Raw genomic sequence first — 144,179 nt, 5'->3', positions numbered from 1 at the left:
CAGAGACAGCCCATGTGCAGCAACAAAGACCCAGCACAGGCAAAGTTAATAAATAAATCTTTAAATAAATATATATATATATATATATATATATATAAACAGCACTTACAACTCAATATCAAAAATACAAACAAGCAAATCAAAAAAATGAGCAGAAGACCTAAATAGATATTTTTCCAAAGAACAGGCACATGACGAGATGCTCAACATTACTAATAATCATCAGGGGAATGCAAATCAAAACCACAATGAGATATCACCTCACACCTGTCAGAATGGTTATTAAAGAAAGTACAATGAATAGCAAATGTTGTTGAGGATGTGGAAAAGAGAATCCTCATAAAATGTTGCTGCTGCTGCTAAGTCGATTCAGTCGTGTCCGACTCTGTGCGACCCCATAGATGGCAGCCCACCAGGCTCCCCCGCCCCTGGGATTCTCCAGGCAAGAACACTGGAGTGGGTTGCCATTTCCTTCTCCAATGCATGAAAGTGAAAAGTGAAAGGGAAGTCGCTCAGTCGTGTCTGACTCTTCACGACCCCATGGACTATAGCCCACCAGGCTCCTCCGTCCATGGAATTTTCCAGGCAAGAAAATCCCACCCCACTGGAGTGGGGTGCCATTGGCTTCTCCGACCATAAAATGTTGATGAGAACATAAATTGGAGCAGACACAACCCACTTCTTGGTATATACTCAAAGGAAATGAAAACAAGATACTGAAGAGATACCTGCAATCCCGTATTCATTGCAGTGTTATTCATAAGAACCAAAGATACGGAAGCCACTCAGGTGACCATCAATAGATAAATGGATAAAGATTTGGTGTATATATATATACACACACAATGGAAAATTGTTGTTGTTCAATCGCTAAGTTGTGTCAGACTGTTTGAGACCCCATGGACTGTAGTATATCAGACTCCTCTGTCCTTCAATACCTCCCGGAGTTTGCTCAAATTCATGTCCTTTGAATCAGTGACGCTATCTAACAATCTCATCTTCTGCTGCCTGCTTCTCCTGCCCTTAGTCTTTCCAAGCATCAGGGGCTTTTCCAAAGAGTCGGCTCTTCCCATCAGGTGGCCAAAATTTTGGGGTATCAGCTTCAGCAACAGTCTTTCCAATGAATACTCAGGGTTGATTTTCTTTTGGATTGACTGGTTGGATCTCCTTGCAGTCCAAGAGACTCTCAAGCATCTTCTCCAGCACCACAATTTGAAAGCATCAATTCTTCGACGCTCAGCCTTGATGGTCCAATTTTCTCTCACATCTCTACATGACTACTGGAAAAACCATAGCTTCAACTGTACACCCTATGTTTGCTGTGATCCCCACAGTCAAAGGCTTTCATGTAGTCAATAAAGCAGAAGTAGATGTTTTACTGGAATTCCTTTGTTTTCTCCATGATCCAAAGAATGTCAGAAATTTGATATCTGCTTCCTCTGTCTCTTTGAAACCCAGCTTGTCCATCTGGAAGTTCTAGGATCACATACTGCTTAAGCCTAGCCTGAAGGATTTTGAGCATAACCTTGCTAGTATGGTAAATGAGTGCAGTTGTACAGGTAGCTTGAGCATTCTTTGGCATTGCCTTTCTTTAGGATTGAAATGAAAACTGACCTTTTCCAGTCCTGTGGCCACTGCTGTGTTTTTCAAATTTGCTGACATGCTGAGTGCAGCACTTTAACAGCCTCATCTTTTAGGATTTTAAATAGCTGATTTTAAATCAGCTGAATTTCCATCACCTCCACTAGCTTTGTTCGCATAATGTTTCCTAAGGCCCTCCTGACTTCACACTCCAGGATATCTTCTTCTAGGTGAGTGACCACACCATTGCGATTATCCAGGTTATTAAGACCTCTATTGTATAGTTTTTCTTTGTATTCTTGCCACCTCTTCTTAGTCTCTTCTGTTCTGTTAGGTCCCCACCATTTCTGTCCTTTATAGTACCCATTCTTGCATGAGATGTTCCCTTGATATCTCCAATTTTCTTGATAAGATCTCTAGTCTTCCCCAGTCTACCGTTATCCTCTATTTCTTTGCATTGTTCATTTAAGAAGGCCTTCGTATATCTCTTTGCTGTTCTCAGGAACTCTGTATCCAGTTGGGTATATCTTTCCCTTTCTCCCTTGCCTTTGCCTTATCTTCTCTCCCCAGTTATTTATAAAGCTTTTCAGACAACCACTTTGCCTTCTTGCATTTCTTTTTCTTTGGGGTGATTTAGTCACTGCCTATTGTACAATGTTACAAACCTCCACACATAGTTCTTCAGGCACTTTGTCTACCAGATCAAATCCCTTAAATCTATTTGTCATCTCCACTGTTTAAGGGATTTGATTTAGTTCATACCTGAATGGCCTAGTGATCTTTCTTAATCTCTTCAATTTAAGCCTGAATTTTGCAATAAGGAGCTCATGATCTAAGCCACTGTCAGCTCCAGGTCTTGTTTTAACTGACCAAATACAGCTTCTCCATCTTTGGATCCAAAGAACATAATCAATCTGATTTGAGTGCTGATCATCTAGTGATGCCCATGTGTAGAGCTGTCCTGGCAAAGGATGTTTGCTATGACCAGTGTGTTCTTTTGGCGAAACTCTGTTAGCCTTTGCCCTACTTCATTTTGTACTCCAAGGCCAAACTTGCCCATTATTCTGGGTATCTCGTGAATTCCTACTTTTGCATTCCAATTCCCTATGATGAAAAGGACATCTTTTTTTGGTATTAGTTCTAGAAGGTGGTGTAGGTCTTCACAGAATTCATCAACTTTATCTTCTTTGGCATCAGTGGCTGGGGTACAGATTTGGATTACTGTGATGTTGGTTTGCCTTACAAATGAACCAAGATCATTCTGTTGTTTTTGAGATTGCACCAAACTACTGCATTTCGGACTCTTTTGTTGACTATGAGGGTTACTCCATTTCTTCTAAGGGATTCTTGCCCAGAGTAGTAGATACAATGGCCATCTGATTTAAATTTGTCTATTCCTGACCATTTTAGTTCACTGATTTCTGAGATGTTGATGTTCAATCTTGCCATCTCCTGCTTGACCACATACCTTGATTCATGGACCTAACATTCCAGGTTCCCAATCAATATTGTTCTTTATAACATCTTTACTTTCACCACCAGTCACATCCACAACTGAGTGTCATTTCAACTTTGGCCCAGCCACTTCATTCTTTCCGGAGTTATTAGCAATTGCCCTCTGCTCTTCCCCAGTAGCATACTGGACACCTTCTGACCTGCAGGGGGCTCATCTTCCAGTGTCAATGGAATATTGCTGCTGCTGCTGCTAAGTCGTTTAAGTCGTGTCCGACTCTGTGTGACCCCATAGACGGCAGCCCACAAGGCTCCCCTGTCCGTGGGATTCTCCAGGCAAGAACACTGGAGTGGGTTGCCATTTCCTTCTCCAATGCATGAAAGCGAAGAGTGAAAGTGAAGTTGCTCAGTCGTGTCCGACTCTTAGCGACCCCATGGACTGCAGCCCACCAGGCTCCTCCATCCATGGGATTTTCCAGGCAAGAATACTGGAATGGGGTGCCATTGCCTTCTCCTGATGGAATATTACTTAGCCATAAAAAAGAATGAAACTTGCCATTTGCAACAGCATGGATGGACTTAGAGGGCATAATGCAAAGTGAAATAAGTCACAGAGAAAAAGGCAAATACTGTATAACTGCACTTTTATAAGGAACCTAAAAAATAAAACTAGCAAAAAAACATAACAAGAGATAGAGTTATAGATACAAAGAACAAATTGATGATTGCCATAAGAGAGGGAAGTGGGAAGAGGAAAGAAATAGGTGAGGGAAATTAACAGGTACAAATTTCCACTTGCAAAATAAATGAGTTACAGGTATGAAATGTACAGTGCTGGACTTATTATGATGATCATTTTGAAATATACAGAAAAAAATCACTATGTTGTGTGACAGGAACCAACCCAGAATTGTAGGTCAATTATACTCAGAAACAAACATATTTATATTGACAAGCTCATATAAAAAGAAGTTATGTCTGTGGTTACCAGAGGTGAGGGTAGGAGGAAGAGGGATTGGATAAAAGAAGTCAAAAGTGACCACAAACTTCCAGTTATAAGATTAAAAAGTACTAGTGATGCCACAACATGATAAATATAATTAACACTGCTGTGTATTATATGTAAAAATCATTAAGAGATTAGTTCTCATCTCACACACAAAAAATGTCCAATTTCTCCCACTGTATCTATATGAGAAAATGAATATTCACTAAACTTACTGCGATAGTCCTTTCATGATATAAGTCAAATCATTATGATGTACATCTAAAACTTATGCAGTGCTGTATGTCAATAAAAATGAAATCTGAAAAACTGAGAAGAGAGAGGTCAGACTCATAGCCCCAGTTCCTTTAGGGGAGAAGCACGTGGGATGAAGAAACTGGTTGAAAGAGACTTTAGCCTTTTCAGAAATATTCTTGGGGCGGGGGGTGTTGGTAAGAAAAATATGTATTTGTATTACTTAAAAAATCAAAAATGAAGTTTTAAATTGGACAAGTGGGTTATAAAACCCAAGCGGCGAGTATATGGAGACTTGCATAAAAAGCAGTAAACTTGTAATTTGTGGTCCCAGAAAGGAGACTCAAGGACTATTCTCAGAGGCACGGCTGTCAGTCAAATACTGTCTATGAAAGATTAATTTTAATGTGATTCAGGCTGAAAGAAGCAAAGCCCAGAAGTTCTGGATGCTTCAATCAAAATCTCTCCCAGAACTCCAAACAGGATCTTGCATTCTGGGGATGGGAGAAGTTGACTCAGGTACGAATGTCCAGAAAGACCAAAAAACATTCTGATCAGGCACATAATGGGTTTAATTTTTTTTTTTTTCATCTAGGGCAAGGATCAGAACATTTTCTGCATGCCAGGCATGTAACTTGTGTTGACATCAAAGATGAGCTGAGATTAATAATCTCACTAGTTCATTGCCAATTCTGTGCCAGAGATTCTACCAAGACTTTCATGTAAATCTCACAACAATTTCTTAACCCCATATTGTTCATCACTCTTCATGGGGGAGTCCAAAACTCAGGGAGTTCAGTGACTCAGGTTCACAGGGCCAGTAAGTGTGCCAGGATTTATGCCCAAATCTTACCAATTCCAAAGCACTTATTTTTATACAATTAGGCTATTAGCATGTACATATGAACTAAAGTGGAACATGACTCAAAAGTGAGTCAGTCAAGAACATTCGTAACTACTTTTTTTGTCAATGAACTCTTACAAAGCCCTGTTTCATGTTCTACTTTGGTGTCTTGTTACTTAGTGCTTTCCTCCAATCAGCAACATGGGCATGACATAAATATGCAAAACCTACAGGAAGCTGCTATGCAACACAGGGACCCCAGCCTGGCGCTCTGTGACAACCTAGAGGGCTGGAAGGGCAGAGAAGGGAGGCTCCAGAGGGTGGGGATATATATATTATATATATTATTATGACTGATTAGCATTGATATATAGCAGAGACCACCACAGCATTGTAAAGTAATTATCCTTCAATTTTAAAAAAATGTAGACCCTCAGACCCTCAGAATCCACACTTTAACAAGATACCCATGTGATTGTTATGCACATTAAATTTATAGAGAGGGACAGTTTAGCAGATTGAAAACATGAGGAGTTCAAAATGGCATAATTGATTGTATTCAATTTTAAATAAATACATTTAAAAATTATTTATATAAGTCTCTTAGCATAAACAGTATGCCTTATTTTCCTGTTTAGGAGTTTTGCATTAGTTAATTAAAATTTTTTTTAAAGTTTGTCAACAACCTTTAGGTAGATCTCATCTGGACCTGGGCTTCCAAGGTGGCTCAGTGGGTAAAATCTGCCTGCAATGTAGGAGATGCAGGACATGCCAGTTCAATCCCTGGGTCAAGAAGGTCCCCTGGAGGAAGGCATGGCAACCCATTTCTGTATTCTTGCCTGGAGTATCCCTTGGACAGAGGAGCCTTGCGAATTACAGTCCATGGAGTTGCAAAGAGTAAGACACGACTGAGCAACTGAGCACACACACACACACACCTGGACCCACAGGCTGCCAACTAAACAAAAAAATCCCGCTTCTGACCTCCTCTTGAACCTTCAGGGAATTCAGTCCTCTAATTAAGACTCAGAAAGTGAGTCTGAGTCTTACTGAGTCTTACTTAGCTTCCCACCTTAGCTCCCACAGCTTCCTGATTCTATGATGTCCAACTCTTCCAATCCACCCAAGGTGAACTTGTTTGCCCAATTTCAGAAGCTGATAGGCTTTTAATTTGTGTCCTCCTCATCATGTCCCAGACTCCTTGCTGTAGATCAGCCAGGTGACAGAGTTCCAGCCAGCAGGGTGTGGGAGGAAGTGATTTGTGCCAATTTCAGACTCAGCCCCTAGCAAACCCCACACCAAATATGCCACCCGGTGGAACCACAAAACAGAAGGAGCTTGGCCGGGTCCCTGAGTCACCTGGAGGGGAGCTGCACAATAGCAAACTCAACCCCATCAACAGAAATGTTTTGCTGCGAGCCTCTGAGATTTGAGGGTTGTAGTTCCAGTGGGTAGTCCTAGTTACAGTGACTATTACTAGTTATGGTGGCTAGATAGCGCTAACTAACACACAATCCAAGCTAGAATCTAGCCCAAGAAGCAAAAACGGTGAGATTTTCTGAGCACTTGACACAAGAGTAAGTGAATGTCATTGCTTGTGTTTTACTCAGGGTCACTCCATGAACAGAAGGACTTTTTGCCAGAAAATAATACTTCATGTCATGATTCTATGTTATGTGCATAAACTAGTTTCACAACTGGTGAATTCAAGTTCTGCATTACAATAGAGAAGAAAATTGAATCTGAGATTAGAGAATTGTCACTGTAATCCAATAAGTAATTATTTGCAAGCGTTGGTGGGAGGGGTAGTGATGTATTCAGTATTCAGACACTTCCTGAAACAGCCAAAGATTTTTTTTTAATATAAATGCTGATTATAGATTTGTTGTTAGAATTAATGCCCCTATTTTATATCCTTACTAAATACCATGGTACTAGCTTGGAAATCTTATCTCAAGTGGAATATAAAGTGAAAAGCAACCATTTCTTGAAATAGCCAAGACTGAATATGAAAGACACTTGTGAGAGCTGGATATTGAACATTACAAAAGCTAGAATTACACAGAAAAAAAAAATCGGTTACTAAGAAAAGAAACTGAATAAATATTAAAGTGTTGTGTTCTATGAAATTTAGGGAAGTGTTTATGTCCAAATTCACTCTGATTTTTATCAGCATCGACATTATGTTGGAGGCAATCTGTTAAAGTGTCAGTAAGAGTCCAAATATTGAATGGAATGTCCAAATAGCTTAGTCACTTGTTTGCGCAGTGATTTTTAAACACAAATGGGTTTGTTATCATTTGTTATTTTAACAAAACTGTGGACTCCGTGGGGTTCCCATTGGCAGGACTTGGCATGAGCAATTTGGGCTCCATTGGGTTTTAGAGCCTAGAGTAACAGCAAAATTATTTTTGGAGGATAAAGCCCTTATTGAGTGCATGGTAGATGTATTGGAACAACTTCAGTCCTTTCCTTCTGAGAAGAGGAAAACCCAGTTCTCCTGTGAGTTTCTCCTTTACTCTCACATCACTTCCACACTTCTTTTATTTTACAGTTTAATAACACCAGATGTGTGGGGTTTCCCCTGACCAAGCAACTTAACTCAACTCTGACACTATCTGCCTGGATATGGAGTCAGACCCCACAGCTGAAGGCTCAGTCTCACAAGACTACTCTCTCTCCCCACTTCAGATGCCAATCACAAGTTGAGATTTTATATATATATATAGCACAAGGAACAGAGAAGGCAATGGCACCCCACTCCAGTACTCTCACCTGAAAAATCCCACGGACGGAGGAGCCTGGTGGGCTGCAGTCCATGGGGTCGCGAAGAGTCGGACACGACTGAACGACTTCACTTTCACTTTTCACTTTCATGCATCGGAGAAGGAAACGGCAACCCACTCCAGTGTTCTTGCCTGGAGAATCCCAGGGACAGGGGAGCCTGGTGGGCTGCCGTCTCTGTGGTCACACAGAGTCGGACACAACTGAAGCAACTTGGCGGCAGCAGCAGCAGCAGAAGGAAATCTACTCAATGCTCCATAATGGCCTATATGGGAAAAGAATCTAAAAAAGAGTGGATATATATATATGTATAACTGGTTCACTTTGCTGTATGCCTGAAACTAACACAACTTTGTAGATCAATTATCCTTTAATTACAATTCAAAAAAAAGTCCAGATTATCCCCTGAGCTTCTGATAGATCTGTTAGAAGTCAGAGGTACCCAAGAGTCCCTCCTCAACTTTGATTAATTTGCTAGAATGGCTCACAGAACTCAGGGAAACATTTATATACAGCAGTTTATTAAATGCTGATAAAGGATACAGATGAACAGCCAGATGAAGGGATACAAAGGGAGGGGTCTGGGAGGCTCCCGAATGCAGAAGCTTTGGAATCCCAAGGAGTTGGGATGAGTCGTCTTCCCAACATGTGTGACCCTGGAAGTTCTCTAAAACCCATAATATTGGGACTTTATGCTGGCTTCTTCACATAGGTGTGATCTATTATTAACTCCATTTCCATTTCCATCCACTCTCTAGAAAGGTGGGCAGGGGGCAGTGCAGGGCTGAAAATGCCAAACTTCTAACCACCAGCTTGGTCTGTCTGGTGATCAGCTCCCATTCAGGAGCCATCAGCCCACTGAGACTCTTTTCATTAGGACAAAAGATGTCCCTGTTGATGCTATCTATCACTTGGGAATGTACAAAGGTTTTAGGAGTTTTGTGCCAGGAACCAGGGGCAGAGACCAATATACATATTCTCTAGAATCTCTCAGTAGGTGACATGAGGAAGAAAATGAGAGTGTCACTAAGGCAGTTTCACAGATTTACAAGGATTCAGAGAGTGTGAAGACCTGGAAAAATAGCTGCGGAACTGGAGAAAGAAGAAAGAAATTTGTTGGGGGCAATACAGACAAAAGGTGATAACTGGGTAGAGGTAAAGGAGAAAAAATATTAAAGTCTTACACAGGTGTCAGGGAGAAGGACAGAGCCTGACAAGGGTGTTGGGAGGCGCAGATGGAGGAAGAAGGAAGGTGACAAGCGTGAGATGCCTGCTCATAAAGGCTAGGATAGCAGAGAGGTCATTCTCAGACGGGAACCTGTGTCTCCATGGCTGCACAGACAGAAACATGAGCAGTGTGTGTCTAAAACAAAGAAACACCCAAGCCAGCCTGAGATAATCTTCCAGAGACAACCCTGGTATGCAGGAAAGAGCTTGGTACATGGGATGGGGTGTATCTGCTTCTGAATCCTGATTCTGCCCTTGTGAGCTATGTGATCTTGGGCAATTTACTTGACATTTCTGGCCTTCAGTTTCCTCCTCTATAAAATGAGATAAACAATAGATTATTCAATAGAAGTCATTCTTTATTCTTGATTTTTTAACACTATTTCCCAAACTCATCTCAGATGCAAGCATTCCTGGGATCATGGGAAATTGTTATTTAATCCCCTCTCCCCTGGCCTAGCTCTAAAACAAGGCTAACATGGTCTACATCTGTGGGGCTTGAATATTATATATGTGATAAAATCACCTATGGAATAGTTTTAACATATAGATTCCTGAGCCCCGTCCTAGAATTTCTGAATCAATTCTACTGGGTTAGAGTCCAAGCATCAATATCTTTTAGTTGAGAACCACTAATCCATATCAAAAGCTACAGTGGTGATGGAATACAGCAATATTGACCAACCCACATGGCACAGTTCATGGCACAGAGTGCTTGCTTCATAAGTGGTGCTGGTTGAGATGGTAGGTTAGTGATGGGGCTGCGTAGTGGGAGTGGGGCAGGATAGTGGTGGGTGATGGTGAGGGAAGGTGGGCTGTCCCAGTGGAGGTGGTGGGTGATGATCGTGGTGGGTGGATTGTGGGAGCCAAGTTCTTGGAGACCCCTAATTCAGCAAGATTTAGATTTTTCCCAGTAGAGCAAAAGGGGGCAGTGGATGGAGGCTTCCAATAGGGATGAACATTCCTTTTCACTTCCATTAGGCATTTCTTTCTGGACTGAATCAAAAATGAGATAGCTCTTGAAAATCACATTCCCCTGTCCTCAGAGGTAAGAACTAAAACTGGAACCACAAACTTCAAAACTGTACTGTGACTTGCAAAATAGATCAATTCCATGAACTTATGGCTTAAAGTACAAAATAAGATGAAAATATTTTAACACAAGCTCATACAGAGCCACAAGCTTCATAATAAGATCATGAGGGGAAAGATTAAACAGTAATTCCATAGGCATTCAAGCTCTAAAGACAAAGCCACTGATTATTCCCACAGTTCACTTAGTTTACTAATTCTGACCAATTCTTGCCCAGAACTTACTTACTAACTTCTCCACTAAAACCATCCTATCACAAAAGCCCACTAACTTCTCCCTTTGGAGCCACTGTAGAGACTGTGTCATGATAAAGCTCCTCTTTCTCAGCATAATTAAAAAGCCCAGTTTTGCATAATCACAGGTTTCCCTGTGGTCGTTGTAAAGGGGTTTCAACAAGGAAGGCAGGGACCCATGGCCCTCTGCTCGTTGAAACAACCTGTGCAGGCTCAGGACCTCCTGAATATGGGAAATATAAAGGGCTTATTGGGGACCAAGCACTTGGAAGAGGTCAGGGAGCTACCTCCACTCAGAATCAAAATTCTGAGATGTTGAGACAAATCCTTGAAGTTAAATGTATGAGTCTTTTCATATTCATTTTGAAAAGGAATCCGGGGCTGGAGGAACCATCAATAGAATATTTGACTTTCAACACTCAGAGGTCTCTGGGTATTTCCTGCTGAGGGAAAGGGCTTCTGGAAAAGCAAAGGGCAGGGTATCTGCCTGACTGGCCCAAGACTGGAGAACAGGCCATCCCTGAAAACGGCCCATATCCTTCCTGTGGCCGAGCCAGCGTGTGGAGGCGTGGGGTGAGGGTGTTCTGAGGACACCCCCACTCACAGACAGCACTCCCGGGCTCCACTTCCTGCTGTAGACTGCCCCATGCTCTGATTCCCCCCAACATCTGCCCCATGCTGTCTGTTCACAGGCATTAAGATTACGGTGGCTTAACACTGAGTAGACAGGAGTAAACCATATGTGCAAATGGGAACTCTCTCACCTTTCAGTTTGGAAATTTTCTTATTTCCTTACAGAAGAAGGGCTTGAATGGTCAAATATATGCACATATATTTTTCGTTGGTTTATTTTTCTTCCAGCTAGTTGTTTTTAAAGATCCCAGCGAGTCGTCCACATGCTTCTTGACTAAAGCCCTTCATAATAGGCTTCCTGATAGGATACGAGTCTGAAACTGTCATCTATATCCAGATCTGAAAAACAGTCTCACAGGGTGACCACATCTCCTTGCTCTCCTTGGGAGTCTGTTCCTGATGTAATTATTAATAGCTTCTTTTTCACTCTTAAACTGGTTCAGTTTGAGCAATAAATTATTTGGTCACACCACCTATCTGACATTTTCAAAGGGGAACTATATGCTGTGAGGCTTCCTAGGTGGCTCAGTGGTAAAGAATCCTGCCAGTGCAGGAGACACGGGTTCGATCCCTGGGTCAGGAAGATCCCCTGGAGAAGGGAATGGCTACCCACTCTAGTATTCTTGCCTGGAGAACCCCAAGGACAGAGGAGCCTGGCAGGCTGCAGTCCTTGGGGTTGCGAAGAGTCAGACACGACTGAGTGGCTGAGCATGCATGCATACTATTGCTGCATGTGGTTGTAAATATATATGTTTAGATTCTAAATATATAAATTTCTTCAACCCTCACCAACTTTCTATGTTATTAAATAAAATTACCGTTCCCATTTAACATATGAGAAATCAAGGCACAGAATTAAATAACTTCCTCAAGATTATACAATCTGACTTAGAACTTGTACTCTTAACCACCGCTGATTGCTGCCTCCTGAGATGCTGAATGTTTCTAGAAGATCTGGACGGTCAGAGATAGTCTGATTTAGACTTGGTGGTGCTGAAGTCTACAGAAACAAAAAGAGATTAAGGCCTCAGAAGAAATGAATAAATCAGAAGGTATCCACCCACCCCAGCACCCTAAATTAGTTTTCAAAGACTCATTGGAAAAGACCCTGATGCTGGGAAAGATTGAGGGCAAGAGAAGGGGGCGACAGATGATGAGATGGTTAGATGGCATCACCGACTTGATGAACATGAGTTTGAGCAAACTCCAGGAGATGGTGAAGGACAGGCATGCTGCACTCAGGGGGTCACAAAGAGTCCGACACGACTCAGTGACTCAGAAAAGTCTGCTATAAGAAATTTGTGGCTTATGACAACAGAAATTAATTCTTTGACACTCAGGAGGCCAGATGTCCAAAATCAAAGTGTCAGCAGGGCCATGCCCCCTCTGCTCCAGGAGAGAACTCTTCCTTAACCCTTTAGCATCTGATGGTTCCAGGTGTTCTTTGTCAAATGGTAACATCACTGGGATCTCTGTTCTGTCTTCATAAGAAGCCTCTTGTATGTGTCTGTGTCTCAAATCTCCCTCTTCCTTCTCTTAAAAGGATCCTTGTCGTTGGATTTAGGGCCCTTTAAATCCAAGATGATCATCTCAAGCTTTTGAATTTAATCACATCTACAAAGACCGTTTTTCCACAGGCTCAAATTCACAGGTTCCAGGGATTAGAACACTGATAAATTGGGAGCTGGGGGCACCATTCAACCCACTATACCTCCTGACATGCATTGTGAGAGAAAGAGGTATAGTTCCTATAATCTGTATAAACCTAATACACTGAGTTGATGTATTCCTTTAAGCCTGTCTTAAGTCATTTTATTCTTCCCTGCGGAGTTCCTTAATTGTACTCTTGCCTGGAGAATCCCATGGACGGAGGAGCCTGGTGGGCTACAGTCCATGGGGTTGCAAAGAGTCGGACATGACTGAGCAAGCGACTTAACTTAAGAAAACTTCCCAAGTTTTCATCAACAACAACAATAAAAGAGTATTTTTATCTTTTCTAGAAACTCCTTAGCACTTAACAGAGGCCAGGATGATGAAAAAAAAAAAAGCCACACATTTTCTCCTCCAGCAAACCTTGCTCTCCTCTGCCTGCCTGGGGATCCTCACCAAGCCCAGTGCCATTCTCTGAGGCCCCCTTTAAATCACTTTCTCATCCACCCCTACTGCAGTTGACCTTCTATTGATTAGCTATGTGACTTCAAGCTATTCGTTTCAACTCTCTAGCCTCTTTTCCTCCTCCATGTGAGGGGAAAGAAGACAGACAGTTTGACCTTGAAGGTCCCTAAATTCTAACCACAGAGTTGAAGTTGTTCAGCCTGGAAACCACCGTCTCTGCTGCAAAGCCTCCTTTTGGTCCACTCTGTTCAGGGACTAGTATTTCATCTTTCTCAGTCCAAGCCAAGTTTGTCCTATTCTCCTGCCTCCAAAGGGCTCTCTCCAAGACTGCTCTTATTCATCTTCTCCACCAAAAATCTCTACTACCTCAAACAGATCTTTATCTCCAGGCAGGATCCCTCACTTCTTCTTACTCTCCCTCCCAGAGTTCTTCCATCTCCTCTGAAGATGTTGGAGCAGAATCCTTTACTCTTTATTCAGTTCCCGTTTCCTCCCCAGTAACAGACCTTATTATTATTACTTAATAAAGATACACAGAGGACTCGGGCACTCTGGGCAAAGCACCATGAAAGCTTGGTTGCAAATACTAACATTTGGAATTTATCACATTACCTGCCAGAAAGTGAGTATCAGAGAAAGAACTTGCTGTGGGGTTTCTACGCCTCCTTGTGAGAGTTGGCAGATGGTTCCCAACCAACAATAAATACCTAGTCACGCTGGATGAGAAAAAGTGCCCATTAAACCAAAAATACGGAGATGGAGAGGAGATTGACAACCATTACTCCTGTAGCTTATGTTTTGCCTTCATAGGCACTGGTTGTGTGCACTCAGATCACATCATGCCATAATGAAATTCATACTAAATCTGATTAAAAAGCAGACAAACTTATACATGCTCAGTATTTTCTCCACCAGACATGAAGCTCAAACACTAGACTGACTGTTAAGCTCAAAATCAAGCATGGTGTAAGCCTGCTGCCTGCAGGGGACTGAGGCCAAGATATGGTCAGATTGTTATCCTGGAGCATAAGTCCAGAGGCAAGGCCAGCACCATGAATCTGGGGGGATCGAGTGCTTCAAATAACTATCATCCTTTGACTACCTTCCCTCCTTCCCTCTTGGGCTGGTTTTGAGATTTCTGCAGTGGCCTGTTACCTTAGTCTTCATCAGAATGTCAACGGTGTTTTCTTTTCCAACCACTCTCAGGGGAACAGCTGTTTCACCCCCACCACAGTGGCAGGACTGAGAGCTGCAGAATCAGTACTGAGTCTCCTCTCAGCCCATCCCTTTCCTGCTCAAAAGCTCAGCCAGCAGGGCAACCCTAGGAGAAGAGACAGGCCCACTCTCCCCCTGCAGCTTGCAGCAGAATTCAAAAGATTTCATCAACTGGGAAGAAGCAGAAAAATATCAAATGGGGGAGAAAAAAATTCAAGGAGCTATTCTGTTCTGCCCTGGGGAATCTCTGCAAGTCATTATTCTGAAGGCTAAAAGCAATGCCCTCCCAAGGGGTGCCTTGCTTCCACAAATTCTAAAAGGCCAAATTAAAAGAACACTCCACTTCAGAGCTTCCAAGAACCCCTGAAGAGGCTCCAGTGGCGCGGTGGACGAGAGATAGCAGGTCAATGGCAGAGGAAGGGAGGTGAAATCTACAAACAATGCCACCAGGAAGTACTGATATTGGTCAACGTCATCTCTTGGGTTTCTTAAAAGCTGGTTAGCTCTGGACTGGACAAGTTTGCACTCATTCACTCATTCATTTTCTTTCAGAACCTAAGATATGTCAAGGATTACAGCAGTCCTTGTCATATTAGAACTATTCTAATGGGGAAATACTGTTGCATGTGATCGCAAAACCTTTGCTATATTATTTCAGAGACATGCAGGTTGAGGTGTGGAGTGCACACAAGAGGAGGAAGACTTAAGGCCCAAGGCAGGAGGTGGTCATGAAGAAAGTGGAGAAAGTCAGGTCTAAACTGAGAGCTGAAGGAGGAGAAGGAACTGGTGGGGCAAAGCAGGAAGAGTGGGTGCCCCCGACAACTTGTCCTGAGGCCTGGGGGTGACAAGATTCTTCCCATATCCTGTGACATGGAAAGAAACTCAGATTAGCCTGGGAAGAAAGGAAGGGGGAAGCAGGCTGATGAAAGATGAATCTAGAGAAGGAAGCTGAAGTTGGGCAGGGGTCATAATGACAGGGTAACAGACAGCAAGGCCAGGGGTCTCCAAACAGGAAATAGGCTGCAAGTGCCAGATATTTTTATCTCTCTCTTAAGCAGCGGGAGGAAGCAAACTAGTGTTATACTTTTTCCCCTTCCCTATACAAATTTAAAAAGAGGCTTCTCTCAAAATTCTGTGTTGCCATAATGACACCCAGTTCCACCTGAACTTAACTTTTCTCAAACCTTGAGCTAACCCATGCATTTTTCTTATGGAAATGTTTGTCTTAAGCTATGTTAATGTACTGTGTATTTACCCTAGACTCTGACTTGAAGTTGGTTCTGCCTAAAGGCTCAGAACCGACTTGACAAACCAGTATGTTATACGCATATATTGTTCTCCTAATCTACGTCAATGAAACTATATATTTGTTTAGAAATCTGCCTTTCTTCAAGATTCATGTCAATTGTTTTATGGCCCAGGTGACTCACCTGGTGCCAATGTTATCTCAATGCATGTTGTGGGTGAGGGGCCTGGTGCCAGTCTCTGAATCTTGAGACATTTCCCTTCTCTAATTAGCAGACTGCTGTCATGTATGGATGTGAGAGTTGGACTGTGAAGAAAGCTGACCCCCAAAGAATTGATGCTTTTGAACTGTGGTGTTGGAGAAGACTCTTGAGAGTCCCTTGGACTGCAAGGAGATCCAACCAGTCCATTCTAAAGGAGATCAGTCCTGGGTGTTCTTTGGAAGGAATGATGCTAAAGCTGAAACTCCAGTACTTTGGACACCTCATGCAAAGAGTTGACTCATTGGAAAAGACTCTGATGCTGGGAGGGATTGGGGGCAGGAGGAGAAGAAGACAACAGGGGATAAGATGGCTGGATGGCATCACCGACTCGATGGACGTGAGTTTGAGTGAACTCCGGGAGCTGGTGATGGACAGAGAGGCCTAGCGAGCTGCAATTCATGGGGTCGCAAAGAATCAGACACCACTGAGCGACTGAACTGAACTGAACTGAGCAGCTATGTAACATCCGGCTAAAGACTAGCAAGGGGGCACTCTTTTTGCCCCCTTTGGATGTCTATGTCAGAAGCTTTCTCTATCTCTTTTATACTTTAATAAAACTTTATTACACAAGGCTCTGAAAGATCAAGCCTCGTCCCTGGCCCCAGATTGAATTCTTCTCCTCTGAAGGCCAAGAATCCCGACATCTATCATGGTTGAGCAACAACCCTTCAATAGGGGCATGACAGAGTCTGGACCTTTTCCTAAAGGGATCTGGAGAGTCTGAGGTGGGAAGAAGACGAAATTGAGGAACAAATGATACTATCAGACCTGCAGTTTAGATCATTTCTCTTAGGAACATCACCTTGACCTTGGACCCTTTGTTATCTCTGACTTACAGCACTGGTATCATGGCAATTGATAAAATATAAAAATTTAAAAAAGAAAAAACCAAAGGTAAGAGACTGTAGACAGGAGAGTTCTTTCATTTTCTCTGAGTGTCATTATAGAAGACAGCTGAAGTTCTGCAAGGCCCAAGGCTCCCTAAAATCCACATGTGAAGGGAATGCCCTCACCTCCTCCAATTCCAGGGTGAGGTCCAGCTTCCAAGCCTTCCCTGAAAGAAGGGGCGACCTGCACACAGGCCAGGATCCCTCCTGCAGCCACCCCCAGGCTGAGCCTGTGTCAAACTGAACCCCATCAGCTAAGGTTGAGTTTGGGTTTACAAAAGATGACAAAAATCCCTCTCTCCACACTGCTCTACCACCATGGCCCCCATCCCAAGAAGCCAGCCCACCTCTCCTGCCCTCAGTCGGCACATGGCCATAGTAGGGGGCCAGGGTGCTCTAGGCATCCCTGGGGAGCAAATGCATGAATTTCTGTCAATACTTTTGCTGCAGGACTTCTTTCCTGTCCGTTCTGCCAACCAGGAAAGGCAAGGCCCTGCCACTGTGCCCAGAGGGGTTTCCACCCTGAGCCTAAGACATCTCAAGGAACCAGCTCCAGGTCAGGTCCAACTTAGGGATTTCTGGTCAACCTCCAACGTATTTCAGCTCCTGTGGGCTGAGGCTGCCCACTCTCATGGCAAGAATGTGGAATTGAGGGGTTGGGATCATTGAGCCTGAAGGAAAGATGGAAGAGTTTGGAGGTGCCTACAGTGGTGAGATGAGACAAGAGGAGACTAAAACCTACACATGAAGGCAAATGATCCACTTAACTAGAAATGATCCTTGCCTCAGGCGCCAGGAGAAATCAAGAAGTAACCAGTGACCTTTGGCTCCCTCAGAGCAAAGGCATTTTCTTGTGCAATTCAGAAATTCTGGAGAATAAAAAGCTGTAAGACGTGCCTCATTTTAGACAAAAACAGATGCTAAATAATGCTCCTTAGACTCATGTATCAGAGAAGGCAATGGCATCCCACTCCAGTACTCTTGCCTGAGAAATCCCATGGATGGAGGAGCCTGGTAGGCTACAGTCCATGGGGCCGCTAAGAGTCGGACATGACTGAGCAACTTCACTTTCACTTTTCACTTTCATGCATTGGAGAAGGAAATGGCAACCCACTCCAGTGTTCTTGCCTGGAGAATCCCAGGGACAGGGGAGCCTGGTGGGCTTCCGTCTATGGGGTCTCACAGAGTCGGACACGACTGACGAGACTTAGCAGCAGCAGACTCATGTAAAAGTATAGTAACTCATACTCACATAGAGCTTCATCTTTTACCAACTTCTGAATGAAGTTGGCTTCCTATATAGGCCTACCAGAAAAGAGAAAAAAAAAAATACTGCCAATATAAATATCTGGGGTCAAGTTGTATTTCATATTCATATGTGTTAGTTTATAAGCAGCTGCTATAACAGATAAACCTGGACATTTCAATAATTTTATGCAACAAAAGATTTTCTTGTTCAAACACTACAGAAAAGCAAGAGGAAAATGATATGAGTGTTGTGCTCTAGAGATGCTGGGGTCCAGACCTTCTTCAAAGGGACTTTGAAGGCAATTTGGGGCATCAACACTTAGCCTGGAGATGATGGAAGAGAAAGAAGAGGATTGAAAGAGAAGTTTACTGGGCCAAGCCTGGAAGTGGGTTACCTTACTTCTGCCCACAGTTACATGCCACACGTAATAACTGCAAGGAATTTTGGGAAAGATGGGCCCCCAGGGAAGGGAAAATGAGTATGTAGACAGTGGCAGACTCTGCTACAGAGGCTTCCTAGCACCATCTGGCTGCCTTCTCTGTTACCACTCAACCCCACCCTCTATCCCATTTGAATTGAGAGAAAAAAGAACAGGAGAGAGAATGGAACTCTGGAGAACAACAAAATTTAATCTGAGAGCCAAGGAGAAAAACAGCAATGAAGAAGACTGAGAAGGGAAATCAGAGAACAAAAGACAAAAGCCAGGAGTGTGGAGACATTGAGATCAAAGGAAGGAGGTCCAAAAAGGAGGCAAGAACACCTAATTCATTTTCTTGTTTCATCAGATGGTGCTGGGGGTTGAACGAGCTGGGAAAAGTGGAAGCATTTTCACAACGGTAAGCCATGTAAGAGATGTTTGCCCATAATCTATCTGCAAGCCTAGTTTTGCCTGCAACATTCACGGTCCCTGGAATTGCCAGGTCCCATCTTATTCCAAAATCACTGCAGATGGTGACTGCAGCCATGAAATTAAAAGATACTTACTCCTTGGAAGGAAAGTTATGACCAACCTAGATAGCATATTCAAAAGCAGAGACATTACTTTGCCAACAAAGGTCCATCTAGTCAAGGCTATGGTTTTTCCTGTGGTCATGTATGGATGTGAGAGTTGGACTGTGAAGAAAGCTGAGCACCGAAGAATTGATGCTTTTGAAGTGTGGTGTTGGAGAAGACTTTTGAGAGTGCCTTGGACTTCAAGGAGATCCAACCAGTCCATTCTGAAGGAGATCAGCCCTGGGATTTCTTTGGAAGGAATGATGCTAAAGCTGAAACTCCAGTACTTTGGCTACCTCATGCGAAGAGTTGTCTCACTGGAAAGACTCTGATGCTGGGAGGGATTGGGGGCAGGAGGAGAAGGGGATGACAGATGGCTGGATGGCATCACTGACTCAATGGACGTGAGTCTGAGTGAACTCCGGGAGTTGGTGACGGACAGGGAGGCCTAGCATGCTGCGATTCATGGGGTCGCAAAGAGTCGGACACAAATAAGTGACTGAACTGAACTGAACTGATCTTACTTCCTCCTTTCCTGCACTTCCCACAGATGGAATAGTAAGGAAGGGCCTTAAAAAAAAAATGCCCCCACCCACAACCTCAGGTAAACTTTCAACGTCAGGTGTTATTCCTAAACCCCCATAAGGTCATGAAGGTTTGCACCCCAGGATACCATGTCCCTGCACCCTCCTGGGGAATATCTATCCCTGTTTTATACCAGACTGGACTGGGCTGCACTTGTTCTTGAAGAAGAGAAATAAGAGAGAGAAAAAAAAATACAAGAAATCTTTGTACAGGAGGGTGGGGTGGGAGGGTAGGAGAAGGGTTTCAAAAGCTTTTCTAAATTTAATTGTATGTCATTTTCTAATTGTACTTCATAATTGTGTAATTATCCCCAAGTATTTTTCTTTAAGTAATAGAACTCATAATTACATACTAATTGAAATGTGTAATCTCATCATTAGGATATGTAAATATATAATAGTGTGAAGATAAGGTAATTAAAATTCCAGGGATGACTCTCATAAAAACTGGTGACATGTTCCTGCTTCTGTCCCAGGATTCTCTGCTCCAGGGGGCTTTGAAATTCCACCTGGACAGAGAAGATAAGCCCTGCCTTTACCAACAAACAGGCTACCTGAGAGTGGGACTGGCTGCCCCACCTCATCCTACCCAAAATACCTCCTTGGGATTTCCCACTTTCACATTCTTCCCTGTCTGAAAGGAATTTCAAGTTGCTGGATGGCTGAATAAAGGCTGTATTGTAACTCTCTCCCTACCACCCTTGCTCAATGCAGGGCTCAAAGTGGATTGGACTGCCCTTGACATCAGACCCAAAACATACACAAAAGGATGAATATATATATATATATATATATATATCTTCTGCCTTAGTCAGAGTTCTCCAGAGGAACAGAACTAGTGGGAGATGATCAATACATAGATTGATAGATAGATAATAGATGACAGATAGATGTTGTTGTTATTCATTTGCTAAGTCATGTCTGACTCTTTGCGACCTCATGGACTGTAGCATGTTAGGTAGATATCGAGAGAGACTGAGATTTATTGAGCCATACTGAGGTTGGCTCACTCAATTATGGAGGCCGAGAAGTCCTACAATCTGCCATCTGTAATCAGGAGAGCTAGGGAAGTTAGGGGTGCAATTCAGGCCACATCTGAAGGCCTGAGAACTGGGGGCATTGATACTGTAAGTTCTGCTCTGAGTCTGAAAGCCTGAGGACCAGGAGCAGTGATGAAGGGAGGAGAAGACAGATGGCCAAGTTCAAGCAGAGAGTGAATTTGCGCTTTCACTGTCTTTTGGTTCCGTTCAGGCCCTCAACAGATTGGATGATGCTTACCTGCGTAGATGAGTGCAATCTTCTTTAGTCAATCTAAATTCAAAATCCAATCTCTTGGCATCTCACAGACAGACCCAGAAAAAAATGCTCTGCCAGCTGTCTGGGTTTGTGTGTGCTTAGTCACTCAATTGTGTCCGACTCTTGGCCACCCCATGGACTGTAGCCCTTCAGGCTCCTCTGTCCATGGAATTTTCCAGGGAAGAATTCTGGAGTGGGTTGCCATTTCCTCCTCCAGGGATCTTCCTAATCTAGGAATCGAATTTGCATCTCTTGCATCTCCTGCCCTGGCAGGTAGATTCTTTATCACTGCACCATCTGACTCTCCAGGCTCCCTGGCCCAATCAAGTTGATACATAAAATTAATCATCACCCCTCCCCTTGCCCCTAATTCCCTAGCCCCTGTGATACCCAGGACCAACCTCAGATTAAAATCTGAGGGTCTCTTCATGACTAGAAGCTGCTTTTCTAGGGAGACCCCCTGATGAGGACCACTCTGTGAGGTTTCAGTCACCTGGACGACCCCAAGGTGGAAGCCGAGAACCAGCCTCGGCCACATCTACCAGCTTCCTTCCCCGGGCTAAAACCCAGAGACACAGACCATGAACAGATCTGTCCACGCTGAGATGACACGCATGACCTCCCCTAGAGGTGATAGGTGTCCTCATGGGGAAGCACGGATGAGGAGGGATATTTACACAGATGTGAGCAATAGGGCAGATGGGAGGGAAGATTTCCTGGAAGAAGAGACATATGAGCTCAAGTCTGAAGGGTAGAAAATGAGGTGGAGGGGACAAAATGTGCCATAGATGGGAGGTGAGAGTGTGACCAGTTCAGTAGGGTGTAGAGACTGTGAGCAGAGAGTCAGGAGGGACAAGGTTGGAGGGTAGACAGGGGCCAGGCTGAAGAGCCCTGTAAACTTCATCGAAGTTTGGAATCTCCTGAAAAAGATGTTTTTGACTAACTTGGCAATAAGGCTGGAAAGATGGGCACACTGATGGATTGATGGTGTGGTGATGGGTGGGTAGGTCTTGGACATCACAGCCAGATCTCCAGCAAAACTGCAATGCAGGCTCCACCAGAGTGATGAGGTTTTGTTCTACTTCTGATTCTCAAGTCCCGGAAAAGCAGGGCTGGCAAAGCAGAGACTAAATCCAAGACCCAGTGCTCTCCCCACTCCGTGTACCAATCCTGGGGACACAGAGAGGCTCTCCTTGTCCACGCAACACTTCTCACCTGGTCTAGTCACTTCACACAGATACACACACCCCCAAAGTCCCCATGTCACACAACAGCACTAAAAACCATTGACCCCAAAACCCCAAGAGGAAGGACCTCTCCAAGCTCCCATCCTCAAACAGAGAGTTTCTCAACATTGGACAGCACAGATTACTTTGCTCTCAGCATCATATTAAATGATAAGTATTCAAAACAAGCTGCTTTGAAATTCAGTTTGTGGCCCTCAGAAATCTCAGAAGCACACGGGGCTGCAGCCTGGGTGTGACGAGGCACACATTTCCCCAGGAAGTGGGTCATGGGCCCTTGAAACTTACCTCCGGAGCAGGAGTGTTGAAGTGTGTCTTGAGTGACAGAGAGGACGACAGAGGGTGGCTTCCTGCAGGGAGCCCAGCGGAACCCCATGGTGGCAGCTTTGGTGTGGGAGGAAAGGGGAGGGGTGATTCATGTCAGAAATCAGAAGGGAGGTAAGCGGAGTCCCTATCTCAGTATATTTCAAGCATTTTCTTTGTATACCACTCAGACGAGTGTTGAATTGTGACTTGACTCAGTGTCCCCAGATACTGGCAACCTGACTACGTCTGATCACTTAACCTGAAGAACATGTATTACAAGTCCTTTTCCCTTTCTTCTGAGATGCCTTTTTATTCACGGAAGCCTTCAGCCCACATGCACACAAAAATCCCCATGCAGGTATTGGCAGCCTTGTTCCATCATGATGAGCTGGGCGTGGGTGGGTGGCATGGGGACAGAGGGACCCTCAGCCCAGGTCTCTATGCCACTCTGCAGGGGATCAAGCCTGGGATTTCAAATACAGTTACTGAGGCCACAAATGTCAGTGCTTGGCCAGCTGGCTGAAACTCTGTCCCATTTGTTCAGAAAAGTAAGAGTTGCCTTAGCTTATACATTCTCTTCTGTAAGTTTCTATAATTGGCTGCCTCAGAGACACACACACAATGGGGCTTACAGTGGTAAAACACAGCAGTGCATTAAGTTCAAATTACATTTTGAAAGCCATTATCTCCCTCAGAAGTCTCTCCTACTAGGTGTGGAAGTTGGGGCTGGACAGCTCCCAGCTGAGTCAATGCCAGAGTCTCTGGCAAGAAATTAACAATGGGGCAGGAGCAGAGTGAGCCCCTGGCAACCTGGAAAGGGGAGCTGAGATCCTTGGGCACAGCTTGGGGCCTGAGACCTGCCTGTCCTGCAGCGGTCCCTCTGCCTTGGACTCCATCTCAGCACGCCTATGTCAGAGGTCACAGGCATGGCAGATGGAGCCTGGACTCCTGAGTCACCCAGATATGAATTCCAGTCCTGGCTTTGCAACCATGAGTTGAGGGACCTAGAGAAATTTACCTCTCTGAACTTCAGTTTATTTAAGCAAAATGGAAATAGACACAAATTCATAAGATTTTGTCCTGAGGGTGAAATTCGATCATATCACTAAGTAGCTGTTATGTACTAGGTATGAAATAATGGTCCTTCCTAGCCTCATCCTGACATAAGATATAATAAACTCTACCCTCAGGCTCTTTCTTCCCCTCAGTAATTATCTCTACTTGACTGGCTGGTCTTCTTCCTCCTCACCCTAATAAGAAAATGGCAAAATTGGGCAATTATTAACAAGGAATCAGTAAATGGTGAGTGATAAGCCTGGAGGAATTGGGTGGGGGGGGTGTGATCAGAGAATGATGCCCTGGTGCTTCATAAATGGAACCACTCATCATCTAGCTGACGATGAGATGCAAAAGTTGAGTGACGGGGTGAGTGAGATTATTGAATCCAAGAGATCAAAGACTCCAGAAGCCACACACTAACCACTATTCAATACTGCCCCTTAAAGTTTAGGGAAAACCAAAGAGAACATGCGTGTATATATACCAACTAGGTTTAGCCACAAGATTATGAGGTTATGATTATCTAGGGACCATATAAGGCCATATGGAGGAGATGATGGTGAAGATGGGCATGAAAGAATATATGAGCAATATTTGTCAATGCAGAGATTAGAGGAAACAGGTTCAAGAAAATGATATGACGACTCAATCTTTGCAAAGTTCTTCTAACTTGGTACTGGTTCTCCCACAAATGAAAATGGAGTCAGAAATGTGCATTGTAATCCCATCTATTCTGCTTAAAAGCTGGTGACACTGGACACATCACAACCCTTTTGAGCCTCGATTTTCTCACCTGTAAAATATAGATGAGAATTTTGTTCTCAGTTGCAAGATTAAGTAAGAAAGTGACCTGTACACAGTATAGATCAATAATTCCCAGACCCAGTAGAACATTCGAGTTACCCGGGGTGAATGCTAAAAATACAGATTTCTGGGGGGACACAGCTGGACCAGCAGGACAGAGCAGAGATGTTTTCTGACCTCTCTCTCTTCCCACACTTGGATCTATTGCCAGGGCTCCACTCACCAAGCCTAACAGAAGCTGGCCAGCAGCGGAGCTGGGTGATACAGCTTATGGGAATCCTTCTCCTGGTACATACAGATTAGGGAAGAAACAGAATAATTAGCAGTCTCCCCTCTCAAAACTTCCAGTGGCTCCCCACTGCCTGCTAAATAAAGCCTAATCTCCCCAGATGGCCATTCAAGTCCTCTACAATCTACACCATCTTTCCAGACTCTTCTTCACTCACGGCTCACACGCTGAAGCCTGAAATGGCACCACTGGCTTTCCAGCCCATTGCACCTTCTCATGCCATTCCACTTCTCGCCAGCCTCATCTCTGGCTTAGGAGATTCCACTTAGCCTCAGTTCATGGTCTGTCTTAAGCTCTGTCTCCTCCATACTCTCATTTCTGATTATCTCCAACTGGTGGGATGTCTTCCTTCCCTCTGCTTCCCTAACAACTTAATCGGGACCACCTGTCTGATTCATCACATACCATCTCACCCTTGTCGTCCATCCCCACCAATCGTGTGCTGAAATTGTGCCTGTGTACCACTTCTCCTATCACACTGAAGGTACCACAGCAGAAACTGTCTTCGTGTGTTTGCATTCTCCAGTTCCCAACACTGTCCTATTCAGGATGTCTCTCCCTTTCCCAGGCTCATGGACTCCTTTGAGATACAGGTCAGGGAATTCCCTGGCAGTCCAGTGGTTAGGACTCTGCACTCTCATTGCTGAGGTCCCAGGTTCAACCCCTATCAGGAAACTAAGATTTCAGAAGCCACCTGGCTGGGCCAAAATATCCAGATCAAATGCCAATGCCTCTGTTTCCTCCAGGCAGAGCCAATTCATCTTCTCTTTCTCCTGCATAAGATGTACAATATATATCTTACCCCACATGTATATCCCACCCAGGAGCCTGGGTTCAAACTCTGAAACTCCATCACTCAGAAGTTGTGTAATATTGAGAAATTGATTTAAATTCTCCATGCCTTTTTCTTCATGGTGCCTAGCACAGCAATAAGATAGTATATATAAATCATTCAGCACAGTGCCGGGCATATATAGTAAATGCTAAAGAAATGTCAGCTATTAATATTCTTACTTGACTCTAAGCTCCCTGAAGGCAGGACCGCGTGTCTTAATCTTTGTTTCCCTAGTGTCTGCACAACGCCCAGGAAATTGTATGTGCTCATTGTGTTTGTGGATTGTTCCCTAGTGTCTACACAATGTCAAGTATACGGTACATGTTCATTGTATGAATGAATAGGCATTCAATAAAGGTTTGGTTGGCAGGTTTGTTGGTTGATGGGTGGGTAGATAGATGGCTGGTCAAACAGTAGGTCTAGTGTTGCCAACTGGTTACATAAAGAAGTGAATCAGTGGGTATTCAATACGTGTTGGCTGGTTAGTTCTTTGCTTAAAACATATGAGTGAATGAGGAATGAATAATAGTATTTAATAAGAAGGTTGCCTATTTGCATGGTTGAATAAGCAAACAGATTTTCCACAAATAGCAGATGTTCCATAAATGCTGCCTGGGTAAGTGAGCAAACAAACATCCTAAAATATAACATTAGCTTAGAGTCAAAGCCAGAGAGGACACAGCTAGAGCAATGGTGGGAGGTAGATGGGTGATGAAGCCGGCCACGCAGTGACTATCACAGAGACTCCGCTTGTCCCTGCCATTTCTAGAGGCTTCCCCACTGCAGCTGCTCCTGCAGACTTCCTGGGCTGCAACATAGGTGACATGGGAAGCTGGGGCTGGGTGGGGGGCTGGAGATGGGCAAGCCACCCCTCCTTCTCCCCACTCAGCCAAGGAGCAGCCTGCCCAGGCCCCCACCTAGAGCTGGCTTTCCTGTTCCACCCCCGAAAAGGAGCGACCTCCGCCTCTGAGCACATTAGGAACAAATTCTGTATTTCCTCCCTCCCAGGGGCAGAGATGTTAGCTCATCAGATCCTCAGCCCTATTCCTTGGCTTTTCCCCCAAGAAAGCCCCAGCAACTCACATCTCCCAGTTTATGAATTATTTTGCAACATGTCTGCAGATGTGTGAACTAGAAATCTTATACATGTTGGAGGATTTTGCCATTTCTATTAAATATGCCATTCATTTGGTAGGTAATTAAATGTGCAATAATGGGCTCTAATTTCCATCTTAAATGACTTCCTAGGAGCAGCAGAAAGAGAGATGCAGGGTGTAATTTTCTAGAAGAGGCTTTTTTCCCCCTAAAGCTTTTTAGCACCTAGAAGAAGGGGGGAATTAAGTAAAATAAAGTTGGTTTTGACACTGCTCCACATGAGCGTCGTCAGCAATTACCCCTGACTTAGGGAAGGAGACTAGAGCCTGCCACGCAACACCAAAGCCCTGTGGCAGCGGGGGACGGCGGTCCTGGCAGTCTGAGCTTGAGGAGGAGAAGAGCCAGTGGGCAGCAACAGGAGCTGGGTGGGGGGCAGGAAGGCATCTCTGCAGACCCCCATGGAGACTACATTTGGGCAGAATCTGCAAATCTGAGAAGGATAAGCCTTCCTCCTCTTCTCTGTACTTCCCACACCATCCACATCCATATGTGAAGACACATGTGCACACACACACACACATATTCACAGAAGCATGGAGTTCGCCTCCAACCCTAGAAGTGCCCATATGAGCCAACTGCAGGGAGGCAGCCAGGAAGCCTCAGATCCACCAATGGCTGTGAAAATATGGTTGAGTTACTTAGCCTCTCTGGGCCTCAGTTTCCTCATCTGTAAGATGGGAATCGTCAAACCCAACCCAGAAGATCATCGTAAGCGTCAAAGGCGAGACCATGAGGAAAGACACTAGCACAGCCTGGGCTCCCGGGAGCAAGCTCTCAATGGATGTATTCCCTCTCGCCTTTCTCTCCCTCAGTCGGCACTGAAGGCCAGCTTGTGATTCCAGGGCCCAGGAAGCCTGCTCACCCTCCGGGAGTTGCCCCGATTCTCCCCACTCTCCGGCATCATCCCTCAGGGCAGCCAGCCCTCTCCTTCCCTGCCCTGCCATCTCCGGGAAGCCTCTGCATTCCAGCGGGAGCGAGACCGTCAGCCTTTCCTGAGGCAGGGCTGACACCGCAGGGAGACCGGGGGGCCCAAGGGACCAGGCTTCTGATAGGAATACAAAGGCTGAGTGAGGGTAGAGAACACCCCGGCCGGGCCCCACGGTTCGTGGTGAGGTCAGACTTCGTGGCCAGCCCTCGGGGGCATTCCCCGCTCCCAGAATCTCCGGGGACTGACACCACAAATGTGGAGGGAGGGCTGTCACCGGCCAGCCTCTGGCTGTTCCAGATGTCCCAGCCTCTGGGCATCTCTCAGCTCCGCAGTCTCTGAATGTGGACAAGGGCGCTGAGGGCAATAAATCAGGCTGTCCTCCAGCTCCTCTGGCCGATCTCCATCCTGGGCATCTGGGAAAGAGATAAGGGAAGAACCCTGAGAGCACATCCCAGGATATTTCGGGACCTCAGGGCAGGACTACATCACATAACAGCCTAGCTGAAAGTAGGCCTGGGCAGAAGTGGGAGTGAAGACAGCGTGGAAAGGAGTCATCTGAGGGACCCAGAGCACAGGCTACCGTCAAATGAAAACATAAATATAGGTCAGTGTGCGTTGGGAATCAGGGTGGGTCCTTCACGAGGCAAGAGCGGGTGAGAACTAAAAGGGACTTAGAGCCCATTCATTGGTGGCAGGGCCTGGGCCCCATTCACTGAAGTGGATGGAACACCCCAAGCCGCTCGGGCTGCACTGCTAAGCTTTCCACTTATTTGTTCTTCCAAGGTCCCATTCGTCTCTGATTAATCATCCAAGCGATATTTGTAGATTGTCAACTTCACACCAAGCAGACTGTTCATACAATAAATATCATGGGTTTTAGAGGCAGGCCAACTGATTGGAGCCCCTATGCTGTCATTACTGGTTCTACGACTTTGACTAGTTACTTGAAGTCTCTGGGCCTCAGTTTCCACATCTCTAGAATGGGAAAATAACTACATAGTGCTTAGCATGGTGGCTAGCGAATAATTTTGCATTAACCAAAAAAAAGTTAGTCACTGCTGTTATTACGAGGTCAGCATGCTGAGACTTTAAGATGTTCAAAACGTACAATTATCCTCTTAGATAATCAATGAATAGCATATACTACATGTCCCCCAAAAAAGAGACTGTTCTGTCCTTTTCATTGCCTACAGCATCAGTGATTTTGCACATGATAGGAGGTCAGTAGCTTTCTGAAAAATAGAGGTAAGTTCCTTAATGACCAAGGATAAACTATTTCAGCAATAACTGATATTGGAGACTACTACCTTATACCGGGGTTTGGGGCTTGGAGAGGTGACAATTTAAGCTTGGAAATGACAAAGACACAAATTTAAACTAGTCATAAAATTTACAATCAGACAGTCTCCAGAGCTCACCTCTATGGTGTTCCCTTTTCATTCTTTTTAAGGGAGGACATACCACATTACATGTGGGCTGCTGGGTAGGGTATTCATATTGCAACACTCATCTCTGATCTGTGTATAATACTGAGTCCCTTCTGGTGGGATGCTGATGTATCCAGAAATACCAGCTTGTGAAGAGGAGAAAGGTACTGCAGAGAGGCAGACAGAAGTTATAAAATCAGAGGGCATGAAACAAGCTTGGAGGCTCCTCCTACAATCCCAGACTATGAAAGCAGCAAGGGCCTTTAGGGGTCGCCCCCATCCTTCCCACTTGTCTGACAGAAGAGAACTCAAGGTACAAGGAGGCTCTGTGACTGGACCAAGGCCACCAGCTCATTAGTGACAGGGCTGGGACCAAGAGCATTCTCCTGACTCCACTTTAATGATCTTCCCACTACACCTGGCTGCCACCTTCTCTGAACATGAATTCATCAGAGGCAAGCAGATGACTGCCTTCCATCCCAAGCAGGCCAGAGGGGCCCCAAGAGCGTCACGTTAGTGAGAGAGGCCCAGACATAGCTCCTTATTAGAAGCCAATCATGGGGGCATGTTTTTTATCCCACACCCACCCCTGCGGTGAGGGTAAGCATGTTTATATCTGCAATTGAGTTGGTTGTACAGAGGAATCCGTCCTCAAGGCAATTAGAACTGACACCTGCTTTTGATATTGAAAACAATCTGAGAAATAATTACATGAGTTACAGTTCAGCTGTCATATTTAAAAAAAGGTAGGGCCCTGATGGATAGCCCTGAGGGAGGGATCATGGCCTGTGATGCAAGGCTCTCCAAAGGGGCCTCTTGCAGAGGAAGCCCAACTCAGAGGAATCCACAGGGACCCACCTCCTCTCCGCTCCTTGGCCCAGCCCACTGGGAAGACACAAGGTGGCCACGTCCTATAGCAAAACTGAGGACTGCACTGGGGCCCTTGGGGGCAGGAAGAAAGGAAGGTGAAGGTCTTAGGGAGCTGCCTGTGAACCGGTACCATTTCAACTGGTCCCTGCCAGCCTGTCAGGGTCCTAGTCCTCCTATTCCTCCCTCCTGCCCTCACACACAGTGTCTGCCCACTTGTTCGAAGAGCTATCCTGCAATCCCACTCCTGGGCATGTATCAGGAGAAAACGGTAATTCGAAAAGATACCCGCACCTCAGTGTTCACTGCAGCGCTATTCACAACAGCCAAGACACGGAGGCAGCCTAAGCGTTCACTTCAGATGCATGGACAGAGAAGATGCGGTGTGTATACACAGAGGAATATTGCTCAGCCATAAAATGGAATGAAATAATGCCATTTGCAGCAACATGGATGAACCTAGAGATTATCATGCAAAGTGAAGTAAGTCAGGGGCTTCCCCAGTGGCTCAGCGGTAAAGAATCTGCCTGCAATACAGGAGAAGCAGGAGACTTGGGTTTGATCCCTGGGTCGGGAGGGTCCCCTGGAGGAGGGTATGGCAGCCCACTCCAGTATTCTCACCTGGCAAATCCCATGGACACAGGGGCCTGGCGGTCACAGTCCGTAATAGTTGGACTACTGGTTGGGTTGCAGAGTCAAACACAACTGAAGTACCTGAGCACACACACACAAGCACAAAGTACAGACAGAGAAAGGAAAGCATTATATCCTATCACTTATATGTGGAATTTTTAAAAAAAAAAATACAAATGAACTTATTTACAAAATAGAAATAGACCTACAGACCTAGAAAATAAACTTCTGGTTACCAAAGGGGAAGAGGGGGGACAGGGAAGAATAGGAGATTGGGATTAACATATACACACTGCTATATAAAAAGTAGATAAACAGCAAGGATCTTCTGTATAGCACAGGGAACTATACTCAATATTTTGTAATACCTATAAAGGAAAAAACTCAGAAAAATATGTATTTTATATAAATATATGTAGGTATCTGAATCACTGTGCTGTGTGCCTGAAACTAACACAACAACATTGTAACTCAAATGAAAGAGAAAGTCACTCAGTCACGTCCGACTCTTTGCAACCCCACGAACTATACAGTCCATGGGATTCTCCAGGCCAGAATGCAGGAGTGGGTAGCCTTTTTCTTCTCCAGGGGATCTTCCCAACTCAGGGATCGAACCCAGGTCTCCCGCATTGCAGGGGGTTTCTTTACCAGCTGAGCCACCAGGGAAGATTATAAGTCAACTGTACTTCAATTTTTAAAATAGCTAAATTCTAATTACACTGCAAATAATTAATTTATAAGAGCTATCTAGCTCTGCCTTGTTCTCTCTGATAATCATTCCAAAGTCTCAAGTGATAATTAAGGGAGATCTTTCACCATGCTACATCCAGGACCTGATGCAGGTCCTAACGTGTAGTAAACATTTTATACATAGGTAATAAACAACTGATAACTCTTTTCAGTATTAGCACTCATTTCTTTGGTAGTTTTATAGTTTCATTCTTCCATATCCATTCTTTCCTTAGGTATTTATGACCCTTTGGATGTGGGTGGCTGTGGGCATCGTGTCAAAGATGAGAAAACTGAAGTCAGAATGAATGAGGAGGGCTTGCCCAGGATTATGCAGCCGGAAGAGCCAGGAATCCAGCAGGCCTTTAGCCCTGGGTTCTTTCAGCCACAGGAGGTGTCTGCCTCGGGATGTGAATGTGCCACATTCACAAGAAATGTGAAAGTGAAAGTTTCCCAGTCATGTCTAACTCTGTCACCCCATGAACTATATAGTCCATGGAATTCTCCAGGCTAGAATACTGGAATGGGTAGCCATTCTCTTCTCCAGGGGATCTTCCCGACCCAGGGATCGAACTCAGGTCTCCCACATTGCAGGCGGATTCTTTACCAGCTGAGCCGCCAGGGAAGTTCAAGAAATACTGAAGTGGGTAGCCTATCCCTTCTCCGGTGGGTCTTCTGGACCCAGGAATCAAACCGGGGTCTCCTGCATTGCAGGCAGATTCTTTACCGGCCTAGCTATGAGGGAACTCCCTCCAACAGTACAGGTTCTACCTTAGGGGCTTGCATGTAGTAGGAGCACATTAACAAAGACAAACCAATTTAGAGGTATTTGACTTTGGAGGCTCTTCTCTCCCAGGAGCCCTGGGTGGGAGGGGCAGTGATTTAAGTCCATTGGTGGAGGCAAGGGCTGAGGCCTAGGTGGTGATGATAGGAAGCAGCAAGAAAGCAAAATAATAAAGCAATTTCAGGCAGTGATTAGGGCTGCAAAGATGGTCACAAATGGAGAATCTTAGGAGAAAAACACAGGACAAAATGCATCAGCGGAATCAAGGTTTAGACTGTATGAGTCAGACTCTAAGTGCTCAGAGATTCAGGGAAGGGAGAAACTAGAGAAACTAGAGATGTCTGAAATGCTTCATGAAAATGGAACCCAGCATCAGGCTTTGAAAAAAAGGTTAGAATTTGATTGGATGGAAGGCACAGGAGATGGATCCTCCAAATGTGTGACAAGTAAAAAGGGTGCACAACAAGAGAGCTGTGAGTAAAGTTTTATTGGGGGCAAAATGAGGACTGCAGCCCAGGAGACAGCGCCTAGGATCACTCTGAGACTGCTCCCAAGCAGCAGTGGGGGTAGGTCAGTACATAAGATTCTGGTGAAGGGGGAGCTCAGTGCAATCAAGCACTCGTTTTACAAAAGTCTCGTGCTAATCACAAGGAGGTGACATCACTATGAAGGAAGTTAGTGCTTTTCTAGAAGGAATTTAGTGCCTTTCTAGATATGAGGAGATGCAAGGATTGGAATCATGAAATCAGTGTCTGAAAATACCTAATTGTCTAAAGACTGGTTCCACCAGTTTCCGTGGAACACAGAGTGCCTCACTCTCCACCCTGAATCCCCCTCAGGGTATTGAAGGTCAGGAGCTGAAGCAGCACCGGGTTCAGTCTCTGTAGAGGCAGATGGCAAAAGCCCTTGGCAAGTGCCAATTTTAGCTGATGTGTGAAATCCAGAACAAAGGAATGGAAGCAAGGTCACATTTATAAAACGACTACTATGTGTCAGACACCATGCCAGAGGACGTCACACCCATGCGGAAGAGGGAATAAGCACCATGTGGGGGTCTGGGGACAAGAAAGAGGGCAGATGACAGTGAAGAGGAAAAGTTAAAATTTTACATAACCTCCTCCTTCTGCCTCTGTAACTCGCTTTGCCCCTTGCAAAGTCTAGATCACGTAGCCACATAGTCTCAGAAAGTGGGGACTTGGCAATACTAGGAACTGAAGTTTATCTCACTCACCCTTGTCCTGCTCTTTGCAGTCACCCAGCCCGTGCAAACCTGCTTAATCATTCCTATCCAGGCCAGGCATCCCCCTCCCCATCCTGACTGCAGTTCCTGCAAGAATGAAACCCCTTAGTTTAAACCAGCCTATTAACAGCTAGTGTTGTGCCCACTACAGTCTGTCTATAAAAACTCTGCAATCCTTTTGTTCGGGGCTCAGAGCTTGGAGTGTTAACGCCTCTGAGCCTGCCGGCATAATAAACCTGGTTCTCCAACTCTCTGAGTGTGGTGCTTGGTTTCTTGAGTATCAGTTCTACAACAATAGCAGAGGGCCCAAGCAGGAAGGGAAAGATAAGGAGCAAGAGGGAGGGCCAGAGGAGCTCAGGCTAAGGCAGACCTTAAATGCAGGGCCCAGAAACCTCCCCAGACCTCTCTCTGTGCTTGCTATGGGACTGTTTCATGATTGCCTAATAATTTAAGCTGGGCGATGAGCAACTTGAGAATGGAGACTGTTTCATCCACCATCATCACAACATTTCCTGGATTTTACTGTGCTTTAGAATCACTGGGAGTGCTTATTAAAACACCATTTGGGGACTTCTCTGGTGATCCAGTGGCTAAGATTTCACCTTCCAATGCAGGGGAAGGTTCAGTCTCTGGTCGGGGAGCTAGGATCCCACATGCCTCAAGGCAAAAAAACAAAACAAAACAAAACATAAAAACAGAAGCAATGTTGTAAAAATTTCAATAAAGACTTTAAAGAAAATAGTCCACATCAAAAAAATCTTAAAAAAAAAAAACCCACCAGTTATAGGTCCCTCTTCCAGGGGTGTCTGATTCCATAGGTCTTAGGTTAGGCCTGATAATTTGCACTCTTTTTTATTTAATATTTATTTCTTATTTATTTGGCTGCACCAGGTCTTAGTCGCACCATCCAAACTGCTACAGCGTGTGGGGCATGTGGGATCTAGTTCCCCAATCAAGGATCGAACTCGGGCCCGCTGCATTGGGACCTCAGAGGCTTAGCCACTGGACCACAGGGAAGCCTGAGAATTTGCATTTCTAACAAGTTTCCAGTCTCACAAATGACACTTGAGATTCTTGCTTCCTGAGAAACCTGCATGGGGTTTCCTGCCACATTGAATAGAGTTGACTTGTGTGATGCAAGAGCATCTTGTGGAAGCAATGGTGTGTGACTTCTAAGATGAGGTTACAATCATCCCACTCTCTCTTAATGTCTGTGTCTCCTTTGCTGCCCTGCACATAGGATCACGGGTACTATCTTCCTAGATTCTGTACATATGCATTAATATACGATATTTGCTTTTCTCTTTCTGACTTACTTCACTTTGTATAATACACTCTAGGTTCATCCACCTCATTAGAACTGACTCAATTGTGTTCCTTTTTATAGCTGAGTAATATCCCATTGTGTATATGTACCACAACTTTCTTATCCAAAGATATACATTACTATATGTAATATAGATATCTAGTGGGAGTTTGATGTATGATGCAGGGAACCCAAAGCTGGTGCTCTATAATAACCTGGAAGGATGGGGTGGGGAGGGTGGTGGGAGGGGTCTTCAGGAGCGGGGGGACACATGTATACCTATGGCCAATTCATGTTGATGTATGGCAGAGGCCATCACAATATTGTAAAGTAACTATCCTCCAATTAAAATAAATTCCATTCAGTTCAGTCTTTCAGTCGTGTCCAACTTTTGCGACCCCATAGACTACAGCATGCCAGGCTTCGCTGTCCATCACCAACTCCCGGAGCTTGCTCAAACTCATGTCCTTCAAGTTGGTGATGCCATCCAACCATCTCATCAAATTAACTAACTTTAAAAAAAAAATGAAGTTATAGAAAACATTGCAGCTTGCCACTCACTGTCTTGGATTGCCCAGGGGACGCCAGCCACCATGTTCTGAGGACACTCAGGTAGCCTTGTGGAGAGGGTCACAGGATTTGAAACTGAAGCCTCCAACCAAAAATCAACACCAACTTACCAGTCATGTGAATGAGTCACCGTGGGAGCCGATCCTCCAGTCCTGGTCAAGCCTTCAGATGACTGCAGCTTCAGCTAATATTTTGACTGCTACTTCACAATAAACTCTAAGTCAGAACCTATGGAAGATATGAAGGACAGCAAATTGTTATTGTTGTTTTAGGCCACTAAGTCTTGAGTGACTTGTTAGGCAGCCACAGATAACTAGTACATCAGACGATGCTGATGAGGCTGGTCCAGGAACTACACTTCGAGAATGATTGCACTATTTTAACCCTTGTGCCCAGTGTGTACCTGGCATAAAGGAGGCACTCAATAAATATTTTTGAATTAATTAATGAATAAATGGATAGGAGATGAGACATAAAGGTGAGACTTAAAGCTGCAAGCATTGGGGAGCCACTGAGTTGATAAATGACATGACAATGATATTTGGGGATATTTTCTGAGAAAGGGCACTAGAACCACGGTTTGCTTAGTGGTCTTGCTGGCAAAGTGGCCCACTTAGCATACAGTCTCTGCTCTAGTTTCCAAGGCCTCCATCCAAGGACTTGGATGGAGCCTAGGCAAAGGAGCTCCTAGGCCTGGGAACTGCTGTCTCCTTCCTCTGGCCTGTAGAAATCCTGCCAGGACCTCCATCTGTCCCTGCATTTTGATCTTTCTTCCTTTGTTCTCCTTTGTCAGCCCTTATCTCCTCTTTCTGCCTGTCCTCCTCTCTCCCCTTAATTCCTCTAATAGCCTCATCTTCCCCAACAAGTCCTCTGGGGAGATTCCGGCCTCCTCCAATGCTGGCTCCATGGAGACTCCTCCTCCTCCCAGGCTGGAGTGTTTCATCCCCTCCACTTTATTCCCATAAAGCAGTTCACAGCATAATGCCTCAAATATTTACCAAGTACTAGCTGCCTGCACCAGCCAGCATTAGGCTGAGTATATGGAGACAAATAAGACCCATTTACACACCAAAGATTTCCATTAAGGACATCTAAGTGCCCATAGACCAGCATATCTGCTTCAGCTACGATCCCTCCACTGTTGCTTAGTCACTAAGTCATGACTAATTCTTTGAGACCCCATTGACTGTAGCCCGCCAGGCTCCTCTGTCCATGGGAATTTCCAGGCAAGAATACTGGCAGGGATTGCCATTTCCTTCTCCAGGGAATCTTCCGAACCCAGGGATCAAACCCACGTCTCCTGAGTCTCCTGCATTGGCAGGCAGATTCTTTACTGCTGAGCCACCTCGGAAGCCACACTCCAAGCTCACCCCCAACCCCCACTCCACCCCTACATCACTGCCCTCTCTTTGGGGCTGGTTTGGGCTTGGGGGGTTTGACCACTGGCCTAAGCTAGACACCACCTCACTGAGCGTCAGAAACATTGGAAAAGGGTTAAACAAGAGCACATGTATCAGCGGGAACCTCCCATCACAACCTCAGCCCAGGACAAATTCTCTGCTTCTCCAGATACCTGATTACTGCCTTCGGAACAACCCTTGAGTTGCAGAAGAAAACTGGCTTTACTTGATGTTTTGCCAGCTCTGTCTCTCCTGCTCTAATGGTCTCAGCTGTTCTGCCAAAGCTTTAGACTTATTTGTCTTTCCTTGCATTTTGGCTCGGAGTGTTTGAGCAGTAATACTCAAGCTTTGGTTGGGATTTCTGAAAAACACTGTATCTGATATGAAAAACAGGAGATTTGGGGGGTGGGGTGGGATCTATCTCACTTCTAAGCAGAGTCTAGGATGCTGAGTCATTTGTTTTTAGCATTGCTATGGTTAGATGAAATGGGTCTATCCAAGCTCCCTTCTCCCCTCTGAGTCCTTCCAGGATGCCCAGAACCTCCGAAGGAGTGTAGTCAGCCTGGGGGGGAGGGAGTTGAGCCCACCCGCTACTGCCAAGCCCTCCCCAGCCTTCCCCATAGAATCTCTGGAGTTGCTGGATGATACAAACAAACTTTTGGAGAAACTCTTAATGCACACAAGGAAGCAGCCCCCATAGTCCAGCAAAGAGGACAGACCACTAAGGTCTACTCAGGGAGTGCAACCCCACACCAGAAACATTTCAGCCTTACCTACGTGGGCTCCCAGAGTCTGATTTACAGCCACTCCACCAAGGCTGTTTCCTATAAATGAAAACACCTCACCCCTAGCAAGTCCAAATCAGAATGTGTCAATTTCCCTTCCAATCTCCTCTTCCAATGGATGGTCTGCCCAACTTAAGGATGATGTTCCCATTCTCCAGGTGCTCAAGTTAGAAACTCAGCATATCTCAGGGTTTGTATACATTGCCACCCATCCTTCTACATCCTTCCCCTTCATCAATTCTTTCACCAAGCCTAGAATATTCTATCTCCAAAATATATTTCTCTGAAAAAAACAAAAACACTAATTTGAAAAGATACGTGCACCCTAATGTTCATAGAATCATTATTATTTACAGCAGCCGATACACAGAAGCAACTTAAGTGTCCATCAACAGATAAACGGATAAAGAAGATGTGGTGTACACCACATTAACATCTATGTTAAGTCACTTCAGTCGTGTCCAACTCTCTGCAGCCCTATGGACTATAGCCTGTCAGACTCCTCTGTCCATGGGATTGTCCAGGTAAGAATACTGGAGTGTGTTGCCATGCCCTCCTCCTGGGGATCTTCCCGACTCAGGAGTCAAACTTGAGTCTCTTACATCTCCTGCATTGACAGGTGAGTTCTTTACCTTTAGTGCCACCTGGGAAGGCCAAAGAATATGTGGTACATATATTCCATGGAATACCATTCAGCCATAAAAAGAATGAAATTTTTCCCATTTGCACCAACCTGGATGGACTTGGAGGGCATCATGCTACTTGAAGTCAGACAAAGACAAACACTATACAATATCACTTGTATGTGGAATCTAAAAAATACAACAAACTAGTGTATATAACCAAAAAGCAGCACACACACAGAGAACAAACTAGTGGTTACCAATGGGGAAAGCGAAGGGGGAGGGGCAATATAGGGAAGTCAGAGGTACAAACTATAGGTCTAAGGCATAACTATAAGGTTATAAACTAAGGTGTAATGATAAGATACAGCTACAAGCTCCAAGGATATATTGTACAGAACGAGTAATATACTTCACGTGTGCTCAGTTGCTTCAGTCATTTCTAACTGTTTGAGACTACATGGACTGTAGCCTGCCACGTTCCTCTGTCCATGGGATTCTCCAGGCAAGAATATTGGAGCGAGCTGCCATGCTCTTCTCCAGGGAATCTTCCTGACTCAGGGATCAAACCCAAGTCTCCTGCATCTCCTGCATTGCAGGCGGATTCTTTACTTCTGAGCCACTGGGGAAGCCCAATATATTTTATTGGGCTTTCTATTTAACTCTAAATAGATTATAGCCTTTTACAAATGTGAATCACTATATTATGCACCTGTAACTTATATTCTACAGCAACTATACTTTTATACTTATACATCTATAGTGTCCCAGGTAGGCTGGTAGGCTGCAGTCCATGGGGTCACACAGAGTCGGACACGACTGAAGCGACTTAGCAGCAGCAGCATAGTGTCCCAAGTGACCCCTCCAGAGTCAGCGAGGCCCAGAGGTTAAAACACCAGAAAAGGAAAAGGTATGATTAATACAAGTGCCAATTTATTTATCCGCATCCTGGGTGCCTGGCACAGAGCAGTAGTTCAGTAGATGCTCACAGAAAATAAAGAAGAACAGTACAATAAAAGCCCTTATGTCTCTGGAGGATCAAAACTGGGAGTGGGAGGTGTTGATCAGATTGTGTCTGTTCGGGACAGTCTGCAAAGAATAAGCTGAGGGACAGGTGACAAGAAAGGGAGTGGTCTGGGAAGGGATGAAGCCTCTTTAGGGACAGTGTTTTAAGAGAGGGCAATTTCAGTGGACAACTTCAATTTCAGGTGGCACAGTGGTAAAGACCGTGCTTGCCCATGCAGGAGACATGGGAGAAGCAGGTTCAATCCCTGGGGTGGGAAGATCCCCTGGAGAAGGAATGGCAACCCACTCCAGTAAACTTGTCTGGGAAATTCCATGGACAGAGGAGCCTGGCAGACAGCAGCCTATGGGGTTGCAAAGAGGCAGATGCAATCGGGCACACACGCTTGCAGCTTAGGGACCTTAAGTTCCTTAGGGACCTCACCACTAGGAAATAAATGGGAAAGCCATGGACCCAGGAGAGCTCTTTCACAACAGCAGGGGGCCAAGCCCACTGAGCAGAGCCCACAGGGCCTCCCAAGGTCCCCATGGACCCTTCATCTCCTCCTGCATTTACCAACACTACCTCCCTCCTCCTCCTGAGATTCTGGCTGGAGCTGCTCCCCTCACCCCAGAGAACTGACCCATGGCCTCCCCTCCTCTTGAGCCAGAGCACCTTCCATTGTTACCTGGAGCTTGGCGGGCTTCCCAGACCTTCAGTCAAAAAATTACTTCTTTTCTTGTGCTGGCACAGAAGTTTTGCCTCTTAGATAGATTTTTCCCCACTCTTTCCCACAACGACCAGAGCAGACTTTGAAAAGAACTGTCAATGACTTTCTTCTTGGTTGAATAGTGAGATCTTCATCGTTCAAGCCTAGAATGTCTACACATCACCATTCTCCCCAAGATCCCCAGGGGTGCAAGTTCCAGAAGAGAGGAAGGACCGCACTGGGCAGTTTAACACTGATAATTCTGTCATCCTAAAGATCCATGCGCAAACCAGTCCCTGACAGTGACAAAGGGCTTCCGTACATCTGTTCTCATCTTATATGCACAGTCCTGCAAGGGAACGGGGAGTGCCATGCGGGAAACTGAGGCCCAGACAGTCAGAAGACTTGTCCAAGGTCAGAGCAAGGACTGAGAGCATCTGAGCCCTGAGGGGACCACTCTGGCCCAGGCCCTGCTGGGAGGCACCGTGCCACCTGCTTCCAGGCTTCGGGAAAGAGGTGAGCTTCTGGCCTTCTGCTCAGGAGGCAGGGGTAATGCAAAGAAGACATTGCATTTGGGGGCTTAGGACCCCCCCCACACACAAAATGTGTACTTGAACCCTGTCCCTTACGCCTCCCCAGCTGTGTGATCTTGGATGTGTTGCTTGGCCTCTCTGAACCTATTTCCCCATTTACACAAAAAAGAACAGACAGTCCCCTGGCAGGGTTTTTGTAAGGATTCAGTAAACCAATGTAGTTAACATGTTCCCAAAGCTCTGCTTCCCTCCTTGCTCTTCTGGGCCAGGGGCGATGGTCTGGCCACAAGGAAAGGGGGCCACACACTCAGTTCACAGAGCCGTGGTTAGGTTGGACCCAGTTCCTTGCTCGTAGAGAAGCCTGCACTCAGCGTGACTTAGGGAACTGCCCCCTTGAGTTTCCTGGGCTCTGAGTCAGGGGTGCTCGACCTCTGAACATGATGTTCCGACTAAGCCCGGGAGCGGGTACGGTACATGGGAAACTGTGCAGAAGCCCTCAAGGGTCACTGGGCGTCGTGATTTGCATCCACTTGGGTGCACAGGGGCACCAGGGGGCGGAGGGGCTGCTGACCTTCATGGTGACATTCCCAGGAGCTCAGTCAGCTTCCCCACACCTTAACAGCCCTTTCCCCCTCTACTCCCCAAGAACTCATTAAGCCCTTCCTTGATGCTATTCTCCTCCTCTGGCATGAACACGAGAGATAACAAGCTCCATAAAATTGCTCTCAGCAGGAGATTCCTTTCGTTAATCCTGTAATAAACTCTTTCCAACTTCAAGGTGTGGTGGCCACTCTGAGACCTTGGCAGACAGGTCAGCTGCCACCTGGACCGTGACCTGATTCCAGAAGGCGCTGGTCCTGCTAATCAGTGCAGCTCTGTGTTTGCTTGGTGTCTTCGTTTACTCAGTCTGTTCAGCTTAGCTTTCATTCTCGAGAAAATCCAGCCAGGCCTTGTGGGATCTTCCCGTAATAGACGGAGCTTGCAATGGCTGCCCCTACCCCGCAACACACACACACACACGTTCTGCCATTTCCTATCAATTTAGTTGCTTTGTCGATTTGCTTTCATTCCAGACTCCTCTAGAGCATTTCGATCACCTATCTTTGGTGGAACCTTAATGGGCTGTTTCTCATTACTTGGAAGGACCAAGACCAGTAGAAAAAAAGGCAGTGCAGAGGATCCAGGAGCCAGGACCACGTTGCACCCACAGCCTCAGGATCCCACCAGTTCTCTGCACCGAGTCTGTCCCATCCTTTTGTATCTTGGATCATGCAATTAAAAGACAAATGGAGACTTCCTGGCTCACAGACCCACTAGGACAGTTTACTGACTTCATGATCCATAATACTTTCTGATAGCCTCGTGAATCCAGACCAGGGAGGGCTCAAGCCCAGCTCCAAAAAAGCACACTGGAAAAAAGTTCAGGGCTTCCCTGGTGGCTCAGTGGTAGAGGAAATGCCTGCGAATGCAGGAGACACAGGTTCGATCCCTGATTTGGGAAGATCCCACATGCCGGGGAGCAACTAAGCCTGTGTGCCACAACTATTGAGCCTGTGCTCTAGAGCCGGGGAGTCACAACTCCTGAGCCTGAGTGCCTAGAGCCCGCGCTCCACAACAGACAAGCCTCTGCAATGAGAAGCCTGTGCCCCGCAACTATAGGGTGACCCCCACTCGCCACAACTAAAGAAAAGCCTGCACAGCATGGAAGACTCAGCACAGCCAAAAAGAAAAATCTTATTCCATAATAAAAAATAATATCTATACCTTTAAAAAAAGTTCACACATATGTTGAATCCTCCTCTCCAGTTGTAGGGCATGTTGCAAATCATCAGAGGAACATACTTTCTAAGACTAACACTGAGGGTATTAGTAGGGAAAATTAAGAAATGCTATATTGATTCCCAGTGATAAGATAGTTGACCTCAGAGGTCTCATGTGAATTCTTATCTTCAAGAGACATTAAGGGGCGTGGTGATTCAAATCCCAGCCCCATCACTTACTGGCTGCGTGATTTTGGGCAAGAAGATGCTTAACCTCCTGCTGCCTCAATATTCTCATCTGTAAAATGGTGGTAATAACAGCAGTCGTCTCACGGGTCGTTGCAAAGATTTTAAATGTCAGCGCATACAAAGTGCATCAACCTGTGCCCAGCACACAGTAGGTACTCAGTAACCGGAGCTGCTGCCAGTCACCTGTTGGTGGGCTTTTTGTAGTCCATGGAATCTCCAGGAGTGTACACGGGATGGATACAAGGTCTCCCAACAGCCTGACAGTTTGCTGGGCTCTCCCAAAGCCCACAGATCAGACACAGACCAAGGTTACACAAACGCTACATGCAGTCCATGGGAAAGACAGACCCTATGTAGCCACCCCTGCACACGCACACACACACACACTCACACACACTCCTGCCAGTTTTGGGAGAAGTCTCTCTATGCCCACCCTGAAGACCTGGGTGTTAATGCAACCCTAAGTGTTCAACTCTGGCCATGGTAAGGGTCACCTTGTGTCCCCCGGGGAATGACCAACACACACATCAAGCAACACCCCTCACTCTCAAGGGAGGAACAATCTCATGTCTCTTCAGTTTCCATATGTGGCTCAAGATTTCTTAAATAACCAATTCAAATTTCATTTGCATGCATGCCTGCTCAGTCACTTCAGTCATATCTGACTCTTTTCGACCCCATGGACCATAGCCCACCAGGCTCCTCTGTCCATGAGATTCTCCAGGCAAGAATACTGAAGTGGGTTGCCATGCTCTCCTCCAGGGAATGTCCTCAACCCAGGGATCAAACCTGCGTCTCCTGCACTGTAGACGGATTCTTTACCCACTGAGCCACCTGGGAAGCCCTAAATTTCATTTAAAATCTATTAAAACCATATAAAGCACAATGAGAATGTGATATGCCCAGGTGGGGTACATGGGAACACCAGCCCTGAGACTAAAAGTCCAGCTGTGGAAAACCTATTGCTATTTACAACTACTGAACTGTGAAAATCAAGATTTCTTGGTGCTGTAAGACTGTTATGGACTAAATGTTTGGGTTCCCTCAAAACTTACATGTTGAAGGCCTAATCCCCAGTGTGATGGCCTTTGGGAGGTGTTTAGGTTTAGACAAGGTAACAAGGATAGGGCCTCATGATGGAACTGGTGTCCTTGCTGTTAAGTGGCTAAGTCTTATACGACTCTGCGACCCTATGGACTGCAGCACATCAGGCTCCTCTGTCCTCCATTGTCTCCTGGAGTTTTTTCAAATTCATGTCCATTGAGTCAGTGATGCTATCTAATCATCTCATCCTCTGCTGCCCCCTTCTTTTGCCTTCAGCAAGAGGCATGCAAACTCTTAATTGCAGCCTGTGGGATCTAGTTCCTAGACCAGGGATCAAACGCAGGCCCCCGGCATTGGAATCATGGAGCCTTAGCCTTCTTACCACCAGGGAAGTCCCTTGGTGTCCTTAGAAGAAGAGAAACTGGAGCTTTCTCTCTCTCTCCATCATGTGAGGACACAGTGAGAAGATGGACATTTGAAAGCCAGGATGAGAGGTCTCACTGGAAACCAAACCCTTCCAGGCCTCAATCTTGGGACTTTCCATCCAGAAGTGTGAGAAAATTAATTTATGTCATTTAGGCCACCTAGTCTATAGTATTGGAGAAGGCAATGGCACCCCACTCCAGCACTCTTGCCTGGAAAATCCCATGGACAGAGGAGCCTGGTAGGCTGCAGTCCATGGGGTCGCTAAGAGTCGGACACGACTGAGCGACTTCACTTTCTCTTTTCACTTTCATGCATTGGAGAAGGAAATGGCAACCCACTGCAGTGTTCTTGCCTGGAGAATCCCAGGGACAGAACAGCCTGGTGGGCTGCCGTCTATGGGGTCACACAGAGTCGGACACAACTGAAGTGACTTAGCATAGCATAGCATAGCATAGTCTATAGTATTTTGTTATGGTAGCCTAAGTGAAGATATTTTAACTAATTAAATTGTAATTAAAGTATGTTTTATACCATTTTAGGCACATGGAGACCATCAGCCTGTTAACTTAGAATACAAAATTAACACATTTTTATGCAAGTTTCTGAGCGAAGTTTTCCCCTTTTAATTAAAGAGTCTACTGAGACTAAAAGTCAAGTTGTGAAAAATCCATTGCTATTATCCACTACTTAAATGTGTAAGTATGAAGAAGGAAATGGCAACCCACTCCATTATTCTTGCCTGATGAATCCCATGGACAGGGGAGCCTGGTGGGCTACAGTCTAAAAGGTTGCAAAGGGTCATACACGACTGAGCAACTAAGCACGTGCACAAATGTGTAAGTCAGGACTTCCTGGTGCTTTGCAACCGAACCAAACCCTGGGAGTAAACTGAGTCTGGAAACTGACATTACTCTGCAATCTGATGCACGGTCCCTGACTAAAAATTCCTATGCTCATCAAAATGATGTTATCGGTCACACTGATTTTATACTAAGTAGGTATCACCAGTTTGGGACTATAAACGCATACTAACAAAACACTGCTTTTGCCTCATATATTTAAGGGTTCCAAATAAAGATTTTATCTTTAGAAGAAGTTTGGAGAACAACTCAGTTGGTTATAATGGGGTGTCAGTGCACCCTCAGAGCCCCCATGCATGCCTCTTCCAGAGGAACCTCTCCATTATACATTCACAGGTTCTCACGAGATTTGACTACAAGTCGCCCCAGCTTTAACACTTTTAGGCTCCTCCCAATTTCCCACAGAACAAAGTGAGGACTCCTTGGCTCATCCCCACGTAGTGTTCACTGGCATCAGACCTGCTCCCACTCCATCACCTTAGGACCACTTGCACAGAACTACTTGGCATTGCCCAGAAACATCAGGTATTTCACGCACTTCCCTTGTCCCAAGATGCCCTCATTCTCTCTTCCCTTCCCAGTCACATCCCGTCAGTCCTGCCCCAGTTCAGATAACATCTCTTCAGTTCAGGTCCAACTCAAGCGGAATCCCCTACCCAACGCCATGCCCAATCCAGGCTCCTTATTCCTGACCCTGTCCTGAAAGGACTGGTGCACATCTCCAAGTGTCCACATGACTTTGAGCTTCTATTGGAATAGTGAGATATTTATCTTTATTACATCCAGCACACAACAGGTATTCAATAACAGTGAAGGAAAGGAAGACAGGGAGGGAAGAGGAAAGGGGAGAGCTGAGAAGGGAGGAGAGAAGGGAGAGAGGAAGGCATGGTCAGAAGCCAGCAGGGGACATGCTGTGACAAGCCAGGCACAGAACTAAAGGCAGGCGTGAAACTCCAGGCAGCCCCCAGAGCCTTGATGGCCTGGCTCCTACAGGCGTGGGAAAGCCCTTGCACGCTGAGCTGTGTTCTGGGATTGCTACCTGCGTGACTATAATGCTACTCACTCTTTCAAGATAATGATATCATTTCAGGTATAAGACAATCAATCTTTTAAGGCAGTATTATTCCTGTCATACAGACGAGGAAACTGAGACTCAGGGACATAAAGTGATGGGCCAGGGTTAGCATCCAGGTTTCCAAGAAGAGCCTGATCTGGCCCCGCAGCTGCTGCTGCTGCTGCTAAGTCGCTTCAGTCATGTCCGACCCTGTGCAACCCCATAGATGGCAGCCCACCAGGCTCCCCCATCCTTGGGATTCTCCAGGCAAGAACACTGGAGTGGGTTGCCATTTCCTTCTCCAATTCATGAAAGTGAAAAGAGAAAGTGAAGTCACTCAGTCGTGTCTGACTCTTAGCGACCCCATGGACTGCAGCCTACCAGGCTCCTCCATCCATGGATTTTCCAGGCAAGAGGACTGGAGTGAGGTGCCATTGCCTTCTCTGGAGACCCCCCTTTACCCACCATTGTGTTTATGTGTCGGAGAAGGCGATGGCACCGCACTCCAGTACTCTTGCCTGGAAAATGCCATTGATGGAGGAGCCTGGTGGGCTGCAGTCCATGGGGTCGCGAAGAGTCCACGACTGAGCGACTTCACTTTCATGCATTGGAGAAGGAAATGGCACCCCACTCCAGTGTTCTTGCCTGGGGAATCCCAGGGACGGGGGAGCCTGGTGGGCTGCCGTCTCTGGGGTCGCACAGAGTTGGACACGACTGAATCGACTTAGCAGCAGCAGCAGCAGCAGTGTTTATGTGTACATTGGGAGCACACACCCTACGGCCAGACACGGGCATCGGGGGTGAGAGGGACAGGGAGACAGCTCACCTTTTCTACTGAAAATATGACTCAGCCAAGGCGAGCTAGCCAACTGTGGTTTCTGAGGCAGTATTTTGTCTTGAGCTTTTCATTCTCACAAATACGTTGGCATGGAAACCACACTTCTGTGGTTACAATCAAAACACTGTTAGCCTCCACTGGTTTTCTTAAAAGCTTACATGCTAATATAGTAGGAGGAAAATTTCTACATTTACCATATCATTTCTTTCTTGGCAATAAGCATCTATCTATAAAGGTTGTAAGGTAGTTACAGCAAATTCTTTCCAAATATTCCATATTTGTGTTGTTTAGCAGATAATAATTATGACCTGTTTTTAGTGACTGTCTCCAACTAGATCACAAACCCCTTGAAAGTAGTGCTTCGTTATTCAGTTCTGGGTACTCTAGGCTTAGAGGGGACATAGTACCAAGATGACCTTCAATAAATGGGGTTTGACTGAATGGATGTGACTTCTGGCAGGTTTGCCACTACAGGTTGGGAACAGTAACCTTTCACATTTGCCTAGCTCTTCACAATCTCCAGAGCATTCTCATTATTTCATTTTACTGGTATTCCCATTTGCCCTGTGAGTTTCATAGGATACATATTATTAGTCCCATTACTTAGAGGAGAAAACAGAAACTCAGCAAGGACCGGTGACAGCTGGGCCTGGTTAACAAGCCACAGATTAGGACCCAGACTTCAGGGCTCCGGGGCCAGCACGCTTCTCCCCTCCCACCCAGCTTCCTCTAAATGCTTGCCACATGCGATAAGAGGAATGCCAGGGCCACAGGCTCCACGGCAGGCTGGAACGCCCCGGGCTGCTCTGGTGTTGATTACACTGGTCTATGAGTGTGTCCCGTGGTGATTTAGTTTTCTATTAGTCTGCCTGTGCTCCTGCTCAGTCGTGTCCGACTCTTTGCAACCCCATGGACCACAGCCCATCAGGCTCCTCCATCCCTGGGAGTTTCCAGGCCAGAATACTGGAGTGGGTTGCCATCCCCTTCTCCAGGGGATCTTCCTGACCCAGAGATCAAATTCATGTCTCCTGCATTGGCAGACAGATTCTTTAACTGCTGAGCCACCCAGGCTCCCCATGAGTCTGCTGGGGTGCCATAACAGAAAACCAAAACTGGATGGCTCAAAGAACAAATCTATTTCTCACAGTCCTGGAACCTGGAAGTCCAAGATCAAGATGCCATCATCAGGGTGGATTTCTGTGGGAACTCCCCTCCTGGAGGGCGGATGGCCACCTTCTCTCCGTGTCCTCACATGGCCTCTTCTCCACATGAATAAGAAAAGCAGAGAGAGCTCCAGTGTCTCTTCCTCTTCTTCTAAGGACACCAATCCTATGGCATCAGGGCCCCACCCTTAAGACCTCATTTAACCTAAATTACCTCCCTAAAGGCCCTTGTCCAAATACAGTCACACAGAGGCTTAGGGCTTCAACACTTTGGGAACAGGGAAATGACACAATTCAGTCCAGGGCTGGTTTAATTCAGATCTCTCCAAAGCACATGCAGATCCATATCCCCGTTCCTCTCCCACTGCCTTTCCTTGACCCTATACATCTATTTTTCCTAATTAGCTTTGACTCTCCTCAGTTTTTATTGAATTCTATAAGAGAGTTCTGGAGCACAAGCTATTTGTACACTAGTCTTTTTCTCCACATTTATCTCAATTAATTTCTGAGAGACCTCGTGAATGGGAATCCTGAAGAATTACTCTGGGTATTTTTCCACCAGGTAGGAGGAGCCCAGGGACCACCGTGGGGGCCAGGCTGATGAAAGCAGGGCTCCCTGAAATGTGGCTGGGGTGCCCTGCTTCAGTACTTCCAAGGAGTGGGGGTCCACAGGGAGGCCATCCCCTTCTGGTATCTTTTTTCTGCCTCGATTAATGGACAGGCATGATTTTCAACTCCCATGGAGACTGGACCAGAGAAGTCCTCTCTGACATTGACCATGGAGGGGAATAAAGGAGGTGGGGGCCCTTCATTAGGAAACTTCCCAGAATCAGATCTGCTTCTTCAGGGTTAGGGGATTTATCCAGCTGAAGCTTCCCCAGACTCCTCACATTTCTCCCCTTCCCTCTTCTCCTCTCAAGTCTCTCCAAGTACACCCAGACACACACAGATACACACAGACACATTCATAGATGCACACGTGCACACACTCAGAGAAAGAAATAAAGGCACACAGACCTCCAGACATACCAACTCCCAGGGGCCACCCCCGTCACTCCGACTTTCCTCTCTGTTCCCTCCCAACGCCAGAGTGACCCATTAAAAGTGACTTGCTTCCAAAAGTGACCCATCTTTTGATGGCCCCAGGAAAGGACAGTGTCATCAAGACACTTGTATAGCCATGGACATATATGCAAAGGGTTCCCCTGGTGGCTGAGATGGTAAAGAATCTGCTTGCCATGCAGGAGACCCAGGTTCGATCCCTGGATTGGGAAGATCCCCTGGAAAAGGGAATGTACCCTCTCGCGTATTCTTGCCCAGAGAATCCCATGGACAGAGGAGCCTGGCGGGCTACAGTCCATGGAGTCACCAAGAGTCAGACACGACTAACACACACACATACACACAGAGGTGGCAGTGGACCCTGTCCACAGTCACTTTCAGCCGAAAGGTTCTGGATCCCAGTGCCAGGCCAGGAAAGGCCATGAGGAAAGTCATTTCCTGATTGTGTCCATTCCCAGACACAATGTGAGACAGACGAGCCCAGCCTCAGGCCCTTTCCTTCAGGGTCCCCACTTGCAGAAGCCCGTCAGGTCCAGCACATGCACCCGGACTGAGAGACTCAGGACACAAGCTGTCTGCTCTGGGTTCCTGCAGGGGGAAGGCTGCAGAGTAGGCGGAGGGGACTCTCTGGCCCCTGGTGGTTGGAGAGTTGGTCCAAGGAGACCCCTCCCAGCCTCACCTTCATCTTCACCCCAGGGTGCTGGCAGAAAACCTGACAAGGCTCTGGCTATCTCAGAGTGCCAGCCTCACCCCCACCCGCTCCCGCCTCAGATCCCCTGTACAAATACAGGGCTACTGCCAAGCGGTGGGAACAGTAAATCTTCCTCATTCTTTTATTCATGCCCTCACCTCTGCAGACAGCGTGGAGGAAAAACAAACCCCGCCAAATCCCCGCGGGCTCCTGCAGTCTGGCAGTCTCTTCTCTGCTCCTACCCAATCCCCTCCGGGAGCCACAGGCCAGCCGCAGAGAGCCACCGTCTCAGATGGGGGTGCTAGCCCCCTCCCTTGACAGCCAGCTCCTGTCACAGGCGGAGCCCCGGCACAGGCTCTGCAGACCAGACATCAGTGAGACCAAGGGAAACCCGGCCATCAGTGTCCCTGGCTTCTGGGAGCAGTCCTGCTTCTGCCTCACTTTCCCTGCCTCCCCCAGACTGCAGGGCTTCTGGGCCTGGAGGGGCCAGGTTATTTATTCCAAACACTAAGCCAGATGAGGTGTGGCTGCCCTGGGTGCCAGCTGAGAGACCACCAAGAGAAAGGAGGGGCAGTCAATTGAGCTACAGATCCCACGGAAGGAGGGACTCTTGGGCCAATAGCCTCTGGGCCAAGCAGCATCGGCTAATGCGACTGGCTTTATAAAAGAGTCCAGATCTCGAGAATTCCAAGGAGCCTTCTCCTCCCTGGCCGCCAGGGAGGGCTTCTTTTAAGCTCAAACAGACCAAAGAGAGATGGGAGGAGGCTGAAGGGTGCTAGATCTTGCCTTTTATACAGAGAAGAGGTGACGGACTTGGCTTGACTGTCCTGCTTTGCCCAGAAACTGCAGGTTTCTGCAGACACGGAGCGTTAAAACTGGGACAGTCCTGGGCAATCTGGGACGATGGGGTCCCCTAACTGAGGGGCCATGGGAAAGACTCTGCCCTCGGTGTGCCTAGAACACGGCACTGGAAAGAGGATGGCTCGGACTCAGGCTTCCTGGTCATGGTTCTGCAGGCTGAGAACTTTCTTCACACTGGGCCACATGGAGGAGGAAAGGCTGGAGAGCAGGGCATCCTGTGGGCAGCTCAGGAGACGCCAAGGGAAAGCAGGCAGAAGGAAAGTGTCCATGGTCTTCAGGGCCAGGAGGAAATTCCCTCACTGTCTTGAGGGAGCTGGCACCATGGAACCCCACCCAGAGCCTGGGGTGTTGGGGAGTAGCTGGGGAGCCCCTGAGAAAGCGTGCCCTTGAGCCCTTCACCAGGGCACATGGGACAAGGGGAAAGATGGCTTTAAAATCTTCCACCTGGGGCCTCAGCCTCCCAGGGACCCAGAGGGCAGTCAGAGCACAGCTCTGGTGTGAGCCTAAGAAGCCAGAGCAAGCTTGTTCCTTTAGATCTGTCTCAGCCAGAGGGCCCTTTTCCATGAGGGTCCCAGGTGGACACTGTGGACAGATAGATGTCTCCAGAGGCAACAGGGGTTTGTGTTATAGCCAGCCTGACAAGGCAGATCCCACGGAGACCCCCTTGCCAAGACCCCTTATTTGACAGATGGGAGACCAAACCCCAGGGAGGCTGAGTCACGAGCTCAGGAGAGCACATTCTCAAGGGGTTAGAGATGCAGACAGGACTGTCTGCCATCAGATGCCAGAGCTTCCTCAGAAGAGAAGACACTCAGAAGATAAGCCTAGTCCTGTGGAAGCCCTGGCCTTCCAATCACATTAGTAGAAGATGGCCCCTTCTGGAGTCACAACTCCTCTCCATTCTGTTTGAGTCCCCAGTGTGGTCCATCCCAGTACCAAACCCAGGAGAAGATCCTCAGCAGATTTCCCTACATTGCTCAGCCCTGGGGCTTCCACAGCACTGGAAAACCTACAGAGAGTGCCTGCAGGTTCCACGTCTCCCTTTCCTGGCCTTGGAATGTGTAAGAAACACCAGCCTCACTCTCAGTAGGAAGCGGCTCCCCACCTACTATGAGGAGCCTTCCTAGGGGTGGAGGTATTTAAGACACAGCTTAGAGGGCCATCAACCACACTGGGCTCCAGTGAGTTTAGCAGGAAGCAGGGCCCCGGGGTGCCACAAACCCAAAGACACATTCTGGTGTGTCTAAGGAGGGAGGTGGAGAGGGATCCAGACCCAGGATGCCAAGGGAGGTGAAAGAGTGGGAGCAGGCGTAGGTGGGTTCTCTTTTGAGCAGCCAGGAGGGACCTAAGTGTGTGGTCAGGAGAAGGCAGAGAAGGGAGACAAGAGGAAACAAGGAAGAGACCGGAAGAGCATCTCCTGACAGCCGAAACACCAGCTTTTAGCATTTATAACATTTCCAGTTTCCTCCTATTGTGGGTGAACCCAACAATTCCAAAAATAAAATGCAGGAAACAGCCTGAGAAATGTTGCCAAGGAATGACAGGGCTGCCCCCTTGGTCACGGCAAGTCTTCCTAGAAGAAGCAGGACTCCACAGAAAGTCTAACAAGAAGAGAGCCTGCACCCCGCAGTACCCTCCAGACCCCCAAAGCACAGAGAAGGAGTAGATAAGAGCAGAGCTCTGCCCTGGCAGCTAGGAGCCCCTCTTCCTGGGAAGCCTCAGGGAGCTGCAAGCTCTCCCCAGGCAGGTGGGAAGCTGAATCCCTGAGGAGAGAGACAGGTTTCCTGCACACAGAACTGCCCTGACTTAGTCAACAACAGGCTCTTGGAGCTCCCTCAGCAATTACTGCCTCACCACTCAGCTTCGTGGCTGGCCACTAATAATTTATTGCAAATGTCTCATTGCTCCAATAAGGCAGCCACTTCTCTACCTCTGAATTCCCTGCAGAGCGTAACACAGCTGGGCACCCCAGCTGGTCCTCATTAAAACCCTTCCAGCCCTGAATCTTCCCCCCTCCCTTCGCTCCCATCTCCAGCCCTGCTCTCCAGCAGCCGGCACAGGACATTCACTTCTCCTCATTTTTAAGGGCTGGATTGCCAGGTGCCAGTGCCGGAAGGGCAGATGAGAGCCTCTGAGTCTGTAGATCTGACTGGTAGCCTGGTGAAATCTACCAGGGCCATCTATAGGCAAAGAGGGAATTGCTATTAGCAAATTCTCTAACTAGCATTCTCTTTATTGTCCTCCTGTGGAAGATACTCATTTGTAACATTTTGAGTCAGATCATGCAGAACTGACTGTAAGAACATTGCTCAGGAAGGGACTCTAGCCGGAGCCACTCAGCTTCCCTGGTTTTGATTTCCTTCCGAATAAAAAGTAGAGATAGCTATGCATTACTGTGGTCAGGTGACTAAACCAGCCCTCCATTCTACATTTCTGTGCAATATTGGACCATCTCGTCCATCTGTGTGCAAAACAGTGAAAGACTCAAGGTTCCCATCCTGGCTTTGGCACTTATTAGCTGGTTGGTGCTGAGAAGTCACTTAAATCTTTCTGAACTAATATTCTCACCTGTGAAATGGGCAAAATAATATCTTCACCACATAGATGGTGTGAGATTTAAATGAGATACCACGTGTGAGCAGGATTGCTGAACTGTAAGTTTAGTTCAGTCGCTCAGTCATGTCCGACTCCTTGCGACCCCATGAATTGCAGCATGCCAGGCCTCCCTGTCCATCACCAATTCCCGGAGTTCACTCAAACTCACATCCATCGAGTCAGTGATGCCATCCAGCCATCTCATCCTCTGTCGTCCCCTTTTCCTCCTGCCCCCAATCCCTCCCAGCAACAGAGTCTTTTCCAATGAGTCAACTCTTCACATGAGGTGGCCAAAGTACTGGAGTTTCAGCTTTAGCATCATTCCTTCCAAAGAACACCCAGGGCTGATCTCCTTTAGAATGGACTGGTTGGATCTCCTTGCAGTCCAAGGGACTCTCAAGAGTCTTCTCCAACACCACAGTTCAAAAGCATCAATTCTTCAGCACTCAGCTTTCTTCACAGTCCAACTCGCACATCCATACATGACCACTGGAAAAACCATAGCCTTGACTAGACGGACCTTTGTTGGCAAAGTAACGTCTCTGCTTTTCAATATGCTATCTAGGTTGGTCATAACTTTTCTTCCAAGGAGTGTCTTTTAATTTCATGGCTGCAGTCACCATCGCTAAACTGTAAAGTAGTATCCAAATGTTACTGATTATTAACAGATAATAATGACTATGATAAATACAAACCTTCTAAATAAGCAAATATAGGGGACCACAGTAATACAAAAAAGACCATTGCTGATGGATTTGCTGGTAACTCGTGCCTGCCCAGGGAGACAGGCTGCCCTGGAATTGCCTCTTGTGTGGAGACTTAGAGCAGAGGAGTAAATGCTGATCTCAGGATGGAGGATGGAGGTTAGGGCTCTCAGAACACAGGGTGAGACTGCCTCCCACCTGATGGGGCCCCTCCCACGTTGCTTCTGCAATTTGGCAGCAGACTCCCAGCAACCAACTTCCCCAGGTGACGATACCACAGTAAATCGTGGCCCTTATTTTTTAAGCACTTCCTGCAAAGGAAGCAAACCCTCCAGAAATGAATCTTCATTTGTACTACCCCTCAAAAAATGCTAATAAACTCATGAAAAAAAGTTGTGTTATTGCTAAATGCTAATTGCATTTCCTTGGGTAAGCACCATAAAAAATTCATTGCCGTTTTTAGAAACAAGATGCCAACTGCATTTTAATTGCTAGAGAGGAGAGAGTCAGGGAGAAGCTTAACCAGGAAAATGCTAACTGGGCAGAAACTCAGAAAGACGTCTCCCTAAGCCAGAAAACCCAGTCCTGAAACAAGAGCTGAGGAGAGATAGGTCCTGTGGGCCGCCAGACCCTCCCTGAGGGAGCACCGACTCGGTGGCCCTCAGACATGCAGCATCAGAGCACCTGGATATCTGGAGCGTTCTGTTTGTTGCCAATCATGACGTAGATTTAACAAATGTAGTCGCTCAGTCGTGTCCAACTCTTTGTGACCCCATGGACTGTAGCCCTCCAGGCTCCTCTGTTCATGAAATTTTCCAGGCAAGAATATTGGAGTGGATTGCCATTCTCTTCTCCAGGGGATCTTCCCAACCCAAGGACGGAACCTGGGTCTCCTGCATTGGGGCCAGATTCTTTACCTTTGAAGCTACTAGGGAAGTCCTGACAAATGTAAAGAAGTACATAAATAAGCACTAGAGAGATGAGCTCCAGAGGTTTAAGAAACATGCATGGGAGGAAATTATTCTACTACCACCTTCCCGTGGGCGTGAGAGAGAGAGAAGGCGGGAATGCGACGAGGAGACGGAGACCATATTTTGCTTTAATACCGGAAGTCCTGGACCAGTTCACAGAACTGTCATTTTAAAACCTCCCCACCATTCCAATGCCGACCAGAGTATTCTTACAGTGGTCTCCTGCCCTACTGCAGCAGAACCAGCCAGAGCCAAGTGAGAGCAGGGAGCAGGTGAGATCCACAGCGAGTGAGGAGGATCCTGACTCCATGGGCTGAACCTGGGCTGACCCAGTCTTGACCCCATCTGCCCAGGAGCTTCCCAGTCTGGGTCTCTGGGGAGCCACTTCCCCGACCTGAGAGTTCGGAGAAGGCAGGCCTAGGGCAGGCTTGAGCGTCCTCCCAAAGATGTGCACAGGACCACAGAGGGGATGGGGCAGAAGGGCAGGCTCCTCGCTGCCACTGACAGTCTCTTCCTCTCCAGCTGCTCCCCGTGCCCCAGCCCTCTGCTCCCCCATCTTCCCAGCCCCGTCCCAGCTTCTCTCCCATCCTTGAGGACCTCCGCTGAGACACAGAGACTGGAAATCAGGGCCCACGGAGACAGGCACAGTGGCCTGGAGGCCGGCTGGTGGGTGGTGACTGTCTTCTGTGCACTGAAAAGAGATCCATGCCTCCTGCATCTGAGGCTGCTGCTTCTCCATCTAGTGGACCTGCCAGAGAGCCCAGGAAACATGAGGCTGGTGTGTAGTGAGATGGAGAAAACCAATCAATATGACTGGGGAAGGGAGTCCTGGGCCGAAGGAGAAAGGAGCTGATCCACAGCGTGGCTCCTCCCTCCATGAGCCAAGCAGCTAGCATTTTAATAGATCACTTATTTTATATATAGCTGTGTGTATATGTCCGAAAGAATCTTAAAAAGAGTGAATATACATGTCTGTATAACAGATTCACTTTGTTGTACACTTGAAACCAACACATTACTGTAAATAACTATACTCCAAAAACATTTTTTTTTAAACATCACTTAACCACTCAGCTCCTTCATTTACACTTCTATCAAACAGGACTAGCATATCTGTTTCTCTAGGGTTTTTGTAAGGTTTGAATGAGAAGATGGATACATAGGTGTCCTGTAAACTCTACAAAGTGTATTATCCACTACCTGCCCTGAGCCCAGCTTTGCAGAAAGATGCACGCCCTGCATTTGTAAAGGACTTTATACAAATCACATGCTCTTGTTCTCTCACTTGCCTCTCCCACTGTAAGGATGAAGTGGAGAGGTTGGCTCAGGACCACACAAAATGAATTAGTTGCTGAAACCAGACAGCTAGATGCTGGGCTCTCTCCCTAGTACAGGGAGGGCAGGCAGGACCAGGGAAGAGTAATGGACATAGATAAATGCATCATAACACTTGGGTCACTCACTCCAAGCCTAGAGCTGGGCAGGCCTTATTTCATGTAATCTTCACATATCACAGCATATAAGACAGACTGGATGGTTATAACCAGGACACTGAAGTTTACCAAGCTTAGGAATCTGGGCTACAAACTCGGGTCGATTCTTCCCGAGTGAATGCTTAAACTGATAGAATGGATTCAGTTGTCACAAGCATTACTTCCTCTGAAACCTTCCCCCGCCCCCAGCAGGGCCCAGGCCTAAGGGGCGAGAATCACGGTTTCCGAGGGTTGGGTCTTTCACAAACTGGTCTTCTCCACTTGCCCCCACTCACCTGCGCCGCCGTGTCCTGAATCCAGTCCAGGAACTCGGCAACCTTGGCGTAGACTCCGGGGTGGCTGGGTTCTGCGCAGCCGTGTCCCCAGCTGACCACCCCCACCAGGCGCCACGTGCCCTCGTCCAGGCACACCAGGGGACCCCCGCTGTCCCCCTGAGGGATCCAGCCACCAGACACAGAGAAGCGGGCAGTTAAGTCCCTCCTGGTGGAGAGGCGCCAGCGTGCTCCCCGCCCCCACCCCAGGCTGGGCGCGCACCCTGCACTCCAAGCCGTCCTGCTTCCAGGATGAATCCCGTCTCGCCTCACCCCTCCTTGACCCTCACTGCGCTGCCCACTTGCCTGGGCTCTTCCTCTGCTACCAGAGAAGACGTCAGCCAGGCGCCCAGCCCGCAGCCCCCGCCCCGCACCAGGCCCTCGGCCGCACCTGGCACGCATCCGCCCTCCCATCGAGGTAGCCGGCACACAGCATGCGGGGCGTCAGGGCCCCGCTGTACACGCAAGAGCTGTTGCAGAGCTGGGTGCTGAGCAGAGGGACCACGGAGTCCTGGAGCACGTCGGAGCTGCGGGCTGCAGGGAGGTAGATGGGAGGGTCACAGACGGAGGCGGGAGAGGCGGAGGCGCTAGAGGGCGGACCCCCGGGACATGGAAGCCCAGGACTCTGGCCAGGAGGGTCTATCAGACTTGGAGGGGAGGGGTATGCATCACACATACACCCTGATGCTGAGGTCCTGGCACTCCTGGGAGGCGGGGAGGGAGAAGAAAGGGCCTGGGTTTCGGGGAAAATACCAGTTTGTTCTCCCAGAAGGACCCTGGGGCCCCCCGTCTGACCGAGGGTGATGCCAGAGGAGAAGGGGGCTCGTGCTGCCCTGTGGCCAGGGAGGAGGAGGCTGTGGTGCCTCACTTCTGGGGAAAGATGCCTCCCCTTCCACCCCCAACCCCCCATCCTGTGCACCCAGGGCCCTGGGAGCTGACTCACTGTGGCCGGGATCAGTGTGGCCCCAGCCAGACACCCAGCACTCCGAGCCCCTCGGAAAATCCCGCTCTTTGGTCGGCAGGCACACGGCGCCCACGGTGTCTGCGGAGAGGCAGTGGTCCCGGGCCCCACTCAGGCTCCTCCTCTCTGCCCCCGAGCCTGGGCGCAAGGACCAAGGCCAGCCAGTCCTCTTCGCCCCTTTCTTCAAACAGTCCTAGTTCCAGCTTCCCGCATGGCTGTGCGGGCCAGGCTCTGTACCACCTGGGAATCACCATTCACGCAGAGGACTGTGTGGAAACTGCTGTGTACCTGGCGTTCTAGGCTGGGCGGGGTACACGTGATACCCCACCTGGGACCGATGAGGGATGGAAACTTGTGCTGGGCGCTTGTACTAACCTCTCCTAATGAGGCCCTGTTTGGATTTTCCCCAGGGTGTCTAGATCCTCTTGGGACATGGTTCCAAAACTATGGGACCTGTTCTATGGGTGGGTGCGAACCTGATTTTACAGAGTGTATAGACCTGCCATTAGATAAACACCACTTCACTGGGAGAAAGTATTTCCTCTTCGTTTCTCTTTCAGCCCCTCTGCAATGAGGAGAGAGAGACTGTCTGGGCTGCTCTGTGCCTCTCTGGACTTCCATCCTCCCCTTCTAAGCACAGAGAGAGCAGCCTGAGTCAGTAGTTCCGCAGAGTACAGTGCCAAGCTGGGACTTGAGCACTGTTTTGCTTCCAGTCTGTACATTTTTGTGGTGGTTATATTCACTCTAAGTCATAAGGTCTCCAGTCTGGTGGAAGCCTCAAATTTCCCTTTAAGTATATTTAAGTCAATTTAGAAGCATTAGCTGTTGAACAACAGTGCAGAGAGCACTCGTATATGGTAGACTCTGTAAACAGTATAGAGCAACATGTGTTGCTGGGGATACCCCAACAGGAACCAATGGAAGGGAGGACTGCTGAGTGTGTATGAGTGTGTGTGTGGTGTGAGAGTAAGCATGCACAGGAGTAGGTGTGCCTGTGTACTCATGTGAGCCTTGCACGAGTGTGTGAGGGCATGCACAGGTGTGCGTGCATGCCTGGCATATGCATGCGGACGAGAGAGCTGGCCTTCGAGGGCAGACACTGTGGAGGAGATGCCCTGCCTGGGAACTGTTTGCCTCCTGAGCTGGAAAAGAGTCACTTCCCTCATCTGTACACACCTGCCTCAGCTCCCTGACAGGCTTGTTATGAGGATGGGGAGGTAAAAGGGTTGTTACAAGGATGGGGGGTTGGGTGAAAGGATATTTGGTAAAGTAAGTCTTGTTAACCATAACATGGTGCTACTTATTAACTGTTATCCTATTAATTACATGTGCTGTGTGCTAAGTTGCTTCAGTCGTGTCCGACTCTTTGCAACCCTATGGACTGTAGCCCACCAGGCTCCTCTGTCCATGGGATTCTCTGGGCAAGAATACTGGAATGGGTAGCCATTCCCTCCTCCAGGGGATATTCCCTACCCAGGAATCAAACCTGTGTCTCTTACATCTCCTGCATTGGCAGGCGGGTTCTTTACTACTGGGGCCACATAAGAAGCCCAGTAACTATATAGTTAACTATTATCCATCCTAACCCGGCTGGGACCTGGCACCAGCCTGGGAACTGGGTGGAGCAGCCTGCTGGAGATGGAGTCACTGGAAAGCTCTTCTGGGGACCTTGAGGCAAATCCCACCTGCCACCCAGCTATGAAAAGGGCCAGACCCTTTGTCCCCAAAAGAACATGTGGAAGAGTTGGTGCAAACCAAGGTCCCCGTGATGCCAGAATCCATGACGATCCCCAAGTGAAGTGACCATTGTAAGGTTTACAGCACCGGGGGGGTCTTAGGAACCCTCACGGCTCCCACCCTCCACCCCTCACTTCAGCCTCACCTGAGAAGTGCAGTGGGGTGCGGAGCTGCAGGAGGGCCACGTCATAGTCGTGGTTCTGGGCGCTGTACAGAGGGTGGGTGATGATCCGCTCCACCACAGCCCCCTGGTGTGGCCTGACTGTGCTGTGGCTGACCAGCCCCGCATGGACCCGCCAGCTGGACAGGCGGGACAGCCTGAAACTGCACACGAAGGCCTCACTGAGCCCAGGGGAAGGAGGGGCAGGAGACGCTGACATAGGTGAGATGGCAGGTGGAAGAAGCCACCAGCGAGGCAAGTTCCCAGGACCCAGGTCTTTTCAAATCTACCCCAGCATTTGGTAAGACACTGGGCATGCAGTAGGTGCTTAATAAATGCTCAGACCCTGATGGATTGAGAAGTGAGAGGCTATGGTCATCGGCCACTACTGCCTCCCTCCAGCATAACCCCCTCCAGGTTTTGCAACAGATAAGGAAGAGCCTCGTGTGGTATGAGAGCTCTAAGCTGAGTCAGCAAGGCTTCGCTCAGCACCGTCTCCCCGCTTCCTAGGTGTGGTCTCCCCGCTTCCTAGGTGTGGTCTCCCCGCTTCCTAGGTGTGATCACGAGGGAGCCACTTCCCCTCTCCTGGCCTCGGCTTCCTCGCTGTAACACGAGGGTTACACGACCTGCCCTGCCTTCCATCAAAGAAGATGGGCAGAGAACCCTTCCTTCCTTCCAACCAGTATTAAGTACCTACTGTATTTCAGGACTGTTCTAGGCTATGGGAACAAGGCAAGGGAAGTCCACAAAGGGATTCAGTGGTAAACAAGACTCTTGCCTGCCCCCATGGAGCTTCCAGCCTGAAGGGGAGGAAGGACATAAAGAATCACATGGAAACGGATTTAACTATGGTGCTGATAAACATTAAGAAGTACAGAGGACTATGAGTGGGAAAGCATTATAAAAACCTTAAAAACCAAATGAAGCCGAAGAACCAATGTTTGTATTATTACTGCCATTCCGGCAGGACTTTAACAGGGAGAATTTCACAAACATTCCGGGGCCCACTCGCACTGGACGTGGCAGGCAGACAGTTGGACATCTTATACAGGACATACCGACGGCTGACAGAAAAGGCCCCAGAGGCGCCCCCTCCCGTTTTGGGGGCCCCAGACTTGCCTGTGCGTGCAGTGCGCCGCGGTCACCACCCAGCGCGGGCCCAGCACGGAGGCCCCGCATGTGTGCCGGGAGCCCAGGGTCACGCTGGCCTGCCAGGGCCAGCGCCCGGGAGCCGCCGCCTGCCCGCCCACGATCCGGGAAGCCAGAGGCCTGGCCCCACACTCTGCAAACAGAGAAGCACCCGTGAGATGGACACAGAGGTGGCTGTCAGTACGGTGCTGTCTGCCGGGGAGTGTGGACGGCTCCCGTTTATCATTCCTGGTCCTAAGCATGGAGTGGAAAGGCCTTCTCGCTAAGGGAAGGACTGTGACTGCATCGTCCATGGAGCCACAGGACCTAAGAAAACGCCTGGGCCATAGGAGAGGTCAAATGGGGGCCTGTCGTGTGGGAAGATGACACGTGAAGATGGCTAGATGACTGGGAAGACGGGAGAAAGGAACTCCTTGCACTGTCTCCCACTTGGCCCCTAATTCCTTGCCCTCCTTAGATTGGGAAGCTGCTGGTCCCCCTTTGGGGTGCTCCGGAAGAAGGGGAGGGGGTGTCAGAGGCCAGGGCGGGGAGTGAGGCAAGGAGGTTGCCTGCCCAGGTCAGCAGCTGGTGGGGGACAGAATAGAGGCGTCCATGGGGCTCTGTTCTGGCAAAACTGTGTCTGCAGGTGTGTGGGTAGGCAAGACATCCCCCCAGACCCAGGCGAGCCTCCCACTGGGGCTCTTCCACCCCAGGGGCATGACAGAGACCTCCTTCTCCCACCGCCCCCTTCCCAGACCCGGGAGGGGACTCACCAGAGCACTTGAGGGAGACGATCTGACCAGAAGCACAGTGGTCCCTGCAAAACAGAGGCAGCGCCAGCAAGGAGCTGGACAGGGGCCCAGCCCGGCCCAACACCCCTCGGGGCCTGGAGGAGGGGGCGTTGTTGGGGGACAGCAGACAGGGCCACTCTGTGGCCACAGCTGTCTGCTTCCTGCCCCCACCCAAGCCTTCAGACCCCTCCTCGTAACAGGTCTCCAGGGAAGTAAGCAGGTTCTGCCTGACCATTCAGGGGGTTGATGAGGGCAGAGCCCAGAATTACAAATGGAGCATTGATGGATGTAAAAATTCAATAGTTCCCACTGAAGGCCCGGGTATGCTCAGAGTAGATAGGTGAGTACGGACATGGTCCTTCACCCTCTGTTCCAGCCCAAGCCGACTCCACTTAATCCAAGCCCTCTGCCCAGCGCTGTGTACTCACAGCCCGCCCTCCTCTCCCCTACTCTTTCTTAGCATAAACCTCCACTCCTTTTGGACCAAAGCTCTCTCCTCTTTGCTCATCTCTTGCCCCCAGCATCCAACGCCTGGATCCTCAGTTTCTAGTGATTTCCCAAACCCACAGCCCTCTGGCTCTCCTGGCCGAGTCTGTCCACGGCTGTTTCCTTTGCCTGTTCAGATATCTAAGGCAGGAGGGCTGCGTTCCCCTGATGGAGCATCAGGGGGCAGGAGTTGGGTCAGAGGGGCCAAGGTTCAGAGGGGACAGAAACAGTGGCTGCAGAGGTGAGAAGGCTTCAGAGCAGTGTTGAGAGGACTGCTGGAAAGCTTGAGGACGCCCACCCCCAGGATCAGGGGAAGGTCCGTTCCAGAACCCTCTCTTCTCTGGAGAGTCTCTGGGTTCCAAGCAGTCCACTATCTCTCTCCTGAGATACCAGAATCATCCAAATAAAGTGTGGCAGAGGTAAGGGGGACTAGTTTGGAGGCAAGAGCCTGGTTTCAAGACATGGTTTGGCCGATTATCAGTTCTGTGACCTTACCCAAGGCCCTTTACCTCACTGAGTCTCAGTTTCCCCATCTGTGAAATGGGAATAAGAGTACCATTTCAAATCCTCTGACAATAACACCCAATCCTGCCATTTTTGTGAGGGGCAAATAAATTATGTATATGGGCAGAACTCGTATGAAATGAAATATTCCTCTCTGTCGTCCTATCTTATGCCTCTGGTGTCCTCACCACTAGGCTCCCATGATAGGAAGACTTTTGTTGGGTTGTTCATGGAAGTGAGGGGCACCACTCAGTCCCACCCCCAAGCTCACCCCTTCCGGAGAAGCCCTACCTACGCTGCCACATCTCCTCCGGGAAGCCTTCCAGTCTAGGAGAGAGCTGAGCAAACTCCCTGGAACTGTTGAGCCTGACGTCAGACAGGTTCACCGCCTTGTGGTGAGTGAGTCTTGATAGGAAAGGGGAATAAAATGGGAGGAAATTGGCTTTAAATGGCAATATGAGAGAAGAGGGGTTAGTATAACAGAATGTACAGGAAATACTCTACCAGGGTAATGACTGAGCAAGACTTTGACAATGAATGACTTCTTCTGGGATTTATATTTTGTTGAAAAGCAAGGATGCCCAAAGGAGAGAAACAGGCTGCCATCATGCCCAGAGGCCAGGAGACGACAACATGACCTCTTGTCATTTCCTGAGTACTCTGAGGGTAGCAGGCAGGGTCTCCAAAGCCCCTCCCCGACCCACCCACCCTCCACCTTCCCCAGGCCCCAGGTCCAGCCCCAGTTACCTAAGATGTCCGAGGCTCCTGCAGACACGCACCCCCAGGGCAGAGCTCCAGCCCTCGTGGCACACCAGCAGCCAGTCTTGCCGGGCCCTCAGCTGTACTTCCAGTAAGAAGTCCTCAGAAGTGTTTATTCTGAAAGATACTGAGACCACGGCATGAAAGCCACTTCCCATCTGCAGCGGGATGGAGGAGCGGGACCCCTCAACCGTGGGGCCTGAAAAGGCCTTCATGATCGCCTGGGTCACCCAATGTCAGGCTCACTGTTCACCGGGGAGCCAGCCAATGCTGAGAACAAAAGAACCCCTCTCTCTGTGCTGCCCTTCAGGTTTGTGTTTAACCAAGCGCTTTTACACGTGCTCCATCACCAAGGGTCACAGCCGCCCAATGGCATGAGAACGCCCATCCTCCCCATTCTGCAGCAGGAAGTAAGGCACGAAGATCAAGCGACCTGCCCTAGGTCACAGGATCTGTAAGTGACGGAGCCAGGTCATCCGATTTCTGGAGAAGGCAATGGCACCCCACTCCACTATTCTTGCATGGAAAATCCCGTGGACGGAGGAGCCTGGTGGGCTACAGTCCACGGGGTCGCGAAGAGTCGGACACGACTGAGCGACTTCACTTTCACTTTTCACTTTCATGCTTTGGAGAAGGAAATGGCAACCCACTCCAGTGTTCTTGCCTGGAGAATCCCAGGGACGGGGGAGCCTGGTGGGCTGCCGTCTATGGGGTCACACAGAGTCGGACACGACTGAAGCGACTTAGCAGCAGCAGCAGCAGCATCCAATTTCAAATCTTGCGACAGTACTGGGGATGGTGCCCACTTACTGAGCGTCTGCTTTTTCCGGGCTCTATGGTAAGCTCCTTTACTCTATGCTCTTATTATGCTTACAGCTTCGCGCAGTAAATATTTTTATCTCCACTTCATGGAGAAGGACATGGAAGCTCAAAGAAGTAATGTATTCAGAGGCACACACAGCTAGCAAAGGTAGGCAAGCCGATCCTAAATAATTTCTGTAACTGATTCTAACCCCAGGCTTGGCAGCACCGTATCTTCTGACCCTCCACCCTTACCTGGAGGGGAGGGGAGAAAATTCAGGGGGGAGGATGGGGAGATAGTGTGGTGTGATGTTTCCAGCCTCTACAACTTTGCCGCTGGGTCAAGACCCGTGTCCACCACGCACTGGCCCCCAACACACACCTGGCTCCTCTTGCCCCGCATGGCAGGCTCCCTCTGTCCAAATGGCAAGTCGCCACCTCTCCTGGCAGCCTGGGTTTTTAGCTGTGCCTCCGCTAGGGATCAAAACAGTCCCCGGGGAGTGCTGAAAGCCCTGAATCAGAGATCAGCTCCTGGAGGCTGGACCAGGGCCTCACCCTCACAGCACAGGAGATGCAGGTGGATGACAGCAAACTGGAAAGATCCCAGTGCTGTGCAGGGGCCCTGGGCCTGGGGTTGGGGAGGGCAGTCTCCCCACCTTGGAGGTGTGGCTCACCTGTTCTGGGAATCGAGGGGAGCAGGGCTTCCTCACTGCTGGCCTCGGAGCAGTTCAAAGTCATCTCATCCTGCAGGGTTTCAGGAGTGGGCTGAGAGGCAGCTGGCCACAGATACAGCACTTCAGAAGACAAAGACAAGGAGACGGTCACAGAGAAGAGGCTGGGAAAGGAAGGGATTCCCCCAGGAGGGAGCCCAGGTACAGAACAAGACACCTGCTGCAGAGGGAGGCAAGGCAGCCTCTGGGGACTCCTCGTTACCACCCTGCTTTAGGCAGTCCCTCCCAACATGCAGAGAGGCATCACACTCTCTGTCTCATCTCTGTCTGTTTGTCTGTCTCTCTCTCGCACTGGGAAAGACCTCCAGGTGCAGCTTGACCAGGGCCTCCCTGGATCACCTGCTCAAGCACATTTCTCACTATAGGACGAAAACGTTCCTCTGCATAGAGCCCGAGGCCCTCTGGCTGGACCTGCATCCCATCTCCACTTGCTGTCAGAGTAGATGGAAAAGGCAGTCATCCCACCTGCCCTAGACACCCGCTCACTTCCTGTTCCTCTCTCCCAGCACCCCCAGAGTCCGTTCTTGTCCCTCCCCCAGCCACTGAATGTCCCAGCACTGACCTAGAAGCCAGGAGCCAACGCCTGCTCCAGCCAGCAGCCCCAGGGCTCCCAGTACCGCCCAGCAGCGCCACCCGGCACACCAGCGCCCTGCCCCAGACACTGTGGGGAGGGCAGAGGAGTGTCTGAGGGCCCTGCCCCTGCCCACCAGCCCACTGCACCCCGAGGGCCAGACAGCCACCAAGCGGCAGCAGGAATTTACCCCACTGCACCTGCCCACCTGCCCCTGACCCATTATCACGGGATGGGTGGGGGGCAGAGCTCCGATCACTGGAGCCTCAGAGCCCACTCAAGCCCCCAGGTGGGAAACAGAGAAAGCAGGTCCAGGACGGATAGTGAGAAAGCCTCTGGCCATCAGACATTTAAGGCTGACCGAGGAAGATCTGGGGAGAAGGAAGCTGGGGGGTGTGGGAAGATCGTCCCTTCACTGCCCCACCCTGTCATTCCCCCGTGGCCCAGTCTGGCCTACTGGGTTGCTGCTGGGTCTCAGGCCTCCGTAGCGGGTCTCCTGGCTCTGCAGATCCCGGCCCCTCCTCTGCATCCTGAGCCTCTGTGGGGGCTTGGCCATCCAGCATCGGGCTCTGTGGAAACAGCTGTCAGTCACTCACCAAGAAGAAAATCTCCGCCCAGCACAAGTCCCTCTCTAACTCCAGCCACACCCTCGCCACCACTTGCAAGTCTTTTTCCACCCTGGGGACTCAGTATGTGTCCCCATAGAGGCCCCTCGGGCCTCCCAGCTCTCCTGGAACCCCTTGCCCTACCCACCTTACTCTCACCCACCCAGTAAGTGGCACAGCAGACACCGAGCCTCGACTGGGCTGACTCCGAAGCCCACACTTTTCACCACCCCCTCACCAGCATGGAGGGCATCCACTGAATCCCTCAACATCCCTCATCAGACCCTAAGATCCCACCTTCATCTTTCCCTCCCATCTCAGAGGAAGAAGAGCTCCTCCCCAGTGAACCATGCAGTCACTCACCCAGTAAATAGTATTTAGCCCAAGTGGACAGGCCACGATGGGGGTGCTGTAAGGAGTTCAAGATAAATCAATGTGGACCTCCACTGCCACCAACCCAAAGAATCTGTGTGTGAGTCCTTGAAGGTAAGTTGTGTTCAGCGACAAAAGGGAAGTTCCATTCAGCTACCACTGGGATTTAAATGGACAACTTTCTTCTTATTGGGAAGATCAAGAAAGGCTCCCTGGAAGAGGCAGCCTTTGAGACAGGCCCTCATAGATGAATAGGGTTTGAAATGACATATATGGGCATTGGGTGTTCCAGGAAAAGGGTACTGAGGAGGCAAAGGAATGGGAGTAAGAAAGCTTAGGGGGGGTAGGTCAGACATTTGTCTGAAGTTCATAGTTCAAAGCCAGGTCTACAGCCTACTGTATGAACATGGTGACTCATCAGCCCTCCAAATTTTAATTTTCCCATTTATGAAATAAGAGTGATAACCCCTGCTTCGCGTTGAGTAGCCTCCCCTATCTAGCCTTGTCTCCATTCCTTCTCCAAGCCAGAGTGATCTTTCTAAAATGCAAACTTGAGCAAGCTAACCTCGTCTTCATAGCACCCAGTAGGTCTCTGTAGCCTTCAGGAGAAGCACCCTGGCATGACTCGCAGCATCTTCTGTGATCTCACCCTCCTCAGCTCTCCATCCTCACCTGCCAGCACTCCATCCTCACCTGCCAGCACTTACTCCTCCACAGCAGGACTCGGGGTCATGTTAACACACGCCTTCACACACTCTCACTCCACGAAGGCATGGCGACTGCTCTCCCCTTCCACACACTGACCCCTAGGACCCTTCAAGACTCAGCTTAAGTGCCATCTTTTCAGGAAGCTTTCTTCAACCCTCAGGGCACCTGTTGCGACCCTATATTATGCTCCTTGACTTGTCTTTCTCTCTCCCCTTTCTCTCTGGTCTAGGATCCCAGGGTCTGGCTCACTAGCACAAAGTGGGAATTCGGTTAATGCACATTGAATAGAAGGAAGGAAAGAAAGAAGAAAGGAAGGCAGAGAAAGAAAGAGGAAGGGAAGGAGGAAGGAAGAAACTAAACAGATTATGTGGCTGAAAGGGTTTTATAAAGTAAAACACAAATATTAAGTAGAATAATATATTAATAGTGTGTTAGTTGTTCAGTGATGTCTGACTCTTGTGACCCCATGGACTGCAGCCCCCCAGGCTCCTCTGTCCGTGGAATTCTCCAGGCAAGAATACTGGAGTGGGTTGCCATTTCCTTCTCCAGGGGATCTTCCTGACCCAGGGATCGAATCCAGGTCTCCTGCATTGCAGGCAGATTCTTTACCATCAGAGCCACCAGGGAACCCCAATGTATTAATTAGAAATATGTAAAAGCTATGGATCCTTTCTTCAATGAAATTAGACTCCAGTCAAGTTGAAAGAGTCCCTAAAGTTGAAGTGATGCCCATCTCCCCTGCAAACCGCCTTCCCATGTCAACAGGCTTGGTCTGGAGAGAATTCCAGGGCACGCTCAGCCTTTTTTCCTGTCTCAGATCAAGGGAGCCTGGCTTGACATTCAGCCTTTGCACAAACTGGCCTCACCTGGGACGCTGCCCCAACTCAACACTCACCTGTCCAGGCTCCCGTGGTAGCCTGCAAAAATGGTCTTTAATGACACAGGTCCTCCTTTTGAGTAATAATGATTTACTGAGTCACCTATGGGCAAAGCGCCTGGCTTAGCCATATGGGGGATGAGAGAGGGAACTAGATGTCAGCCCCCAGGGAAAATGAAACCAGAAAGCTGGCCACACAGGGCCCCCTCTAGGATCCAGCCTGTGCACCAGAGCTGCCAGAGGCAAAAGGAAAGGAGGGTGGCAGAGGATGAGATGGTTGGATGGCACCACTGATTCAACGGACATAAAATTGGGCAAACTCTGGGAGATGCTGAGGGACAGGGAGGCCTGGCGTGCTGCAGTCCATGGGGCTGCAAGAAGTTAGACTCGACTTGGCCACTGAACAACAAAGAAGCCCAAGGGTGGAGTCAAAGGTGGGGTTGAAAGAGAGAGAGGCCAGAACAGGGTTTGGCCTTACCATGTGGGTCAGTGGCACCGATGGAAGCCTGGGGGTCTGCTAGGCAACGTCCTGGCTCTGTTCTTGGATCAGCATTGATTAAATAGCCTGGCCAGCTTGGTTGGAGGCTGAGATCTCCCTGCTTCACACATGGCTCCTCCCTTCATCTCCCTACACACACACAAGAGAGAGACAATGAACTCTGCTCAGAAACCATGAATAGACCCCTTGTTGCAGGAAAAGGGGGCCAAGGGCTAGGCTGGGCTGGGCAGCCCCAGCCCCTCCCATCTGCTAACTGGAAGCTTAGAAACAGAGAAAAAGGTTACAAGGAGGAGGGGAAGCCAGCTCCTGTTGCTTAGCAACCAGATCCCTTGTGCCAAAAAGTGTGCCCCATGCATGCTGGCATAATACACCCCCCACCCCCTTCCTGCTGACAGGGCTGTATTCAGGAGACTGACATCAGCATTTGCTGAAATGTTTCTGAGCCCTGCGGATGAGATCTCACCTCTGTGTGGGTTGGCTTCCCCAGCTGTCTGGGGCTGTCTCCTGCTGCAGTTGGGATGATGACGGGGACTCTGCCACCTCTCTTCTCCAGGCTGCACTTGTCACCCCAATGCCAGGGAAATGGGCCCTCTCTGCCTCACTGCCCTGGGAACCAGGTGCTAGAGGAGACTTCAGTGCCATGTTGCTTCAAAGCACAAGAGGTCTAAACACACCTGGCAGCCACATCTGTTTAGCCAAGGAGGCAGAAGAGGTCCCAGGGAAGGGAAACGCTAGTGTGGCTCCTCCTCCTCCAACGCCTCTCAAAGAGGCCTCAGATGGGACAGCTAAGAAGACGGGGTTACAGTCAGCCTTCATCCAACCCCAGTTCTGCTCCTTCCCTTACCCAGCCTCTCCTGTGAAGTTATGATCTTAGTACCTGCCTCATAGAGCTGATGCTGGAATTAAATGAGTTACTGGGTATCAAACTCTTAGCTATTGAAGATAAAACTTTTAGCAGACTTCCTTGGTGGTACAGTGGATGAGAATCCGGTCTGCCAATGAAGGGGACATGGGTTCCATCCCTGGACAGGGAAGATCCCACGTGCCGTGGAATAACTAAGCCCATGTGCCTCACTACTGAAGCCTGAGCCTGTGCCCCACAACAGGAGAAGCCACCCCACAACGAGAAGCCTACACTCCACAATCACTGCAACTAGAGAAGGCCCAGGAGTAGCAAGGAAGACCCAGTACAACCAAAATACATAAATACTTGGTCTTTTAAATATATTTTTAAAAATCTTGTAGCTTTATATGTAGTGTCGGACATAGACTCTGTGTAAATATTAGCTGCTATTAAGGTATCATCATTCTCATCATCACACAGAAATCTCCACACACAACACGATGAAGAGACAGAGGTCAGTCCCAGAAGCAGGAGGAGAACACGATGGCTGGAGCTGAGAAGCCCTTGGCCAGGCACTGATACTTCAGCCTACATACATGAATACTTAATGTGTGTCAGGAACTAACCTGGGCCTGGGGAATGATAAGCCACAGTTCGGAGCATGCAGGCTGGGAGGAGAGATGGGAACAGATATAAAGAATTGTTTTTGTGAAAAGTGAAATAATGGAGGCATGAACACAGAGGTACAGGAGAATGAAGGGCTAGCTTACTCCTTACCCAGAGGACCCAGAGAGAGCTTCACAATGGAGGAGATATTTGAGCTGAATTTCTGAAAAATGAGAAGGCTGCTGCTGCTAAGTCGCTTCAGTCGTGTCCGACTCTGTGCGACCCCACAGACGGCAGCCCACCAGGCTCCCCTGTGCCTGGGATTCTCCAGGCAAAAACACTGGAGTGGGTTGCCATTTCCTTCTCCAATGCATGAAAGTGAAAAGTGAAAGTGAAGTTGCTCAGTCGTGCCAACTCTTAGCAACCCCATGGACTGCAGCCCACCAGGCTCCTCCATCCATGGGATTCTCCAGGCAAGAGTACTAGAGTGGGGTGCCATTGCCTGATTCTTGTATTTGACACCCAAACTAAAGGCAACAAAAGCAAAAAGGAAAAAATGGGACTACATAAAAGACTGCACGACAAAATAAAGCCATCAGTAAAGTAAAAAGGCAACATGTAGAATGGGAGAAAATTTTGCAAATCATATATATTATATATGGTAAAATATACAAAGAACTCGTACAACTCAATGGCGAAAAAAAAAAAAAAACAGCTTAAAAATGGGGAGAGGAAATGGCCTCTTCCTGGCCATTCTCTCTGCCTGGCTGTCCAAGTCTCTCTTCTCTATCTCTCTGATACTCCTTCCATCCAAGATGAGCCACTCGGGGTGACTCTGGCCATTCCGCTGGTTTGGACAGGATACCTGCTTCTAGAGTGAGGTAGTGGGAGTGTAGGGTTCAGAATTTAAGATGGCACTCACTGGCAGATCAAGTGTCAGCACCTGAATAACCTGAACGATGCCATCTTAAATCAGGTGCCCTAGTGTGCTTTAGGAGAAGGCAATGGCGCCCCACTCCAGTACTCTGGCCTGGAAAATCCCATGGATGGAGGAGCCTGGTGGGCTGCAGTCCATGGAGGCGCTAAGAGTCGGACACGACTGAGCGACTTGACTTTCACTTTTCACTTTCATGCACTGGAGAAGGAAATGGCAACCCATTCCAGTGTTCTTGCCTGGAGAATCCCAGGGAGGGGGGAGCCTGGCGGTCTGCCTTCTGTGGGGTCACACAGAGTCGGACACAACTGAAGTGACTTAGCAGCAGCAGCAGTGTGCTTTATCCAAAACCCACTGAAGCATAACCCCACTGTAATTTCACCCCGAAGATTCAGATGTAGCCTCACCCTAGTCCTGGCCCTGCTCCCTGGCCTCCCCGCACTGATATTCCCTGACTCCACAGGACCACTTCTACAGATTAGCCTCCTCTTGAGCCTTGCTTTCTTGCTTTCTCTCCTCCATCAGTTTCTACTCTTAAAAAAAAACAAAAACAAGGGCCTTTTGCAATCGCCCTTCAGCTGGGACCTGGTACCTCCAGAGAGATAACACTGTGATCTTTCTCCCCCACCCAAATGGAAATATCCAAGTTCAAGTTATATGGAATTCTCATATGTATGAAGTTTTTAAAAAGAGACCACTGAATCTACCATCTCTCTTATCAAGGGAGAAAGCTGATGCTCTGAAAGGCGAGTAAGTCAGCACGTTGGAGGCCATCCGAGCCCAGGTCTCCTGACATCTGGCCCAGGGTCTTCCCCACTCCAAACATGCCCCACCAGCCACATATTCACTGCATGGGCAGGCTCCAAGAGAAGAAATCCCGCCTGTGGCTGCAGCTCCAGCCAGTGACTATGGAGCTCCAGCTTGATCATTATCTCCCCTTCACGTCTGCCAGTGAATGACAGCTTCAGCCTTTGTGGATTTAAGCCTGCCCATGATCTTCTCTGACTGCCTCCCTTGTGGATTTCCAACTTGCTCAGACAGCCTCCATAATTGCTCTCACTTTATCCTCTGGAGAGGGAAAGGTTGGTGCTCTAGGAGGAAAGCTTGTCTGGCGTAATGCCGGCTTGAGATTCTGGAACACCCTGAATATCCCCCTTAGTCCCATCTATCCCCCCCATTTAGCTTCATCTATCAGCAATGAGTCCATCAACCTCACAGAGTCTCCATCTGTAGCATGGTCCACCTACACCCACAGTATCCCCGCATCCCCTCAAATAGCCCCACCTCCTTCAAGTTCTGTTTGGATCACCCCACTGAGGTTAGTTCAAGCCACCAGACCCTCTACTGCCATCCCACAGTCTTATGAGCCCCAAGCATATCCCCTTCCATCCAACTCTCTGGAGAGTGTTTATCTCAATGAAGAAATTAAATGAATGACTCCTAAGTCTAATAAGAAGGATGCTTTAATGAGTGAAAATTGGGGAAATGCTAGATCCAGTTAACTTATTCCAGACCATTATTGCATATCAATAAATAGTGAAGAAACCCCAAGTGTCTGTTGCCATATTGCTTGCTTTGAATACAAAGAAATGGATAAACGTGTATTTAGAAGGAAAAGAAATCTATGTGGTCTCATACGGTAATGAGCTGCTTTCTTTCATCAGCATATTGTCTCGGAGCACTCCCTTCTGTCTTGTTATTTTGCCTGAAGTCTAGAATAGGGGGTGCCCAAGCATTTCCAAGAGGGGAGGGCAGCCCCTCCTGCAGGGCCTGGCCTGCGTGTGTGCTAAGTCTCTTCAGTCGTGTCCAACTTTGTGCGACTCTATGGACTGCAGCCTGCGAGGCTCCTCCGTGGGATTTTCCAGGCAAGAATACTGGAGAGGGAGGTGACTCCTACTCACTAGCCCCTCACTAGTCTTCTCCCCTCACTAGCCCCTTTTCTCCCCAGCAAGAAATTTGACTTTTCTTTGGCAAATGGAAATCAGGAATATCTTGGGATCATCTTTGCCTGCTCCCAACTCCTTACCTTCCATCAGTCATTCAAGTTGGTCATCTCTCAAGTCCACCCCTTCTTCCAACTACCCACAGCTACCCTCCTGACCATCCACCAACATCTTCCCCAGAATGACTCTAACACCCACCCAGTTTGTCTCCTGCTTTTCATCTATTCCATTCTAATCAGTCTGCACCTTTACTCCTTTCTTTTCAGGAAATTTAGATGCTCAAGTATCAACATGAAAGGATAAAATAAATGAAAATGTACCCTTCTTTTTTCTACCATGCTGCCAAAGCAGCATTTCCTAGAGCAAATCTAAACAGATTAAAAACCTACCATGGCTCTCAAGCTCCCATGATAAAAAGCATTCATTCATTTACTCATTCATTCAGCAAGTTTTTGTTGCTTCCTACCAAGTACCAGATATACCATTCTAGATTCTGGAGTTACATTAACAAACGAGTCAGACAGAGCCCCTGCCCTCAGGGAGTTTATAGTCTAGTTGGGTCAAGCCAACAATTAGAGGGCCGTCTCTGACAGGGAGGAACAGGATGTAATGGGAGCACCTAATGTGAATCCAGGGTGTTCTTAGCAGGGCACAGATGGTTTATTCCAAGTATATCCAACATACTTTTCTAGCCTAATTTTTTCTTCGCTTAACCCCTTTCGCATAAGCCAGTCTCCAGTCCTTCCTACACTAAACCACATCACCTGTGTTCTTGCTGGCCTCTATTCCTGAAAGACCATCCCCCTTTTACTAATTATTTTAGTCCACCAGTCAGCCAATATATATTTGTTGAGAATGTACTATGTGCCAAGCACTGTGCAAGCACCAAAGATACAATGCTGAGCAAAAATCGCACTCAATCCCTGCTCCAGAGATCTGGCCCTGGTTAATGGGAAGAAACACACACGAACCAAAGGACCACAGAAGGTGCTCAGTTACATCTGTGAGGAAGTGGTCTGAGAAGTACCAGGTGCAAAAGAGAGCGTGAAACAGACGTAAGACCGAGTCTGAAACTGTGTCCTCTGCATTGGCAAGTGGATTTCCATTAGACCACCAGTGAAGTCCTAGGCAGAGCCTTTAGAGCCAAGGTAAAGACTGGGCCTTATCCCTAGAGCAATGGCAATCATTTTTTAAATGCAGCCCAGGAAGACTCGTCGTTTGGCTTGTACACAGAGGCGGAGCTCTCGATATTCAACCGCGGGGTGGAAGGCGTTTGTGAGGGGCCAAGAAAGAGGCCCTCAAGATTCCCAGTGGTGTCCGTGACTTTGGAGCAGAGCCTCAGTGACCAGTCCTACAGCACCTGGTGCTGTGACTATTGCGATGTCCACACCTGACGATCATCCTGTTGATGGCAATTCTGCTGACCGCGGAGGTAACTAGCATTGACCCAAACTCAATGCTAGCTGTCAGCATTCAGTATGAAGTCCCTGGCAATTACTGTTTGTCCCGGAGAATGGCTGATAATGCCTGTGTTCTTCTTTGCTGTCTCTGTTCTTGTGTTTACAATCAGTTTAATGCTGGTATACGGAGGAATTTCTTATCAATTGGGTTGGTTGATTCTGCTCTTCTGCTACTGGCTTTTTGACTTTTTTCTCAGCTGCTTGGTTGCTATCAGTTATTTGCCAAGAATCAAAGACTATCTGGATCAATGATCGGATTTTCCCTATAAAGATGACCTCCTGACGTTGGACTCCAGCTGCCTCCTGTTCATTGTTCTTGTGTTCTTTGCCTTGTTCATCACTTTAAGGCTTATCTGATCAACTGTGTTTGGGACTGTTATGAATACATCAACAGCAACATGCCATAGATTGCTGTGTATCCGGCCTTTGAAGCACCTCCCCAGTATGTTTTGCCAGCCTATGAAATGGCAGTGAAGATGCCTGGGAAAGAACCAATGCCTCCTTATATACCTGCCTGAAGAAATTCTGCCTTTGTCAATAAACCCTGTACCAGCTTTTTGTCCTGATACGTGTTTGATACAAAGTATATTTTCCTTTGTTCAAGTATTTATTTTCAAACACTGACAAGCTATTTGGATATCAGATTGTGTTGTTGCTGTTGTTAAGAATATTACATTTTAGTCGTTTTTGAAGATTATCTAGGTTAAGCAAGAGCAAAATGCCATTGTTTGCCTTTGATGGGGGTTGGTGGAAAGGGGGTATTCTCTATGCCTATTCTTTTTTAACTTTGCACTTTCTTTTTATAATAGTTTGCTTTTTGGTTATTTGCTGTCCTGGATACTTTCAGGAAGAATGAATTCAATATTCAGGGTGAATGAGTTCAGCGTAAGATCTGAAGTTTTCAGCTATGAAAACAGGAAAAATATGTCACATTTTAATTTGACTGTGGAAGATGATGGTTGCATGTTTCTAATATGTATGTGCTTCCATCTTTGAGATGAGATGTTTTAATAAATCTCTTAAATATATATATTTTTAAAGCAGCCCAGGGATGTGATCAGCTTGCCACCATCCTTTAAGACCCAAGTCAAATGTCCCTGTGTCTTCCCAATACCCCAGACAGTCCCCGTCCTGGAGAGCTCCCTCCAGCAGCCCAGGCACCCTGCACAGGGGTGACGAGCGAGGTGACAGGTAGGTCCTCAACAGCAGAGACCCTGTCCTCTCAGTGGCACACAGTGTGGCACATGTAAGTGCCCAGTAAAGAGTTTTCCAGCTGCCACTCACTCAATCAACACTTGCAGCAGTCAGCTTTGCTTCCTCCCCACCATCCTGCCCAGTCAGGAAAGGTCCACCCTACTGGGTTGGTTCAGACTCCTATCACCCCTTGGCTTCTAAGCAATCCCTCTGCCTCCCTTCTTTTTTTCTAAATTTATTTTTAATTGGAAGATAATTGCTTTACAATATTATGTTGGTTTCTGCCATATATCAACATGAATCAGCCATAGGTATACAGATGTCCCTTCCCTCTTGAACCTCCCACCCATCCCACCCTATCCCACCCCTCTAGGGTGTCACAGAGCACCAGCTTTGAGTTCCCTGCATCATACAGCAAATTTCCACTGGCCATCTAATTTTATATACGGTAGTGTGTGTACGTTTCCGTGCGACTCTCTCAATGCGTCCCACCCTCTCCTTCCCCCACTGCGTCCACAAGTTCTGTCTTCTCTGTGTCTTCATCTCCACTGCTGCCCTGCAAATAGGCTCATCAGTCCCATCTTTCTAGATCCCGTATTGTGCCTCCCTTCTTTCCCCTCATAAGCCATGCTCCACATGCCTGCCAGGGTTCCGTCCTCAACAAAGGTCCGACCAGGCCACTCTGCAGCTTACATAAGCTTTCACCTACTCCCCAAAGCCTGCAGGATCAAACACACATTCTTCAGGCTAATTATTCAATGCCCTTCACAATCCAATCTCAAACTAATCTTTCTGGCCTCAGGTTTCACTGGATCCTTCCTTCCCTGGACCCTTTATTCCATCTACAGTCAATGCCCTAGAATATTCCTCAAGCAGACCCCCACTGCCACCCCCATGCCTCTACCGAGGCTGCGCTTCCCTCGTGTTTTCACAATTGGAAGACTTCTGGTGCTTCAAAATATAGTTCAGTTGCTAACCCATCTCCTCTCAGCCCCCAAATCCAAAATTAGTAACGTCTTTTCTTTGTATTAATACATAGTCATTCCTAGCACCTTGCCCAGTAGCCGGCACACCTAGTCCCATCCCGTCCCTGCCCTGCGCCGTCCCTCATCAGCCACTGAGGCAGCCGTGAAAAGTAGAATGTATGACAGAAACCAGCAAAACATTGTAAGGCAATTACCCTCCAATTAAAAAATAAATCAATTAATAATAAAAAAAAGAGTGGGAGGGATGGGAAAGCAGCTCCCTCTACCCACGTGGGAGCCTTGCATTCCCAGGAGGAAAGGGAAACTAAGCCACGCTTGTTCAAATCTTCAGACAAAGAAACAACCTGACCCGTATTCTAGGAAACGGCTTCTAAGCCTGCAAAGAAGCATCCATTGTTTCTGGACGATTTCTTAAACTCAAAAATAAAATATCAAGTCTGTGATTTACATACTATAAATAAAAGTGACCTCCCCAGATGGCTCATTTTGTTCATCAAAGACCTCTTTTTCACTGTGCTTAAAAGCCATTTGCTTTGGGTGCCGTTCAGATTTATATCTCAAGACGTGACCGTAGGGAATGCTCGGTGGAATATGAGCTCTAGGATGAATTCCCCACATGCGGAGTCAGCGGTGTCCCTGTTGGACACAAAGGGCATTTTTCAGCTGCCTTAATCAAGACACAAGAGAGTAGCAAAATAAATCAATCATGTGTTTGATTAAAAGTATCTTCCTAAACATCTGCTCCAGGTCAGCAATAGCAAACACCTTAAATCAATGTTAAATGACTGATGTGACTGTAAAAGCTTTGTCACTCGGAGAAAGTCAGTCAGTCTCTCCATGTACAAATTTTTTTGATATCCACTTTGGCACTCCCTGGGCTTCCCTGGTAGCTCAAACAGTAAAGAATCTGCCTGCAATGCTGGAGACCCGGGTTCAATCTCTGGGGTCTGGAGGGTCCCCTGGAGAAGGAAATGGGAACCCACTCCAGTATTCTTGCCTGGAGAATTCCATGGATAAAGAAGCCTGGCAGGCTACAGTCCATGGGGTCGCAAACAGTCAGACACGACTGAGCAACTAAATTTCACTTTTTTGTCACTCACTGGTCTCTTCTTTCTTCTCCGAGACCGTCTTTCATCAGTTATCCAAAGCACATCAGTGGCTGATTGTAAATGGTGGGGTTGGGGCACTGCACAAAGTCCTCTGCTGTCTTGGAATTCATAGTCTAATGCACACACACACGCAAAACAGAGGCAGCAACATGGTCCCAGTAATATGTTGCGTGGTACATACAACATAAGCAAAATCAGATTTCTCTTCATGTTCACATCATCCTGGGTGGGGACTGCTCCTTTGAAGTTTACTCTGTTTTCATGCCCACCCTGGGAGAGACTCAAGGCAGGAGACATCTATCTCCATTTGATTAATGATCACACTGAGCGCAGAGGGGCTAAATGCTATGCCCAGGTTCATGCTGGTGAGTCCAGTGACAAGGGCAAAACATGCATCTGAATCTTCTGGCTTTAAATCCAGAGCTCTCTCCCCCTCTCCAGGGCTGCCTCCCACAGACCTGAGAAGATCAGAGAAAGACGGACAACGTTGGTGCCCTTGGAGGAAGAGAGAGATCTAGAGCTAGCGTTTAGGTTGGGGAGACAGGAAGAGGCTTGAGGAACTAAGCCAGCTTGGACAGGTGGGATGCAAGAACTGGACAAATCCAGCTGAGGGAGATTTTTGGAAAACTTTTTTTCTTTTAATGGCCGTGCTGGGTCTTTGTTGCTGTGTGGGCTTTTACTCCAGTTGCCGCCGGTGGGGGCTCCCCTCCAGCTGCAGTGTGTGGACTTGGCATTGCAGCAGCTTCTCTTGTGGTGCAGCACAGGCTCTAGAGTGTGCTGACTTCGCTAGCTGCGGCACGTGGGCTCAGTAGATGCAGTTCCCAGGCTCTAGAGCACAGGCTAGTAGTTGGCACACGCGTTTGGATGCTCCGCAGCGTGTGGATCTCCCCAGACCAGGGATCAGACCTGGGTCTCCGGCATTGGCAGGCAGACTCTCTACCACTGAGCCACCAGGGAACCTTTTAAAGTTATGGGAGAGAACTGACTTCATTTGTGGCAAGATGAGAAAAGAGGTAGATGAAAATGCAGGGCTTTGACTTTTACGGTGGTTCCCATATACATTTTTTTTTTTGCCTACGGGAATTTTTTAAATTAATTAATTTATTTTTTATTGAAGGATAATTGCTTTACAGAATTTTGCTGTTTTCTGTCAGACCTCAACATGAATCAGCCATAAGTATACATATATCCCCTCTTGAAGCTCCCTCCCATATCCCTCCCCATCGCACCCCTCTAGGTTGATACAGAGCCCCTGTTTGAGTTTCATGAGCCATACACCAAATTCCTGTTGGCTATCTATTTTACATATGGTAATGTAAGTTTCCATGTTACTCTTTCTATACATCTCACCCTCTTCTTCTTCCCATATACTTTTGAAAGACACATTGAGGGCAGGAAATTCTAGATGGCAGTTCAGCTTCCCTCTCTTTTCCTACGAAAACAGGAGCAAAGTTCCCTGGGGCCTGAGGCTGCATCAGGAATGCCTGGGATCAGCAGTGAGCTCTGGCAGTCCGTAAACCAGAGTTAGGCAGCAGCTGTCCCAGTAACTTGGTTAATTAAATTAGAGCCCACTGAATGCTTTATTGACCTAAAGCTCACTCCAGTGAGCAGGCCCACTTAGAAGGTGACCATGTTCACTGGTTAACAGATTAAATAGAATGGCCAGGGAAAATAAGGAGTGATGGGAAAAGTCCCCTCGCTGCAAACAAATCCTCTGAAGTGCAGCTGCTACAGAATGACCTGTAGGTGATTTATCTGATGTTACGGGTTGAATTAGGACTTCCCTGTAGCTCACGTGGTAAAGAATCTGCCTGCGATGCAGGAGACCAGGGTTCAATCCCTGGGTCAGGAAGATCCTATGGCGAAGGGAATGGCAATCCACTCCAGTATTCTTGCCTGGTGAATTCCATGGGCAGAGGAGCCTGGTGGGCTACAGTTCATGGGGTCACAGAGTCGGACACGACCTGGTGACTCACACACACACGGGTTGAACTGCCCTCCCTCCATAAAATTCATGTGTTGAGATCCTAAGTCTAGTGACTCAGACAGTGACCTTATTTGGAGATAGTGTCTTTATAGAGGTTAAAAGGTCATTAGGATGGACCCTGATCCATTATGACTGACCGGTGTCCTTAAAAGAGGGGGAATTTGAACAGAGGGAAGATGTTATGAAGAGACACAGAGAGAAGACGGACAAGAGAGAGACCTGGAACAGATCCTTCAGAAGGCACCAATTCTGCCAACACCTTAATTTTAGATTTCTAGCCTTCAGAACTGTGAGATGATACATTTCCATTACTTAAGTCACCCAAATTCTGGTGCTTTGTTACAGCTGCTGCTAAGTCACTTCAGTTGTGTCGGACTCTGTGTGACCACATAGACGGCAGCTCACCAGGCTCCCCCGTCTCTGGGATTCTCCAGGCAAGAATACTGGAGTGGGTTGCCGTTTCCTTCTCCAACACATAAAGTGAAAAGTGAAAGTGAAGTCGGTCAGTCGTGTCCGACTCTTAGCGACCTCATGGACTGCAGCCTACCAGGCTCCTCCGTCCCGGCAACCTCACCAATTAACACATCTGGGGACACACGAGAGCCAGAAAGACCCCTGGGTCTGAAGGAATTTTCATGAGAACAGTGAAAAGAGCAACCAGCTCTGGAGTCAAACCAACCTGGGATGGAACCCTGACTTTGTATTATCCACTGTGTGACCCTGGGCAAGACACTTCATCTCTCTGTGCCTTGATTCCTCATCTGCAAAACTGGGATAGTAATATCCTTCTTTCTCAAAAGAATGTTCTTAGGATTAAACGTGAAAACATATAGTCTTTGGTTTCTGTTGATCCAGGTCACACATGACCGCTTAGCAACTAGGCACGGTCATCAATGTAAATTATGACCATTTAACAACACCGATGTAATGGACATGACTCATTTTTCTAAAATAACTACAAAGTGTGAGAGAGTCTGAGGTTACCACACCTTCCATGGGGTTCTGTGAACATCATGACGATTGTATCCCTTCTCTGTTCTTTTGGCTGCAGTGAATTTATCACACATTTGCTCTTTCTCCCTCTGTCAGCCTGGCAACTTCAGCTTTACTTTTTTCCCCTCAGCTGTGCTGGGTCTTTGCTGCAGCACACAGGGCTCCAGAGCATGCAGGCTCAGTGGTCGCAGCACATGAGTGTATTCGCCCCGTAGCGTATAGGATCTTAGTTCCCCAACCAGGGATCAAACCTACAGATTCTTAACCACGAGGTCACCAGGCAAGTCCTGAGATTTCAGCTTAATGCTCTGAAGTTCTCCTCCTTCATTTGTCTTGCCAGACTTGGGCCAGAGGGGAGAGTTCATTTAGCAGTCTCCAGGACCTGCCTCTCACCATCTTACTCTGGAGCTCACTCCTGGAGACAGCCAAATAGACTTTGAAAAAAACAAATGCACTTTAATTCGTCTTTTTTGTTGCCTGCTTAAAAAAAAAATATCTTGTCACTTCCACCTCCACCCCAAAATAATTATTATCATAACAAAACCAAATGGAAAATCACTTCCTGTAACAATAAGATCATATAGTAAAGCTCTATTTGTCCAGGTTTGTTGGGAGATTGACTCTTTTGGTTAACTTTCCATTCTACTTGTAAGTTATCTTATCAGGATTTCCCTGGTGGCACAATGGATTAGAATCTTCCTGCCAATACAGGGGACACGGAGTCAATCCTTGGTCCACAAAGATTCCACATGCCTCAGAGCAGCTAAGCCTGTGTGTCACAACTACTGAGCCCGTGCTCTAGAGCCGGAGAGCCCCAACTGCTGAGCCCACGAGCTACAACTACTGAAGCCTGTACGCCTCGAGTCTGTGCTCCAAAACAAGAAAAGCCACTGCAGTGAGAAACCCGAGGACTGCAAGGAAGAGTAGCCCCTGCTCCTTGAAGCTAGAGGAAGCCCTTGCGCAGCAACAAAGACCCAGTGCAACCACAAATAAAATAATAACAATAAAAAATAAAGATCAAAAGTTAGCCTATCAAAGCTAGAGAACAACTTCCAAAGAATTAGAATATAAATCAAGTATGCTAAATTCCAAGTATACTGGGATGGTTTACTCCTTCCTGGTTCAGAAGCCTTATAGACTTTGTCGGTGTTTCAGGGACAACGTCAGGCCTTCAGTTAGTGCTGAAGAGTCCTGATAACAAGAGCTGAAGTTATCAATAACTTGTACCTCCAGGTGGCATGAATTCTAAACAAATAGGTTTTGTATGCATCTGCATAAACATATACATATGTACCTATACATATATACTCACATGAGTACAAATATCCGCACACAATCAAGGAAAACAATGTCAAACCCTTCCCACATGAGAGGTCACAAGGACTACATACAAGGACACTCCAGGTCACGCCACACATGTGCCCTGCTTTTTATCTGGGCCAAGCTGTCACACACTGTGTGGGGCTGACCTCAGTTCAATCCATGATTATCTATTAAGTATACTCTGTCCCAGAAGAGCATTAGACACCATTCTTGACCACAAAGAGTTCGAGTGTAGTTGGAGAAACCCCTACACAACTAAACTCTAAGTTGAGTTCGTTGAGGTTGAAGTGCTAAAGCTAATGTCTGTGTGGTCATCATTCTGTGGCAGGCCCCATGCCGTGCATTTTACATAAATCATCTCATTGAATCTTCTCAGCAAACCCATGACCTCAGTCATTAACTTTATCTTATAAATGAAGATTCTGAGTCTTAGAATAAAAAACTTGTCCAAGGTCACAGAACTAAGTAAATGTAGACTCAGATATGAAACCCAGGTCAGTGTGACTCCACAGCCCATGCTGGCGCTTTACCCGCCCACCCCCAGTCCTGCCTCTTCTGCCCTTCCTCGTACTCAAGTCTGGGTAGACCAGCTGGCCACCGCAATGATCCTCCAAAAGGTCAAACTTTCTTCTTGTTCCTCCTTTTTCATTCCCACCACTCATCCACAGCTTCTACTACTCTTCCCCAGAAAACAAAACAAAGAAACAAACAAAAATCAGAGAACTAGGATTCAGGCTTTTCAGGAGCCTTTTTCTTCTACTCTGAAGCAAACTCCAAGGGGAAATATAATTCAGTGCAAAGCAAAAAACATTTTTACTGTCTTTGCTTCATGGAAAAATAACATTACTTTCTTAATGAGACCATGACTTTATAAAAAAAAAATTAGTTGTCATATAGGTCTCCTTCTGCTCTAACTGAACTACTCTTTGTTCCTTACTGATTTGTTGGCAGAAATTAGCCAAAAACAAACACCAGAGAGTTAAGGTTGTACTTTCTCAAGGAACCCCAAGTTAAATTCTCATAGGTTGAAAAAGTTAATGCTAAACAACTAGATACTTGGGGCAAAGAGAAACAGAAAATTAGAAATAATACTCCACAAGCATCTACTGCAGCACCACCCAGCCAGATGGAAAAAGTGGCTAATTTTTTTTTTTTTAATAAACAAGAAGTTGACACAGAGACATAGGGAATTTCTGCTTTCCATAAGTCTACTAGTAGGTTCCATTCTACTGAAAACCAGGATGTCTAATGTGTTTTTTAATTGCTTTGCTAATGATCGCTTTTTAGACAGCCAAAGAAGCAAAGTGAGGACCTTTTTATTCAAACCATCAGTTAGAGAACAACTGCAAATTTCATAATAGGCGAGGAAGAAATGATTTGGCCAAGGCACAATTCCCAACTTTAGGAAAGCATATTTCAAAGAGCACAGAAAAGGAATTCCCTGACAGTCCAGTGCTTAGGACTATGAACTTCCGCTGCAGAGCGCAGGTTCAATCCATCAGGGAACTAAGACCTCACAAACCACATGGTGAAGCCAAAAAGAAAAAAGAGCACAGAAAGGTGCCAGAAATAATCTCAAGGCTATAGACTTTTTTTTTAAAAAGACATAATGTTTATATGTAGAATTTTTTTAATGCAACTTATAAAAAAATTAACTTACTTACAAAATAGAAACAAACTCACAGGCATAGAAAACAAATTTACTATTACCAAAGAAGAAAAGGGAAGGGGAGGGATTAAATTAAATTAAATTTAAAAAGTATGGGATTAGTAGATACACACCACTGTATATAAAATAGATAAATAACAGGGATTTACTTTATAGCATAGGGAACTATATTCAATATCTTATAATAAATCATAATGGAAAAGAATCTGAAGCTGTACACTTGAAATTAATACATTATAGATGAATTATAGTTTCAGTTCAGTTCAGTTGCTCAGTTGTGTCCGACTCTTTGCGACCCCATGAATTGCAGCACGCCAGGCCTCCCTGTCCATCACCAACTCCCGGAGTGCACACAGACTCACATCCATCGAGTCAGTGATGCCATCCAACCATCTCATCCTCTTTCATCTCCTTCTCTTCCTGCCCCCAATCTCCCCCAGCATCAGAGTCTTTTCCAATGAGTCAACTCTTCGTATGAGGTGGCCAAAGTACTGAAGCTTCAGCTTTAGCATCATTCCTTCCAAAGAACACCCAGGGCTGATCTCCTTTAGAATGGACTGGTTGGCACTTGTAAAAGAATGAAACTAGAACACTTTCTAACACCATACACAAAAATAAACTCAAAATGGATTAAAGATCTAAATGTAAGACCAGAAACTATAAAACTCCTAGAGGAGAACATAGGCAAAACACTCTCCGACATACATCACAGCAGGATCCTCTATGACCCACCTCCCAGAATACTGGAAATAAAAGCAAAAATAAACAAACGGGACCTAATTAAACTTAAAAGCTTCTGCACAACAAAGGAAACTATAAGCAAGGTAAAAAGACAGCCTTCAAATGGGAGAAAATAATAGCAAATGAAGCAACTGACAAACAACTAATCTCAAAAATATGCAAGCAATTCCTATAGCTCAATTCCAGAAAAATAAATGACCCAATCAAAAAATGGGCCAAAGAACTAAATAGACATTTCTCCAAAGAAGACATACAGATGGCTAACAAACACATGAAAAGATGCTCAACATCACTCATTATCAGAGAAATGCAAATCAAAACCACTATGAGGTACCATTTCATGCCAGTCAGAATGGCTGCGATCCAAATGTCTACAAGCAATAAATGCTGGAGAGGATGTGGAGAAAAGGGAACCCTCTTACACTGTTGGTGGGAATGCAAACTAGTACAGCCACTATGGAGAACAGTGTGGAGATTCCTTAAAAAACTGGAAATAGAACTGCCTTATGACCCAGCAATCCCACTGCTGGGCATACACACCGAGGAAACCAGAATTGAAAGAGACACGTGTACCCCAATGTTCATCGCAGCACTGTTTATAATAGCCAGGACATGGAAGCAACCTAGATGCCCATCAGCAGATGAATGGATCAGAAAGCTGTGGTACATATACACAATGGAGTATTACTCAGCCATTAAAAAGAATACATTTGAATCAGTTCTAATGAGGTGGATGAAACTGGAGCCTATTATACAGAGTGAAGTAAGCCAGAAAGAAAAACACCAATACAGTATACTAACGCATATATATGGAATTTAGAAAGATGGTAACAATAACCCTGTATACGAGACAGCAAAAGAGACACTGATGTATAGAACAGTCTTTTGGACTCTGTGGGAGAGGGAGAGGAGAGGGTGGGATGATTTGGGAGAATGACATTGAAATATGTATAATATCATATATAAATGAGTCACCAGTCCAGGTTCAATGCACGATACTGGATGCTTGGGGCTGGTGCACTGGGATGACCCAGAAGGATGATATGGGGAGGGAAGAGGATTCAGGATGGGGAACACATGTATACCTGTGGTGGATTCATTTTGATATATGGCAAAACCAATACAATATTATAAAGTTATAAAATAAAATAAAAAAAAAAAGAATGGACTGGTTGGATCTCCTTGCAGTCCAAGGGACTCTCAAGAGTCTTCTCCAACACCACAGTTCAAAAGCATCAATTCTTTCGTGCTCAGCTTTATTCACAGTCCAACTCTCACATCCATACATGACCACTGGAAAAACCATAGCCTTGACTAGACGGACCTTTGTTGGCAAAGTAATGTCTCTGCTTTTCAATATGCTATCTAGGTTGGTCATAAGTTTCCTTCCAAGGAGTAAGCGTCTTTTAATTTCATGGCTGCAATCACCATCTGCAGTGATTTTGGAGCCCCAAAAAATAAAGTCTGACACTGTTTCCACTGTTTCCCCATCTATTTCCCATGAAGTGATGGGACCAGATGCCATTATCTTAGTTTCCTGAATGTTGAGCTTTAAGCCAACTTTTTCACTCTCCACTTTCACTTTCATCAAGAGGCTTTTGAGTTCCTCTTCACTTTCTGCCATAAGGGTGGTTTCATTTGCATATCTGAGGTTATTGATATTTCTCCCGGCAATCTTGATTCCAGCTTGTGCTTCTTCCAGCCCAGCGTTTCTCATGGTGTACTCTGCATAGAAGTTAAATAAGCAGGGTGACAATATACAGCCTTGATGTACTCCTTTTCCTATTTGGAACCAGTCTGTTGTTCCATGTCCAGTTCTAACTGTTGCTTACTGACCTGCATATAGGTTTCTCAAGAGGCAGGTCAGGTGGTCTGGTATTCCCATCTCTTTAAGAATTTTCCACAGTTTATCGTGATCCACACAGTCAAAGGCTTTAACATAGTCAATAAAGCAGAAATAGATGTTTTTCTGGAACTGTCTTGCTTTTTTGATGATCCAGCAGATGTTGGCAATTTGATCTCTGCTTCCTCTGCCTTTTCTAAAACCAGCTTGAACATCTGGAAGTTCAAAGTTCATGTATTGTTGAAGCCTGGCTTGGAGAATTTTGAGCATTAATTATAGCTTAATGAGTAAAATTAAAAATACTTCATACTCTGAGTGAAAGAGGAGGGGAAGGACCTCCCTGGTGGTCCAGGGGTTAGGACTCCTGATTGGGGAACTAAGATCCCTCATGCCTTGAGGTGTGGCCAATTTTTTTTTTTTTTTTAAAGAAAGAGGAGAAGGTATTTCAAAACCGAAAATCTGACTGTATAATAAGTATGACAATACAATAAAAAACAGGAGTCTACAAATGAAAACCCAGTGATGAGTTCAACAAAACAGCAACAAAAACAGGCCCTTTATAAGCAAAAATAGAAGAATGGCCTGGACTTGAAAAGACAGTGTCAGTATAGATCAAAGCCAAGAATATGCTGAAGTTTACGAAAAACATTATTTCAAGGAATTTGACAGTGGATGGAGGGCAGCAAAAGAGGATGGTCACTGAAAGAAAAGGAAAAAAAGGGTTCTGCTATACTTGATAATGGGGCTTCCCCAGTGGCTCAGCAGTAAAGACTCCCCCTGCAACGCAGGAGACGCAGGAGACTAGGGTTTGAGCCCTGAGTCGAGAAGATCCCCTGGAGGATGGCATGGCAGCTGGATGCAGTAGTGTTGCCTGGGAAATTCCATGGACAGAGGAGCCTGGCAAGGTACAGTCCATGGGATGGCAAAGAGTCAGACAGGACTGAAAGGCCTGAGCGTGCAGCATGCATATGTGATCACGTGATGTTAAAAAACTGACACAAAGAGAGTTGAACGACTCAAACACTCTTGCTCCCCAGTTCCTATCAAGGAGAACTACCTTCAACCTGGGAAGGCTAGAACCAATGCACTTGAGAGGAAATGAAGCCGAAGTTAGGTGGAAAGATGGAAAGAGAAAACCTGGGTTTTTCACAGTTCCAGACTCAGGTGAATTCTGGGACTTAAAAGGAACTTCAGATGTAATCACAAATCCAGGTTACGTCGTCCTTGAGATGAGAAAGTGTCCCAATTTTCAAAAAGGGGGCAAAAGACCTACTGCGATTAAAGTCAATTTTACAAAAGAAAAGATGACTAAAGAGAAGGTGAGCAAGAAGCCCTAATTTTTTAGTTTTAAATAATAATAAGGTAGATGCAGATATGGCAAACTATTTAGACTATGCCTCTAGGAACATAACTTAGCATGGAAATTAAATGAAATGTATAACAAGGTTAATCTGAGATATTCAAAGCGGTGCATAATTTTTATCATGCTGCATCAAGCATAAATGGAGCCCTTCATGCTCATGAAAACAATTAATACTCTTTCAGGCAGCATTTCTGAAGTCAGAGAATGGGAATGGGAGACAGAAGCCAGCCAGCAGCTGCTCCTCTCCTGACGCCACTCCACCCAGACAGGCCTGAGGGAAGGGAGTCACTCTGCCTGAAACCAGGCCAGTCCCAGAGTCCAGCCAACACCGGAGAGCTGGAGCTGGGGCACCAAGTCTCCTGGGATTGTCTGTGAGAGGAAGCCAGGAGACCCTGGTTCTAAGGGATCGCTCTCATCAGGAGGTATCCTCTCTGATGAGATGATCAGCAAGAAGACTCTTTTCTGGGCAACCTTTGAACATGCAGAAACCATGAACTGGGTTAACTGGAGCAAGTGGCTAGGCAGAGAGGAGGAGGACGCAAAGGTCAAGTGGTGGCGAGTCAGCCGTCAACGGCATTTGAGTGTTTGTTATTTACTAGCCAGTGCTCAGGGAAAGGGAGCGGGGTGGATACAGGCTCAACCTGAGTGAGGAACTGAAGCTGGGATAAAAGGGAGAGGCTGCCAGCTAAAAGACACTTCCTGTGGGCAGAGCAGAGAAACGACAGGGGCGGAGAGACGGAAAAAGAGAAAGCTTCAAAGAAACAGCATTCAGACTTCTTACAAGAATGAGCCCTGGGTTTAAAATGATAATGCTGTCTGGCATTTGCTTCAACAATTCAGTGTGTGTTTTCAAGAGCAATGGGGTGGGGGTGGGGATTGGGGGCACAGATGAAACAAGATTGGCTGTATGATCACAATTGCCGAAGACGGATGGTAGCTACCTAGGGGTTCACCACACTATTTTCTCTACTTTTATACATATTTTCTCTTTTTTGGAAGCTACTAAAAATTTCTGATTTGACTCTGTTTAAAAAAAATAAAAAGTCTAAATCCTTTTAATGATCTGCACAATCTTCACCCGCCACCCCCCCTCCAACCCCCATTACTTCTCTAAGCACCTTTCCTTCCCCTCTCTCCCTCACTCTCTGCTGTTTCTTCACCAGACACACTCCTCCCACCTTAGGGCTTTGCAAGGGCTGGTCTCTCTGCTCAGAGTTGTCTGCGCTCAGACATCCACATAGCTTGCCCACCTCCTCAGGGAGGCGTCCCCTAACCATCCTATTCAGAATGTCAGCTCTCTCCCCTTTCCTCCAGCTTTGGAAGGACAAAGGAATTCGGATTTATCACCCCGTGTTTATTTTTTCCACACATTTAAAATCTTCAAACGTATTACCTAATTTACTTATTTCTCTTTCAGTTCAGTTCAGTTCAGTCACTCAGTCGTGTCCGATTCCTTGGGACCCTATGGACTGCAGCACACCAGGCTTCCCTATCCATCACCAACTCCCAGAGCTTGCTCAAACTCATGTCCATTGAGTCAGTAATGCCATCCAACTATCTCGTCCTCTATCGTCCCTTCTCATTTCTTCAATCTTCCCCAGCATAAGGGTCTTTTCTAAGGAGTCAGTTCTTCCTATCAGGTGGCCAAAGTATTGGAGCTTCAGCTTCAGCATCAGTCCTTCCAATGAATATTCAGGACTGATTTCCTTTAGGATGGACTGGTTTGATCTCCTTGCAGGCCAAGGGACTCTCAACAGTCTTCTCCAACACCACAGTTCAAAAGCATCAATTCTCCGGTGTTCAGCTTTCTTTACGGTTCAACTCTCAATCCATACGAGACTACTGGAAAAACAATATCTTTGACTAGATGAACCTTTGTTGGCAAAGTAACGTCTCTGCTTTTTACATTCTGTCTAGGTTGGTCACAGCTTTTCTTCCAAGGAGCAAGAGTCTTTTACTTTCATGGTTGCAGTCACCATCTGCAGTGATTTTGGAGCCCAAGAAAATAAAGTCTGTCACTGTTTTCATTGTTTTCCCATCTATTTGCCATGAAGTAATGGGACCAGATGCCATGATCTTAGTTTTTTGAATGTTGAATTTTAAGCTAGCTTTTTCACTTTCATCAACAGGCTCTTTAGTTCCTCTTTACTTTCTGCCATAAGGGTGGTGTCATCTACATATCAGAGGTTATTGATATTTCTCCCAATCTTGATTCCAGCTTGTGCTTCATCCAGCCCAGCATTTCACATGATGTACTCTGCATATAAGTTAAATAAGCAGGGTGACAATATACAGCCTTGACGTACTCCTTTTCCTATTTGGAACCAGTCTGTTGTTTCATGTCCAGTTCTAACTGTTGCTTCCTGACCTGCATACAGATTTCTCAGAAGGCAGATAAGGTGATCTGGTATTCCCATCTCTTTAAGAATTTTCCACAGTTTGTTGTGATCTACATAGTCAAAGGCTTTGCTGTAATCAATGTTTTTCTGGAATTCTTCTGCTTTTTCTATGATCCAAAGGATGTTGGCAATTTGATCTCTGGTTCCTCTGCCTTTTCTAAACCCAGCTTGAACATCTGGAAGTTCTTGGTTCACGTACTGTTGAAGCCTGGCTTGGAGAATTTTGAGCATAACTTTGCTGGCGTGTGAGATGAGTGCAATTGTGCGGTAGTTTGAGCATTCTTTGGCATTACCTTTCTTACAGATTGGAATGAAAACTGACCTTTTCCAGTCCTGTGTCCACTGCTGAGTGGACTGTTTTCCAAATTTTCTGGCATATTGAATGCAGCGCTTTCACATCATCTTTTAGGATTTGAACTAGCTCAGCTGGAATTCTATCACCTCCACTAGCTTTGTTCATAGTGATGCTTCCTAAGGCATCACTATGAATAAATCTATCTCTTTAGCACTAGAATTGGAAACAGCAGAGAAACAGGGAATTTTTGTGGGTTTTTTTCTGAGGGGGTCATTGTTCGGTGACTTGAGTAATGCCTGCACCCAGTAAGTGTAGGGAGTTTTAGGACCACTTGTAAAGCTGAGGCTAGGGAGGGAGTTAGATGTCTTCGGCCCTGGTACTAGTGTCTTCTTCAATAGCATGTGTAGCTAAGACCTATCCACTCCCACCCCGCTCTCTCACACTACACAAGAAATCTGGGGCACTCTGATTCCTGAGGAGGAGTGCAGAACTTATACATAGCTCATCTGCATCATTGCCCTCCTCCCCAAACTCAAGGCAGAGATTTCATAACATGGTTTCAAGACATCTAAGGCTAGCTCCAGTTATATTATGTGACATCACAAACTTCTCAACCAAACTCTTCATGACAAGGAGAGGAATGTCTGTCTAAACCATATAATTGAAAAACTTCTCAAAACTGGGGCTTTGTAACTTTCAGGAAATTTTAGGCTTTAGCAAAAGGTCTATTTTTAGGAGGAAGTTGTCACAAAACCAAAACCCAATTTAAAAAGACTACTTTGTGCCATGACATTTTGTGTGTGCGGCAATTTTCAATAGCCTTATTCCTTCCTGCATTTACAGCTACCTCCCTTTGCTAGGAAGTCACTCCTGTACATGCCTTCATTTTTATATGGCATGAGCTAGCTATGGAACTTGGGCAAATTACTCCTTTGGGCCAGTTTTCTTATAACAAAAACATCCCCAGAGGATGCATGTGTACATCTCAGAACTTTCAGAAGATAGACTTAATTATAGGAAATCAAATAAATAATAGAATGCATGCATGCTCCCTCAGTCACATCTGACTCTTTGCGATCCCCTGGACCACAGCCCACCAGGCTCCTCTGTCCATGGGATTTTTCTAGGCAAGAATACTGGAGTGGGTTGCCATTTCCTCCTCCAGGGGATCTTCCTGACCCACAGATCAAACCTGCATCTCCTGCATTGCAGGCAGATTCTTTACCACTGAGCCACTAGGGAAGCCCACATCTTTTTTAAACAATGTTATTAATCAAAGAAAATACCTTCTGATCTATTCACAAGTGATTATTCAGTGGTATGTCATCATTCATAATACAGATGCATGTAGAGTCTGGACCACCTTGCTGCGCTGACCAAGGCCAGAAAGTAAGCCTGGAGTGGAATGGACAAGCTCCTGGGCCTCGGTTCCCACAGACCAGGCCTAGCTGCCTTGTGCTGCTCCTAGGCCTGAGCAGAGAGTGCCATCTGGAGGATCCCCATTTCAGAGAGAATCCAGTGCAAAAGTGACCATGCATGGGTCACCAACCATTCAGAATCCACACTGCAACAGAACCACTATTGAGTTACCTCGGGGGTTTGCCTTTTTAACAGAAACTCCATGTTACTAAAACCTTGGAGACCCTTTCTGGAATTTCATTTCCCTGTCATTGGTATAGTTCTGGGTGTAATCTGGGAAGAGCTTCTTCTCGTTGACCTACAGATACAAGAGTCAAGCCTCTTAAAGTTCCTTTACCCTCGGGACTTCCCTGGCAGTCCAGTGGTTAAGACTTTCCCTTTCAATGCAAGGGGTGTTGCAGGTTTGATTCCTGGTAGGGGAACTAAGATCCCACATGCCTCCTGGCCAAAAAAACCCCCAAAACGTAAAACAGAAGTTCAACACTGTAACAAGTTCAATAAAGACTTTGAAAATGGTCCACATCCAAAAAAAAAAAAATCTTAAAAAAAAAAATCCCCTTACTCCCATAATCCACACTCTTGCTAGAGGAAGAAGGTTCCCCTCCCAGTCCATCCTAGGTTCCCGGTCAGAATAGTTACCCCAAGGTCTCAGTGAGAGCTGCAAGACCCTACTCCCATGTTGCTCAGTCAGATGGCTCATCTCTGACCAGAACGAATATTCACTTAAACGCCAGTTGTTCATTGCCTTGGCAATTGGAGTCTGCCCGCTCTGTGTGCTATAATATACAGAGTATTCATCAGAGGAACAAATGCTGAGGGATGGAGTCTACCCAGCCTCAGAAGAATTGTGATGGTTTTTTGTGCTAATGGGGGGGAGGGAAGGGATGAGGAGCACACTATTCAGATATAAGAGATCCCACCCCTCAATTGCTACACCTGTCAAGCAACAGGAATAGCTTTTATGAACAAAAGAAATCTTCTATTGTGTGTTAACAGTCCTGTAATTCATGTATTTCAGTTCTGTCCTTAGCTCCCCATTCTTTCCATCGCTGAAAAAAAAAGAATGCTACCTCAAATTGTGTGGATTTTCAAAAACAGTTATTTTCTTCATCTGTGAAAACGGTCCCCTCTCCCTCTCTCAAGGAAGACAACTTCTTTGTTCTCAAAAAAAAACTAAAGTTGGTTCAGGCGTCTTTTTTCTGTGCGTTGTCATAATAGGGTATGTTGAGTATAAATAAACAGGTTGTCATTAACCACAGCTGAGTTCTCTGATTAAAAAAAACACCAGCCTTCTTTCTAATTCATTCTTCTATGACCTCTAAACAGGTAAAAGGAAAACTAAGCAACCAGAATGTCTAGCGGCTGAGCCCGAACTAAGAACAAGGGGAAGTGGGAATAATTGAAGGCAGTTTACTCTATGCATGCCGGGGACTGGGGGCTGAAGCCTGAAGAAGCAGGCCACTGCACTGAAATCTTTCTCCAGACGGCACTTTCTCCGAGGCGCACACACATGACACTCTTCTCCCTCTTTTCACAAGAGGAAATCATAGTTCTGCATAAAGAGATACAATCCAGAGTTCTACAGAGAATGACTTCAATCTAATATAAACTTCCAATGGCTGCAGATTTACAAACACAGAAAGTTGAGCTGTAGGATTAACCACGTTCACCAAATAAAGGATTAGGCTGTAGAACCGAGTTCGCGCCTCACAGCATGTACAGACCGAAGGCACGCTGCAATTTAAAACCTTTGCCATCTGATAGGTACAGAAACAGTGGAATTTGAGAAGACAAAAAAAAAAAAAAGAAGAAGAAGAAGAAAAGAAAATCCAATTAACAAAAGTAGAATTTAGTCTGGGAATTCCCTGGCAGTCCACAGGTTAGGACTCTGCACTTTCACTGCCTAAGGCCTGGGTTCAATCCATGGTCAGGGAACTAAGATCCTACGAGCCGTGCGCAAGGTCAGAAAGAAAAAAGCATTTAGTTGAAACAGCGAAAAGTGCCAAAAATTTATACTAAAAGAAAGTCTTAGGGGTCCTAGGAATGTTGAGAAATTTTCAGAGAGTATCATGAAGAAGGAAGATAAGTCCGTGATTCCTCTGTGAGGATCATAAATGTCAATAAAAAAAATGGCACAAAAGACAGGAAAACTTGATGGCCTCCTTTGTTAAGCTCCCTATTATTAAAGACACTCACCCATAGCTCTGAAAATCATTATTTATTGGAAAGAAAAATTAAAAGCAGTCTCTTTAATTCCCACGAGACCAAATATAGTTCCCTTGCCCTCCAAAATAAATCTCCCATCCCTCACAAATTCTTTATCCTGACTCTTGGAATGTCCTGGATTCCTTGATCCAAGGCCAGGGCTTATATTTTCAATGGATACAGTCCCCAGACCCTGGGAGCAACATGAAACAATGTCACCCTCGAGTTTCTTATCATGGGAGGGCGGCTGAAAAGTCAACAACTTGAGGTACTTTATTTGATATCTTAGCATACAGGCCAGGAGGTAAGGCGTTCTTGGGTGAAATCAAACTTCCACAACATATCAGTGATTCCAACAAGTCTTTAAAGGAGTGATGACGCCAAGAGGAATCCTCCTGGCCAAGGCATGGCCTTCCCAGGAAGATGAAGCTATTTAATCTTAGCAAGGGTGGCTGCTCTTCTTTCTGTGTTCTGGAACAAGGCACGGATTAAAGCTTTCACTTCACTGGAAGAGAATGCAGTTGCCAAGGGCCCTTTTCCATCTGCCCACCTGCAAAATAAAAAAATACAATTTCTATTTCCTATTAAGTATAAGCAAAGTTTTTAAATTGCTTACTTGATTCCAAACATGTATTTGTTTAACTCATTACTGACCAAGGGATTTTTGCAGAAACTACTGCCTGTGGCCGGTGATTTGTTATATAAATGATATTAATTCAATAATGTGTTAAAATGGAACTAAACAAGTTCTGGCATTTTCCCCCTTCTTTATGAGTCTACCACTCAGTATCTTTAACATCTTCTGCCTCTTGGCTGCATTTTGATATCAGCAGAGACAGATGAAGAGACCAAGTTAGAAAGATAAAAACTCTCCTCCCTTATTCTATACTCACTAAGCCCGTTTAAACTTGACAATTATGACCACATGCTCACAGGGTTATATAGAGAAATGGGATCTGTAACTACTTTAAAAAGCGAACCACAGGCAAGCACATTTTAACTGACAAAGAATAGGCACAAAAAAGAATACATAAAATCACAAACACAAAAAAAGTCAGTAGAATAAAGGGTAAAAAATATGAACAGCTCACAGACAGAAAGAACAAAAACTAATTGTTACCAGTGGGGAGAGGGAATTTAGAGGTAGGGGACTAAGAGGTACAAACTAATAAAATAAATTACAAGGATATATTGTACAACACAGGGAATATAGCCAATAATAACTATAAAGGGAGTATAACCTTTAAAAACTGAATCACCATATTGTGCACCTGTAACTTAATAATATTATGCATCAAAATGCTTTTTTCCACAAAAAAGCACAGATTTTTCAATATAAAAAAAAAGAATAGGCATTTTACAATGGAAAAAAAAAGATCACTAAAAAGATGCTCAATGTCATTAGAATTCAGGGAAATATAAACTGAAAGGACAATGAGCCATTTCACAGCAACTAGCCCAGGAAAAAATTTCAAGTCTGATAATACCAAATACTGGTGAAAATGTGAAACAACAGAATAAATAAACTATGAAATATGCAGCTATAAGATAAGTAACTCACAGGGATGTAACATACCCATAAGGAATATAATCAATATTGTAACAACTTTGGTGATGGATGGCAACTGCTATTCCTGTGGTGATCATTTCATTGCATAAAAATATCAAATCACTATGTTTTAAACATGAAAGCAATATAATATGTTAATTGTAACTCTTTTTAAAAAAACTATGACTATTACAGAATATGATACAGCAGTGCATATGAACTGTAGCTACACATACTTTCATGAATGAATTTTCTAATCAAAAGAAGCAAGTTATAGAAGATTCCATTAACAGGAAGTTCAAAAACAGGCAAGTCTAAAATTTATATTAGGGATATGTACGAATGTGGTAAAACTATAAAGAAAAGCAAGGAGATAACACAAAATTCAAGACAGTTACCTCTGGGGGAGGGGGGACCATTTGGGGAACAGCACATAAGGGTCTTCAAAGGTAATGATAATATTTTTCTTAAGTTGGGTAATAGGTATGCAAACATTTATTTTACTCTTTTTTTCTTTAGACCTGTGAATATGTTATATATACTGTACTCCTTCATAGGTATATTTTTTAATTTTTAAATGTTTAAACTACACACTGGAGATAGTTACTTTGGTAAAAAAATATATATATTTTCTCAATTAGTTTTTATCCTTATATCTACTGAAATCTCTGGGAGGAGAAACATCTTCCTAGTCAGAAGAAAAGAAGCTGAGATATATCAGTATTGTAACTGTTCTCAACAAAGAATTAATGATCATTCTTGGGCTGCAAGAGGGCTCTTTTAACAGCAGAAACAAAATTTCTCATCTGCTGCCCTCTGGAGTCTTATCTGAAGACATAACCCACCAAGGACTTGTAAATAACAGAGGAATCAACTGAAGTTTGTACTAAGTGCAGTTAGAGGTCTTCTGAGGTGATTTTTTTTTTCAAGCAAAACTCTCATTTACCTTGTTTAAGAATGAATAGTATTTGCTGGTAACAACTCAGACACATCGAGGACAGCTAGCTAGTCTAATATACTTGGGCATCTATAATAAACCAACCTAAATCAGCTAGACAAGTAGCTATAGAGATGGATATGGACCTTAACGCCTATTCAGTGCATTCTCTATGCAAGGTTATGTGTGCTTGTTAATCATACACCAAGACAATAATTAAAGCATCCATGGATATGCAACTAGCCAACATCTATCCTGTTTTGCACAGTATCAATGACCTTCACACACTCAATAGGATACAACAAAGCACGCAATTGCAGAGTATAGCAATGTTAACTGATGGTGCTGAGAGAAAACAACATCCACTGTATTTAAGAAAAGAGGAATCCTTTCTATGTGTGTGGTACTGAATCCCCGTAGAAAAACTGCTGCCCAATCAAACAATGGTTTGATGCTGACTATTCTTACAGGTAAAAGTCACTTCTCTACTAACATATCAAAATCGATCTTAAAATGTATCCCCTGTTGGTTAAAATGGGCAAGAATTTCCATCTAGGTGTCAGAAGGTTGTATTTCTTGTAAGTGCAAGTGGTACAAGATCATCTATCTGTAGAGCACGACAAAACAACATGCTCAAGACAAAAAATAACAGAAGCAAGAAGTCCTTACACTATCAAATATGAACAGTGGTTACGAGATCCGCACTACGACAGGCTGTGCAAAGGCCCCAGTTATGGCTACTTGATATGAAACCTTCCTGAGTAACATTAAGAAACAGAGAAAAGCACTGCCTTCAATGGCCCTAATATTCTTTTATAGTTGTGAAGACATAAATCAGTCCTACAGAAGGGTTTTACCCACCGATCCCCAATTTCTTGCAAACTGGCTTGTAGCATCATCATCAGTTCTTTGAATGGCATCCATTTTGACACATAGACTGGAACCTCTTCTTGGTATTTCTTATTCTCGTTTTCTTCAGACAGAGGTGCAAATACTTGAGGTCCTTCATCCACCACTGTTTTGCACAAGGAATACAATCTGTCAGCGTCTTCGGTAGAGATGTCCTGATTTTGCACAAAGGGAACACGACAGAACAGAATTGGACCAGTTTAGTGGTTAGAAAAAAGCAGATCTTTGGTGCAAGCTATTCAGGGGGTCAGTGGCAGCTAGATGTTTTCCAACCAATTTAGCAGATCTTACTGATCTCATCAGCTCTGACAATACTCCCCAAACTAGAATGACACGCAATAGGTTTCAACAGATTGTCGGTAATTTCATTTGCCTACATGAAAGAATCTGTTTCTCCAGTAGAAAATGGTACAGCGTGCTGGAAAGCAGAGAATCTTATTACAGGGGTTTAGCCAATCTATATTTTAGAGGAATCAGCTCGCAGAGTCCAGGCAACTTTCCTTCAGGACCACACATATAGTCCCAATGTCAACAGGGTGCTGGTAAAGTGGTGCCTGCACAAGGCTGCATTCTATCTTACTAAATTAGAGTTTTCGATCCACTTACTCATTAAGTATACAACTTCACACTCTGTATTTTGGGAGCACTGCCCCATTTCCAGGCTCCTCACTCATAATTTACACAGGTGCCAGGTGGTGTCAGCCGTATAATCCTACTTTCTTAGATAGGTATGAAGGACAGAGATTAGCAAGACTCCAGCAAAACAGAATTAAGACAAAAGTGAGAAAATAACAGTATAATGACTTAGACATGAAACACGAACAATTTCTTCTACCATCTGTGTTGACTAAAAATGAGGCATCAATATCATCTGGAAGAGCAGCTGCAGCTCAAGTCTGGAGAGGCATCTAGTGGCCCTTACCTCCAGGGCAGTGATCCTGCCAATAATCTCAGAGACCGCTGTGTTGAGTAAAGTCCCCATAGCCTTGCAATATATGTTCACCGGCAGAACATCCTGCCACACAACTCCAAGTCTCTTTAGCTGGTGCAGCACCTGTCAGAAAAACACAGATCTTTACATGGAACAGAAGTGGTTACAACTCTTTTCCTAGATTTACATTTACCGTTTCTGTGTGTGTGGAAGAAGAGGTGTTATACAAAAGTGATGTAAAGCCATTCAGAACACATGTTTCTCGAATATTTCACCCTAGTGATATCCTTGCTTGATGAAAAATACTTACCCTGTGGACGGAAAAACTGGAGTAAAAAGGTATGTCACTTAAGAGAGAGAAGCATTTTTTTTTAAGATGAAAGCTAGTATTTCAAACTTCTCAAAGTTCATGGGTTAAAACACTGGGTTGGTCAAAAAGCTCATCTGGGTTTTTTGCAACATCTTATGGGAAAACCCAAACAAACTTTTTGGCCAACCCAATACTTGCGATGGGAGACGTATTAGATAACTAGGCGCACTACTGGCTTGATGGGAAGACAGCTTCCTACTGACTTGGTGGGGCAGGGAAAAGCAAAGGAAAGGCCATCAATGTGACTAGAAAAGGTGGCCACATTTCCACAGGCAGTTGTGGGGAATCAACTGAGCTACCTGCCACGTACACTTTGCTCCTTAAAAACAAGCAGGAAGCATTTAAAGAAAGAGCACGAACTGCAGAGCTAACAACAGCTCCCCACCTGCCGCACCGCTTTACTTGCTGCAGAATAATTGTCCTCATCGTCCATGTTTGAAAAGTTTCTAGCACTTGATAACCTTTCCAGGAGTTCTCCTTTCTGTGCCCGCATCTGGGCCAGAAAACACTCTGTCCCTATGACGAGAAAAGAGAATAAAGAATTCTGAGTGTTGTTCAGTTACACACAGGGTGGAAGAGAAGAGACAAGAAGGAATCGAGTATATGTTTTTGCCTATTTGAAAACAACTGCTTGTTAGTTAACATAAGGTGGCCCTAAGGTTACGATTAATAAAAACACCACTTCTAATACATCAGCCAGTCCCTCTAAGCCCATCCTCAGAATAGTGAGCTTTTTTCAAAAGTCTATCCAGAATCAGATAAGAAAGACTACATATACAGTAGAAGCCACTGCTTATTTTTCTGATATATCTACACTACCTCAGGGGAAAGTCAGGAATTGAAAAGCTAAGTAAATGATACAGATTCTCTGCTTTTCCTAGGCTGTCATTATAGTAAACATACTGATATCCCATATTTCTTTTGATTTTTAATAATCAGAAGTAAAGCTAAGGGAGGTAGAATGGAAGGGAGCTGGTGTGAGGTTTTGCAAACGAATAAGCACTGACATTAGTGACTCTTACGAACAATGCTAACAGGACTGTCACACTACACCTCTTAGGACATGTCACTCTACTGACATAACTCTAATTTGGTGAATTCACCACATACCAGCAATGCAGTTTGGAACTCTAATGTACCACAGAATCATGTCATGAAAAATTAATGCTTTCAAAAGATTGCATTCACTTCATAAAGCTAAATAACTGGGAACACCTGCGAATTAAATGCCCCCTCTCTTCCAATATAGCTCAGGGACAACCATCTAATTTCAAACAGGTCTCATTTGTAAATTACACAGATACTAGTCTGACAAGCTGCATTATCAAAATGCTTTCCTACATTTAAGGCATCATTACCAAGTCTCCGGAAGCCAGGTACAAGGTCCACAAAAGTAGTAGTGCCATCGCACAGAATGGGGGCAAGACGCAATCTGAACTGATGCCCGAGGGTTAGCAAGTGGTGGGCAATATACATACAGTTGTTGTGGTGAATGGCAGCCAGCTGTGGCAGTTTTTGAAGGTTCTCCCTAGGTCAGGAGGAAGCGAAGGAAAAGAAAGAAATCACCTGTTACTGAAGTTGACTCGTCTAATGACTTTCAAGGTATTAATCATTGTCTACTGTATAAATGCTATACGTAACAAGATGTAAACTCATCGCTCCCACTCCCACGCAGTGAGTTTGTTCTGCCCGCATGAGACCTTATTCGATAAAACTAGCCCTGTGATTAACAAGAAAGAAAGAGCAAGGGGATGGATGTTTACCTGTGTCAACTCTTTGTACTAGAAACCTAGAATCGCTATACATAATTCCCATAAAATTTAACACTGGTAAGTCTGTGGAAATATAGGTTTGCTTCCTCTTTCTCCAAACTACTATTTCATTTATACAATGAAGCACTTAACTATTTTCCAGTTCACTAGTTTTCAAAGATGGCTGCAGATTAGAGTCATCTGAGAAAGTTTAAATATATATATGCTTAGACTTCACTCTCCAAACAGAACACAATCTCTGAGTGAAATCAGGGCATTTATATGTTTTAAAACCCCCCCAGGTGATTTTAAATTTTCCTAAAAGATTAAAAATCACTTTTTTCATTCGTCCACACCTATTAGTCTATTTGCCTAGCTTGGGAACAGAGCTTGTCTTAAACCTCTGCTACATATCCACTTGCAGTCATTCAATTAAAACTTCCTGGTTTTCAATTAAAACTTCCGTTCCATGTCAGGCTAGAATATACAAAGCTGGAAACTAACAACCTAAGACAGTTGTCCTCACTTTGGGCTACACATCGGAATCATCACAGGGCTTTAGAAAACAGAGATATCTGAGTCTTAAATCACACCTATACATCGAAATCTCTAGAATTAGGGCCCAAGCAAATATATATATTCTCAAAGGTCCATGAAAGAGTCTAAAATACTGCCAAAGCTGAGAACACCAATCTAGAACTAATTTAGGTTCTCAAAGTGTGGTCCCCTGGCAAGAAAATAGCATCATTACCTGGAAATCTGTTAAAAAGTCTAGGCTTTATCCCAACCCTGCTGCTAAAGCTTAAGTTCCAATACTTTGGCCACCTGATGTGCAGAGCCGATTCACTGGAAAAGACCCTGATGCTGGGAAAGATTGAGGGCAGGAGAAGGGTGTGGCAGATGAGACGGCTGGACAGCACCACTGACTCAATGGACATGAATTTGAACAAACTCTGGGAGACGGTGAAGGACCAGGAAGCCTGGTGTGCTGCAGTCCACGGGGTCTCAAAGAGTTGGACAAAACTTAACGATCAAACAACGTTACTGCAGCCCTACTGAATCAGATATCTGGGGCATGTAATCTGTATTTTAGCCAAGTTTCCTGGTGATTCTGAAACATACTAAAGTTTGTAAACCACTGGTCTAGCATAAAGTTCTCAAATCATACAAAGGGGGGAAACAACAAATCTAACTCCACCCCAGTGTGAAAAATGTTTCTAAGCACAAAAAGCCCTAAGCCAACTGTCTTTGAATCCCCAAGAACATGGCTATCAACTGACCTGAAGAGATTTTCTCTTTTCCTTTACCTAACTAAGAAGAAAGTGAAATAAAAGTTTTAAGCCACCGCAAAGAGAATACAAATAAAAATAATAAGTTTACAATAAATAAGTGGTCTTTTAGAACAAAATAACTGGGCCTACTTAAAAACATCTCAATTGTTCGAAAATCTATAAACATTAAACTGACCTTTTCTTTGAAACCAGAGTTCTTGACTTAAGGAATAGCTTTGCTGACATATTACTTAAAATATTTATAAAGTCATCCAAAACACTTTATTTGGATGATAGAGAGAACTCCTGGAGGCTTAAATATTAACTTATCAGATTAATATCAAAAGAAACTTTAAAAATCCAAGATGTGAGGTAAATACAGCCTAAGATCACTAAGAAGAGCAGCTGTGTGTGTGTGCTAAGTCACATGCAGTCTCTCCTAGAAGTGTTGATTCATGTCCTTGCGGTGGGGTGAGAAGCAGAAAAGGTGGAGGAAGATGGAGTAACTTCAGTTATGTCCAGCTCTCTGCAACCCTGTGGACTGCAGCCCACCAGGCTCCCCCGTCCCCGGCCTTCTCCAGGCCAGGACACTGGGGTGCAGTTGTCATGCCTCCTCCAGGGGGTCTTCCCGACTCAGGGATCAAACCAGCACCTCTTAAGTATCCTGAATTGGCAGGCAGGTTCTTTACCTGCCACCTGGTATTAAGTCTGCAAAGCTATGAATGCCAAGGAAAAAATGTGGGATGTTTACTAGATAGCAATATGGAGCGATGGATGACCTTTTTGTTTTGCAACCAAGTAAAGTGAGACAGTTTTGAAAATACCTACCATTGCTAATAGGATAAAAGTTCTCTTGAGTTTTCAAATCTGTCTTACCTACTATACTACAGATGAAATGGCAACCCACTCCAGTGTTCTTGCCTGGAGAATCCCGGGGACGGGGGAGCCTGGTGGGCTGCCGTCTATGGGGTCACGCAGAGGCAAACACGACTGAAGTGACTTAGCAGCAGGAGCAGCAGCACAGGACCCCTATTAATTGATTATTAAATGACTGATGTTCTTTAAACATGTATTGTAAATGGTTTATTGCACTTTATTGTGAGTTTTAGCAGCCAATTATCTTATGTGGGAATATAAAGTTACTGTTTTAACCTGACTCAAACATTTCAAGCCTACAATATTATACAGAAGTTAGACACAGTGGCACTTACTTGTGATATGTTGGTACAACATCATGGAACAAATGGAAGATATTCCTCACTGAGTAGAAAAGTTGAACAGCACTAAAAAGAAAACACAGTTTCAAGAGAAATGCGTAAGGATATAAAGGCAATGAGAAAAAAAATTCAAAGTCAGTGCACCTTAAGTGAGGTCCCCCACTAGGACTACAGCTGGAGAGACTAAGCTCAGTCCACAGCTGAGACTACAGCTGCCTTGGCCACTGCTGAGAACACCACTCCTCTGGATGGAATGAATTCTCAGCTAGGAGTTACCAACTGAACTGCAGGTCTGAAAACCTGGGCCCATTCACAGCATTAAGAACAGTGGCGTTCAGCCCAAAGCCTCTTTTCCATTTATCAATTTGTGTTCTGCCAGGACCCCGAGTATCCCTTCAGTAATGAATGAAGCTAAGCCTCAGCAAATGTCACCTGCTCACTGGCGCACTCTGCAAAGGGCAAGGCATCAATAAAGGCACTCACTGGTGCTGCCAGGGCCAGTCTGCCTTCAGCCTCCACCTTTTCTCCTTCTCACCCCAATGCAAGGACATGAATCAACATTTCTAGGAGAGAATCCAACCTCAAGATTTCTTGCCCTTTAAGTCTGGTCTTAGAACACATGAAGATTATTATTAAAAACCTCTCAGAGCAAATAAAAGGCTCATGGAGCTTACTTCTACATAAGACTAACTAAAACTATGTACCCTGAGTAAGTCACAGGAATTCCACCAATGACTATTAAAAATTAGTCATGGTTCACTATACCCCAAAACACTGTTAAAACTTGATGACTATGATACCTGACTAAATTATTACATTGTATTTTCATTGCATTGTTGCTGTTTGAAGTTCGATAATAGGAAAGTGGGTTGTTGTAATTGTGTTTTTGTTTGTCTTATTAAAACTAATTTTTTGGTGAGAAGGATGTCCGTAGACATTCAGTATACAAAAGTGTTGTTTGGTGGGACTTTCCTGGTGGTTCAGTGGCTAAGTCTCTGCACTCCCAATGCAGGGGAGGTGGGTGAGATCCTTGGTCAGAGAACCAGATCCCACAGTCCGAAACTAAGAGTTCGCATGCTGCAAGTAAAGACCCAACAGGCTGCAACTAAGACCTGGTGCAGCCAAATAAGTGAATTTAAAAATACACACACACACACACACACACACACATACACACATATATATAGTTTGGTATTATCTTATGAAAAACTGCCTTGCGTCCCTAACTTCTGCTTGAGTATATTTCAGGTGAATGCCATGTAAAAATGCCTGCATGCATACTCAGTCACTCAGTCATGTCCAACTCTTTGTGATGCCATGGACTGTAGTCTGCCAGGCTCCTCTGTCCACCAAAGTTTACAGGCAAAAATAGTGGAGTGGGTTGCCATTTCCTACTCCAGGGGATCTTCTAGACCCAGGGATCAAACCTGCATCTCCTGTGTCTCATGCATTGGTAAGTGGATTCTTTACCACTGGGCCACCTAGGAAGCCCTATTCACTCCTATATTTATTCTGCCAAGTGAAAGGGAAAGTCACTCAGTGTCCGACTCTTGTGACCCCATGCACTATATAGTCCATGGAATTCTCCAGGCCAGAATACTGGAGTGGGTAGCCTTTCCCTTCTCCAGGGGATCTTCCCAACCCAGGGATCAAACCCAGGTCTCCCACATTGCAGGTGGATTCTTTACCAGCTGAGCCAAAGGGAAGCTCTTATTCTGCCAAAAGAGTATATAATTCCCTTCACATGTATTACATTTTTCTTCCTCCTTATATTTAAAACCAGACGGACTTGTGAATATAATGATTCACTGAAGTCATGGAAGTATTTTAGTATGCATGTTCTTTCTGGAACAGAATAAAGGGGTTTGTTTATACATGGGGATTAAAACTTCAGAAGCCCCTTGGAAGATGCAATTTGATTAAGTCAAGCTCTAACTGAAACTGTTTTCCTATGAGAACATGAAATAAAAAACTGTGATACACAGATTCAAACTAAAGAGGCTTTGGAAAACCCACTCTACGATCAACTTGGGCTACAGCCTACCATCGTCTCCTCAGTCTGGTTCAGGAGTAGGGGAAGGAGCCTATTAAACAAAAAGAGATTCAAATATGGAAGTATGTGGGATCGAGTTTAGGTATCTTGAATATAATGCTGATTAGAAGAAATCTTCTGGAAAGGGAGAAATCAGAACTTTGGTGCATTTCATTCTTTTCCATCTGCCTCTGGCTGCCCAACAAACTATTACTGCTTAAAATTAGTATTTAAAATAGAAATTAATTAGGAACTAGATTTCAAAAGGTAAAATGAATGTTAGGCTAAAGAGCCAGAGCATGCTGAAGCAGATGGTACAACTACCACTATGACCACCACCACCAATACTAATTAACATCTGAGTATTAATTACTTCCCAGGGAGCATTCTATGTTCTTCATAAGAGCTTTCTCATGTAATACCATTCAAGTCAAATAAAAAGTTAAAAGTAAAAAATTAAAGAGCTTTTTGTTAACAAGTGATTAACAATTTTTAATGTCAAATCCAGTTGTCCATCCTCATATATGATTTTATTTCTCATACTTTGCTGTAAGACAATATGTTGTTATAAGTAAAAGTTAATTACCAATACATACCTGTGTGCTATACTGATTCTTCAGGGAAAAAAATATTAACTAATAGGGTAAGAAAACCCAAAGAATTCCAGTTAATTTTCTTAATAAATGTCTAGTTTAGATACACATTTAACCAAGTCATTGCCATTTTCAGATAACTCAGAACTCATACCATTGATCACTGCTGGTTGTTGCCTCCAGTAAAGTCTGATAGGCAAGTTCCATTAACTTCTTCACAGATTCACTGATGCGACATGTGGGCAAAGAAAAGGAATGTTGGTCCAATGTATTCTCAGGCTCTAAATTCGCCACTTCATTGTACTGAGCGGTGGACGCTTTCTGTACTTGTAGCTGGTCGTCCTCATCAGGACGAAGTAAGTCTGGCACACTTATCTTAGAAGCAGGAGTGATCTAAGAGTCAAACACAGAAAATGCATTGTCCTCAGAATAATCCAGATGCATGCAGATGGTGAGGAATGAGATACTGACCGCTTCCATCACAATTAAGCTGTGGATCCACAGAATAATTACAAGATATGAGTGAACATGGCAGTTCTTTAATGACTGCTCAACCTTGGGTGAAAGGATGTCATAAGGAATAAGCAATACCCTTTACTGGGCCATTCTTTTCACTCTGTGCATTCTTACTCTGGGTGGAAAACAACAAAGCTGTGAAACTGACCCAAGATTTTAGGTAAATGAAAGGACCTTCAAAAAATCCTCTTTCTCAGATTAGACTGTTGGATTAACGCACACCAGTATGACTTTGTGTTCCACTGTCATTAAGTTATTTCCCAACAGAAACATGTCTCGGCTTAGCCAAAGAAACAACACATTCAAGCTAGCTTATGCTGCTCTTAAAAACAAAATTCCAAACAAAATCCAAAAACGTTCCCTCCATTTACACTGAATGAGAATTCCCAGATTTGGTGAAAATAAAGAGAAGAACGGGGCTTCCCTGGTGGCTCAGCAGTAAAGAATATGGCCTGCAATGCAGGAGGCAGTGGTTTGATTCCTGGGCTGCGAGGACCCCCTGGAGGAGGGCATGGGAACCCACTCCAGTATTCCTGCCTGGAGAATCCCATGGACAAAGAAGGCTCCACAAGGTTGCAAAGAGTCAGACACGACTAAAGCGCGTGAGCACACACACACAAAGGGAAGAATACTAGGCCTCTAGTCTGGAAACATCAGTGATATTTTCTACCCTAACTTTAAACAAAGTCATTTAACCTCTCTTGATCTCAATTTTCTCATTGCAATATGAAGAAATTGCACTAAAATAATGTGCCAGGGTCCAGCCCCGGCTGATCCAGGGTATTCAAAGGGGAGATGGCATCGGCGAGGATCAGGATACAATAGCTAAATTAGATATTAATTAGAGATATAAAGAGTAATAGAATGAGGATAGCTCAGTAGCAAAATTCAGTGGAGAAAAGAGGCTGAGTAGCTTGGTTTACACGGGAGACCAATAAAACTTCAAGACAAGAAGTATGCACCACTTACGTAGGCCGCAGGCGTCCTTCCGTTCTCCCGAAGGAGAGGAGACACTGAGGCCTCCCCGGTTGGATCTTAGAAGCCCAGGCATAATTAGTAAGCATGGCGGGTTCCGTGCTCCAGATGGAGACTCAGCCAGAGTTTGAGAGAGAGACATGGGGAGACTAGTATTTCGAGGAACTGATCCCAATTCTTTATTTTCCAGGGTCTGTTTTTATACACTGAGATGTTATACAAAAGTCACACGGGGACAGCAGTCCTGACTTTTATTAAAGTCAGGTGCTTCACAGAAATGTATACAGAGGTCTTAGGGGTGTTACATCATCTTCTGGCCAGGGGGGCCTGCTGACAATTTATGACCCTCTCCTTGTGACAGCGGTCAGTCAACACTTATTTCTCCAGGGGTGATTATTCTTAAAACAGACGCCACTCAAATAAAGTTACATTCCTATAGGGTGAGGGTGTAGTGGGTTTTAGTTAAGGAAAGAATTTACTTGGCCTAAGGTCTAATGTGATTTATATCAAAGGTTAATACTTATTTCTTCTATATATTCATTAATGTGTATAAGGGCGGGGGATGTGGAGACTTAGCAGTAAACCTTGGCTCAACAAATGAAAAACCCTTCACCAATACAATTTCTAATCAGCCCACTATACTTATACTAATCATTTTCTAACTTCTCTAAAGAACCTGTTTTTAGAAGGTTTAAAGCATCTCGTGCCTCTCACGGTTGCGAGGCTGTGAGCAATCACATGTGGCCGGACAAGCCTGTCAGGCAGGCTCGAGAACCTTCAGAGGAGTTTGTAGGTTGAAACACTCCTATCACGCCCAGGAATTATTATTAACTGGAGCTCTAAGTTAACTTCTTCTCCAAAAGAGGTGGTGGGGGACAGCCCCCCATAAAGTCAGAGGTGTAGGTGAGAGCACAAAGTAGTAAAGTAGGCAGGCTCTGGTTATGGGGGTAGATGCTAGAGAATTCCAGGGGGACTCCTGAGGCTCGATCCCGCCTTTGTGTATGTCGAGCCTCCTTCCTCATGACCTTTGCCATGGGTGGAGTGCCTCACGCCGGCCCCCAACAATAATGGTTTTCAAATCTCGATTCTCAAAGATGCCTCATGAGCCAAAAAAACGTTGGGGGGAGATTACGCAGGTGGAAGCGGCAGGTTCCTACCTCAAGAAGAGCTGTTCTGCTCAGCACATACTGGACCTCTACAGAAAATTTCTGATAGAAAAAGTTTTTTTCAAGTGTTAAAAAAACATTAAAGTCATCAGACTTGCCATCTATATATAAAGTTTGTATAATAACATCTATTTTGTGGGGCTGTTAAAACGTTTCAATGAGAATACAAATATCACAACCAGGGGAGGTGCCACTGGCATCGAGTGGGTAGAGGCTAGCGATGCTACTGAACATCCTTCAGGACAGGCCCCAGAGCAAAGAATTATCTGGTCCCAAATGTCAACGGTGGCATTGCTGAGAAACTCTGATCTAGAGGAAGTGCCATCATTAGGATCCAGATATTTGGGAGGAAAATAGTCTTACAGAATGTCAGAACTAGTTGAATAGGGAGCTCAGAGATTATCTAGTTCAATTCTGTCATGTTACATAAAAGGAAACTGAGGTCTAACAAGGCTGAAAGATTTAGCCCAGAGTCACAAAGCAACCTAGTAACAATCTCATTTATAACAAGGGTTAGGACAGAGCTCTTGGGATATATAGTAATTCGTTCACCAAATATTTACTGAGCACTAAGTACACAGTAGTGGGCACCAGGTACATTCTTGATGCTAGAGGTACAACAAGTAAACAAAACACCAAAGAACAAAACACACTGGAAAAGAGAAACCACCCCTCCCCACATAGAGCATGTTTTCTAGCAGGGAAAAACAGTAATTCAGACAAAATATTTATTGACAATAAGTAAAATAACATGAAATGAAAGTCACTCAGTCATGTCCAACTGACTCTTTGGGACCCCTCGGACTATACAGTCCATGGAATTCTCCAGGCCAGAATACTGGAGTGCGTAGCCTTTTCCTGCTCCAGGGGATCTTCCCAACCCAGGGATCAAACCCAGGTCTCCCACATTACAGGTGGATTCGTTACCAGCTGAGCCACAGGAGAAGCCCAAGAATACTGGAGTGGGTAGCCTATCCCTTCTCTAGAGAATCTTCCCAACCCAGGAATCGAACCTGAGTCTCCTGCATTGCAGGCAGATTCTTTACCAAATGAGCTATCAGGGAAGAAAATCAAAGCAAAGTACAAGAAATAGGGGGAGGCTTCCCTGATGGCTCAGATAGTAAAGAATCTGCCCACAACATGGGAGACCCTGGTTCAATCCCTCGGTCAGGAAGATCACTTGGAGAAGGGAATGGCTACCCAATCCAGTATTCCTGTCTGAAGAATTCCATGGACAGAGGAGCCCCGCGGGCTAGAGTTTATGGGGTCACAAAGAGTCAGATACAACTGAGTGACTCTCAGTGGTAAAGAATCTGCCTGCCAATGCAGGAGACACGGGTTCGATCCCTGATCCACAAAGATCCCACATGCTGCACAGCAACTAACCCTATGCACCACAAGTATTGAGTCTGGACTCTAGAGCCTGGGATCCATAACTACTGAAGCCTGCAGGCCTAGAGCCTATGGTCTGAAACAACAGAAGCCACTGCAATGAGAAGCCCACACACTATACCTAGAGAGCAGTCCCCACTCACTGCAACCAGAGAAAAGCCCACACAGCAAAGACCTAGCACAGCCAAAAATAAAAATAAATATATAAATAATTTAAAAAAAAAGAAATGGGGGAGGTTACAATTTTAACAGTAGTCAGGTAACTTCCCTGGTGGTCCAGTGGTTAAGACTGTGCTTCCAACACAAGGGTGGGGCGTGTGTTTGATCCCTGGCTGGGGAACTAAGATCCTACATGCTGAGCAGTGCAGCCAAGGAAATATTTTTAAAAATAATGAAGTTTTTTAAAAAAGTAAAATAGTGATCAGGAAAGAGAGTACGTCTATAGCAATATTCTAAGCAGAGGGGGAAAGAGGTTTCAGAGTTCTGTAGCCAAGCTGTCCTGGCAAGTGAAGAGAGTGACTGAAGAAGAATGCCGTAGGAGATGCAGTCAGAGCAGCAACAGGGGACACATCACCCAGGGCCTTGCAGGCCACGGTAAGCCGACTGGGTCCTTCTCTGAATGAGACAGGAAGCCACTGGGCTTTGTGCATGAGAGTGACATAACTGACTTTCATGTAAAAACCCTGCAGCCCAGTTCCCAGTACTGAGTGCATTTCAGTTCCCCTCACATCCCCAGATTACACCAAAATGTGTTAATATCTGTGGAGCTCAAATGGCTAATTAAATATTTTACTGAAGTGGACACTACAACAGGGTAACCCCAGGAGAAAGGGGCATGCAGAAAGCACAGAGGGGAGAGGAGCATGGTCCTCTCAGTGGTCACAGAAAAGCGGCCGAGGAATTTTCTAAGGGATTAGTTTAGTCTATGTCGTCTTTTAATCTAAATAACACTTATATTTGCTAAATATTATTTTATATATGCAAGTTATTTTTAAAAAAACAGAAAAAATAAACAGAATTATCTAAGGTCAAAGGAGTAAATTACTCTCAATGCAAATTATAATTTGTCCATGGATTTTACAGATAATTGTTTATACCATCAAAGATCGTATCTTTTTGTTTCCTTTTATCAACTTCAAAACTAGCACCTCTATTAGCCTAAGCAATGAAGTCAACATTTTCACAACAGGATATAATCTCTGGATATAACAGTACCTGTCACAAAATTGCATACTAAAAATTCAAGTGATAAAGTCAAGAAAACTATAGGTCGATATACTCTATGATTTCAACAACAGTAATCCATTAAATTTATGTACACTTTTTCAATTTATACAACGCTTTTATGTGTGTGATCTTATCTGGATCCCACAATACCCTATGAAAGAGGTAGATCTTAGGACCCCTTTCAAAATGAGAAAACTAATGTTTAAGAAAATTAACAACTCACCTCAATGACCTCAGCAAATGTCACGTGCTCTTCCACTCTACCACAATCATCTCAAAAATCAGCTGCTTCCTAACTCAATGTAATAAACTATAACCATCCCCCCCATACCTTCACAGTGTTGTGAATTTCAGAGGTCATTAGGTTTCTAGCCGCCACGATCACATCCTGACACTTCTTGTTAGCAAAATGAGAATTGATATTACGGGCATATTTCAGCAAATCAGTAGTATCTCCTTTTAAAAACTTCATCTCCTTTAAGGCATTTTCAAATTCTTCAGTGGATTGTATGATCTAAGAAAGAAATGCAAGGAAAAGAAAGAAAGTAAAGAATTATATACATATATTCCTTTTCAATATTAAAATTTCAAACCCAATGTACAGAAAAGAATAAGGAGCAGATGGTTAAGTTTTAGAACACACCATCCACTACTAGGCAGAAAATATTACACATTTAAATTCATCAGGAAGAGCATCTTCATTAGGAGTTTCTGTCTCTGCTTAGTAACAGTGCAACACATTTTTTAGTAAATATACAGTAATCCCCCTCCCTTATCCTCAGTTTCAGTTGCCCACAGTCAGCTATGGTCTGAAAATACTAAATGAAAAACTCCAGAAACAAACAATTCCTAAGTTTTAAATTGTGCGCTGTTCTAAGTAGCGTGATGAAATATCGCCCTGTCCTGCTGTGTTTTACCCACAGGATATGAATCATCCTTTTGTACGGCATATCTGTGTTATATACACTACCTGCCCATTAGTATAGAAAAAACACTTCACATACATCTACAGTTCAATACTAACCACAGGTTCACGTCTTCACGGAGGGTCTTAGAACATACCCCAAACATAAGAGGGGGACTTCTGTACTTATTTTAGTGTTTGAGGAAACACTAGAAAGAAGCCAAAAAGTAAAGTATCACCTAGTAGCTACTAGACCTGATACAAATATAAAAACAATTGTTTTTCAAAAGTACCTAATGAAAACATATTAATACTGAATAAGAAAGCATACTTCCCAATCAAAAGGCAGCAAGCCAGAAGAGAAATGAAGTTATACGGAATTTGCATCCACACCTTACGAATAATTTTCTTAAAGAACAAACGATCTCTAAGATAAACAAAGGACAGTGACAAGACCCTGTGGTCTCCCCAAACCTTCGGTGACACCTCGGCTCTTACCTCTTCATACTGCTGTAACTTGCTGCTATTTGTCGGAATAGAATACACCAAACAATCTTTAATAAGGCACTCAGATAGGTCCTCCCAGATCATGTCACCAAGCATCTCAGCCAATGTGATCTTAGATGTCTTTAAATTTTCTAGGTCAGCATCAAGAGGTAAATCTGAAATCAAAAGAAAAAGTTTTAAACAAGAAGCTATTCACACTCCAGATATATTCTCAAATTCCCAACTTTTCTAGAACGCTTCAATTTTAAGATGACAGGGAAGAAAACAGCACAAGTAATTCTACCCTACTTCAACTAACTATGTGGGAAAATCATGACACACAATTATTATTGCATTTTCACTGCTCAGATGAATCATCTGCAGTATAAGACTGCCTGCCTGTTCTCTGTAACAATTAGGTAGTAAGCTATCTACATTATAATCCTCCACTGCTAATCTATGAATCTGATTATATGACAAGCACTCAGAAGTTCTGCACACCAAGTTGAAACTAGTTTAGAATAAAATCCCATTTCTCCAATAATAAATAAACATACTTTTTCATCTCTGCAAAGGATCAGAGTGTTTATTCTAAGCAAAATATCAATAAATAAAATGGCAACCCACTCCAGTGTTCCTGCCTGGAGAATCCCAGGGACGGCAGAGCCTGGTGGGCTGCCATCTATGCGGTCGCACAGAGTCGGACACGACTGAAGCGACTTAGCAGCAGCAGCATCATGTAATATCTAATCTGTCAAACAGAATACTTCAGTATATCTTCCACGGTATATTTTATGGTGGCTTTTTCTAACACATTTTGAGGAAGTTAATTAATTAACTGCTTCCCTTGTGGCTCAGCTGGTAAAGAATTCACCTGCAATGTGGAAGACCTGGGTTCAATCCCTGGGTTGGGAAGACCCCCTGGAGAAGGGAAAGGCTACCCACTCCAGTATTCTGGCCTGGAGAATTCCAGGGACCGTATAGGCCATGGAGTCGCAAAGAACTGGGCACGACTGTACGACTTTCATTATTAATTAACTAAATAGTATAAGAGAACCTTAAAAGAAAGTGACCATACTACCTCAAAGCCTTGAGCTATCTTATAATATCACACGTCTAGGCCTGCACTGTTTGATATGATGGCAATCAGACACATTTTGGCACTGAGCACATGACATGGGGCTAGTGTGACTGACGAACTCAATTTTTTTTAATTTTAAGTAATTTCAAAAACTGGAAGCAAAGGTGTGCGGTTATAATGAGTAGCATAAGGGAGCCTTGTGGTGATAGGCTGGTTTTGTAGCTCGATCGTAGTGGTAGCTACATGAATCTACACAGGTCATAAAATTGCACAGAACTATTCACACACACAAATGAGTGCAAGGAAAACTGGAGAAATCTGAATAAGCTCTGTGAATCGCACAACAGTCCATTTCCTGGTTTTGATCCTATACTATGGTTACACAAGATGCTAACATTGGGGAAAACTGGGTGAAGGGTATATGGGATCTCTATACATTTTTTGAACAAAAATTTTAAACTCAAAAAAAACAAAAAAAAAAAACAAAGGAAGTAGTGTAAAATACTTTTCTGTTAAACACAGTTTTGTTGCTCTGATAAGACCACATCTCACTTTAACCATAGCATCACGTATGTGTACTGTAGTGCTCATTTCAGGCACATATATTACTTCTAGTATTTCATATAAACACATTTTCGATGTAGTCAGAGTAAACAGATTCATTCCACTCCAATGACTGTGTTTTCCTATGCATCAATGTAACACTGTAATGTGTGCACTTGAATGTTCTGTACATACAGCACAGGTTACAGTGATAACTATATAAACTGAAAAAAGCAGTTAAATTGAAGTGCTTATTATTTTCATTATGATATATTTTTCTCATTTAAGAAAATAACCATAAACAAAGCTTCAAATTTAAAACTAAAATATACTATTGATGCAGAATCAAATGAAGATGCAAAAGTTGGAGGAACTGGTAGAAACAGTAAAGGAAAACAGAGACTGGAAGAAAATATTCCATGAATTTTACAACAAATGGCAGTGCAACTTGCTAAAACAGAGCAAGGCAAAATTTTGCCTGGGTGTTCTTTGGAAGGAATGATGATAAGCTGAAACTCCAGTACTTTGGCCATCTCATGCAAAGAGTTGACTCATTGGAAAAGACTCTGATGCTGGGAGGGGTTGGGGCCAGGAGGAGAAGGGGACGACAGGATGAGATGGCTGGATGGCATCACCGACTCAATGGACGTGAGTACGAGTGAACTCCAGGAGTTGGTGATGGACAGGGAGGCCTGGCGTGCTGCAATTCATGGGGTCACAAAGAGTCGGACACGACTGAGCAACTGAACTGAGCTCATGGAAAAGACTCTGATGCTGGGAAAGACAAGGCAGGAGAAGGGAATGACAGAGGATGAGATGGTTGGATGACATCACTGATGCGATGGACATGAGTTTGACTAAGCTCTGAGAGTTGGTGATGGACAGGGGAGCTTGGCGTGCTGCAGTCCATGGGGTCACAGAGTCAGATACAACTGAGCAACTCAACTGAACTGAACTGAGCTTGTAAATTTAGCTAGTGATAAAATGACTTGAAACAACAAGGGCCTCCTGTATAGCACAGAGAACTCTACTTAATATTCTGTGATAACCTATATGTGAAAAGAATGGATATTTGTATATATATAACTGATCACTTTGTTGTACACCTGAAACTAATGCAACATTGTAAATTAACTATAATATAAAATAAACATTAAATTTAAAAAAGCACTTCTGGAAAACTAGTATGACATATATCTCTGTGTACTCTAATTCTTGATATGAAATTAATTACAATCCTCATTTTAATGTTTATCAAAGTACTCTAAGATATTCAACTCTTAACTAAATAATCTGTTTCTTTATTTTTTGTTTATTTGATTTCCAAGGAATATAACTCTTAAACTTGAAGCCTATGATAATCACAAAACTTATTTGTATGGAAAATTGGGTTTGTTCACTTCATCACAGAGTATTTTCATATGGTAAATTTTGTTTTGATAGTCTTCAGAAATATTTGTTATAAGAAGTCATAAATTACAAAAAATATACATTTGTCAGAAAAAAAAATGAATTTTTTTTTTACTGTAAATGAATTCACCAACCATGATGGTAATTTGTGGAGATAACCAATCCCTCTGAAAATGAACTTAACAGCCTTGGGATAACTAACCCTCAATTGTATATTGCATATGTTCTCTTATTAAACAAGAAGTATTTTTCCTGGTCTGCCTTACAGCTGCAAAAAATAAAAATCCTCAGATAGGTTTTCACCAAAAAAAAAAAAAAATCATTATATGTTTTCTCTGTGTGTACATTTTGATATCAAATTTATGCTTGTTTTTAAAAAATTAATCAGGATACTTATCTATCCTTTTTTATTGACCAAAAGAGCTTGATTATCAAAAAGGATTATGTGTAATTTGAAGGGTACCTAGAATTTAGCCATAAACTTTATGTGCCTAATTGTGACCTTTTAAATAGGAAATTTTTAATAACCTTTCAAATTTCTTCTACAACTATTTGTATGTTCAGAGTCTCTACTTCTTGGTAAATTTTAGTAACTTATACTTTCTAGAAAATCAATACCACTAATGTTTCTAAAGAAAAAGGGTAATTTTCCCTCTCCATATCCACAAGTTTCTCTGTCTCTCTGTGCCCAAGTAACCAATGTTAAGAGTTTGGTTTGTATTCTTCCTCCCTTACATTATAATATACACACTTGATACAGATCAAACTGCGTTCCCCACAATTCATATGTTGAAGCCCTAGTCCCCAGTGTAACTGCATTTGGAGATAGGACTCACCTTTAAATAGGTCATAAGGGTGGAGCCCTACCCTTAATCCACTATGACTAGTGTTCCTCTAAGAAAAGGAAAGACATCAGGGATAAGCATACAGAGAGGAAAGGCCATGTGAGGGCAGTAAGAAGACTGCTAAGCAAGGAGAGAGGGCTCAGGAGAAACCAAATCTACTAACACTTTGATCTTGGACTTCCAGCCTCCAAAACTGTAATTTCTGCTTTTTAAGTCACACAGCCTGTGGTATTTTGTTATGGAAGCCCTAGTAAACTAATATAATACTCAAATAAGAGGCTACATTTCCATTTTTATAAAATGGGTTCATGCCATAGATTTTAACACTTAGCTTTTTATCCCTTAAAACTAGATCGTGGCCATCTCTGAGGTATCTAGCTCTACTTCTTTTTAATAGCTGCATAGTACTCCATACTATGGCTCAACTGTAAGTTATACAACCATTCTTCAGATGATGCCCATTCCAGTATGCAAGTACATACAGTACTTACACATGCAAACATACATACTGTTGATATGACATCTGTAAGGAATTAAAAAGTGGGCTGCCTGGGTCAAAGGGATGAATATCTTAGCATAACTACAGTGCCTCAGATTACCTGCTAAAAAACACTCACAAAAGCAATGATGGAGCCTACCTTTCCATTTTCTTACCAAAAGTGTCTTACACAGATCTCTGAATTTTGTCAACCTTAAGGGTGGAAATTTCTACTCTGATGGTGTGATTTCCATTCCACTATTAGGGAGATTAAGCAACACATATTTTTACGTTTATTAATAATTTGAACCTTTTCTTCCATAAATTACCTATTCATATTTGTTACCCTTTTTCTGTTACTATGTTCTCTCTTTCTTTGGAAAAAAATCTAAAAATCAACTCCTTGTCTGTCAAACACACTGCAGGTATTTTCTCCCAGTATAATATTATCTTTGTTTATGGTACTGTTTACCATACAGAATTTGACATTTATACGCAGTCAAATTTGTCAATCATTTCCTTTATGTATTCAGAGCTTCCTGATAATATTTAAGTATTCTTGTGAATTTTCTTCCAACACTTTTATTGTTCTACTTTTTGCATATAAGGCTTTAATCCAAATGGAATGTATCTCTGAAGTACGAGGCAAGAATCTAACTTTGTCTCATTCCACATAGCCAGTTTTGCTAGCACTATTATTTAATAAACTGTCTGCCCCACTAAACTAAAATGTGACTGATCAAATGGTAAATTCTCTTTTATTCCTGGGTCTACTTCTGGACTCTTTTTCATTCCACTGAGCTTATGTCAAAAACATAGTTTTAATTATAAAATTCTCCAACTAGTATTTTTCAAATCTTTACTGGCAAGTCTCATATTTTTTGATGTAAGCTCTAGAGTAATTCATTTGTCCAATTCAAAAAATATATAACAAGAAACTGATTGGAAATGTATTAAGTTTATATGTTATTTTGGAATGAGTTGACAACTTTTTGAGATTGTCTTCTAATCCATGATAGCCTCCCTTCCCTTTAAGCCCTCAATAAGTTTTATGCTTTCCTTTACATATATTCTTCCTATTAAATTTATCTTTAAGAATTTAATAGATTATGTTGCCACTGTAAATAAGATACCTTTATATTTTATAACTGATTGTTGCTAGAGAAGAAATCTGATTTTTATAGATTTATACTGTACCTAGACAACTTAGTAAATTTCTTACTAATTATAAAAGTTTTAGTAGTCTTTTGGTTTTTTAGGTATCCAATCACATCATTTACAAGTAAATTCTTCTCTTTAATATTCATACTTATTTTCTCTTCTTTGCATCAGCAATAACACCTAAAACAATGTTAACAAATATTAATGCCAGTGTGCATTCCTGACTTAAAACTGATTTTAATGGAAATAAATGGGGCTTTTTTTTTTTTTTTAATGGTTTCATATATTTAAGATTATTTCTTCTGGGCAGATTCCTAGAAGTTGAAATCTTGGTTTAAAAATACAAACATTTTAAGAGTTTTTATATATTTTGCCAAATTATTTCCAAAAGAATTTTTTATCCTCTTTTTAAAAATTCTTTTGTTGTTGGTATAATGATGCTTAGTAATAAAGAAAACTTAGAAGTAAAAAACACATATTTAAAAGATGAAAGGAGCATATAACCAAAGACAAACATAAGAGAGAAGGTAAAAACCTTTATGAAGTTTCAGAATAACTAAAATGCAAAGAAAGTAGAAGACTCCAAAAAGAACTAAGGCTACAAAGTATGATCCTCAGGTTATATTTAGGGGAAGAAGAAACCATTAAAAAAAAAAAAAAGCCCCATTTATTTCCATTAAAATCAGTTTTAAGTCAGGAATGTGCACAGACATTAATATTTGTTAACATGGTTTTAGGTGTTATTGCGGATGCAAAGAAGAGAAACTAAGTATGAAGGAAGGGAATATTGACTGAAAGATATTAAAGAGATGAGAAGAGAACCTAGCAACAGTGAGTTAGTTGTCTTCTGCTCTGAATATCCTAGGTACAAAGAAAACTTACAAACACAGTGGATTGAGCACTTAAAGGACCAATGTCAACCTGAAAAGACATTTCAGTGTGCTCCTAGAGCACCCTCCAATCTAGCCCTATCCTAGGCTAACAGTACCATCACTGACAAGCTACAAGTAAACATGATTATCAAATTTGCATTCAACATGAAGTAGAAAGGAGAGTTAACTCACTGCAAAATGTTATCAAGTAAAATCTAACAAAGATCAATGTTAACTGTAAAAAGTCAAGTGTAAGACAGGAAAGCAGCCATCTACACTGAGTATGATGTGGGATTTTCATTTACATCAAGCTCAGTAAGTTACCTGTGTAATAACAGCCTTTGGCTGTACTAACAGAAACCTGAAACTGAGGCCAAAGGAGTGAATAATCCTCCCGTATGAATCTGAATTGGTTCAGAATTGGTTCAGGCTATATCTAGAATACTTTGTTGTTTTCAACACCATACTGTAATAAAAAGGACTGTGGAAGAAATGGAATATATCCACAGAAGATCACTGAAGATAAGAAGATCTAACATTATTTCATTTTAAAAAAAGTAAAGATGGTGGTAAGACGTAGGGGACATAATAACAGAGACTGGAAAGAATTTCAAAGACCAATTTCAAAGAATTAGACTTCTATACAGCTCCACATAGTAGAAACAGCATCAGTAAAGCAGATATTACAGCGCAATATATTTTGAACATATTTTTTAAACAACTGCCCTAAAGATTTAATTTCCAAAAAGGGCATTTTGGCAAGAGTATTTAATACAGAAAAGAGACACAATTTTGAAAAAAAACAAACAAAAACTTGACAGTACTCAGAGCTGTGCAGAGGTAGGACAGACTCTCAAAAGGTGCTCAGGCTTGTTGTGACCAGTTGATGGGAGTGTTACAGAGGAGAGTCAAGCCTCAGAGATATCTGCATTGATTATCTTTCTAGTTCCTTCCAATCCTTGGACTCTTTGTTACATTATCTCCCTAAGTAAACGAACAAGAAGAAAACTACCTTGGATTTTTGCAGTTCATCCAAGTCTTGAAATGTTTTATTCTCTGCTATCAGAACTAGAATGAATTCTTTGCTTTATATTATTTATATATAAATAAAGAATGTCTATATGTATACTACTGAGTCACTTTGCTGTACAGCAGAGATTGGCACAACACTGTAAATGAACTATAATAAAAAATAATAAAGTCTTTATATATAAATAAATTATGTGACTTCCAGGAAGGCTTACAAACAATAGCAGCATTTCTTTTTTTCATTTTTTCCACAGCAAGAGTGCTTAATTTGACTATTCAATAAGACAACTGAGAAAAGCAAAAAGAAGATAAGTCAAATAGACTAAAATGACAGTATTATAATAAAAAGAGAAGAAATTTTACTTTTAATAGTGTGACAGCCAAAAAATCATTCAAGCAACAGAAACTGGTTGTTTCAAGGGTGAATATATAAAGATCTAACCAGTAGGCTGAATTGGAATGAAATTCATGTCCTACGTTAAACTCAGTTTGTTTATATCAACTAGGTTGATGGGGATTTTCCCACTGAAATACATAAAACAGCACTTAGTTCATTTCTGCTTTTCCTATAATTAACCAAAAGTCCCAAAATATGATGTCCCTAGAAGACCCATGAGAGAAATGCATCCCAAAATCCAACTATATATTACAAACAAAGAATATGGGGTACCACTGATGACCTTACCTGTCAACACTAGGCAGAGAAGGAAAGCAAAACAGAGCAAGAAACAGAAAGGTAACTACTTTTTCCTCAAGACATAATTTACTCACCTCCATCCTCCACTCACTCAGAATGGCAGCATTTTTGTCCACTTTTTAAAATAATATTTATTTTCAAATACCATATCAACTTTTCCAAAATACAAAGGCATGGTCTTGGGAATACACACCTAGAAGTTGTTTCTGGACCACTTCCAGTACCAGTCTGATCTTGGCAAAAACTTCAGATGGTGATGGATGTTCCAAGTCAGTCATCACAGATTCAAAACGAATGATGGTGATGTTAGGTTGGCTTTCTATCACAGCAAGAAGGGATGGGCAAGATGCCAGAGGCTTAAGGATATACTTCAGCAGCATCTGACCTGAAAGTTATATCAACACTCATAAAGAAAAAATCACTTGAAGACACTTGAGAAAAAACAAAAGATCTTTGAGCCTAACAACAAAAAAACATGTACCATGACATTACACAACACCCATATGCACTGCAAGTTTTCCCACTGAAGTTTCCCAGATTGTCTACAGATTTTTATTTAAATTATTAAAAAATAAAAAACACCAGCAGCTAGTTTGAGGAAAAAGAGAGAAAAGAAAAAAAGGAAAGGATCTAAGCCCTTAATGAAAAGGGTAATATTTATAACAATTCTACTTAATGAATCATGAAGCCAAACTTTATAATCCATCATCAATATCATTCAGAGAATATTTGCTAATTTTTCCTGTCAGTCCTTTAACATTGGACTTTCTGAAAATGTCATGTAAATGAAACAAAGTAGGATGGCTTACCAAATGACTTAAGCTTGGTATGTAGCTCTCCAAGAAGAGAAAATGCCAAGAGGACAGAACTGATTGGTGGCACGGGGTTCTTCTCTTCTTTCTGAGATTGTTCAGTGCATAAATGAAGCTCTGTTTGCAGGCAGGATTCCAAGTTGCTGATATCTATGGAGAAGGGAAAAAATATCAGCTGTCTCAGCAATACAAGATGTTCCCATTTCTATTCCTGAGAGTCCACGGTCTACCAAGAGTCCTAAAAACGTGGTTTTAGCACAAAACACTTCTAACACAAGCAAGTACGAATTACTGCATACAAGTCCTTGGCATCACTTTAAAACAAGAAATTACTTCTTTTGGTATGCTCAAAGAATCAAACTGAGTGCAAAAGATGATGTACCTACAATAACTGCATATTAAATATGTGTTGAGAACAGATAAACAACAAAGTCCTACTGTACAGCAGAGGGAACTATATGTAATATCCTATGATAAATCATAACAGAAAAGAAAATTTTAAAATGTGTGTGTGTGTATATATATATATACATATATATATAAAACTGCATCACTTTGCTGTACAGAGGAAATTAACATACCACTGTAAATCAACTATACCTCAACAACAAAAAATATATTGAATGACTGAATGAAGGCAAAGAATAAAAAGTGAGATCCTAGTTTCAGTTAAGGCCTCGTCTTCTATATTCCCTCTTATGAAGGAAAGAGAACAGCCTGCCAAACAAGTTTAACAAGAAGGGTGTGTTACAACAAAGAATTGCCATCTTCTCTTAATTTTATAACCTGCTTGGAAATAGAATCAAAAACTTCTGGATGACTTCCTTGAAAATACATATGGGGTGTGTGTGAGGGGGCAGAGTGTCTACGTACATACATACATATACACTGTATTTGAAGGCCAAAGTGGATAAGGGGAAGGAAGAAAGGGGAGACTGAGGTTTCCTCTGAAACAGACCAAATTTCAAGATTAAATGTTGGAAAATATACCAGATTTAATGGCATGTCTTTCAATATACCCTCAGAGATTATACTTTGTATAAACAAGATATCAAAGAGGGTTCACACCCAGAGGTGGGCAGAGGGGCTGAGAGCCAAGTAGTATAAATAAAAGCCAGGGCCAGAGTTACCCCATTTCTCATGATTCTGTCACCGATTTTCCCCAAGGACTGAAAAAATTGGGTCAAACTCCTATCCCATTGATCCCCTGTCTTCCTTAGCAAGAAAGAGAAAGGTCGAACAGTTTCTTTAAGCTTTTTAGAAAAGATAAACTGCTGGGATGAGGGCTCTGGGAATGAGCACACTCTACAATGGAGTGGAACTGTGGGCTTAAAGTGCTTCCACCTCGTCTAGCACACCCTCACCTCACGGACCCCTCCCAGTCATCTCCCCCTTTCTCTGCTCCTTCCTAGCGAAAGGGACAGAAACAGAAGTGTGAAGGAAGTAACAAGCATTTTGGTCCCAACAGCATATCGGCTTAAATGAGAACTCAATACAGAATTGGGAGATTAATAAATGAAGCCTTCTTCTCTCCCAATATAAAATATTTGGAATACATTCAGAAGCCAAACTGGCTCAGGCAGATTAAGCAAAGCAGTTCACTGAGGTCAGCATCACCTTTTGATGGTGGGAACTTCCATACAATCAGCTTCTGCCACTCCTCTCCAAGGTGATAAAGTATGTTCTGTTTCTGTATTGTCAGCTCCATGCTGAGAGATTTCAATATTTTTAAGTCAAAGCATTTTCTGGATTTTAATAACTTCAAGCATTTCTGGGCCTGGCAGTGAAATGGAATCACTGTTAAACATTTCATCTGTACTCTAGGCAATTCGAACATATCTGTATAACAGTAAGGAATACATGTGACACAGAATTTACTTAAAACAAGGGTAGCATTCCTTGTTCATGCTTTAGAGAAAGTGTTTAATACCTCTTCTAGATGCTGAGCAGCAGAAATATACTTCTTTCCTGCCAATGCACAATTATATTCCTCAATAGCAGTAGAAAACTGAAAAGATAAGTATAGTTATTAGGTATTTTATCTGATACATCTTATTATTTCAAGTCTGTCTGCTTGCTTGTTTTTAAAATATGAAAAAAATAGCACATAGTCAAGGGATACTCATTAAATGATAAGACCAACTGGGGAAAAAAAAAAAAACAAACACATCTTTCTCACCACCAAAGCGCTAGTTTGGTTTGAATTTACTGACCTCCTGTAGCTGTCTAAGCAAACAGAGGACTATTGAGTCTCTTTCCAGCTGTTGCTTCAAGTCTGTAAATTCAGCAGTTGATACATGAAGATCCCGGCGGACCTAATTCACAATATCAAAGACAAGTACTTTTTAGCTATACTATACCTAAGAAATAAAACACTCATTATAATCAATAAGCCTTATTAGCTGAATATAACTCATGATTAAATTTAAATGCTGGTTAAGAATGGAATAAAAATCATAGAATGTAGTAGGAAGAGACCTGAAGTGGTCCCAATGGCCCAAATCCTTGTCTTATGCAGAAACACCCATTGTCATCAACATAGTATCCTCTTGTCAGCAACGAGTCTTAGTTTAAGCAGTTACCTCACATCAGAGAACTCACCCACCTGGATTACTAGAAGGGTGTCCCCATGGCCAAGCAATAATTCACTCTAGAGTTGAACAGTTCTAACCAACAGGAAGGTTTTCTTAGGTTAAGTGAGGATCCACCTCCTATTCTGTCCTACCTTTTCAGGGACTTCACACTATCAATTACTTCCTCTTTTCTCTATCTTTTACCTCTTACCAATTCATTCTTCATTCATGAATTACATACTGATTCAACATCTACTAGAGGATGGCTCCTCCCATCAGATTTAAATATGTTAAAAGTTCCCCTGTCTTTAAGAAAAAAATACCAATCAAATCCTTGTTGCCATGTCTAAAGCGTGTATCACCAGTACTTAACCATTCATCAGTACACTGTTCTTCTCCTTCCCTGAGATCTATGACACCAATTTCTACTTATTTTTCTCCTGGTTCTTTGGCCACTTCTTTTCATTTTCTTTTGGGACCTTCATTTTCTGTCTGATCACTTCACACATACTGAGAATCCTTTCTCCCTGGCTCTCTTATTACTCTGAACCAATGGTTCTCAAAAAATCAAACATTTTTTGCTCACCCCCATCCAGGGACATTTGGCAATGTCTAGAGACATTTTGGCTTGTCACAAATCAGCAAGTTCTACTGGCATCTAGTGAGTAGAGCCAGGGATACTCAACATCTAAACATCTTACAATGTACGGGAGCGCCCCCCACAACAAAGAATAATATCCAGCCCCAATCTAGGCATTCAACAGTGCCTAGATTGAAAAACCCTGCTCTATATTCTCTCTCCATTCTCATAGTTTCAATTTCTAAGTGTGGCTCTCTCAAGTCCACACCATTTTCCTAAAATCCAAGTATGTATATGGAGGGGGTGATGTGCAAACTATCCTCTAAAATCCACTCTCTCATAGGAACAGCATGTGGCTACCCAACTACACTATCTGTTTTCACTGTCCCTCTCAGTCAGTTGTGACCATGTGACTAAGATCCCACCAGTGAATATAAGCAGAAGTGATGTCTACCATTTCCAAATCTGGGTCTTAAGAAAATAGATGCATCTTCTCTATGCCCTCTATTTTCTCTGAACCTCCAGATATCACTGGACATGGGGAGAGACCAACTGCAACCACAAAAACAACAAAATTCTAACGCAGTATTTTTCAAACTATAACATGCATATATACATATTGCTTGGTGAATCTTATTAAAATGCAGCCTCAAATTCAGTAGGCCTGAGATGGGGTCTGAGATACTCCGTGCCTACCAAACCACCAAATGCTGCCAGTTCCACTGCTCTACAGACTGTTGGAAGACCATTTTTTAGGATTTTCTCACACTTCAGCACCATCTTGCAAGTGAAGCAATGGACTGTCTTTTGTTCTGAACTATCTTTTCAAAAATGTTTGTGTAGTAAACAAACATTTGAAAAACAGAAATAGTATTTCCCTTCATGACAAAAATCCAGCATGCTTACTACCCATTAGAAGATGTTTACGCTGTCTAAGCTCAGGAGTTTTCTTCTATCATGCAGCCTACCACACTGCCCTGTAGAAACTGGGGCTCAGGGTGCTGTGCAAAAACATTCATCCACTGGCTACTATTGTAGGGAACAGACTATCCACCACAGTTCTTCACTCAGAATGCACTAGAACACCCAGGCCCTGGGTTGTAGAATCAGCCTGCTAGCCTGGAGACCATGATTAAAAAAATATGTATCTTGTTTGAGCCATTGCATTTCAAGTTTCTGGCCCTGCCCCATCTTTCTTTACCATAGTCTAGCCTCCATCTTCATACAAGCCAACTGTGCAGCTTCATTTGGATCTCATACAGGCAGCCCATATTTAAACTCAACCAAAACCTCCTCCTCCTCAAGATTCCCTATTTCAATGGATGGCACATCAATAACCTAGTTCCACAGTTACCGGCGACTCCTCCATCTTTGACTCCTCACATCAGCAACTCCCAAAGATCCTCTATCTTTTCCAAGTCCCCAGGATCGATCCCCTTTTCTCTATGCCTATTGCCACTGACTGTGGTGAAGGTCGCAGCCTGTCTTGCCTGATTACTTTAACTGCCTCCTGATGCTTCAGCTGCCTTCTCATTTCCCAGTCTCTTTTCCCTCAAGTCTTTTCTTCAAACTGCAAGCAGAATGGGATTCCTGAAATTCAAATCTGACATCACTCCCCTACTTAAAACTCCTCTACGGCTTCTACAGGGCAATCAAGAAAATCCTTACTACTTAAACTGATACACATGGTTCTGGCTTACCTTTTTAATCTCATCTCATGACCCCTCCCACCACCTTCTATCAACATCTGTCACATGGAATATTGCAGCTTTCCAAAAGTGGTATCTCTCCACTACCTCCATGTTTCCACCATGCTGTCCCCTGTGCCTGCCTAAACATTTCTCCTTCTTCTTTTGCTTAATTACCTATCACTTCAGACTTTGGTTTGGACCCCAATTCGTACAGGAAGACATCTTTAGCAACATCTCCTCTCTTTAACTGAATTATTCCTATTTAATGTGTATCACATTATTTTATTCCTCTATAGCAGGCATGAGAGTCACATTTTGAAATAAAAAACTAGTTCACCAACTACCATAGTATCTGGCAACTTACAGATGCTCAGTAAATATATCAAATGACTGAATAAACCCTTTAGACCACCTATTGAATCGAATTCCCCCTCTCTAGCCATACATTTGAATCTTTCTCTCAAATGATAAGACTCCAAATATTGAAAGTGTTTCTCACAGCTAAATACCCCCAGTTTCTTCACTGTTCTTCAGACGGTATGGTGGTCAGGTCTGGACCCTCTCATCAAGACCAGTCATCTTTAAAAATACAACAATCAGAACTGAATAAATCTTGTCCAGTCATAATCTGGCCAGGAAAACGTACATAGTCCATTACTCTCTTGTTCCAGATACTTCATTTCTAATAACACAGTCTAATAATTGCACTACTGACTTATTTGTCTGACAAATACCCTTTGAATATATTATTTGAACTGTGCCAGAGTTGCAGAGTAATGGATTTATTTTTATTAAAACCTCTAACCAGAATGACAGGTAAACTCATTATTAAATAGATTTTCCAAATAGCTAGTGGTTTCCCCACTTGCAATTCAAGTTTTATACAGAACTTTTAAAAACACATCTGTTCCCTTTCCTTCTTTAGGAACTGTCACACAGAGAAGAGACTTGATGTCTTTCCTTTAGGACCTTGAGAATATCTCAACATCTTTATTTTGGATATCAATGCACCCTGAGTGAAAATTTAGAAATAGATGTACAAGACACCTATTCAGTTTAAACCTCTAATATCAGCTTGATTTTTTTCAACTGCTTATTTTTCCTAAAAGAAACTGTAAGGGAAAAATCCTGGTGAGGTAATATACATGAAAAGCAACTTTAAATTATGAAGTGGATATTCCTGTTTCAACACTGGCTTACTCCTTTGTGATGACAGTACTCTGGCAAACATGGTGAACATTCTTAAAAACTGCCCGACTCTCCATGAGAAGTACAGTAAGCACTAGCCCCACAAAGTGTACGGTGACACAGTACAAGACGGGCAGAGATTCCCTGCGTGTCCAAGGAAAGTGGCTTTATGACACGAAGTAGAGTGGTTGTGACTGGCAAGCCAAGTCAATTTTCCACAAGAAAGCCAAAAGACAAAGATTGTACTGAAGCTTTAATACGTTGAGGCCAGCTGCAGATATAAGAGAATGCATGCTGTTAAGAGATACAAGCATTTTAAAGTAGGAGATGATAAGAGACAAGGCCAAATGATTCACTTATATGCTTTATCTGTTTTTATTATGAAGACATTAAAATCTTGAGGCTTTATTTTTAATTTATAAAGTGAACTAAGATGCAAGATATTATTAGTATAGCTTAAAATTTTTTACCATAAAAAAGAAATTGTTTATGGTTTTGGAAAACATTTGTATTTTAAAACTGGAAGTTACCTTAAGGTCATCTAATTCAACTTCGATTCACCAATAAGGAAAGTGAGGTCTTTAAAAGCTGTATTAAGGACTTCCCTGGTGGTGGCTTCCCTGGTGGACTTCCCTGCAGTGGCTAAGAGGGCCAATGCAGGGGGCCAGGGTTCAATCCTTGGTCAGGAAACTAGATCCCACATGCCATAATTAAGACCTGGTGCAGTCAAAAAAATAATTTTTCTTTTTTAAAAAAAATGAAGATAAAAAAAAAAATTGTAAACTGAGTTGTCCTTGGAATCAGGAAGCTGAACTTTCTCCCTACAAACCCATCCCACATAACAAACTGTTCTTACCTCACTCTCTATCCTAGATTTCAGCAAGCCAATGTCATCAGATAGCTTATCCACTTGGGTAACCAGGTCCTGTGCGCTCTGCATGCTAGGCAGGAATTCGCTGTACTTCTTGCTGATCATACTGCACACCTCGCCCTATTATACAAGAGAAAAGTTACAATGAGATGAGTAGGGAACTCTTAAAATACATAGCTCGTTTTCTGTTAGGTATCTTCCAAGTCAGGGCCTTTTTGCCCAGTTACTCATACCCATTCACTTTCCCTTCCAAGCCAATGGGTTTCTCTGAAAAAAAATTTCTCCTACCGTTAAGAGTCCCATAACACAAGGGTACAAGAAGACAATGATCAACAAATGCCAACTGTGTCCAAGAATTGTACAAACATTGAAAAAGAGAAAGGCAGAGCCAGAAATTCTCATTTTTGAATCAAATCAGTTCAGACTATAGTCACTAATTTTAATCATATATCTTATAGGAAAAAAAGTAAATGAATAAATTAAGACCATAATCTGTATACCTCAACTGATTTATGAATTTCTATTTTCTTGCTTATGAAATTGCAAGACCTAATCTTAAATAATTCAGGCTTTCCAGGTGGCACTAGTGGTAAAGGATCCTCCTGCCAATGCAGGAGACACAAGAGACGCAGGTTCGATCCCTGGGTTGGGAAGGTCCCCTAGAGTGGGAAATGGCAACCTGCTCTAGTATTCTCATCTGGAGAATTCCCTAGACAAAGGAGCCAGCAGGCTACAGTCCATGGGGCTATGGAGTTGGACACAACAGAGTGTCTGAGCACACACAATCTTAAAACCCTAAGTTGATCTGAGTTCCATTATTTCCTTTAACGCAAAATAATTTAATAAATTATTGAATATTTTTCACTGAATTAGTCAATGTTTGGGAGACAAGAATAAACGATGCTTGCATGCATGCTCAGTTGCTCAGTCATGTCTGACTCTTTTGAACCCCACAGAGCGTAGACCACCAGGCTCTTCTGTCCATAGGATTTTTCTGGCAAGAATACTGGAGTGAGTTGCCATTTTGTCCTCTCGGGGAGCTTCACAATCCAGGGATCGAACCCACGTTTCCTGTGTCTCCTGCACTGCAGGCAGATTCTTTACCACTGAACCAAAGAAATTATGCTTGTCCCAAATAAATTCCTTTTAGGTAGGAAAGATAGTATATACTTAAGTAATCAGAATACAGAAATACCATATAACAAGAGTTCAGGTACTCCAGAAGCACAGCTGAGAGACAGAGCACCTCTGCCTGAGGGTAAATGGGGATATTTTTCATACACGAAACTACATTTGAGATGGAACTTGAAGAATGAGGAGAAATACTAACAGGTAAAAGATGGAGAGATGGCAACATAAATAAAATCTGGGAACTAGGGGGAAAGTGGGTCTGCTTGGAGAATAGAAAGTAATTCTCATCTGTCTGGATGGGAAAATAAACTGGAGAAAGGCAAGTTAGTTCCAGAACCGGGAGGAGCCTGTAGCTTAACAGTCGGTCTTCTTTCCATCATATAAAAAAGCAATGAAAAATCCTAAAGCCATATTCCAGGAGATGCCAGTGACATGAATACTTAACACTTAGGAAATCATTTTAGTAAAATAAAACCATTTTTGTGCATTTACGGTTCAGTGCCAAACTTGCTGTCTTAAATCCACAGGGTATACATCTTTTTAAGATGTTTAAGAAAGCAACAAAGATGTGGCAAATAACAAATGTAAGGTAATGACATTAGTACAAAGTGAAACTGCGTGTGGTTAGGTGTCTTGTTTTTGTATCAATTGCAAGACAGCAAGGTCCAAAGAAGTGCTATTCACGTGTTTTATAACACTCGGCGTAGTCTCAAAGGCCTGGGGGTGAAGAGAGTTGAGTTTAATAAAATACTGATATACGTTTTTAATGACAAAAATTCAGGGAGAACGGTACAATCCTCCCAAAGCTATCACATTCATCCACGAATCATACAGAGGAGGAAACTACACACCGAAGAGGGGTGGGGTGACCCTGCCCTCATTTCTATCCAGCTGCTATCCCCCGCTCCCTAAACGCCTCGGGCTTCCAGTTCCAAATTTCCTGCTCTGCCGGTCTGCACCGCCTTCCCCTCGTCCCCCTATCCCATACCTCCCCAGCCTAACCCCACTCCCAATACTGCCCCAGCCACCGCCTCTTCCCACCGTCCCAGCCTCCTCGGCTCCGCAGTCCCAGTCCCAGTCTGGACTCCCCTCTAAGCCCCCTTCTCATCCCACATACTTGCACCCACTCTCGTTCCTCCCTCCGTCCCTTTACAGTCAGCCGCCCGCTGCTCCGGCTTCACCTTGATTTCTTCCACCCGCTGGGTCAGGCGACTGATCCGAGTTCCCAGATCCTCCTTCTCCAGCCTCCCGGAGTGTGCCAGGACTTCCGTCACGAACGAGGCCATCGCCACCACAAGAACCAAAACTGACAGGGTCACTCGCAGCCAGCGCGGCAGCTCCCGTCCCGCCGGCAGCCTTGGCGCGCGGCCTGCCGGGAAACGAAGTCTCGCGGGGCCCAGATCTCCTCACGAAAAGCGATGGCTGCACTACAGCTCCCAGCAGGCACCGCGGCTATCCTGGCGGGGATTTTCCACGGTGTCCCGTAGTTGGCAAACTGTGCGTAGACGCGTTTACTAGCTCCTTTTAAAATAGTTGGTCTTTTCCCGCCGGTTTTTCACTGGAAGTGAAATGGTCTTATTTAATAACCAGTCCCGAGTGAACCTTTCTCAATTGCAAAACGCTTTCCTGTGAAATTTATGTAGCCTGAAGACCCAAGGAGCGCATCTTGATCTTTTTTCTTTAAGTATTCATTCTCATGGACTGCAGTGACCATCAGAATTTATGTGAATGGTACCCTCTGCAGTTGTTCAAGGACGTGGCATCACCTCATAAATAAAAGTATGCCCATAATCGCACTCCTTTCATATTGCATAGTTTATATGTATGTATATTTATTTATTTATGTGTGTGTGTGTCAGTGTGTGCATGCTAAATCGCTTCAGCCCTGTCGGACTCTTTGCGACCCTATGGACCGTACCCCACCAGGCTCCTCTGTCCATGGAATTCTCCAGACAAGAATACCGAAGTGGGTTGCCATGCCCTCCAGGGACTCTTCCTGACCCAGGGATGGAACCTGAATCCCCTGTCTCTCCCGCACTGGCAAGCGGGTTCTTCACCACTAGCGCCACCTAGGAAGGCCTATACGTATGTGTAACATTTATTAAATATACATTTATATTATTTATATTACCTAAGTAGAAAAGGCAGACGAACCAGAGATCAAATTGCCAACATCCGCTGGATCATGGAAAAAGCAAGAGAGTTCCAGAAAAACATCTATTTCTGCTTTATTGACTATGCCAAAGCCTTTGACTGTGTGGATCACAATAAACTGTGGAAAATTCTGAAAGGGATGGGAATACCAGAACACCTGACCTGCCTCTTGAGAAATTTGTATGCAGGTCAGGAAGCAACAGTTAGAACTGGACATGGAACAACAGACTGTTTCCAAATAGGAAAAGGAGTACATCGAGGCTGTATATTGTCACCCTGCTTATTTAAATTCTATGCAGAGTACATCATGAGAAACACTGGGCTGGAAAAAGCACAAGCTGGAATCAAGATTGCTGGGAGAAATATCAATAACCTCAGATATGCAGATGACACCACCCTTGTGGCAGAAAGTGAAGAACTAAAGAACTTCTTGATGAAATTGGAAGAGGAGAGTGAAAAAGGTGGCTTAAAACTCAACATTCAGAAAACGAAGATCATGGCATCTGGTCCCATCACTTCATGGCAAATAGATGGGGAAACAGTGGAAACAGTGTCAGACTTTATTTTAGGGGGCTCCAAAATCACTGCAGATGGTGACTGCTGCCATGAAATTAAAAGACGTTTACTCCTTGGAAGGAAAGTTATGACCAATCTAGACAGCATATTAAAAAGCAGAAACATTACTTTGTCAACAAAGGTCTGTCTAGTCAAGGCTATGGTTTTTCCATTAGTCATGTATGGATGTGAGAGTTGGACTATAAAGAAAGCTGAGTGCAGAAGAATTGGTGCTTTTGAACTGTGGTGTTGGAGAAGACTCTTGGGAGTCCCAAGGAGACTGCAAGGAGATCCAACCAGTCCATCCTAAAGGAGATTGGTCCTGGGTGTTCATTGGAAGGACTGATGTTGAAGCTGAAACTCCAATACTTTGGCCACCTGATGTGAAGAGCTGACTCATTTGAAAAGACCCTGATGCTGGGAAAGATTGAGGGCAGGAGGAGAAGGGGACAACAGAGGATGAGATGATTGGATGGCATCACTGACTCAGTGGACATTAGTTTGGGTAGACTCCGGGAATTGGTGATGGACAGGGAGGCCTGGCGTGCTGCAGTTCATGGGGTCACAAGGAGTCGGACGTGACTGAGCGACTGAACTGAACTGAAGTATAAATAACATTAGTACTGAATGGAGTGGAACATGATCCTTAGCACTTTCTGTCAGAGGTTACAAATCAATTTTATCAAAACTTTAAAAAATTTGTTTCACTTTTCAAGTGTGTTACACACTAAAAGATGTTCACAATATGCTACGGGCGTACGTGCCTGCATGCTGTCACTTCAGTCATTCCCGACTCTTTGCCAGCCCGTGGACTGTAACCTGCCTGGCTCCTCTGTCTATGGGGATTCTCCAGGTAAGAATGCTGGAGTGGGTTGCCATTTCTTTCTCCAGGGAATCTTCTTGACCCACGGATCTGGGCACAGGGTTAATTATAAAGCTTTATAAGCTATAAAGCTCTAAAAAAAAAAAAAATGAACATACATGTAAACTTTGTTGAAACAAAAATAAGGTCCTTATTGGGAAAAGTCTAGAAGAGTAATTAATTTGGGAGGTGTTCTCAGAACAAGTACACAGCGTCAAGTATGAAATGACCTAATTAAAATTACCAGCACTCGGCTGCCACATAAAAAGTTGATGAGAGCAGCGTCTCCCACTTGTAATTGCAAAGTGCTACCGTGTGAATATGTGTGACCCGCCTACTCTAGTTTGTGACTAACTGCAAAGATTCCTGATATTCTCATTTCTGCTCATGCTTATAAACTTAGAGTATTAAAAATAATAAATAGATACAAATATACAAATAGATACAAATATAGAGATAAAGTATGTACACCAAATTAACTTTTAGTGATGAATTGATGGTATTTATTCTCTTCTTTCACCTGATTTTTTTATTTTTCTAAAATAAACATATATTGCATTGATTAAAATGCTTTTTAAAAAAATTTTAAAGGTACATTGTGAGGATAGACCCCAAGTGGATGCTGACCTGAAGGTCCTTGTCGTTTTTAAGTGTCCGTGAAACAATCTGCTTGTACTAGTGAGGCAGGGGAATCTTCCTGTGACATAAGCAAAGGAAATGAATTTGGGGTTGAGACAAGAAGCCATAATATCTTGAGAAGTGCCTCTCTCTAGAAGATTAACCAAGTTTTGTTTGGTGGACCTGTCAGCCTCTCCTTGAAATCTAAATATTTATACTAACAAACGCCCAGTGAGGAAAGGAGGACCTGCAGATGAAATTCCTGAAAACTCGTAACAATATTTCTTGAGCAACTACTATATGACAGACACTGCTAGGCTGGGAATCCTAAATATGTGAATAAATAATCTCAGGAAAATATGGTCATTACTATCTTGGAGGTAGTTAAGAGATTGATCCAGATGTTGTGGGACCTAAATCTTACACAATTGTCAGGAGGGGGAGGACTCTTTAAGGAAAAGAATGTAAAATAAAAAATACAAAACCAAGTGCAGCCCTTGGAAGGGATCTGTACAAGTAATGGCCCTGGAAGCTTAATCTACCTCTAAGGAAGATACAAAGGGCAGAAGAAGTACTGGAGGAGTATCCAGTCTCAGACGGAGAAGGCAGTGGCACCCCACTCCAGTACTCTTGCCTGGAAAATCCCATGGACGGAGGAGCCTGGAAGGGTGAAGTCCACGGGGTTGCTGAGGGTCGGACGCAACTGAGCAACTTCACTTTCACTTTTCACTTTCATGCATTGGAGAAGGAAATGGCAACCCACTCCAGTGTTGTTGCCTGGAGAATCCCAGGGACGGGGGAGCCTGGTGGGCTGCCGTCTATGGGGTTGCACAGAGTTGGACACGACTGAAGCGACTTAGCAGCAGCAACAACCCAGTCTCAGATTGAATCAGGGAGGTTTCACAGTAAGAAGGAATCTGAACTAAGAATGCAAAGAGTTATCAGGTTGAAGTTCTGGAATCTTCTTCTAAGAAACTAAACTATAGAAGTTCCACCTCTCCCTGAGCACTGGATAAGCCTAAGACTGTTCAGCAAATTTCCAACAAAAGACAAGGAAGAGTCAGACAGGAAGAACAGGAAAGAGCATGGGGAATGGAATGGGATTGCTACGCACAGACAATGTACCCAAGTGCAAGTGAACACTTGAGTTAAGAAAAAGAAATAAACAGCTCTCAGATTAGAAAAATTAATATTGTTAAAATGGCCATACTACCCAAAGCAATCTATAGACTTAATGAGATCTCTTTCCAATTACCCATGAAATTTTTTCACAGAACTAGAACAAATAATGCTCAAGTTTATATGGAACAATAAAAGACCCAGAATCGCCAAAGCAATACTGATAAAAAAGAGAAAAACTGGAAGCATAACCCTCCCAGACCTCAGACAGTACTACAGAGCTACAGTAATCAAAACAGCATGATACTGGCACAAAAACAGACATATGGATTAATGGAACAAAATAGAGAGCCCATAAATAAACCCACACACCTACCATCAATAAATCTTTGACAAAGAAGGCGAGAATATACAACATGGCAGGCGGCAGGGGGGTGGTATATCTCTTCAGCAAGTGATGTTGTGAAAGCTGGACTGCCATGTAAATCAATGCAGTTCGAACACTCCATCATACCATATACAAAAATAAACTCAAAATGGCTTAAAGACTTAAGTGTAAAACATGATGCCAAACAATTTCTAGATGAAACATAGGCAAAACATTCTCTGACATAAATCATAACAAAGTCTTTTTAGGTCAGTCTCCCAAAGCAATAGAAACAAAAGCAAAAATATGCAAATGGGACCTAATCAAACTTATAAGTTTTTGCACAGCAAAGTAAACCATAAGCAAAATGAAAAGACAACCTACAAACTGAGAGAAAATATTTGCAAATGATGCAACCAACAGGGGCTAATTTTAAAAAATATACAGACAACTCATACAACTCAATAACAAAAAAATCACACAACCCTATCAAAAAAATTGGCAGAAGACATAGACATTTCTCCAAAGAAGGCATACAGATGGCCAAAAAGCAGGTCAAAAGATGCTCAAAATTACTAATTATTAGAGAAATGCGAATAAAAAGTAGTGCAATGAGGTTTGACCTCATACCACTTAAAATGGCCATGATCAAAAAGGCTACAAATAAGAAATCCAGGAGAGGGTGTGGAGAAAAGGGAACCCTTCTGTACTCTTGATGGGAATGTAAATTGATGCAGCCACTATGGAAAACAGTATGGAAATTTCTTAAAAAACTAAAAATAGAGTTACCATATGATCTACCAATCCCTTTCCTAGGCATGAGTGAGTGAGTGAGTGAAGTTGCCCAGTTGTGTCTGACTCTTTGGGACCCCATGGACTGTAGCCTACCAGGCTCCTCTGTCCATGAGATTTTTCAGGCAAGAGTACTGAAGTGTGGTGCCATTTCCTTCTCAGGAGATCTTCCCGACCCAGGGATTGAACCCAGGTCTCGGATTGAACCTGGGTCTCCCATATTGCAGGTGAATGCTTTACCCTCTAAGCCACCAGGGAAGCCCCAAGGCATATATCTGGAGAAAACGAATTTGAAAATATACATGCACCTCAATGTTGACAGCAGCACTATTTACAATAACCAAGACATGGAAGCAACCTAAACGTCTATTGACAGATGAATGGATTAAAAAAGATGTGGTATATATACAATGGGACATTACTCAGCCATAAAAAGGAATGAAATAATGACATTTGCAGCAGTACAAATGGACCTATCAGAGAAAGACAAATATATAGTATCACTTATATGTGAAATCTAAAAAAAAAATGATACGAATAAATTTATTGACAAGATAGAAATAGACTCACAGACAGAAAACAAACGTAGGTTACCAAAGGGGAAAGGGGGAGAGGGATAAATTAGAAGTTTGGGTTTAGCAGATTCACATTACTACATACAAAACAGATAAATAACAAGGTCCTACTGTATAGCCCAGAGAACTGTATTTAATATCTTACAATAAATAAGAATCTGAAAAAGAATTTATATGTGTGTGTGTATATATATATATATTTATATAACTGAATCACTTTGCTGTACACCAGAAACTAACACAGCATTGTAAATCAACTATGCTTCAATAAAAAATAAATTTTAAAAAATTTTTAAAGAAATTAGGGGACTTCCCTGGTGGTCCAGTGGCTAAGACTCCATGCCCCTAATGCAGGAGGCCAGAGTTTGATCCCTGGTCAGGGAACTAGATCACACATGCCACAACTAAGACCTGGTACAGCCGGATATTTATTTTAAATTTTTTTTAAAGAAATTAACAAATGAATGGGTTCTGTTTTCCCTTACCTGACCTCTTTTATAATTCACACTTATCCTGGTTTGTATATCTCCTAACTCACAGATTTTCACAAGAAAGGGCTCTGAAGAAAAGCCAAAGAAGTAAGGAACAGTGTCTGAAAGAACTCCTCCTGACCGAACATGTCTCACACACATGTGGCATGCCTGGATTCAGGAAGCAAAGTGTCAAACACAAATCTGGATGGATATAGTACAAGCAGACCGAGTTTCCAGGGAAGCATAATATTTTGCCATCGCTTTGATTGGAACATGTGGTTGCTATAAAAGCAGCAGAAGGAGACTGCAATTTAAAAGAGCATCCCATTTGTTTCAAGGCAGGATTAAAGGAGGGACGGGGAGCTGTGGCTGCAGGTATGGATGAAACAAGATTGCTATCAGTGAATTTCTGAAGCTGAGTGAGAGTACACGAGATTTCTTTATGCCATCTGCTCTATTTTTATATGTTTGAAATTTTCCATAATAAACCATGAAAGGAAAGGAGACATTCCAGAAGATTCTGCTCACCTCTGTCCACACCTACAAGACTGACAAGTTAATAGGGCTGCTTAAGCGTTGAGGTGTCATTCAGGTTAAGTCAAGGTACTGTTTTTTCAGATGCTTCCCCCTTACTATCCCACGCCCCCTTTTCACTTTTTAGTGTACTACAGGGCACTCAGATTAAAATGTAAATAGAGGAATACGTTGGTCAACACGTATGTCTTCAATGTAATAAATCCCAGTTTTCTTTCGTATTTTGCCATAAAAATGAGCCCACAGCGGCGTGCTGTGTCACCAGTGCGCAGGCGCAGCGCAGGAAGCGTCTCTGTGCAGGCGGAAGACCGCACAGGAAACATCAGAGTCCCAGTCGCGGGCTCAGAACTTGGATCTCTTGCTTACCAGCTGGGGGACCTTGGCAAGCTCCCTAACCTGTATCTCACAGCGCGGGTGTGAACATTAAATAAGGAGAAAGAATCTGGCCAAACGTCTGGTTTTTAACCACACTCAGTAAATGCGAATTATTTCCCTTCCTGTCGGAACCTGCCTCTTGTAACCGCAGCAACAAATAGGAATGAAAGCTGGTGTGACTACCATCTATTTATAGCTGCTGTCAGCCGCAGACGGAGGTGGAAGCGCTTACCTCCTGCTACATTCCGGGTCTGAATGAACTCCTTGGATAGGAGATTTTTTTTTTTTTCTTTCTGCCTACCAAATCACTAAATGATTAAATCTGTAAAATGTATAAAATGTTGGGCTGGCCAAAAAGTTCATTTGGGCTTTTCCATTATATGTTATGGAAAGCCCCGAACGAGTTTTTTGGCCAACTCAATACATAGGCACAAATAAAGAAAAAACTATCCATGCTCTTTCCACTAAAAATAACCATGGTTAATACGTTGTGGTATATTATATATATATATATATACACACACATATATATGTATATATATATATACACACACACACATACATATTAATACATATAGATACAGATATATGCACTTGTTTGTGAACGTGAAGCTATATATTGTTTGGTCACTGTTTTTGTCACTTAACATATCAAAAACATTTTTCACGTCCTTAAATTTTCTTCTACATCAATTTAAAACAGCTGCCTAAACTGTACATAATAATACACAATGATCAACACTAGTTCAAAGGATATTTTCATACATCTTTGTATATATTCACAATAAATTAAGGTCATTTCTTGGAGGTAGGATGTTGGGACAAAGTATGCATATATTTCCTGGAGAAGGACATGGCAACCCACTCCAGTATTCTTTCCTGGAGAATCTCATGGACAGAGGAGCTTGACAAGTGACGGTCCAGAAGATCCCACAGAGTCAGACATGATTCAAGCGACTGAGCACGCATGCACCTGTGTATATATTTTAAAGTGTAAAAGGCTTCCCTGGTGACTCAGAGGTAAAGAATCTGCCTGCCAATGCAGGAGATGCAGGAGACATGGGTTCCATCCCTGGCTCAGGAAGATCCCCTGGAGAAGGAAATGACAACCCAGTCCAGTATTCTTGCCTGGAAAATCCCATGGATAGAGGAGCCTGATGGGCTACAGTCCATGTGGTCACAAAGCGTTGGACACAACTGAGCAACTAACCAAAAACAACAACAAAAAGTGTAAAACATGATGTCATGTTACCCTCCAGAAAGATTACATTAAGTGTGTATTCCCAGAACATCATTCTTGTCTTCTTGGACCTGGGGAGTAATTTTTCGAATGTACTCATCAAATATGTATTGATGGTTTACTATCTGACTATTTTGCCTCTCATGGGCCCCTCCCCCAGGATCCACCCCCACATCCAATCTTGGGCACACCCCCTAAACCCAAACATTGCCAAGTTCCTGGCACCAGCTGCCTAGAAAACTGAAACAGGAACCCTCTCCAAACGTGAAAGACCTTCTGCTCAACTTCCCAAAAGTCCTGCCTGACGCAGTCACTGAGCTGCCTCTCCTCCTTTGCTTTCTGCCTTTATTCTCTGGTGGGAACAACCATGTCCTGGAGTTCCCACGGGAAAATCCAGCTAGGGGGACTGCTCCTTTCTCTCCTTGGCTGCATCTGCTTATGCGTCACCACTATCCTCCCCCAGTGGAAGACTCTCAGTCTGGAGCTGAACGAAATGGAGACCTGGACCATGGGGCTTTGGGAGGTCTGCGTGGATCAGGAGGAAGTCGCCACCGTGTGCAAAGCCTTTGAGTCCTTCCTATCTCTGCCCCAGGAGCTCCAGGCGTCCCGCATCCTCATGGTGGCCTCCCATGGGCTCGGACTCATGGGGCTTCTGCTCTCTGGCTTTGGGGCTGAATGCTTCCAGTTTCATAGGATCAGACGGGTGCTTAAAAGGAGGTTTTGCCTCCTGGGAGGGACTTTGGAGGCATCAGCTGCGGCCACTACCCTCCTTCCCGTCTCCTGGGTGGCCTACGCCACAATCCAAGACTTCTGGGATGACAGCATCCCTGAGATTGTGCCTCGGTGGGAGTTTGGAGATGCCCTCTACCTGGGTTGGGCTTCTGGTGTTTTCCTGGCCCTTGGTGGGTTACTCCTCATCTTCTCAGCCTGCCTGGGAAAAGAAGATGTGACTTCTCCCCACATGGCTGTTCCTACAACAGCCCCACCATCCTGTGCTCCAGCAAGGTATCTGATGGCTCGTTCTACCTAATGCCAAGACCTAGGACCCTGCTCATCTAGGACAAGCTTCTGCCAAGGAATCTCTGGGACAGAGGAATGTCAGTAGAATCCTTTTTATTCCTTACCCTCTTCACTCTGTATTTGTTTGCCTCATTTTAGGGGTGGTGGTCACTGTCCTGTTTGTTCAGGAATTTGACTGTCTTAGTGATGTGATGATCCTAATTTCAGAACGAAAAATCAAAGCAGTTTCTAAAAGCATATTTATCTGATTTAGATTTTATTTACATAACATGCTTTTAAACTTATGAGTTATATACTTGATTCTTCTGTTACCAAGGAAAACATTACAAAATTGCATCCATCATAGAAAAACTAGTCTACTCTACATGTAGATAGAAAAGTTTCAGAATATACCTTGGCAATTGAAAATGAAATATTGGCCTAGAATAACACCTCAGGATAGGAACCCTCCTTGCCTTCATTTTCAGCTTCAGGTGCATGATTTGAAAGGGAGTGTCACAATATATCTTTGCTGTTTTGTAGATTCTTAATATTCCAAAGGGAAGACATATTCTTATTTCTGCTATGTTAGGAGGCTGTATGTGGTCTGTCTCCCCAACATGAAGGTAAGAAATGGTGTGAGTGAGTGATAGGGTGACCAACAATCCTGGTTTGTCCAGAACAGGGCACTTTCAGCACTGACCCTAGGAAGATCCCTGGCGTGGCTGTGCCCAAGGACTGCCCAACATGGGCATATACCTGGAAAGAATTGTCAGCTTCCTGGAAATACCTTTTACTATCTGACTCACATCATAAATCCCTTACATTTTAATCCAAATGTCAGATGGCCTACGTAGGCTGTAGCTACCAATCAAGTCCCTTTCACAACAATGACCCCAGTTCCTTTGCTTGTCCCCCTTTCCTGACCATCCGCCCCAAATCTTCCCTAGGAATTTCTGCAGGTCCTCAAGAGGAAGCCTCCTGCTTGCTCGTAAACCTGCTCATCAGCTGAAATTACCCTGCAAACTCGCGCTCTTCCTTCCACTACCATCTGCCTCCCACTCCCCTAATCGGCTGAGAGTCACCACTGACCCCATCGACAATTCCCACAGGAGAACAACTAAGGGTGATGGTTCCAATGTCCTCAGATAGATCGCTTCTCAAGTTCAAAGGCACCTTTGCTCGCAGGACCCAGGGGGCCCTCCCTCCACACCCTGGTGGTGCACTTTGCCCTGACGCTGTGCTGCTTGTGTTCAGATGCTTCTCCTTCTCCATTGAAGAGCCCTGGCCTAGCCCTGGCATCTTGAGGTACCCATTGCTCAAGCAAGAAGATGCACATACCAACACAAGAATAAACCATTTGCCAGCATAGCCCATATCAGTTCCCTTCATTTTTTCTGAGGAAATGAGTCTGCCCTGGTGCAGCTTTGTCTGCAGTACCTGACTCACATACCTTCTCACCCAGAATAGCATCCTGTAGGGATCGGTTTCTCCAGAAAGCTCTTTTTCCTTTTACATATATCCTTTTGTATATGTTCACTTCACATACACAGATCCAAAAGCCTTAGGTAAATGAATTTTTCAGTATAAAAGGGGATTGCATCAAATTTGTATTCTGGCCTTCTCTGGTTTTGATGCCCATTTTATCAACTATCCTTTCTCGATTACATTTCCAAGATCTCGAGGCCAAGTTTCAATCAGGCTGCTGCTGCTAAGTCACTTCAGTCGTGTCCAACTCTGTGCGATCCCATAGACGGCAGCCCACCAGGCTCCCCCATCCCTGGGATTCTCCAGGCAAGAACACTGGAGTAGGTTGCCATTTCCTTCTCCAATGCATGAAAGTGAAAAGTGGAAGGGAAGTCGCCCAGTCGTGTCCAACTCTTCGCAACCCCATGGACTGCAGCCTACCAGGCTCCTCCGTCCATGGGATTTTCCAGGCAAGAGTACTGGAGTGGGGTGCCATCGAAGCTCAAATAGCCAAGAGTTCTCCTTGAATGCCATAGGATCTACAAGGAGGATCCATGTCACCATTCATCCATCTCTTTGAACAAATGTTACTGTCCACCTATCACATCCCAGGCATTGTGCTAGCAACCAGGAGTAAGACAAAACTTGTCCCTGCCCCTCATCTAGGCAATTAGGGGACACAAATATTGACAGGGAGTCACATCAGTGGAAATTGTAATTGTGACAGACTTTACAAACTTGGGAAGGTACATGGTTCCATGGGCTTCCCTGGTAGCTTGGTGATAAAGAATCCACCTGCCAATGCAGGAGACATGGGTTTGATCCCTGGGTGGGGAAGATCCCCTAGAGAAGGAAATGGCAACCCACTCCAGTATTCTTCCCTGGGAAATCCCATGGACAGAGGAGCCCGGCGGGCCAGTCTGTGGTGTTGCAAGAGAGTCGGACACGACCGAGTGATTAAACACCACCACCACATAGTTCTATACGATCATGCAATAGGAGGAATTTAACCTAGTCAGGTTCGATGAGTGGGTACTCTAAGGAAATGGTAACTGGCTAAAAGCTAAAGGGTGGACAGCAGTTCTAGATGGAAAGAGAAGAAAGTGTAAGGCAAGGCTGGTGAAGTAGGAAGGAACCAGACCTTGCAGGGCCTGTAAGGCCTGAACGTTATCTGTGTTCTTAGAACCACAAGAAGCCAAGCATGGGGCTGGGAATAGGAGCTCAGCTGACCTGCAGCAGGAGCCCACCCCACTTTCCTAACACCTAAGGCTATGGTTTTTCCTGTGGTCATGTATGGATGTGAGAGTTGGACTGTGAAGAAGGCTGAGCGCCGAAGAATTGATGCTTTTGAACTGTCGTGTTGGAGAAGACTCTTGAGAGTCCCTTGGACTGCAAGGAGATCCAACCAGTCCATTCTGAAGATCAGCCCTGGGATTTCTTTGGAAGGAATGATGCTAAAGCTGAAACTCCAATACTTTGGCTACCTCATGCGAAGAGTTGACTCAATGGAAAAGACTGATGCTGGGAGGGGTTGGGGGCAGGAGGAGAAGGGGACGACAAAGGATGAGATGGCTGGATGGCATCACTGACTCGATGGACGTGAGTCTGAGTGAACTCCAGGAGTTGGTGATGGACAGGGAGGCCTGGTGTGCTGCGATTCATGGGGTCGTGAAGAGTCAGACACGACTGATCGACTGAACTGAACTGTCCCTGTGCCATATCCCTGCCACACAGCTGGGTAGGGTTTAAGAATGACAATGCACTTTCACATATCTTGTGCTTTATTTACTGTTATTTTGAGGGTTGGCTTTTTGTTTTTTGAGCTGGGGAGAACAGATATTGTTTTCCTAATGAGGAAATGAAGAATTTAGGCAACATGCCCACAGTGAGTAATTAGCTGGCAGAGACTTGAATCCAAGGTTTGGATGCTGCGGCATTCTTTCATTACCCCAACTGGTTGCTTCATGGGGGTAGGCTGCCGACAATCCACCAGAACAAAGGAAAAACTAGCACCCCAGCAGCAGAAGAAGAAAAAAGACCTGTAAGAAAAATCTCCTTCTCTGTGCATTTGTTGGGGTCTAAACAGGGTCTTTGTTGTCAGACAGCTCACCTGCTCCTGCTGGTGGCTTGCCACCCTCACCCTAATCCCCAGGGTGCAGGTGCTGTCGATGTTTTCCATCAGCATGTGATTATGGCTTCCTCTGCAAAGAAAGGGCACAAACTAACATCTGTTAAAAAAAAAAAAAAAAAAGTCTGTTTTTCTAACTCTCCTTTAAAAAGGACACAAAGGCATTAAAAAAAAAAATTCGGGAGTGGAGCAGGCCCTGTTGATTGATTCCCAAGCAGTCAATAGCATGTCATCCCCTGAAGGAAGTGATCTGCATTCTGGACAGAGTCTACTTTTCAAGAAAGAATCTGAGGAAGAAGATGCTTTTCACCTAAAACTGCCACAGTGCTTATCTACCTGCTACTTTGTAGGGAAAATAATGAGAAATAAAAATAGAACTCATTCAATCTTAGCTTCAGCTCAGTCTTTTCTCATGCATTTGTGGCAAATTAGCATTAAAAACATTTCTTTGTTGTGGTTACACATGGAGAAGTGTGTTGTCATATGTATGAGAAACAGAAAGGGACATCAATCAATTAAGGTTTCAAGCCAAAAGCTTTTATTATGTGCAAGGCATTTTAAGAAAATAACTCAGGGACTTGCCAAACCTGATGCAGTTAGAATTTGATGAGTTCTGTGTTAACTTCTCCACTGGCCTTCCTTTGAATCTGAACATTTCACCATTTGCAAAGAAGGCATTCCAGGAAGTTCCTGTTAAAATATTCATCTGTTACCCTTCTGAGCCTCTGGGACTAGCTCTAAGGGGAAAGTCGCAAGGGTGAGCCACATTTTGGAATGGGAGGAAAATCAGAAATAGATTCATGGGCTTCTGGACTGGAGGTGTGTCTTAGCAGCTAGGGTTAGGGTAATACAACTGTTTGCAGTCGCTGGCCTCTGATATAGAACTGAAAGAAACTGGAATCACATTCCACTCTACTAATTGATGGATTTATTTTTAAAGCCAGGTATTCTTGCTACCTTGTCCATATTTATAGTTGCCCAGAATTTTGAATAGTACCTCAAAGCTAAATCCAATGGGCGACATATGCCTTGGGTTCTTCAGGAAGCCCTGTTTTCTGGACAGAGGAGCCTGGTGGGCTACAGTCCTTAAGGCCTGCAAAGAGCTGGACACGAGTGCATTGACTTAGTACTAGTACTCACTCTAAAGACAGGGGCTCACCACTCCTGCTAGGAAGTAAACTGGTGGTCAGCCTTCACACAGCCCGCCTAAGAGAAGCACAAAGAGAAGCACCCAGACTCATCAGGGAGGATTCCTGGAAGGGAATTCACAACAGTTGGGAGCACTGTGATGTCTCCACCCTTCCTTGTGAGGGGGGCGGCAGGGACATGGACCACAGAACCACTCACAGATGCAGCTGCTCCCAGCAGGAAAGACGGTATCTGAAACGTACCCATCCCACCCTGCTGAGTGGCGCAAACTCCTGGTGACAGAAGCACAGAGGTGCCTGAACACCACTGGAGCAGCCTGCAGCAGGGGGCTGGCTG

General features: G+C 44.6%; 3 protein-coding genes and 1 pseudogene across 3 annotated transcripts; 2 read left to right on the top strand and 2 right to left on the bottom strand.

Annotated features, from left to right (window-relative positions):
* Window positions 1-53,309: 53,309 nt before the first annotated feature.
* Window positions 53,310-68,048, bottom strand: TMPRSS5 (transmembrane serine protease 5). Its single transcript, XM_006060193.4, has 13 exons — window positions 67,915-68,048; window positions 65,332-65,443; window positions 64,866-64,964; window positions 64,247-64,366; window positions 62,760-62,898; window positions 62,304-62,417; window positions 61,005-61,048; window positions 60,223-60,385; window positions 59,089-59,267; window positions 57,189-57,287; window positions 56,637-56,779; window positions 56,210-56,365; window positions 53,310-55,189 (listed from the first exon to the last, which is right to left on the bottom strand). The coding sequence occupies exons 1-13, from the start codon at window positions 67,915-67,917 to the stop codon at window positions 55,181-55,183; spliced, it is 1,380 nt and encodes a 459-aa protein (XP_006060255.4). The 5' UTR covers window positions 67,918-68,048; the 3' UTR covers window positions 53,310-55,180.
* Window positions 68,049-71,553: 3,505 nt separating this feature from the next.
* LOC102398813 lies at window positions 71,554-74,593 on the top strand (annotated as a pseudogene).
* Window positions 74,594-93,246: 18,653 nt separating this feature from the next.
* On the bottom strand, window positions 93,247-129,813 carry ZW10 (zw10 kinetochore protein). The gene is made up of 16 exons (XM_045162997.1): window positions 129,618-129,813; window positions 127,291-127,425; window positions 122,616-122,717; window positions 122,333-122,410; window positions 122,020-122,179; window positions 120,400-120,552; window positions 119,784-119,975; window positions 111,487-111,650; window positions 110,416-110,598; window positions 104,963-105,201; window positions 102,178-102,249; window positions 99,303-99,472; window positions 98,330-98,460; window positions 97,566-97,697; window positions 96,596-96,798; window positions 93,247-93,798 (listed from the first exon to the last, which is right to left on the bottom strand). Exons 1-16 carry the CDS (start codon window positions 129,720-129,722, stop codon window positions 93,678-93,680), a joined length of 2,340 nt encoding a protein of 779 aa, XP_045018932.1. The 5' UTR covers window positions 129,723-129,813; the 3' UTR covers window positions 93,247-93,677.
* Window positions 129,814-138,467: 8,654 nt separating this feature from the next.
* On the top strand, window positions 138,468-139,130 carry CLDN25 (claudin 25). Its single transcript, XM_006080911.4, has one exon. The coding sequence runs from the start codon at window positions 138,468-138,470 to the stop codon at window positions 139,128-139,130; it is 663 nt and encodes a 220-aa protein (XP_006080973.3).
* The last annotated feature ends 5,049 nt before the right edge of the window (window positions 139,131-144,179 follow it).

The sequence above is a fragment of the Bubalus bubalis genome, chromosome 16, assembly GCF_019923935.1.
Source record: "Bubalus bubalis isolate 160015118507 breed Murrah chromosome 16, NDDB_SH_1, whole genome shotgun sequence".
NCBI lineage: Eukaryota > Metazoa > Chordata > Mammalia > Artiodactyla > Bovidae > Bubalus > Bubalus bubalis.
The sequence above is the reverse complement of the archived record's forward strand: the minus strand, read 5'-3'. Positions and strand labels throughout refer to the sequence as shown.

Coding starts and splice junctions, on each gene's coding strand:
- TMPRSS5 (XM_006060193.4), bottom strand. Junction 62,418..62,759: donor AGGAGCCTCGGACATCTTAG/GTAACTGGGGCT, acceptor TTTCCTATCAAG/ACTCACTCACCACAAGGCGG. Junction 56,780..57,188: donor CCACACTGATCCCGGCCACA/GTGAGTCAGCTC, acceptor ACCTCCCTGCAG/CCCGCAGCTCCGACGTGCTC.
- ZW10 (XM_045162997.1), bottom strand. CDS start 129,722: ATGGCCTCGTTCGTGACGGAAGTCCTGGCACACTCCGGGAGGCTGGAG. Junction 111,651..119,783: donor GGTCCAGAAACAACTTCTAG/GTGTGTATTCCC, acceptor TTTTGATTTCAG/ATTTACCTCTTGATGCTGAC. Junction 96,799..97,565: donor GCAGGATCACTGCCCTGGAG/GTAAGGGCCACT, acceptor GTGCAAAATCAG/GACATCTCTACCGAAGACGC.
- CLDN25 (XM_006080911.4), top strand. CDS start 138,468: ATGTCCTGGAGTTCCCACGGGAAAATCCAGCTAGGGGGACTGCTCCTT.